The 143012-nt window shown below is 45.6% G+C and overlaps 6 protein-coding genes across 6 annotated transcripts; 4 read left to right on the forward strand and 2 right to left on the reverse strand.

The window, feature by feature from the left end:
* Positions 1–4062: 4062 nt before the first annotated feature.
* Tceanc2 (transcription elongation factor A N-terminal and central domain containing 2) lies at positions 4063–39007 on the reverse strand. Its single transcript, XM_051171656.1, has 4 exons — positions 38864–39007; positions 27757–27898; positions 11951–12144; positions 4063–5047 (listed from the first exon to the last, which is right to left on the reverse strand). The coding sequence occupies exons 1-4, from the start codon at positions 38963–38965 to the stop codon at positions 4859–4861; spliced, it is 627 nt and encodes a 208-aa protein (XP_051027613.1). The 5' UTR covers positions 38966–39007; the 3' UTR covers positions 4063–4858.
* Positions 39008–40143: 1136 nt separating this feature from the next.
* Tmem59 (transmembrane protein 59) lies at positions 40144–62446 on the forward strand. Its single transcript, XM_051171154.1, has 8 exons — positions 40144–40410; positions 48515–48620; positions 50407–50501; positions 52869–53021; positions 54873–54954; positions 55930–56011; positions 59158–59266; positions 61822–62446. The coding sequence occupies exons 1-8, from the start codon at positions 40222–40224 to the stop codon at positions 61975–61977; spliced, it is 972 nt and encodes a 323-aa protein (XP_051027111.1). The 5' UTR covers positions 40144–40221; the 3' UTR covers positions 61978–62446.
* On the forward strand, positions 47624–48073 carry LOC127211331 (40S ribosomal protein S26-like). The gene is given in 2 exon segments (XM_051171152.1): positions 47624–47915; positions 47918–48073. Coding segments are annotated over 2 exon segments (345 nt in total). The 5' UTR covers positions 47624–47656; the 3' UTR covers positions 48004–48073.
* A 4462-nt stretch (positions 62447–66908) lies between the features above and the next one.
* Ldlrad1 (low density lipoprotein receptor class A domain containing 1) lies at positions 66909–75705 on the forward strand. Its single transcript, XM_051172021.1, is given in 7 exon segments — positions 66909–66959; positions 66961–67027; positions 69581–69706; positions 72086–72223; positions 73345–73473; positions 75385–75532; positions 75639–75705. Coding segments are annotated over 7 exon segments (726 nt in total).
* A 12453-nt stretch (positions 75706–88158) lies between these two features.
* Positions 88159–110063, reverse strand: Lrrc42 (leucine rich repeat containing 42). The gene is made up of 8 exons (XM_051171149.1): positions 109917–110063; positions 103924–104410; positions 96125–96256; positions 94584–94702; positions 93417–93505; positions 92868–92981; positions 89904–89988; positions 88159–88626 (listed from the first exon to the last, which is right to left on the reverse strand). The coding sequence occupies exons 2-8, from the start codon at positions 104394–104396 to the stop codon at positions 88373–88375; spliced, it is 1266 nt and encodes a 421-aa protein (XP_051027106.1). The 5' UTR covers positions 104397–104410; positions 109917–110063; the 3' UTR covers positions 88159–88372.
* On the forward strand, positions 109885–140617 carry Ift25 (intraflagellar transport 25). Its single transcript, XM_051171148.1, has 6 exons — positions 109885–110026; positions 120953–121065; positions 133414–133520; positions 134999–135067; positions 137271–137314; positions 140190–140617. The coding sequence occupies exons 2-6, from the start codon at positions 120968–120970 to the stop codon at positions 140301–140303; spliced, it is 432 nt and encodes a 143-aa protein (XP_051027105.1). The 5' UTR covers positions 109885–110026; positions 120953–120967; the 3' UTR covers positions 140304–140617.
* Positions 140618–143012: the final 2395 nt, after the last annotated feature.

Raw genomic sequence — 143012 nt, forward strand, 5'->3', positions numbered from 1 at the left:
ATCCAAAACACATTGCCCATCTCAGAGCGAAGCTTGGAGGCCCGAGGCGGCCAGAGAAGAAAACCAAGGTTGACAGCTCCCAGTTTAAGAACCTGATATTCTCTAAGTGAAAAAAGGCCAGCTGCCTGTCCCACCACCACTGAACGCAGTAAATGAGTTATCTGGGCCTTCTGTTATTTTTCAAACCCGGAACTCCTAATGATATCTGTTTGGGCAACTCTAAACTTCATTTGTCAAAAAAAAGGTCTCCAATTTGCTGAAGCTGAAAGTTGTTCTCTCTCTCTCTCTCTCTCTCTCTCTCTCTCTCTCTCTCTCTCTCTCTCGCTTTAGGTTGTTGAGAGTTTTTCAAAGCTGTTTATCTATTTCCATAAGGGGCATTTTATCTTGACTGCCTCCTCAAAACCTTTTCAGGTCCCCCACACCCAAGGACCAATTGGCTAAGGCCTTTAGGACCCCAGAGACGTCTTTTGCATAGTTCTCCACGAACCTGACACTGGACGCGCCTCTCCTCTCTCCCTGCCCTGAGACAAGCCACACTTCACACCACCAAGCCGGGCTTTCACACCACCGAGCCGGGCTTTCACACCACCAAGGCTTGTGCTTCACCTTGCTGCGGAGATGAACTCTTCCGGGACCCTTTCCTCCTCTGAAGAACTAATCACTCCCTTCCCCACCTCCTCAATATTTAAAACAAATGTCTACAGTAAACACCCAATATGCCACATTGTAATTATTTACTTCTGTGTCCTCACTGGACTGAGAGCCCCTCGAGTGGAAATTACATCGCGTTCACTGCTGTATCCCAGTGCCACTCTAGTCCTTGGCATATGAAACACACACACACACACACACACACACACACACACACACACACACACACACACACAATTTGTTTGTTGACTGAATTAATGAAAATAATGACACTTAGTACCTACCCAAAGGAGGACTTAAAACTCTGATTTAACCACTGAAAAAGGATGAGTGGATTCTAATGGTATGGTTCCTCAGGCAACTGAACACATGGATTAGACACAGAACACCCAGACTTACAGGTAACTTTCCCATCCATTCCAGGAGCAACCCTTTCATTTTTAATCATCTGGAACCCGCAAGTGCTTCTCAGCAGGCGGGTGGGCGGGTGACCAGGCCAGAGCTGGCTGCAGCCTCCTCCCCTTCCACCGGCTCATAGCAGCTCCATTAGCGTCCGTGGAAATTCTGCGCATGCGTCAAGGAGAGACCAGTCACCAACAGCAGCAGCTGTTTCCCCAATCGCCAAGACACATCTCTAAAATCATTTTACTGCGCAGCGATCACCGCTGAAGCCTTTCAGGCAGAAAGCAATTTGTTCTCAACTTACTATGGCCTCCTAAGTTGGCAGAACTCTTTGCATGCTCTGCTTTCTAAGCAGGGTAAGCATCTCAGCCAGCCACGCCCCATGCAGGGCCCCCTCCCTCCAGGAGGCTGATTTGACCGGATGCTCTATGCCCACAGCTGGTCACTCAACTATCGTACCAACAGCTATGGACACCTAGCTGCCAGCACCAGGCTCTGTTCCTGGTGCTGGAGACTCAGCAGGGAGGCAAACACAAATACTGCTTCCAGGAACCCGAAGTTCTCCAAGTGGAGAGAAACAACAAACAAATCAACAAAATCTCAGCACTCAAGGCAGGTGGATCACTGTGAGTTCCGAGGCCAGCCTGCTTTACAAAGCGAGCCGAGAACTGCCAAGATAACACAGAGAAACCCTGTCTTGGAAAACAAAAACAAAAACAACAACAACAACAAAAAAGAACGCCATGAGTTCGAAGCCAGCCTGTTCTACAAAAGCGAGTCCAGGACAATCAAGGCTACAGAGAGAAACCCTGTCTCGAAAAACCAAAAAAATAAAAGAAAGAAAAGAAAAATTCAGTTAAAAAGCCTCACAGCATGTAAAGGGCTGAGGCAGGAGGAACTCAGTTTCAGGCCTGTGTGGGCTGCATCGCAAGACCATCCTACAACAGACACATGAAATAACTACCGGAGAGTGACCAGCAAAGAAGGCAGGCCAGAGGCTCTCTGTGTTGCAACATTTGGGGACCAAACAAGCTCAGGGCCTAGCACAAGCTGGGCCAGCACTCTACCATGCACTATGTCCTCAGGCCCAGCCCAGGTTAAAAGTGCTACAGAATATTGGAAAGAAAATTTGTACGGATGTCCACCAGGGAAGGCAAATCTAAAAAAAAATAGAAACGGAGATGAGTCCAGTGAGGGGGGTAAGGCCCAGGGTCCGAACAGTAAGTGCAAAGGCCCTGAGGCTGAGGCGTGCTTGGTATATGTGTAGAAACAGTGGGGCTGGCTGGGTGGTTATTATTCTAGTCAGTGAAGCCTGAGAAAGGGATTGTGGGAAAAGAGGTCAAAGAGTCATCCAGGACCAAGAGCGTTTGGAACCCTGTAACGTGGAAGGAGATTAGGATTTTACAGCAAATGAAACGGAAGCCACTGGATTGAGCACAGGAGGGACATGGTTGGCTTTGCATTTTTAAAGGCTCATATTCCAGCTATGGGCGGGGGGGGGGGGGGGGGAGGCGCGGGGGGCGGGTAACAGACTATAGGGGAACCATGAAGGGCAGAGACATCTGAACATACGTTTATTCCCCAAATAGTGATTGGCCATACTGTGGACAAATCTTAAAGGTGCTGAAGACGCACAGGAAAAGAAGATCTCTGGCAGCAAGACAGGCTCAGGGCAGTTGGGGAGCGGGCAGAGTCATAAACTTACCCACAGACCGCACGCCCAGGCTAGAACAGAGCACAGACCAGGAGCAGGGAAAGGAGCCAGGCAGAGTAGCACTTCCAGAAGGGCAGAGAGCCTGTGAGGCCCTCTCAGTGGCTTCAAAAAAACCTGGCGGGTTGCAGACTAGCAGCTGCCACCTGATGTGGGAGGGGACAGGAGGGAGGGGAGAGCAGAGGAGCACAAGACTGGACCACAGCCAGCCCCACCAGCAGCACTGAGTGAGATACTCGGGGGTTCATCCTCCAGTGACAGGTCCTGTTGAATTTTACTGGGGACTGATGCTGGTGTTTCCAGCTTTGACATATCAGTTTGTTTACAGCAGAGAGACAAATCTGAAGAGGGTAAGGTAAGAAAATATACAGTCTGGCAATGGAGACAAGGTAGAAGAGTCTAAAGGTACTCAGGAAAGAAAACCATCAGGGCTGCCAAGGGAGAGAGCTGTGGGGCCAGGCTGGCCCCCAGGTTTCAGTGGGGAAACTGAACAAGACACTGCTGCTATGAGCCTAGGTCTCACCTGTAGCCGGTGCTGGGTATCCAGTGGGGCCCACAGCTGAGAAAACAATCCTTAATAGAGCAAGCTAGAGAAGTGAACAGGGTCGAAGAACTACAAGACCCACATTGGTCGTGCCAGACCAGGTAACGTCTGCCGTGCAGCCGCTACCAGCCCCTCACCTTCCAGCCAATCCTCTTTCCTCTGGACAGCCACTTCTTCCATTCTCTCCGACCCTTCATCCTGGAAATGTGCTCCCACACACGCTTTAGTCCACAGCCTTCCTTGGGTCTTGCTATCTCCCTCAGGTTCTGTGTATTTTGAGACAGGATCTCACTCTGTAGACCTGGCTAACTTGGAAGTTGCTGTGTAGACCAGGCTGGCCTGAACTCACAGGGATCCACCCACCTGCCTCTGCTTCCGCAGTGCTAGGAAAGAACGTACACACCACTACACCTGGCCTCCCTTCCATTTTTGTCCTACCAGTAACTTTACCAACTGTACCGTTTTCTAACCCAGAACGCCATTTGCTCTGCCCACCCTCTCTCCTCCCGCCCCCCCCCCTTTTTTTTGCTCCCAAGCTCTTCTTTCCTCCTCTCTCAACCACCCTTTTTTTTTTGTTGTTGTTGTTTTGAGACAGTCTTGCTACGTAGCCCTGGCTGGCTTGGAACCCATTATAGTCCCAACTGGCTTCAAACTCATGGCAATCCTTCTGCCTCAGAATCCCAAATGCTGGGACTACAAGCAGGAGCCACCACGTTCAGCTCAACAAGGAAACCGTACTTCTTGTTTTTAGCACATCTCAGTTTATTATTACTTTTTAAAGAGCAACTATCATATACGTAACCATCCAAGCAGACCTGTATACAAGTATTTCATTGAAAATCTTCACGTAGGCATTTTTTCCCTACTGTAGTAAGTCACTGCAAGAGAGAGATTTCATTAAGCATCTTCTACAGAGCCTGTATTCAAATAAAGCCTGAGGTGCAGGGGAGCTTCGGGCCAGCTCCTCATTAGAAGTCTCAGCATGGGGGCTCAGGAGCCCATCCCCGAAGGTCTTCCAGGAAGAGCTGAAAGGCTCAGATAAGTGAGCGCTGGCAAGCAGGGCTGGTCGCGGGCTCCAGCGGGCTCACCCCTGGGGTAGAGCAAAGAGAACAGACAGGGGAGTTCTGAGAGGCATCCGAGCTGTCTAAACTCAGGGGGACGGAACCGAGTGAGCAGCAGCGGTAATTGAGTTTCAGTTACCTGCAGGGTGGCGAAATAAAGTGGTAACTTCATCTGCCTGACATGGGGGGAGTTTAGAGGTGTCCTTGGCAAGCTCACAGTGAAACCTGTCACCCTTCCATTGTGTTGGGTGGTGGCAACTGGATGGCGCTTCCTAGTGACAGCCCTGTGCGTGCGTCCATCCGTCCGTCAGCGCCAGCGCGAGGCAGCTAATGAAGCCGCTCCCACAGGCCCATCTTCCAGTGCTCCCCCACGTTCTGTCTGAGGGACTGGCACCGTGGGAATATCCAGCACAGCCGACACCCGTACCACCCAAACTCAAAAGAGTCTTTGAATGGTGAGCGAGGCCCATCGCTGGGCCGGTCCTCGGGTCACTTTTTGTGGGTCTGTACAAACGTGCCGACCGGCAGCGCCCCGCTCTTCACCTGCTCCCGGATCTCAGCTCGGTGCTTTAATGTGAAGACCAGAGCCCGCACCGTCCTCCGGTATGGCGCGTTAATGAGCCGGGAGCAGAGATGAAACGTTTCCCGTTCAATATTTTCAACCAGTAGGTGATCCATCTGAAAAACAGCAAAATTATCAAATTAGGGCCTTGCATTGCTTAAGGATTAAAAGCAGGAGAGGCTGGCCCACTCTGCTCTGGGGCCTCCATTAATCAACTGAAATTCAAGGACATCTACTTCCTGTCACAAGAGAAACAGGAAGAGCAAATTAATTCCACCCTGGCAATTAAGGAACAAGGCCATGTGCTTTGTGACAGGGACCTCATTCACAACCCCTGCCGGGTGGTAATATTTGCCATTATAACAGGAAACCGGGCAGAACTAAGCAACCGGCACCAAGCCCTGTGCCTTACCAACCAGGAAGCAGGGCCCAAGGACAATAAATCAGAGTAATGATGCGACGGTGAGGACTTCTTTGTTTTAAAAGTGCCTTTTAACTTTGTGTAACGTTTCAGAAATGCCGCTCTGGATCCTGAGGCGCATACAGAGCAGTTTATAAATCATGTTCACGTTTAATATTCGTAACTGATTGTTACATTTTACATCTGAGGAAGACACTCCAAGGCACAGGGGGTCAGGATCTCACAAATGAAGAGGCAGGGCCGGACTCAGCCGTGACTCCAGATTCACATGTCTTCCTTTCAGCGCTGAGACACTCCCAGAAGGCTGAGTCTGGAAGCAGGGCAGGCCAACTCTTTGGGGTCTGGAGCAGTGGTAGGGTGATCTGCCTCAGGTGCAAGCTAGCCTGAGGTCACAGACCAAACAGAAGCAGATGAGGACCTGTGTCCCCTGTGTATCCAGGCCAGCCTGGGTGGCTGCTCAGGGACTTCCAGGCATACCCACTGCTTCAGACCCATCTCCTACTAGCAAAAACCGCCTTGCCCTAAGAATCACTCTCTGTGTTAGCTGGCTTATGTCAATTTAACACATGCTAATCACCTAAAGGAAGGAGCAACTAAGAAAACACCTGCATAAGACAGGCTGCAGGCAAGCCCATGGGATCTTTTCTTTTCTTTTCTCTTCTTGGATTTTTGAGACAGGGTTTCTGTGTAGCCTTGGCTGTCCTGGAACTCACTCTGTAGACCAGGCTGGCCTCGAACTCACAGAGATCTATCTGTCTGCCTCTGTCTCCCAATTGCTGGGATTAAAGGCGTGCGCCACCATGCCTGGCTGTAGGGCAGTTTTTATTTTGTGATTGAGATGGCAGAGCCCAGTCCACTGTGAGTGGCACCACCCTGGGTTGGTGGTCTGGAGTTCTATTTGAAACAGGGTGAGCCGGGCATGGTGGCTCCTGCCTTTACTCCCGGCAGATCACTATGAGTTCAGGGCAGCCTAGTCTACAAAGTAAGTCCAGGACAGCCAAGGCTACACAGAGAAACGCCGTTTTGAAAAACAAAACAAAAAAGCAAACAAGGTGAGCAAAAGCCGTGGGGAGCAAGCAGGCCAGTAAGCAACATCCCCACCCCATGGCCTCTGCATCAGCTCCTGCACCCCTCCATAGCCTCTGCATCAGCCCCTGCACCCCTCCATAGCCTCTGCATCAGCTCCTGCACCACTCCATGGCCTCTTGGTTATAATATATTGCAGTAACCCTGGAAATAAGTTCTTCTAAAATAGGAATAAGATTTATTTATTGATTGATTGATTGATACTGGAAATTGAACTTGGGACCTTACACATCCCGGACATGTGCTGCAGCACTGAGCTATATTCATAGCCCAGAACACATTTTTATTTCTCACTCCCTCTTTCCTCTTAAGTCCTTCCCAGGCACTTAGTGTGGGCGACCATGCCCGGTTTGGTAAGGATTTCTACCTCTGTGATAAACACTATGACCAAAGCAACTTTGGGCAGGAAAGAGTTTTTTATTTGGCTTATGCTTCCAGATCTTTGTTAATCATCAAAGGAAGTCAGGAACCTGGAGGCAGAAGCCGATGCAGAGACCATGGAGAGGCGCTGCTCACTGGCCTGCTCAGCCTGCTTTCTATCACCCAGGACCACAAGTGCCAGGGGTGGCACCACCTACGGTGGACAGGACCTTCCTATGTCACTCACTAATTAAGAAAACACCCTCCAGGCTTGTCCATAGGTGAATTTGGAGGGGGTATTTTAGCCAGCACATACTATGCAAAACAAAAAGTGTGTGTGTGTGTGTGTGTGTGTGTGTGTGTGTCTGTGTGTAGCGAGCATGTAACACAAATGACATACACATAGGGAATCAGAGCCAGGCAGGTGGTGACATCCTACTCTTAGGAGGCTGAGGCAGGACAAGCTCAAGTTCAAGGCTAGCCCGAGCTTCATGGAAAGTTCAAAATACAAGCAAGCAGCAAAACAGACCCCAGACCTGGGCGGCATGCCAGGTGCCAAGCCAGGGTGTGATGGGAAAAGCATGGGGGTCTAGCAAGTCTCATGCTTCTTGCTAAATCCAGGCCAATCAGAGTAAAGACATAAGGAAAATCTCGGTGCCATTTCTAAAGCCCATCATGCATTGCTCTGTTCAAGTTTACCGCACCAAGTGAAGGTTATTTTTGACTGATCCGCTTGGTGCTGACCCTTCCAGCGGGTCCCAACCTGGTGCTTTAGGTGAAAGATGGGTGCTTCTGGGTAAACGACTCAGAGTCTCTTTGAGACCATGAGGAAAAGAGATTTTGCGGTGAGGTACATCTGCTGAATGAGAATGGGGGCAAGACGCACCCCCAAAGCTGAGGCAGGTACTGTGTGCAGTCAGCCACCAGATCCTGTCTGCATCGCTCGCAGTCTCCATGCTGGCTGGTTCTTTGTCACTTGACACAAGCTAGGGTCATCCAGGAAGAGGGAACCTCTGTTGAGGGAACGGCTCCATCAGATTGGGCCATGTAAGCCAAATAACCCCTTCCCTCTGTCAGTGTTTATTACAGCAACAAGAGGCAAAAGAGACAGGCCTCTGTCCCACTGGACTCTGCTCCCCTCCCTGCACCATGTTCACGCCAACTTTTGCAGCCCACTTCTCTCTCCGTATCCCACACATCTCTCCTCCCACAACACGCTAATCACAGTCTGGAAAGGAGATGGCACCTAGCACAGACAACCAAGGGGCAGTATGGCCAGGTCACCCCATAACCAAGCTTCTGTTTCAACACCTGTGCTGTTTTCTTGGTTATTTCCGAGTGATGGACAATCTGATTTGCTGCCTTCTCTCTCTGAGCGTGTTATTACTCAGTTGTCCAATTCTGGGCCAACCAGTGCTGGGGGAAGATACAGGACAGCAAGCAGAGCTCTCAGAAGAGTGAGCTTGGCAAGAGACAGCACCATATTCAGTCGCCATGTCTGTAAAGTCACCTGAGCTTACCCTCAGCGCAAAGCCTACACGTGCTACTCTACCTGTGGGCTGGTCCATTCCCCAGCAGACTGAGGGCACCTCTGGGGTTGACATCATACATAGGACTCAGTTCCTCATTTTCTGTGCCCAGCTCAGGTGCAGGTATGTAGTAAGTGCCTAACAAATACCTGTTGAATGGCTCTCTTTTCTCTCCATTTATAACTCCCTTGTCTCCTGTTCTTTTAATAGTATCATTCCCACAGCAGTTAATTAGAGGTTCCTTCTTCCCCCACCCCCAGACAGGGTCTCTCTGTGTAGCCTTGGCTGTCCTGAACTCACTTTGTAGACAAGGCTGGCCTCAAACTCACAGAGACTCACCTGCCTCTGCCTCCCTGAGTAGTGAGATCACAGGCGTGCGCCACCGCACCTGGCTTATTTGTGTTTTCTAGTTCATAAAATTCTACCCCTCTTATAACAGCGAGCTCACCTGCCATCTCTTTCATGAAACCATCTCAAATTCCCAGATGATGCTGTTCTGTGTGCGTAGCAACTGCTGCCAAGGACCACTATCTCCATCTGCCTTGTAGTTCTATTAGTCACTCACGGGCACTACGCTTGGGGAGAGTGAGCTTTTTAGGATAAGGAGGCAATTCTTTATGCATGTATTCTCTCTCCCCCGGCACCTAGCAGATCCCGTATTTGTTGAACTAGAGGCAAACCTCACTACGACTGGATTTGTATACGGTCCCCAACTTCTTTTTGACCACTGGATACATTTGTGGGGGGCTGTCAAAGCCAGGGGTACAGTCTGAATCCATCAAACGGAGAAAAAAAAAAAAAGCCCAAACCCTAACAGTCCCGTGTGATGACATACCCGAGCTGGACCTCATTAGCACCATCTGCATCCAACTGGGCCATCGGCCAGGGTCCCAACGCTTAATGATATGGCTCACTTTAGAATCAGGTGCATTTTTTTAATGACATAATAGGAAAATGATCCCAGGCTGTGAGGTAGGAAGGAGAGTGGATAATGAGGAAGGGGAAGTAAGAGAGTGACACTACGGGGATGCTCATATGAGGAAAGATCTAACGGCAGGGATGAACAAAGAAGACCGGGAAGGGGGAGAGTAAAGGGAACGGGGTCTGGGCTTCAGCAACCGCGACGGTGATTTTATTCATCTGGTTCATTCTTCCAGGAACAAGGAAGTGATCCATGAACATGGAAAGCAAATGCTGCAGCGTGATAAAGAGAGAACCTTTGGTGGAGCACACTCGTCACTCGACATCCACAGTGAAAGCATGAACCGAAACAGAAACACGGGAGCCTCGGGATTTGCAAAAACACATGCTAGGATAAATTGGAAAAGTTTCAGCCATCGGGCTGGGAGCTCAGAGTTGTCACTGCGTGTAAGGCACACTTATGGCCCCGATGCCTGATGTCGATGCAACCAACAATGGTTACTTTCAAAGATTAGGATTGGGCGGGTCATGGATTTACCTCGATTGCAAAGGTTAACCTATGTAATTATGTAAAAGGAGTTGCATTACTTTTTTGGACATACTAAACTAACAAAAATAGCATCAAAGGCTGTTGATGCACGGTAGACAGGCTTTTTTTGGGGGGGACGGGCAAAAAAGACAGTATGGTGCATACTTTACATTTTTGAAATTTAGTCTTTGGGAACCTGATATTTTTTTCCAATTACATTGGAAAGCACTAACGAATGTATCACTTTTTAAACTTCGCTTTGTAACACTTGAGTGCTTACCACTTGATGTGCCATTTAAAGGATAATTAATGGATAAACTAAAAGGATAATTATTATGGAGTTTAATATAGCAGGCAAACTGCTCATTAATCTGTACAAGCATGGCTTCGTTATTACCATTTACTTAAAAAGATACCACAGGGAACTGGTATTTACCACCACATTAACTATGTATTATAGACGGCACTGTATGTTTCGGCAGCAATTCTAGCTTATTTAAAAAATAAGCTTTATTTAAAATACTGAGTCTGTTGGCTAATCGATATTCTGGAAAATTGTTTACAACTTTCACATTTTCTCTCTTCACTATTCATATCAAAACTTCCTTTAAGAAAAGTTAAGCTATCTCAGAGTATAGTATCTGAGCTATCAGACTGACAGGAAAGGTCATACACATGAAAATAAAGATGTATAGAATGGGATACACAAGATGACACTAACTGAGATTGAGCAAGGTTCAAGAGACAACCCAGATGTAAATAGTTAAGTCAATGTTCTGAGATGTTATTTAAATAATCAATAAAATATCTTATGGGACAATTCGGCAAACAATTTGCCATAAATAAATCCTGGATCACCATAGCTTGTATGACATTTAAAAACAATAATAATTCACCATAAAAGGAAATGCACCAAAATGCTAACAACATTATGTCAAGGTGGCATTTGGTGACTGTTTTTTCCTTTCTGTATCTTTTTCATTTGATATTTTAAGTTAGTATTAAAACAAACAAACCAAGTCTTTCTTTTAAAAGTGTAAATAATACATAGTAAGTCCATTTGCTTGCTTTCATGGATAAATAATTGAGACAGAAAGGAAACACAGGGACATATCCAGCACTTAAGTCACACTCTCAATTCCTTTCTTTGAAAGTTTTTGCTGTCATTTGCCAGCACAGAGGGCGTGAGCGTGACATGTGTATGGGGGGCACACGTGGCAAGGCATCCACGCCAAGGTCAGGGAACACTTTTGTGGAGTCAGCTCTCCTTCCACCTTTAGATACAGTTCTGGGATCTGGTTAAGGTGTCAAGCTCAGCCTGCCAGTGCCTTTACCCAGGGAACCATCTTGCCAGTCTCAGGTCCCCGTGTTTGCTAATTTATTCTTTCAATAAGGAGAACTTACGACAGGAAAAATATAGGTGCCACATATCTGCTTTCTCATAATATTAGCTCCTTTATTTAAAAAAAATTTTTTTTTCGAGACAGGGTTTCTCTGAGTAGGCCTGGCTGTCTTGAACTCACTCTGTAGACCAGGCTGGCCTCAAACTCACAGCGATCCAGCATGTACACCTCAAACCAGTACTATCACCTGGGCTTCTGGCTGTGGGGAACAGGGAATATGTCTGTTGAGTTGATTTTACGCCACAGGTCTGAAAGGACAGGTCCTGACAAATACTGAAGGAAGGGAGTTTTTCTAAGACAGGGTTTCTCCATGCAGCCTTTGCTGTCTTGGAACTTGCTCTGTAGATGAGGCTGGCCTTGAACTCACAGAGATCCGAGTGCCTCTACTCCCGAGTGTGCCACCACCTCCCAACCACTAAATTACTTCTAACCAGCAGGCGCCATAGGCTATTCCTTTATATAAATGGTTTATTTAACTTTGCCAAGAACTTAGGTGGTGGGCTTCTCCCTTCCCAGGCGAGAACAAGGCCTGGCTTGGCTGTCCTGGATTCACTTTATAGACCAGGCTGTCCTCGAACTCACAGTGATCTGCCTGCCTCTGCCTCCCCAGTGCTGGGATTAAAGGCGTGCGCTACTGGCTCTTCACTGTTAGACCACCTCTAGCCCCAAGAACAAGTGCGGACTAGCCTGGATGACAACGAGAGCTCATTGTGAAAACACGGGCTCATTTAATGAGGAGCCCCACAATCGCATTTCAAGCAAGGCCTTACCTTCAATTCCAAAGCTTCTGAAAGTAATTTCTGGGCATTTTTTCTAAATGACTCAGTTTTGGGATCACTTCGGACTTCAATAGAAGGCCTGTCCAGATGTTTTTCAATGAAAGTTTTCCACTCAGTGTAAACTTCTTTGGCGAGACAAGCCACCTCTGGGTCCGAGTGCCTACGCATCTTGTTCACAGAGTGACCTAGAACAGGAGAGAATCAGAAGAAATTACAGTTCTGTCTTCTGGAAAGTACAGAGCGTGAGAGGCTGATGTGTGGCCCAGAGCGGCGCTCACGTATCCAAGGATGTAAAGAATTCCATGCGGGTGAAATGAGACAATACCCAGTGAGAACTAAGTCATAAAGTAGACTCAGAATGACCAAAGGCGGTCAAGTGTGGTAGCACACACTTTTAATCCCAGCACTCGGGAGGCAGAGCAAAGGCAGCAGGTCTTGATGAGTTCAAGACCAGCCTGGTCTACACAGAGAGCTTCAGGCCAGATAGCGAGACGATGTCTCAAGAAACAACAACAGCAGGGCGGTGGTGGCGCACGCCTTTAATCCCAGCACTCGGGAGGCAGAGGCAGGCGGATTGCTGTGAGTTCGAGGCCAGCCTGGTCTACAAAGTGAGTCCGGGACAGCCAAGGATACACGGAGAAACCCTGTCTCGAAAAACCTTGTGGGCACAGGCAACCAAAGCTGGTTCCCGGCAAGAGCAACAAGTGCTTATAGACACCGAGCCGTCTCTCCAGCCACCGAGCCGTCTCTCCAGCCTCTCACCTTATTTTTTGAGGCAGGATCTGACACGGAACCTGAAGCTGGCTGCTTCACTGAGACTGACCGCCCAGCTGCCACCCCTGGCTGTGTGGGTTCCGGGGTTTCAAGCATAGGGTCTCCTGCTGGCACAGCAGACACTTTACCCACTGAGCCATCCCCCCAGACTCTAAAAGAACTTCCTATCCAACTAATATGAAAAGATTGACAGGAAACATTTTGTAGGCCCTGATAAGTGATGCAGTCAGAAAACAGCTACCAGGGGATGAACCATGCAAGGGAAGGCTGGCGGGGAAAACATGAACCACAATGCGATTGGCCATGCATAGCCAGCTCCCAGGCTCTAAGAAGCCTGTAACAGAGGAGTAAGTCACAGTAAGAGGCAAACACACTGAGAACACGGATGCTCTGTAAGGCAACAGACAGGGCCTCTTCAAGCCAATGGCACCGATCACAAAAGGGTAGCTCCGGATTCCACATCCTGACTACCAAATGGATGCGTGATCTAAGTCCTGGACAGAACCACATAAAGGGTGTTTCAAAATAAACTAGAATATGGATACACACCAAATATTAAATTATACTAGGGAGCTGTTAATTTGGTTAGGCATGAAAACCATGTTTTGACTAACTGCAAAGCTATCTAGACGCTGCAGAGATGCACACTGAGGGACGGAGCCGTGGTGTCTGGTGAGTTCGGCAGCCTCTATCTACCCACTGCGCCAAGTCTCCTTCTTTTGTCTTTTTATTTTTTATTTTTTGACATTTACTTAGTTGCTGTGTTTAGTGTATCTATTTAGTGTGTTGTGTTTAAATGTGGTGTGGGGGTCTTGTGTTTGTGACCATGGTGCACACTTGGAGGTCATAGGGCAGCCTGTGGGAGCCGATATTCTCCCTCTAGTACATGGGCCCCAGAGACCAAAGTCAGATTGTCAGGCTTGGTGACAAGTGCCTTTATTTGCTGAGCCGTCTCTACCCTGTATTTTCTCTTTTAAAGATTTTTTTCCCCTATAGCCAAACTCTTTCTTTCACACCAGTCCCTTCACTTTCCTGCCCACCTCCTAGCCACGTTTCCAGCTACCCGCCTCTGGTCGCCTATGTCAGCTACGTGTAGCTCCTAAAATGCTTGAATAATCTTTCTTGTCTTTGGAACACACATCCTTGTAAGCATTCTGTCTGCCTACACCACTCTTGCCCCTCTTCAGCGGGCTAGCTTTCAGCTTTGAGGACTCACTCAGGGTCCCCCCCCCTCCCAGGAAGTCTTTCTTAGTTACTAGGGCTTTGCCAGCAGCCTGCCCTGCGCCTTGTGCTCACTGTGACGATCACGAGTGCACACTGGACCTTCTGCCAGTCACTTCCTGCTCACAAGTGAGCCTCTTGAGGAGCACACTGATGGGTCTCCATCAGTGAGCGAGCACAGTAGTGGGAGCCGGCTGGCTGAGACCCACAGAACAGATGCACGTGTCTGACTAAAACACGCGACAGAAGACAGGACGAGATGGAGACACACAAACACCACAGAGAAACTGACTTGATGTGGCGGCACAAGCTAGTGCTGTTAACACTCAGGAGCCCATAGCCTTGGTTACGGCTCAAGTTTGAGGCCAGCCTGTGCTACATGAGACCTTCTTTAAAAAAAACAAAACAAAGCTGGGCGTGGTGGCGCACGCCTTTAATCCCAGCACTCGGGAGGCAGAGGCAGGTGGATCGCTGTGAGTTCGAGGCCAGCCTGGTCTACAAGTGAGTCTAGGACAGCCAAGGCTACATAGAGAAACCCTGTCTCGAAAAACCAAAACAAAAAATAAACAAAACAAAACAAAAACAAAAAGATTCTGTAGATTTAACAGGATCTCAATATTTTAAAGAATGCAGTAGGTGGCTTTTTTTATTAGAATAACAACCAAATATTTCTAGACTAACTTTGGAACTATGTGGCACAAGAGCAGAAAATACTATTTTGAAATAAGGGTTAACCTGCTACAAATAGCCTTCTAAGTATCAGAACACATTATAAAGTAACATTACTTAAAATGACACAGAACAACACTAGAATGAATGGATGACTCTATGAAATAACAGCTCAGAACATACATGTTTGAGTCTGAAACAGAGCTGGGTGTGCTAATGTGAGCATGTTGTAGCACAGGCCTGCAGCACTAGCTACTCAGGAGGCTGAGGCGGGAGGGATGGAGCAGGGAAGCCCACGAGTGTGAGGGCGGCTTACGTCACACGTAAGCTCCCATCTGAAGGACAGAGAGGGGAAGCGTGGACTTAGTATGTAACGAAAGAGCTAGTGAACAAAGGAAAGCAGAGACTTCAGTTTGGGAAAGAGTCAAACGATTTCCCCAGTTTTGCCAAATGCACGACCCCTTACTGCCTGGTTCACTATTCCCTGCACATTTGCCAAAGGCCATTTGTACAGGGTTCTATGCAGGGCACTCGTCATGCAGGGCTCCGAAGAAATGGTCCTCACTTTTAAAAGGTTCTGTGAGCGGGGTCCTGGAGATAGAGAAGATAACAGCAGCATAACAGTGAGTGCACCGACCGTCGCCATCTAAGCGGTTATTTATGAGGGGTTCTTATCTGTCCTCCTACTGACATGAGCAGGTGTATCACTCAGCAGGAAGAGGACACAGCCCTCCTTACACACGGCTGAAGGTGTTCTCCAGCTAACCAACGCTCAGGAGAGTGCTTCAGCCCAGAGCACAGCTCCCTCCTGGACACTCTCCTCTCTAAAGGTAGACTGTCCACTCAGCAGACAGCTCTTTAGGCTGCCGGTCAGGGTTGCAAATGCTGAAAACACACAGATGGTGACTAAGGGGGAGCATGCGTGCTTAGAATTTTCAAGGCCATGGTTGTAGTTTCCAGCACCAAAATGAGAAATATATAAAACTACAAAGAGAAAGAAGACATTGCAGGACTCAGGCACCTTAACTGTGTTGCTACAGAGATTTTTCTTTAGGCACAGTCCTGGGGACAGAGGTGAACAAGTGACAATCCTTAGAAGTTAGCTTTTACTCACCCTGTCAACGTGTGCAAAAAAACCTACATGAACAGAATCCTTCACTGTCGTGCTGTCTGACATAGGGAAGAGCTAGCAATAGCCTGTGAGCTCACCTATAGTCCGTCCCAATGGCAGCAAGTGCACAGTTGCTACAAACCGGGATTAGTAAGCTGCACATGCCATATACCATGTCTAAAAAAAAAAAAAAAAAAAAAAGAAAAAAAATCCACACTACAAAAACTTCCAAACATAAAAAGCAAATACTCAGATAGTTCTACATGTAGAGCCGCAGAAAGATACCACGTCTCTCAAGTGAAAACAACAGAGCTCCTTCAGTGTGAGCCAATATTTGTTTTAAAAATTACACATGCAGATACATGTAAATACCATATTTGTTTATATGCAGACAAAAAAGTCTTAAAGACTTTACAACAAAATTATTAACAGAGGCTTCTTCTGAGTGGCGGGCCTCTGTCTCGGCAGCTCAGCTCATACACCAAGAGGAGGCCCTAACGGCAGCAGTGTGTGGAGCCAGCTCCTTCCCACCACGTGGCCCCCACTGGACCTTCAGCTCTCCTAGGAAAGGCACTGTTCTCCATGGATGAGAGAAGATGCAGTCCCTCTGTGTTAAATCCAAGGGCCTCCTGTGACCTGGCCCTGCTCAGCCTCAGAGAGCCTGGGGCCTTCTTTCTTCTCAGCTATTTTCTTAGAATCCTTCTTGGACACTACCTGTCACATACGGGTGTGCTGACTGCACACTCTGACTAACCATGACTTACTCGAGGGCCCCAGCCTGGGCGGTCTATCCCATAGAGCTTCCACAAGGGCCACGCTCAGAGTGCTACGACGGATCTGCAGGTCTGGAGGCAAGCAGGGTGAAAGGTCAGGCTTGGGGGGATGGGTACAACACTGTTGACAAGAGGCAAGACTCTCATCACAAGAGTGAGATGGAGAAGGGCGATGTGGTGTGGGGCCGAAGAGAATAAGCCCGAGTGACTCCTTTCCAGACAGAGGCAGAACCATACAGTTTGGAACAAGGCGGTTTTGGGGGTAACGTTTCCGAGCTAGGTTCTTAGCACTCTACAAGTCTACTGTGGTCCAGCCACATGCTTCCTATGGATCATGCATTGAAAGCCGGCTCCCTGGCTGGTGGCACTACTGGTGGGGCTAACGGGAAGATCACTGGGGATGCACCTTTGAAGGGGCTATGTTCCCCCTTGTCTGCTTCCCCACCACGCAAGGGGAGCAGCTTTGCTTCACCTCGCAGCCTCCACTGTGATGCTCTGCTTCACATGGCTTGAAAACAATGGAGCCAAGTGAATGTGGCTGAACCCTTGACCTTGCTTAGCATCCATCTTTTCTCCTTTGGACTGCCATGCTTAGGTACTGTCACAGCAATGGAGAGCTGACCAACAGAGTACCTAACCTAACTCCTGCAGGGCCCAGAACTACAACTCCATCTTACAGGTACAGAGCCTGAGGCACTGAGGGCTTAAATAACTTAGGAAGCAAGGTGCAGAGCAGGGCTGGATGTCAAGAGCATACGCAAACAGCGCAGCTTTTGCCCTGTTCCATCACCTCTGATGATCAAATAGCCCTACTTCTCTGATTTCAATGGAAAAAAAAAAATGAGGTTCCATGACCTTTCCCCAAGGTTACAAGTTGGTCAGTAGCTACATCAAGGAAGTTAATGATCTGCAAAAAGTCATTATTTGCTCCATGAGGTTTATGTTTTAAAGTAAGCAGTGTCACTGCTGGTCGTATGACCTGGGTCAGGTCCCCTGGGTTTAAGGTTAAGGGTTTCTGCATCCTAACACATTGTTAAGACAAATTCCCCACAGGAAGCAGCCGTTTGCTCATTTAGCAAACATTACAAAATACTGAGTATATCCCAGGCCCAGGCTGGGCACTGGCCAGAATGCTGAGCAACGCACAGTCCTGCTCTAAGGATCGCCAACACACCAAACACACTGACGCATGATGCTGCTACGGGCCCTGGAATATTACTGAAGAGGGTCTCCAAGAGCCCTAAAGAACAAATGAGTCAACTCAAGTGACCAGGGAACACCACAGAAGAGGCAGTGTTTCCCCTGAGTCTTGATAACTACTCAGGGAGATAAGACTAGCATGAGAAGGGAGCAACCAGAAGCCTGAAACAGTGTGGCAGAAATGAGGATGACGGTAAAATGATGCTCCAAGAGACGCCCACGGCACCTCTATGACTATATTACTTTCTAGGTGTGATTAAGCCTATGGGCCCTGAGATCAGATTAGCCTTCAATTTCCAATGCGGTTCAATGTAATCACATGAGCCCCTTGAACTGGGACAAGGTGTGTGTGTGTGTGTGTGTGTGTGTGTGTGTGTGTGTGTGTGTGTGTAAGAGGCAGAAGGGTGGACCACAGAGATGGGATGTGAGAAGAGTTTTACTTTACTTTGCTAGTTTTGAAGATGGAGAAAGGGGGCTACAAGCTAAGGACTGCAGGTAGCTTTTTTTTTTTTTTTAATATTTATTATTCTTTATTATATATACAGTGTTCTACCTGCATGTAACTCCTGCAGGCCAGAAGAGGGTACCAGATATGAGCCATCATGTGGTTGCTGGGATTTGAACTCAGGACCTTTGGAAGAGCAGCCAGTGCTCTTAACCTCTAAGCCATCTCTCCAGCCCCCGACTGCAGGTAGCTTTTAAGAAGGAACTCAACTGTCCCTTAGAACCTCTAGGAGTGGGACCTGTCATCATCTTCACTTTAGCTTTGCAGGCATTCAGGTGTCAGGAAGAGGAAGGCACTGGGTAAGAATCATCTTAGTGCTGTCGTTCATCATTTGGTTGTCTGACTTGGAGCAAGTTACTTTAACTCACAAAGCTCCAATTTCCCCATTTTCAAAATAGAGAAAATAATTATAATGACTTTACAGGATTGTTTCATGGGTCAAATGGGTCATGGATGTGACAGCATTTTGTAAATATGAGTAGCTATTTACTGTAGTTAACCAGTCATGGGCTAAAGTAGTGAGGCATCTCAGAGTCAGGTCAGCCTAACAGAAAAAGCCTTTCCTGGACTCTGACATGTAGCACTGCAGTGGGCCAGCCCTCAGCCCTGCCTCACCTTCTGCTTGCTTGATGCCCCTTGCCCACTGGTTTTATGACAAAGGAGTCCACGCACAGAGACCCGACAACTAAACTGCAAGCCCAAAGGCCTTTTTATAGCTGGCCCTCGGCTTCCCTGACCACTCGTTTCCAACGCTTAAGAGGACACTTGTCCCCGCCCACAGGCCACTCACTGCCTTGCCTTTCTCCCACTCCCTCCACCCTCTTAGCCTCTCCACAGCTGCCCCCTTCCCACGTCCTTACCATGACTTTTGTTCCAGGTTCAATCCTTTAGTCATTCCTTTAACTCAGGGAACTCACTCACTTATGCAATTCCTAACAGATACTTCCTAGAAAATTACCTCCAAATACGTATTTCTAGCCTAACAGTCTCACTTGAGCCTGACATTTCCATTAAAAGAGTTTATGTTGGAATTCAGAATGCTGGTTGGGCAAAGTGGCGCACACCTTTAATCCCAGCATTTGGGAGGCAGAGACAGGGAGATCTCTGTGAATTTGAGGCCAGTATAGTCTACAAAGCGAGTTCCAGAGCTCTTACACAGAGAAACTCTGTCTCAAAACAAAACAAACAACAACAACAACAAAACACACAAAAAAAACCAAAACAAAACAACAACAACAACAAAACCCCAAATAATAAACTCTTACAAGAACACAATTTACAAAAAAGAAAGAGAAAAAAAGGAAAAGGGACAAATGGCTAGCAAGCATATTACAAACACTTATTCTACTTAATAAGTGAAAATAAGAATCTGTTTCTCTGCCCTATCTATTTTTTGGCCATTTGGATTAGTGAGATTTTAAGAAAAATGTAGGAATACAAATGAGGACAAACTTTCTTGTTCCCAAACAGCACACGATGCACAGGGCAGTCTGCACGATGCACAGGGCAGTCTGCACGATGCACAGGGCAGTCTGCACGAGCACAGGGCAGTCTGCACGATGCACAGGGCAGTCTGCACGAGCACAGGGCAGTCTGCACGATGCACATGGCAGTCTGCACGATGCACAGGGCAGTCTGCACGATGCACAGGGCAGTCTGCACGAGCACAGGGCAGTCTGCACGATGCACAGGGCAGTCTGCACGAGCACAGGGCAGTCTGCACGATGCACATGGCAGTCTGCACGATGCACGATGCACAGGCAGTCTGCACGATGCACAGGGCAGTCTGCACGATGCACAGGGCAGTCTGCACGAGCACAGGGCAGTCTGCACGAGCACAGGGCAGCCTGCACGATGCACAGGGCAGCCTGCACGAGCACAGGGCAGTCTGCACGATGCACAGGGCAGTCTGCACGATGCACAGGGCAGTCTGCACGAGCACAGGGCAGTCTGCACGAGCACAGGGCAGTCTGCACGATGCACATGGCAGTCTGCACGATGCACAGGGCAGTCTGCACGAGCACAGGGCAGTCTGCACGAGCACAGGGCAGTCTGCACGAGCACAGGGCAGTCTGCACGATGCACAGGGCAGTCTGCACGATGCACAGGGCAGTCTGCACGAGCACAGGGCAGTCTGCACGATGCACAGGGCAGTCTGCACGATGCACAGGGCAGTCTGCACGAGCACAGGGCAGTCTGCACGATGCACATGGCAGTCTGCACGATGCAAGGGCAGTGATGCACAGTGCAGTCTGCACGATGCACAGGGCAGTCTGCACGAGCACAGGGCAGTCTGCACGATGCACAGGGCAGTCTGCACGATGCACAGGGCAGTCTGCACGATGCACAGGGCAGTCTGCACGATGCACAGGGCAGTCTGCACGATGCACAGGGCAGTCTGCACGATGCACAGGGCAGTCTGCACGATGCACAGGGCAGTCTGCACGAGCACAGGGCAGTCTGCACGATGCACAGGGCAGCCTGCACGAGCACAGGGCAGCCTGCACGAGCACAGGGCAGTCTGCACGATGCACAGGGCAGTCTGCACGATGCACAGGGCAGTCTGCACGATGCACAGGGCAGTCTGCACGATGCACAGGGCAGTCTGCACGAGCACAGGGCAGTCTGGATGAAGGCCTCTGGTAAGCTGGAGCAATGAGCATGGACTAAGTGCACTGGAACTGCAGCTAGAGGCTGAGCCCCCCTTTCTGAAGAGGCCTCCTTGTTGGGGAAAGACAGACTGAAGCAAGAAGCAGAGATGGAGAGCGAGCAGAGCCATGGCAAACCCTGCCCAAACCTTCCTTTCTCACTCGGGGACAGGCACATTCTGTACTCTCGCCCTTTATCTGTGAGACTTGAGACACTATGGTACGTACAACAGCATGGTCCTGGCACGTAGTTCCTGCCTAGCAAATAGAAAATAAAGAAGTGAAAATAATTAAATAGGTAATTACAACCTGAGATAAGAGCTTGGGAGGGAAGCCATTTAAAAATGGTGATGTAGCAGCCAGCTCGGTGTCACTTATGCCAAGAGAGAGGAAAATAATCAATGGTTTCAAATCACAGGTCTGGAAGATGAGAAACGGAGACAAGACCATTGGATTTGGACAGAACAAAATCACTGTGTCCTGACAAGAGGCTCTGCTGGGAAAGTGAGAGGGCCAGAGGAGGGCGCTGTGGGCACCGAACACTTTGAAGAAAGGGAAAAGAGACCCAGGTGCCTGGGAAAGGTGGCAAGGACAGCTGGAGGAGGAGATTTGTGCCTGGCGACAGAGAAGAGGCCCTGCCCTGTCACACTTCTCCACTTCCCCAGCTGGTCCTTGTGACGTACAGCCAAGGGCTCTCTGAGGAGCTATTTCTCTGCTCTGATCTCAGTCCTTTGCACTTTCATCACGTCTCGCCCTAGTGACCAGAGCCACACTCTGTTCCCATGTTCACACAGCCTTTACATGTTTGTTCAGATGCCACTCTCAGCGATACGCCTGTCTGCCCCAACACATTCACTGCCAGGGCCTTTGCACCTGCCCTATCTTTCTGAGAGCTAACATTGCCTACCACTACACGAATGACTTCTGCAACACTCGGGAGGCAGAGGCAGGCGGATCGCTGTGAGTTCGAGGCCAGCCCGGTCTACAAAGTGAGTCCAGGACAGCCAAGATAACATAGAGAAACCCTGTCTCAAAAAACAAACAAACAAACAAACAAACAACCCCCGAATGGCTTCTGTTTCTTCTCTGGTGCTTTGCTTCCTTCTGTTATTGTTTGTTTTGTTTTGAGATGAGGAACTGTGTAGCCAGGGACTCCCTATGTGGTCCAGGATAGCCTGAAACCCACGGCAATCCTGCCTTAGCCTCCTGAGCACTAGGATTACAGGTATGCTCCATCCACCATGCCCAGCCTGGGCAGAGATCTTTATCGGTGTTGATCACAGGCATCCATGACAGTGCCTGGCACATGGTAGGTGTTCTAGCTTCGCTGGTTGATATAATAAAACACTGTGGCGAAAAGTAACTCAGGGAAGAAGGGTTTCCTGGGCTGACAACTCTGGATTATAGCCCATTGCTGCCGGGAGGCAAGGAAGGAACTTAAAGCCGCACAAGCATAGTCAAGAGCAGAGAGCACAAACGCCAGTGTCCTTGCTGGCTTGCCTTCAGCTAGCTCTCTCTACGTCAGTCACACAGTCCAGGGCTCCAAACTGGGCAATGGTGCCTCCCACAGCCGGCTGGGACTTCCTCTACCAATTACCAGTTAAGACAATCTCCCAAAGAAATGAATGCCACGAGATGACCGGGTTCAGACTCCTGAAGGCTCTGGTTGAGTTGACAGCTTAACAGCAGCCAGCATCGCAGGCACTGGATAATATTAGCTGAAGGAATGCCTGGATGGCCACCCACGTGGTCCCTTCTTCTCAGCCACCAGAAGCTCCAAATCATTCATCCCATAGCTTAAAAGCACCGAATGTTTACAACAGTGTATTTCTGTAACCTACAGGTTGCTAATAAGATCTACTAAACACTTTCACGAGTTAAAACCAAAACCACAGATGAACAGGCTCGACTGTTCTGGGGATTGAACCTAGGGCCTTATGCAAACTAGGTGGGTGCTCCACCCCCGAACTGCCTTCTCAGTCCAGCTTGTTCCTGAGATTCCTCTCAGCCTATTACATAAAAGATTAGGATGGAAATCTCCAAGAGGGTAGGGACCGTAGTGCAGCCCTTTCTAAGCTTACCTGAGCCCAGCACCCTCTCTTCAAAAGATATACTACTGTACCAGAGTTCTGGAAAATACACTCTAGAAAGCACATGCTGGGGATGAGGTCCAGACCCAGCTGGATGTCCAGCTGCCCAGTCTTTTCACAGGCAGGCCCCTCGCCACCCTCACCATGCGTCAGGCTTTCCTTAGGCCTCTGCCTGAGATAACCAGGAGCTCATTTTGACCGAGCGAACCCACATCTCTATGAAAACCCTTCCAGGCCATTGAGAGAGGAGAGCGCCAGCCACTGCACCCCCACAGTGCATACTTCCAAAGGTCAGTTATAATTCTACACTTACGTGCTTGCTGTCTAGGCTAGAACTCTGAGTGTCTTACACGCACAGACCAGACATCATTCTCTGGCGCTCAGCAGAAGGCATGGCGTATGAAGATCCTCCATGTGTCAAGTGAATGAACTATCCAGATTGAAAACAAAATACAGATCAAATGATCGAGGCTCTTGCCACTCTTCACCTTTCTCATTAGTTTTAGCACAGAGCGCCCAGCCTGTAACTTTCTCCGATGCCAACCCACCTCACTCCACCAGCAGAGTTCTTATTACTGTTCAACATGCCACGTTCTCTCCTATCTCAGAACCCTGTACTTTACCCTTTCCTCCAATACCCAACTTCTCTTTCCAGTGTCCTTTCTGCCCCCCACCTTGTCTCTGAGAGTATACAACAATCACTAATGAGTTTATTGTGTAACCCAGTGCCATTTTTGGACTAAGCTGATTTGGTCCAGTGCCAGGCATGGTCATGGCTGACCATACCTCTCCCAAACCCTGACGCTTTGCTTTTATCCCAATGCCGACACTCTCTTCTGTCTCTGGCCAACTTTCTCAGTATGGTCCTAAAATCCCTTGAATATTCATGTGCGTCAGGGTTCTGGACTTGGCTCTTTGCTTTTCTGATAGTCTCCCTGCGAAGGCTCATGTGTTTCTGTCTCCTCAGTTCCTAGCTATATGTTGACAGTAAATAGTTGCCACGGGAATGGCTACAATCTTCCTTTAGTACCAGCTTTATGCAGCCAATACCTTTTTTGTTGTTCTTGTTTCTTTGGTTGGTTTGGTTTTTTGAGATAGGATTTCTCTGTGTAGCCCCGGCTGGTCTTGAACTCAGAGACCCACTGCCCTTGGCTCCTAACTGTTGGAATTACAGGGGGCATGCAACATCTTTTTGGATATTTCCTCTATGACGTTCTATGGTTCTAGAGAAAATAGGGAATATGAAAAACTGAAAACAGCTTTGAAGTAAAACGCTCGTGGATGAGTTAGAATCAACAGAAAATTAGTAGTTTGGAAGGCATATATCTGAAGAAATTACCTAGAACGCTGAGAGAGACAAGGGGGTAAAGAATATGACATTAAAATATGAAGAATGGCTTTCACATAGTTCTACCTGTAGAGTCTCAGGAAGCAATAGAGAAAACAAAAGCACCATTGATTAGAGCATGACTTCTGTGGTCCTACTACTTGAGAGCCTGAGGCAAGACAGTCACAGGTTTGAGACTAGCTTGGGTACAGAGTGAGTTCAGAGGAACCTAGGCTACACAATGAATTTTGTTTCAAAAACCAAGCAAAGAAACAAACAGCAAACTGTGGCTTCTGCATTGGTTGCTATTTCACTTCTTATCCATTTTGTGATAGGGAAGTGAGCGGCCGTGAGGAGCGGCCCTGAGGAGAGCCCTGTGTGATGAGGAGCAGTGCTTCCCTCAGCAAGATGTGCCACCTTGGAAGGCCCTGGGATGACCGCAGCTCTAGCCAATAGCCTGATGACAAGCTCTTAGAGGACAATGCGCGGCAGGACAGGCGGTGGACATCTCTACGCTCAGTGCTTTGGAGATGGAGCCTAGAGAATCAGTATCTTAAAGTCACTCTACCCTACATAGTCAGCCTGATTGTAAGGGCCACCAAGTCAAACGGAACCCGCTTAGAGTCAGGACCACTCACACAAACCCACCCTGAGTCAGGACCACTCAGACAAACCCATCCTGAGTCAGGACCACTCACACAAACCCACCCTGAGTCAGGACCACTCACACAAACCCACCCTGAGTCAGGACCACTCACACAAACCCACCCTGAGTCAGGACCACTCACACAAACCCACCCTGAGTCAGGACCACTCACACAAACCTACCCTGAGTCAGGACCACTCACACAAACTTTCCTTTGTTTGTTTTGCGACAGGGTTTCTCTATGGAGCCTTGGCTGTCCTAGACTCACTTTGTAGACCAGGCTGGCCTCAAACTCACAGAGATCCACCTGCCTCTGCCTACCAGAGTGCTGGGATTATAGGTGTGTGCCACTGCGCCCAGCTGAAATAATACTTCCTTACGAAGCTAGATTTTAGGGCAATTTTATACAGTAATAGATAACTAATTTATTGCCAAAACCAAACAGTACTGAATCGCTTACAAAAAGCCTTCTCCATCTGGTCCAGACTGTCTCTCAGCCACGTTTCTTGCCATACTCTCTGGCATATTGCGTTTTAAATACACCTAACAGCTCGGAGCTTTTGGAACACGACCACATTCTCTCTCCCACCTCCACGCTCTGTGCAGCTTCCACGATGCGTCCTCTGCCTGACACATTCTCCAGCACTTTCTCTCTGACTTCCATGCACTTGGCTAACTTCTCCCCATCGCCAGAGCACCATACTGCGCCGCAGAACAAAGAAAATCTTATTAAATTGCCTATTTTTCCATCAGACATAAAACTCCAAAAGGAAGAGTTTAAGCCCAGTCTCCATGAGACCCTGCAGTTGCCAGCACACAGAAAAAACGCTGCAGGCATTTGTTCCTTACATCCCACAAGGTAGGGCCAGGCAGGAAGGCTAAAAGTTGAAGCATAAACATTCTCAGGAAATGATCCAAGTAAGACTTTCATCTGATATAGCTGTAAAGGAACCAAGAACCCCCCTGCATGCCATGCAATTTCAAGTTTAAGGAAGGCTTGAGTAAGGTCAGGATTCAAAAGTTGGATGGATTCCAATTCCTGCTAAGTCAAACCTCATGGTAGTTCTATTCCAGCCCTCGGCTGTAATCTCCGGACACCCGGCACACCCATTCTTGAAAGCACTTGCAAATGCACTCAACGGTCAAACAGAAACGGTTTGAAATTATCACCTGCTCTGCCTTTTAGGACAACCCTCGCTTATTATGTTGAGATTTTAAGATCTGATCATGTATGGCATCTGTGGTACGTGTCTAAAATGGATCACACACATACATATATGCATAAGTAAACAGGTCATAAAATATTAAACACTAGTACCCTCTACCGGTGGAAAGACCTCACAGGCTCATGTGCATGATCTTACTGCCCTCTAGTGACCACAACCTGTAAAGCCAGCGACTCCCGCAGCAGATGGGAGCAGCTCCTTGGCTGTAATGATAGGGTTTTATGTTCTTTAAGCATCTAATTTCCTCGGATTCTGGTTTATATTACAGGGGTGCAACTCTAAGACTCCTGGGGGCTCCCCGGGGACTCTGCGCAGCTCTTCCCAGCTGTTAGTGACAGTGTGACGCTGCTCTCTCCTGCTTCTCAGGAACAAGAGGTCAAGGGGAGGCAGGGGAGGCGACGGCTGCACTAGTGAGGGCAGGGGCAGCAGCTGGGAAAGAGTGCCCCCCGACTCCCCGGGGAACCGGGAGCAGCTTGAGGAACACATGTTGTTCCTCCCTTGCATATTATCCACAGTTGTGCGCTGTATTAAGATGGCAGTTCTGCGTGGTCCCTCACTTACCTTTGAAACATCTCCTAAGCTATAATAAATGACACAGCGGCAAGTGTTGCTATTGTCTTGTTTTGAAAACTAGGCTTTGCCAGTTCTTGTCCCTGATGACAGACTAAGCTGAGTTTCTTTAACTGAACTGGCACCTCCTCTATGAAGCCTTTCTGCAGTCCCCAGATTGTGGCTCTAGCCTTTCAGCCGGCATACAGACTCTCCAGATTAAAACTGGGGACAGAGTGTCCTACGTGCTTATTTACAGGCGCAGGAGGGCACGGCTCCTGTTTGTCTACACCATCACCTCTCTACCAAACCCTCAGATAAGTCACAACCAAGTCTTTTTTTTTTTTTTTTTGAGACAGGGTTTCTCTGTGTAGCCTTGGCTGAACTTGCTTTGCAGAGCAGGCTGGCCTCAAACTCACAGAGATCTGCCTGCCTCTGCCTCCCGAGTGCTGGGATTAAAGGCGTGTGCCACCACGCCCGGCTTCACAACCAAGTCTTGATCATTTTGCACAATCAGCATTGAGCACACTCCAAATGTTACCTACGTGTCACTGTCACCAGTCTATAAGGTAAGTATAGAAATTGAACACAGGCTTCTCACACCTTCTATAATGACTGAACAGAGCACTTCTGTTACCTCTGATAAAGGTGGGGGAGGTGTGGCAGGATGGCTCAGGGGGTAAAGGTGTTTGCCACCAAAGCTGACCACGCGAGTTTCATCCCCAGGACCCACATGTTAGAGGGAAAGAACCAGTGCATGCTAAGTTTGTCCTCTGACAATCATACGGGCACTGTGGCAAACACACACCCAACCCTCCTCCCACCACACAGTAAAACGAAAACAAAATATTTAAAAAGATTGAGGAGTGTGTTTTGTGTATTTTCGCTTCACGATTTTTCTCAAATTCTTGCTACATATTACAAAAGTATTACCCCGAGACTAGTGAAGTGTTCTAAACAACAGTCCCCTCCAGCGCCTGCGGACCAGCTCAGATGGACAGTTGGCTAACTCACGGTGTGCACACCGGAAGGACTTCCCACGGAGCACGGGAGCATACCTATCCTCGTCGACTTCAACACCTCCCTGGATGGGATTTTCTTCTTTAATTCTTCTAAGGCTGCAACTAGGTTTTCTTTGGTTTGATCAGGGAGCTCCAACACAGTTTTCCATCTTTTTATGTCTTCTACAACCACAACTCTCTGCAAAAAAGAGAAGTCGTTTGGAAAATGGAACATTTTCATTAGGAAGGCATCTGCCTTCACCTGAGCTAATGGCTCTCCTATTGGCATATGAATTATTGATTATGACCTGAACCAAAGCACGGTGTGTCTGATGGCCCCAAATGATGGGTAATTGCTTAAAAGCAGGTCCTGCTTACTGCAAATCAGGAGGAGAGCTGCATCTATTAGGAAAAGTGCAACTTTTAATCTCACCACGCCAGGCACCACGGGGCACTTAGCAGTGAGAGGTACTAAGCAAGAGAAAGAAAGGAAAGTGACTGGAACTAAGGTGAATCAACCTCACAGTTCACTTAAGTGTCTTAATTTGCAAGAGCGGAGAAGTCATAAAACCATGTTTGCTTCAACAACAAAAACTACACAAACAGTTCCCCACTTCCCAAGGAGAAAATTCAAATTTTCTTTCTGAAAGAATTAAAAACAAAACAAAACAAAAAACCAAAACAAACAAACAAAAACTTCAAAACACACAGAATGGTACAGAAAGTAATCCATTATTAAAAGGATTATTATTTCACCATTCCCCATCGAATAAGCATTGTAAAACTTAAGTCGCTTTACACCCGTCATGAAACACACTTCCCTTCTTTCTTCCCAGAAGAAGCTGCCATGTTAAAGCTGATACTCTTCTTAAGGGTAAAACACCAGGGATTGGGAATATGAGGGAAGGAGCTGGGAAAGCTTTTGTGCTGTTGTAGGATTTTCTGTACTTTCGGAATAATTTAAACTAAGAGTCTTTTAGTGAACAAAAGAGGCAGACAAAAAGTAAAAAAGTCTAATTGAAAATTAAATATTTTAGAGCTAGGCATAGCGATGCATGCCTTTAATCCCAGCATTTGGACGGCAGAGGCAGGCGGATCTCTGAGTTCAAGGTCACACTGGTCTACAGAGCCAGTTCTAGGACAGCCAGGGCTGTTACACAGAGAAACCCTGTTTTGAAAAACCAAAGGAAATTACCTATTTTATCTTGGCTTTCCATTACCCTGGGCTGGTGGCAGTCAGGGTCAGGAAGGGCCCTAGGAGCTTTGAGGGTTCTGGTGATGTTTACTGTGATGTGTTCACACCATGGAAGTTCCTCATCACACTTGGCACGTGGGTACTTTTCTACATGAAATTTCAATATAACCATATTATAAAAACAACCTCCATAAAAACCCTATTTCCTTCCCTTGGAGGGAAAACATGGGTCGGTTTTCAGTCTAGATGCCAAGGGTGAAGGCGGGGTACATTACCTCCTCACTCCCCAGCTCCCAGCCTGCTCGCTTGCTTTGCCTTCGCCTTCTAGGTTCAAAGCTAGGACAACAGCGAGGAAAAGATTTGACACTGATATAGGCCAGAACTGGTAGGCATTTCAAGATGGCTTCTCTCTCACAGGGTGGCTTCTGCAGTTCTTTGGAGAGCGCCCTGCTGAGAACTCACCTGAAGTGTCTACCTTACTGCTACTGATTCTTCTAGCGCTCTCTCTCTCTCTCTCTCTCTCTCTCTCTCTCTCTCTCTCTCTCTCTCTCATACACACACACACACACACACACACACACACACACACACACACACACACACACACGGCTAAGAGAGGGGAGGCGATCTCAAGGGAGGAGGAACAAAGGGTAATGGAACCTATGTGACGTGAAAACGGAAGGGAAGCGGTTTGCGGGGAGAAGGGGGTCCAGTTGCAGGGACGGACAATGGGAAGTGAGTAAGAAAACATAGTGAAAATACATGAAACACCATGGTAAGAGCTGGTAAGATGGTTCAGAGGATATAAGCACCGTCAAACTTGAGCACCAGAGTTCTAGCCCTAGAACCCACGTGGTAGAACTGCAAATTGTCCTCTGACCTCCACACACCCACAATAAATACATATAAAAAGAAAAAACCGTCACAGTGAAACCCACTGTTTTGTACGCTTTCTAAACAGAACAAGAACAAAGTCTCCTGGGGCAGCCTACCTCGTAGACTTTCTCTGTGGGGCCTCAGAGTCCTTCTAAGGATTCTGCATTCTCTCTGACGATTGGCCACATCTTTGTCCTAAAAACTCTCAAGGTTAAGAGCTTCAATTCTCCCTCTGGCAGCAGCCAGCAACTGTCTTGAGACTTTCTCAAGCACAGGCCTGGTCTAGTTGTTGACCGACCCTAGGAAGAGTTGAGTTCTCCAGCTGAAAGTACACAAAAGAGCCCTCACTCTACACAGAGGAAGGCATCTCTCTCTCTCTCTCTTTCACTTGGCCCTTCTTTATGCCTACGGTAGGTGATGGGTTCAGGATTCGGAAACTAGTCCTCATGTACTGCCAGCCTAAGTTCCAGAGAGATGGTCTAAGATTCTCATTTGGGAACCATCACTCTATACCTACCCTTTGCTCTCAGTCCTGGGGGACTCACTCAAAACTGAGAGAAAAGTTTTTTCCTATGGGCTACTGTAGTACAAACTAGTATTAGCATTAAATGAGGTGGAGTGGGGGAGCCAAAACCTAAGCCACATAAGGAGCCTCGTCTGTAGGAAGGTATAAATATCAAGCTTTCCCCATCCAGTATATTTTCTTGATGTCTCCATAGAATATATGTAGCTAGAGATGACCTATGCTAGCAGTAATAATAATAGTAATAATAGTAATCCTATTACTCTATACACACACCGTAGAGTCTTGCAATCTATAGCCCTGATAGGTATTTGGGGTTTCTTCCCTGTGTATTTTTACTGTTATAGATGCTGCTTTAATGAACTCCGTCTTTTCTGTATACTATCTCCGACCTGTTTACTTTTATCTTCTCATGCTCTCCCACCTGTGTCCCAGTGTAATCTAAGGATCTATTTTCCAACATCTTTATTTAGTCCATCTGGATTTGTTACTCACTAGAAATATTTTTCCTTTACTCTTTGTCTCCTTCCTTATCTCCTGTTAAACTACTGAATCTTTGTTTGTTTGTTTGTTTTTTCAAGACAGGGTCTCTTTCTGTGCTAGCCTTGGCTCTCCTGGACTCGCTTTGTAGACCAGGCTGGCCTCGAACTCACAGTGATCTGCCTGCCTCTGCCTCCGAGTGCTGGGATTAAAGGTGTGCGCCACTACACCCGGCAAATGACTGAATTTCTGTTGCTTTTGTTTTGAGATGGGTTCTGAGAAGCCTAGACTGGCCTCAAGTGCCCCGTCCTCTTGCCTTAACTTTGAGAGTGCTGGGTCTACTGGTTTGCACCATAACTTTTGCCTCTGAGTTTCCTTTAACCTTGTTTTCTCTTCATACTTTTAAAAGTAATTGCACTTCTTTCATTTAAATGTTCCCATTTTTAGGACACAAATCTGTGTTGATCAAAAACTATTATGTTTTTTCATCTTTCTTTTCTTTCTGTGTGATGCACTCTAAATGATTCCCTTATTATTAAGCTTCCATTTTTCTCTTCAGCTACATCTTGTCTGCTTTTAACCTGTCCACTATGTTTCTGCTTCAGCAAACATGTATTTTCACTGGACAAGTTGTTTCTCTTTTCATTCTTTTTTTTTTTTTTCCCCTTTTTAAAACCTTTGTGAATGTTACAAATATATTTACGACTTTAGTCTGTTTTGTTTCCTTATCCCCATTTCTTAGACAGGGAATTTATTACATCTATCTATTCATTCACCTTCCTTGTAGTTTCTTTTCTCATAGTGATTGTCTGAACCCTGAGTTCCTCTCTAAAGACTGCTTTCCCTGGGAGTCTTGTGGGCTCTAGGCTGGGAAGTGTCTTAACAGGAAATGCACACTTGCTGTGTGTTAGGAGTCTCTTGGTTTCACAGTAGACTTCATGCTAACTTCTCAGATGGTTGTAAGATGTGTTGCAGTCAACTCTTCTTCCATCTATGGCCCCAAGAACATGGCAGTCTTCATGCTGTTTTCTTCCCTGGTAGGTGGAATTTTTCTACCTCACTTTTCACAAACATGGTAGACTTATTTCAGTCTCAAGCTTCCCTGGGGGCACAGTGTCAGCTCTGAGGCCTGTCCCATACTGACCTTCAGGTCTAGTCTCTAAGCATTACAGCCACTTTCAATAACCCCAAACAGCTCAGCTTCATAGTTTACTTACAGCGCCAGGTTTAAATTTCCTTTCTCTTCTTGGTGCTTTAGGATTTCCCTTTCTTCTAGTCCTGACTGGTCTCGAACTCACAGAGATCTGTCTATCTCTGACTCCCCAGTCAGTGTTGGGATTAAAAGTATGAACCACTATGCCTGTCTCATTAAAGACTTTTAATTTATACATAGTTAGAAACAGGCTAGAAATCACAGATCAGATCATTCTGGCTAATGGAACAAATACATCTAAAGTACTTTTTCCTTTTTCTTTTCTTTTGGATTTTCAAGACAGAGTTTCTCTGTGTAGCAGCCCTGGCTCTCCTGGAACTCAGAGATCCACCTGCCTCTCTCCTCCTGAGTGATGGAATTAAAAGGCGGGCACCACCACTGCCTGGCTTAAGTCCAGGCTCTTAGGCTTGATCTAAAAGGTCTTCCACAGCTTGAGACCCTTTAGCCTCATTTTACACACTAGATACTATCAGCGGCTGCCAAAACAGTATTTTATACCCACTTCCTAGGATGGTCTCCTTTTGCCTGATAACCACTTGTCTTTTACAGACTGTCTTCAGCATCAAGTCTTCCTTGGAGGCTTCCTTCTCCTGCCTTCGATCACATTCCTCTTTGTGAACCGTTTACTGTACCTATGCTTCCGAGGGCATCTGGTAACAAGACTATCTTCTTTCCTAGCAAACTACAACTCGAGGGTCAGACAGTTTGTTCTTCATTTATCTCCCCATCCTCATTGCACAGGAGCCAAAAATGAAACAAAACTATTATATAATATATAGTTTCAGGTCTGAAAAGTGAGGGCAAAAATCAGAGAGGGTAGAAAAGAATTCTATAGATATCAAAGAAATATTTTCTCATAACTATCTTTTACCTTTTTTGGAGGGCAGAGTACGGGCTCAAGCAGCCAGGCTCCTAGCCTTGAACTCACTAGGTAGTTGAGGATGACGTTCAACTTTGACCTTCTGAGTGCTGGAGTTCCAGGAGGATAAGCGAACCCCACCGCCTCCACTGTATCCAATCAAGAGGCATTTCAAAGTGTCCTATCGGCATTACTTAGAACCCAAACAGACACAAGAGAAATGGAAGCAGACTACAACTGGAAAAGCTAGTCTAAGAACTGAACGCCTACCACTGGAAAGATATGCTTTCTATCTGCTCGTACACAGGGGGATGGCTTCAATGCCAGGCTTGAAAAAAGAGACCATAGAAAACAAACACTCATGAGCAGTGATGTGGGCGCCATTCCACTGGCTGGGGCAGGAGATAACATGCTGGCCAGTCAATCCTACAAGGGAAAGGTTCATAAAGCATCCTGAAAGCTAAACCGGAAAGAACTGGCATATTCTGTATCTTTTAATGATAGTTTAAAAAAAAATAAAGTGTTCTTGAAACTAATAGAAGAAATCGCTTCCTAAAGCAGCAAGATGAGATTAACCAAATTAACCTTTACCATTTAAATGTGTGCTACATGAGTTCAACCAAGTATCACTTTTATTGAATGAGATAAGACTATGGTGAAATTACTTGTAATATGCTGATAACGGAAGTAAAATGACCCTAAGATTTTTATACCTCTCCAGCTTGGCATTCAGAAACCTCTACTTCCTTTTCAGTTTTAGTGGGCAAAATATATGGACTCAGATGGCTTGTTCAAAATGCCCAGCTCTGCCACTCAGGGCTGCACTAAAGCAAAGCACTTCATCTCTCTGTGCCCGGATTTCTTTCTCCTTTTTTCTGTGTATGGGTTTTTGCCAGCATACACGTCTGTTCACCTTGCACATGCCTGGTGCCCTCAGAGGCCAGAAGAGGGTATCAGTTACCCTGGAACTGGAGTTATAGATAGTTGTAAGCTGTCATCAGTGCTGGGAATAGAATCCCCGTGCTCTGGAAGAACAGCCAGTGTCTCTTTAACCACGGAGCCATGTCTCCAGCCCCGGGAATCCTGATCTGTAAGTGATAGAACCATACCTTTCATAGCTGTTACTAAGACAAGAGTTAGTATCTGTAAAGCATTAGCATAATGTCTGGGCGATAAAAACAAGCTCAATAAAAATCATCACCATAATAACCTCGTCTTGAGCTTTAGTTTTACCATACAAGTCTGCCTTTAAATCAGCTTCTAAGTTGGTTCTCTCCTTCCGCCACTTATGTCCTGGGTCATCAAACCAAGTCCTTAGCTAGGCTTGGCAGCAAGTGCCTTTCCCTGCCTTTTTCTTTTTTTCTCTTTTTGGACGGGAGACAAACCAAAACTAAAACCAAAATCAAAAAGCCTATGGATCTTTACTACATGTCAGGTATTAAGCTCAGCCAGCCCTCTCACGAAGCGTTTCCTTGTGAGTTCTATGACAATTCCGGGTATTATTAGGAGTTATTCCTGACACTGATGAGGAAAACAAGGCTTCAGCCTCCAGCAGATTCTCACCAGAATGCTGGTCAGCCACATGCCTCTAACCCCAACACAGGGGGCCAAGCAGAAAGATCCTAAGCCAGCGTGGGCTACACTGTGTTGCCGGTGTGTGGGAGTAAGTGACTTGGCAGAGAGCAGAGCTAGGAAATTCTCTAAATCACACACGGTTTAACACCACTTCCTTTTAAAACTTTGCTACTGCACGCACATGAAAGTAAACACACAGAAGCATGTGGAAACAGAATGGCAAGGACTCACAGCTCTGTGCTGCTGCCTTGATTTACCCAGGCAAGTCTTCCTCTCCGCTCTTTAAGGTGCTTGCCACACAGGCTTCTCTAAGCACCGAAACAGTCACTTTTTGGAACGGGTTCTCATATTGCTCAGGCTAGCCTTCAGTTTGCTAAGTAGCCTAGGATGATTTTCCTGCTTTTATCTCCCAAGGGTGGAGAGTACAGGCACGTGTCACCACACCTGGCTTGCTCTCTTCTTTATCGCCTATATGACAATCTTATAATAAATCACATTTATATTGTTACTATCTCCCACACCCTTAGCCTCATGGGGGGGGGGCTTATATTTTGATCTCCGATTTCTCTTATGTTTCCTGTAGTACCCAGTATAGTGCTGGGCATAACATTGTTTAATAGTTGTAGAACATTATCCTATCAAACCCTTATAAGGGGCTAGAGAAATAGCTCGGCAGTTCTGAGCACTGTCTGCTCTTTGGAAGGACCCATGTTCAGTTTCCAGCACCCACAGGGCAGCTGACAGTGGCCTGTAACCCCAGATCCCTGATGATCTGATGCCCTCCCTCATCTAGCTGCCACAGGTATGGCTGCATATGGTGCATATATATTCATGCAGGCAAAACACCCTTATATACGTTAAAACAATGAATACAATTTTTAAAAAGAAGCTGGGCGTGGTGGGGCACACCTTTCATCCCAGCATTCAGGGAGGCTCAGGCAGGCAGATCTCTGTGAGTTCAAGGTCAGCTTGATCTACAAAGCAATTCAGGAGAGCCAGGGCTACACAGGGAAACACTGTCTTGAAAAAAACAAAACAAAACAAAAAATATTTTTAAAGAGAGAGAAAGAAGCCGGGTGTGGTGGCGCACGCCTTTAATCCCAGCACTTGGGAGGCAGAGGCAGGCAGATCGCTGTGAGTTCGAGACCAGCCTGGTCTACAAAGTGAGTCCAGGATAGCCAAGGCTACACAGAGAAACCCTGTCTCGAAAAACCAAAAAAAAAAAAAAAAGAGAGAGAGAAAGAAAGAACTGAAGATGGGAGGGTTAATTCCCTTAAAGCAGGCAGAAAATATTTCAACATTCAATTCTAACAATTTTTTAATGACTCCTTAATATGTAGCAGGCAGTAATATATTCCAAGGGCACAGAGGTAAACATTTCAGTGTCCCTATATTCATGTGACTTACGAGCTAAGTTCCACTAGCAAAGTGGTTCTTGATTAAGATGAGAGAGTAGGAGTTAATTCTGTAAAAACAAAGAGAAAGATTTTACAGGAAAAGGGACCATCGTCAACTCAAAAGAAAGCCCTAACAGCCCGAGAGAGACAAACATAAAAGGGAAAAAGAAAGAGAGGCAGTGTGGCTGGAAGGTCTTCACGGTAAGCCACACTGGAGCCAAACAGGAAAGGTCTCATGTGTCACGCCAAAACTTCTAGAGTTCTAGATGGCTTGGTTGTTTAGGAAAATATCCTACATGTCAAATCCTGTGCCAGTAGACACACAGAACCATGAGGACATACTTGCTCAAGGAGCTCAGAGGGCAGCAGGATGCAGACATGCAAAGAAGCAGTTTTGATATCGCCTAAGCAGGTTCAGTAAGAGGAGCTCACTAAGTTATCTGAATGACACAAAGGCCATTCTCCTCTGGAGGATCAGACTGGTTCCGTACCCAGGCGGCGACATAGGGGAGTCAGTTCTCTCCTGTTACCATGCGGATCCCCAGACTGAACTATAAAATCTTCAAGCTTAGGGCTGGAGAGATGGTTCAGAGGTTAAGGGCACTGACTGCGCCTCCAAAGGTCCTGAGTTCAATTCCCAGCAACCACATGGTGGCTCACAACCATCTATAAGGTGATCTGATGCCCTCTTCTGGCCTGCAGGGGTACACCCAGGCAGAGCACTGTATTCATAATAAATACATAAATAAATAAAATTTAAAATCTTCAGGCTTAGCAGCTTTTTACCCGCTGAACCACCTCGCCTGCCTGGCTCCAGCATATTCTTAATCACTAGACCGCACTGCTTCTAAGACAATGGAGTAAGAACATTCCTGACAAAAAGATTGTAGATGCAAAAGAACAGAGAGGTGTGGGGGCTGGGGAGCTAGACGCAGCTCCATGGTAGAGCCCTCACCCAGCATTCAAGAGGCCTGGAGCTTAATCCCAACACTGTCCCCACCCCCAAACTATCTTGGTAGCCCCTCTTCACTGCTCTCCATTACAGGCCTGTAAGTCTATGGGCGGGGGATGGGGGGGGAGTACCCAAGAAAAGAATACATCTAGGATCTAAGCCAAGTAGAATCATATAAACTCAGCATTTATATGATTAAATCTTTTTGATGTAGTGATGAAGGCTGACTGGGGAGGCAGGAGAGCTCCACACATGGCAAGCACGCTCTCTACCACTGAGCCACACCCCTAATATAGTTCTTTTCTTTCCCTGAGACGGTCTTGCTACGCAAGCCATTGGGTTCTTGAACTTTCCATCCTCCTGCTGTAGCCTAAGTGCAAGGTCTCCCAGTGTGCACTAGTACACTTAGCTTTGCTGACTGTAAATGCTCCTTGCCTCTTCCTACACAGCTGGAATCAAACTTCATTCCAGGGAGCAAACAGGCCATTTGAGTCTCTGCGGTCCTAGGTGGAGCTGTGGAGCCATGAGCCATATGCTAACATTCTGGCCAAAGCTCTGGATATAAGATACCAGAGCATGGGGCTGGGGAGATGGCTCAGAGGTTAACAGCACTGTCTGTTCTTCTAGAGGTCCAAGCTCAATTCCCAGCAACCACATGGTCGCTCACAACCATCTATAACGAGATCTGGTGCCCTCTTCTGGTGTGTATATGTAATAAGTAAATAAAATATTAAAATATATATATATGCCAGAGCACTATAAAGTGTCATTACTTTACCCTGTACTAGGTTTGTCTAGAGCAGTGGTTCTTAATCTTCCTAATGCTGTGACCCTTTAATATAGCTCTCCATGTTGGTGGGGACCCCCAACTATAAAGTCATTTCGTTGCTACTTTATAAGTGTAATTTTCTATTGTTATGATTATAATGTAAAAATGTGTTTTCTGACCTTAGGTGACCTCTGTGAAAGAGTCACTCACTACCAACAGGCTGGGAACTGCTGGTCTAGGGCATATAGAATTCTACTCGAAACTTTAGCGATGGAAAGATGATGGATGGCTCAGGGGTGGTTGAGAGCATGCACTGCTGTCGGTGTTGTGAGTTTCCGGGTTGATGGAGAAACACTGCAGGATGTTAAGGCCTTGCTGGGGCAGGAAGATCTTTAGATCTAGTCTCCGCAGACTGAATCTCTAACAGCAGTGAAAAAGCATAATTATTGATTTTTGGGAGGGGTGGGGTAGGGGGGTAAAACAAGTTCCTCACACCAAAGTGCCTAATCTAATCTATATGTTTTGTGACGGAAAACATCACGCCCCTGCAACTTTAGTCTTTATTGTGTACTGTTTGCAGTACCCAATATAGCGCAAGATGTTCCAGGTGTGCCGTGCTTGTCACATGACCACAATCACACAGTCTGTAAAAGCTCCTTCAGAAAAACAACTCTATAAAGTATAGAAAAGAATTACTGTTTTCCACAAAGATTCTCTCAAAGTCTAAATGTTTCTAGAAACCAGTTATGCATTCTTTTTTTTTTTTTTTTTTTGGTTTTTCGAGACAGGGTCTCTCTGTGTAGCCTTGGCCATCCTGGACTCACTTTGTAGCCTCGAACTCACCGCGATCCGCCTGCCTCTGCCTCCCGAGTGCTGGGATTAAAGGTGTGCGCCTCCACGCCTGGTATGGCACATTCCTTTAATCCCAGAATTTAAGAGGCAGAGGCAGGTGGATATCTGAGTTCTAGGCAGCCTAGTCTACAGAGTAAGTTCCAGGCTACACAGAGAAACCCTGTCTCAAAAAAACCAAAATAAATAAATCTTTTTTAATCAAAGCGGCTGGTGATCCTATCAGCTAGCAACCATACCTTAAAGCCAGAATTACTAAATTAATTCAGGGTAGCAGAGATGCGGGAACTGATAAAAGTCTGTACAGGGTATGTGGGGGGGAAAAAAAAGAAAAAATTTTTGGCTGAGCATGAAATCCTTGCTGGGTGCTCAGCAAGGAATCTTCATGATCCCCCACAACCGAGAACCCCTTGGCACTGCCTCGCCCGCTATCACAATCTTTTGCACATTTTCTCTGGTCCCATATCCCGTCTTACCTTCAAAGATTCAATCGTTGCTTGCTTGTAAACCTTTCCTCCGGCTTGTTTCTTCTGGGGGCTATTCTGGGTCCTAGGCGTTCGAATGACGAACTTATCCATCGCTGGGGACTCCGACGACCCTCAGAGGCTTGAGGTGTAGTCTATTCAAGAAACAGGGTGAAACTTCATTAAGACTGAGATGTGGGGCCGGGTGGTGGTGGTGCTTGCCTTTAATCCCAGCTCTTGGGAGGCAGAGGCAGGCGGATCGCTGTGAGTTCGAGGCCAGCCTCGTCTACAAAGCGAGTCCAGGACAGCCAAGGCTACACAGAGAAACCCTGTCTCGAAAAACCACCACTACCAACAACAACAAAAGACTGAGATGTGTATTTCCAAAAGTGACTCAACTGGGTTTTCTAAACACTCCTGAATTATGAGGGCTTTTGGATATTTACAGGAAGTAAGATTTGAGAGAGAGAGAGAGAGAGAGAGAGAGAGAGAGAGAGAGAGAGAGAGAGAGAGAGAGAGAGAGACTCTTCTTTCAAAAACTGAAACTATAGGTAAGTTTACTTGCTGGGTTAGGTTCCTAGCTTCCAGAAGAGCACACTAGGAAGGGAAGCGGATTCCAATACCCAGGGTAGTGGGATGACTTCTGAAACCCGGAATTAGGGTTTCACTGAGCCCTATTTACAACCACTCCACGGCAGCCCAATCCCAAGAGTTTCTATAAGACCACAACAAACATCTCTAGCCCTCGATACAACACAGGAGCAGGTCTAGAAACCACGGCTAGGTGGTCAGAGGACCCCAGCCATGTCCATAAGCCAAAACCCCATCCTTCCCTTGCCCCCAGCACTCGGAGGCCTGGAAAAGGGTTATCCTGTCACAGCTCGACGTGAGACCCACCGGGAAAATCAGCCAAGCTTACAGCTTGGTCTCTTGACTCCCAAGACACCAAATCCGGCCACGCGTAGGAACTATTTGTACTCTTCTTCCCGGGCCCAGGTCCTCGGAGGTGACTGGCGAGAACTACATTTCCCAGAATGAACTTCGAGGCGCGCGGTGGCTCGGGCTGCTGGAGGCGACACGCCTCGACACGTTCCGGGACGCCGCGAACTACAGGCCCCAGAAGGAGCCGGGCGCCGCTCCCCGCCCAGAGCCAAGATGGTTGGCCGGGTCCGCAAGCCCGCCCACGAGAGGTTCTTCGTCCCAGAGATGGGCCGGGAGGAAGCGTCTTCGGCGGGCCAGGGCGGAGCCGAAGAGCTCTCGGAGGCGGAAGCGCTGACCGCAGGGGCGGGGAAAGGGGCTGGCCCGGAAGAAGGAGAAACCCTGAAAAGAAAACAGCAACAAGCGGAGCTGCTGTGATAGAGAGGAGCAAGATGGCGGCGCCAAAGGGGAAGCTTTGGGTCCAGGCCCAGCTAGGGCTCCCGCCTCTGCTGCTGCTGACCGTGGCGCTGGCCGGAGGCTCGGGGACTGCAGCGGCTGAAGCGTTTGACTCGGTCCTGGGGGACACAGCGTCCTGTCACCGGGCATGTCAGCTGACCTACCCCTTGCACACCTACCCCAAGGTAGGTAGGGCCCATCGCTAGCGAGCTCCCCTTATCCCTCGCTGCCCATCTCGTGGCTTCCCTCGCCGGTGTCAGCCCGGGGACCCTAGTGGTGAATCTGCATCCCAGCTGCTCCACCCCTCGTTTGTAGGCTGCACCCTACAACCTCGGGTCCTGCTTGCACCCAGCTCCTTGTAATTGCCGGAAGTTTGTGCTGTGGGACTCGATGATAGGCTGAGGGGACACAAAGATGAGAAACAGACGAGCCCTTGGGAGCCTGGCGGGGCCACAAGGGAGTGTGTCTCTTGCTGGGGTGGACTGGAGATGAATGCGAGGTCCTGACCTACTAGCAGTGTGGGGGTGGGGAGGAAGGGGCGGTGCACGCCTGCACAAAATAGCGACTTTCCAGCCCGTGTTTATTGCGCGCCTCTTTGGGTCTGGGCGCGTTCTGTTCGGCGAGTCGGACAAGCTGACAGTTCCCCTGCGGTCTTAAGTGTGAAGTCAGCCCTGGTAGTTATGAGACGCACTAGAAAGGAGGACTTCCTGTCTCTGTTGAATGACTGTGCGAGCCTGCTGTCTTCGTGAGGCAGCGGATAGGGTTCTGCCTTCAAAAAGAAATAAAGTAAAATAAAGGTCGTCACTCAGTGCAAAAAGATAAGGAACCCACGGTGTAGTTCAAGGAATTCGACAGTCCTACGGAAGGCGAACACTGTGTGGCTAGGAGAAGGGACCGATTCCTACTCCTGGCCCCTCCCCGCAGCAGCTGCCTAGCCTTTGATTCTGCCTCCTTAAGTTGTTTTTCAGTTTCTTATGAATTCTGTTTACTCAACATTCTAAATTGCTTGGTGATTTCTCCCCTCCACCCACCCACCCCCACCTTTCCCATATATAATTAAGGTTTATACCCCTCCCCACCTAGCTCTGTAAGTGCTTTCGCTAATGCTGGTGAGGTTTTTTCCCCTTGTTTTCTTTGGTCTTCTGTATGCTGTTTGCTTAACCATTGAGGCTCTTCCTGTTTCCCCACTTCAGCTACAAAGTAGCCAGAATGACAGTTCCAGTGACTTTAGAATGTTCCATATTGACAAGTGCTTTGTGTCTTTTATAGGGGAAAGTACAGGGTAAACTCTGTGCCTCCCAGCATTTTGTTTCCCTTACATACCAGAGGGTCATTAGTTACAAACAAAACATAAATGGCTCCACAAAATTGTGGTGGGACCAGCCTAAAATTTTCTAAGTCAGAACTTAATAAATAATTGAGAGAAAGGAAGAGCTGGGCATGGTAATGGACACCTCTAATTACAGTCTCCCAGAGGTTGAGGTCAGAGGGTTATGAGTTTGAGGCCTGCCTGGGTCAGTCTTGGGGCGTGAGGATTCTGCTTTCAGACGTCAGTCAATAAAGTTCACATTATTAAAACGCTTCTATAACAAAGTTCATCAATGCTGATTGTCTAGAATCAGACTGAGATTTATTTCGTTATATTAGGGTTTTGTTCCCTCTTTTAGGATTTTCCTTGCAAATGTAGCCAGAATTCTGGGAACATAACCTAATGTAAAAGGTATGCCTACCAGGAATCCTCGGCTATTTCTTGGATGTGGTTGTTGTTTACTTTTGAGACAGGATTCCCTATGGCACAGGTTGGTTGGTTAGTCTCCCCCTGCCCAGGCCCCCCGGGGGCTGCTGGGAGGACAGACATGCATCACCCATCGGATGCTTTGGGTATTGTTCTCATAGTCACGAGTGCTGTTCTTAACCAGAGCTCCCAATGACTGGCTCCCTGCCTGTTCTGGACTTAAATTTATTTTGTTTTTGAGACAGGATATCAGGTTGGCCTAGAATTCATGACAGTCCTCCTGCCTCACCCTCTGAATTCTAGGATGAATGCAGACAGTGTCTTGACATGCAGCCCAGCATGGCCTCCAACTAACTCAGAGTTCTCTTACCTCCATCTCCTAAATGCTAATGGTTGAGATTATACATGTGTCCACCACACCCAGCTCAAAATTTACTCTCTTACTGGGCATGGTGACCCATAGCTTTAATCCCAGCACTTGGGACGCAGGGGCAGACAGATCTCTGAGTTTGAGGCCGGCTTAGTCTATAGAGTGAGTTCCAGGACAGCCAGTGCTACACAAAGAAACTCTGTCTCAAAAAGACTAAAAACAAACAAACAAACAAACAGAGGAAAAAAAAAGTTAAGTGTCTTGCTGAAGGTCCTTATAAATAAGAAGTAGTGGAGGAGAAATTGAGTCTTCAACCTGGCTACCCTATGCTGTTGCCATCACATAAAGTTGCATTATGAATACTTATTGCACTGTTTCTAGAGGCCCTCCCTGAGTTATTGTGCATTGCAGCACAGGGAAAAAGCAGAGTGTGTTATAAGAAAGTAAATTAATTGAAAATCTCACATTGCCTCGTATTGCCTCTCTGTAACTGGCAGAGAGAAATCTCAGTTTAATGACTGTATAATTATTTATTGTAAGGACATAGAGTTTGTAAGTAGATCATTTTTTAATTAATACATTTTGCCCTCTGTTCTCAAAGACGCAATTGTATGATGTCTTGAGTTGAAGCGTAAGGGACTTAAGTCATATCAGTAACAAAACTAGAGTCCGTGTGATCAGTTTCCACAGGGTATGTACTTCAGAGCATGTGAGTCTGTAGTCCACTCTGGCCCCACTCCCAGCTATTCCTGCTGACCAGTTCATTTCTTAGGGTCTCATTTTGTAAGCTGTAGCAGAACCACATATTTGCAGAGCTAATGTGAAGATTGAAGATAATCTGACGCTTTCAGCGCAGTGCCTAACACAGCCATGGGTGTGTTCTTCTCATACTGTGCGCGCAGGTTTGCGCGCATTTGAGTTTGTAGTCCTAAGTAGGAGGATTCGTAAAACCATGCATGTAGCTCATGCCGATAAGCCCAGCACTTGGGAGGCTGAGGTAGGAGGATTGCTGTGAGTTTGAAGCCAGCCTGGGCTACAAGGTAAGCCAAAAGCAAGGGAGAATAGGTCGACTGACTTAGCTAAGTTAACTAAGGGTAAGAAAATGTGTATGGAAGCGATCTAGGCAGCGTTGTCGTTCAGGGACCTTCAGTTACTTACCGAGTGATATCATTATGATGGGAGGCACTCCTGCTTGTGTTCTCTATTCGAAGATGATAGTTTCTATAAGCTTGCCTGTGGATTGGGATATGTAAGATCGTGACTTTTTTGCCATATTTGGATTTGTATTCTGTAGAATACAAAATATTTGAGCTAAGGATAAGATTCTTCGCTTTAAAAAAAAAAAACATTTGTTTTTTCATGTGTATGGGTGTTTAGCCTGCATATCTGTCTGATTACCATGTGCGTTGCAGTGCTGGCAAACACCAGAAGAGGGTATGGATCCCTTGGAGTTTGAGTCACAGATAGTTGTGAGCTGTCATATGGATGCTAGGAGCTGAGCCTGGGTTCTCTGGAAGAGCAGCCAGTGTGCCTAACTGCTGAGCCATCTCTCCAGCCTACTCTTTATGGGTGTGAACACAGGGCCTGGCACATTGTGGGTGTTTATTTACTATATTATTAATGTAATATCTATCAGTACAACATGCTGTGAATGTATAACCCTCCTCGTGTGCCAGGTTAATATGAGAGTATGCTCCTTTACAGCCCTGAGGGACACTGAGAGTCAGAGAGATTGGTAGCTTTACCAAGGCTGTACAGAATAAGTGGTGAGGTGAGCGTTCAGGCCTGATTCCTGACCCACTGCGCTCTTCAGCATGCCATATGGTTCCTTCACGTTGGTTCTGGGTGTCTTTTGGGGTTGGCTTAACAAAAGAAAGCCTATCTGAGCGGGGCGTTACTGGCACATATGAGCAGTCCCAATATTCAGGAGCTGAGTGAGACCACGGGATTAAGAGGTCCAGATCAGTTTGGTATACAGAGCAAGCATATCTGAGAATAAAATGTCACCTGGTGCAGGTCATGGTAATGAGCTCTTTCTTCCTGCTTCCTGCGTGCAGTATAAGGAAATATGAGGCGCTGCAGAAACAGGAGAATTCTTACGCTGTGTTACAAAGCCTGTAAACTGTAAATGCTGCTCATATATGGAATATAGTTCTTACCTTAGCAATGAGTGTAGTTAGAACGAAGGTCACAAAATGAGCCACTTCCAAAGTTGTACAAGGAAACTTCATGCCAGACTTGCAGCCATATGGGTTATTGCTGCTACATTAGGTTTACTAATTATTGTGCTGAAGAGGCATCCACACTATAACCAGTTGGGTGCCACCTAGTAACCGGATTTTCTCAGACCCCCCCCCCCACCTCCCAGTAATGACATAGAGACCTTTTATTCATTTTGAAAGTTTGGCCTTAGCTGAGGCGTGTTCCCAGCTAGCTCGTAATTTAGCCCACATTCTGTCACGTGGCCGACTACCACTCACTCTTAGTCCCAGCACTGTTTCTTCCTCCATGTCTGGCTGGTGACCCCCTTCCCTGATTCTCTCCCAGAGTTCCTATCTCTGCTGGAAGTCCTGCCTCCCTTTCCTGCCTTTGCTATTGGCTGTTCAGCTCTTTACTAAACCAATCAGAAGATGTTGGGGGAAGTGTTTACAAAATAGGATGCAGCCAAAGAACAGCAATCCCAAAGTCTGCTCTGTGCTCAGCCTTCTGCTGGTACAGAAGCCAGCATGTGAATGCACAAAGACACAGTGCGCAAAAGATCACCCCAACAGCACGGCTGTCCTCCACAGCTGCTAACTGGAATATGCGCATGTGTCCTTATTAAGTGCCTGCCAGTTTGCACAGTGGGTTGCACAGAAATTACAAGGGCTTCCTTATATACACTACTTTGTTTAAAATACAGTATTCATCAGAGGAAAGAAAAGATTGTTGATCTTATTGCCGTCTCGTTATGCAGTTACTATTTTCTAAGCATAAAGAACTATCCTAAGAAAAAGAAAAAAAAAGTCCAATTTTGATTTTTACACACAGCTCGCAATGCTTGTAATTATTATTTTCTACTTTTAAAACATTATTATTGTAAAAAAGAAAAATATTACTATTATGATTATAACTACTAATATTTATTAACACCTCATATGTCTCACACACTTTAAGATTAGCAGTCTTGGCCGGGCGTGGTGGCGCACGCCTTTATTCCCAGCACTTGGGAGGCAGAGGCAGGTGGATCTCTGTGAGTTTGAGGCCATGAGGTAAAGTAACTAGCACAGGTTTTTGTTTTTTGTTTTGTTTTGCCAGAAAATTTTGATTCTGGTCTAGCTGATTGTAGTAACTGCTCCTGTACATCACATGGTTGCTCTTGTTTGTATTCTTAAAGTAAGCCAATTAAAAAAAACTAAAATAAAAACCATCGGGGCTCAGCTGTTAAGAGCATTTACTGTTCTTGCAAAAGACCCAGGGTCTGTTTCCTGCAACTGTGTGGGAGCTCACAACCTCCTGTTAACTGCAGTACCAGAATTCTGATGGCTTCTGGCCTCTCCAGGCTCCTGCGTGCACATGGCACTCATGTACTCACATGGGCTGACACACACACATACAAATTCTTAAAAACCAATGTTTAAACATATAAAAATACTTATGAATATTTGTATAGATACCTCACCTCATTTTTGTTCTGTCCTTTGTTTTGCCGTTTGCTATGTGAAGCTGGTCCTGATACTTTTGCTAATGAGCTGATGGTTATGTATCGTTCAGTGTCCAGAAGGTCAGCCTGATTCCACATCCAGTGCCTGCTCCAGGCACTGCTTGCCTCTGGACTAGAACGGATGGATGGACCAGGGATCAAAGGTCTCAAAGTCCTGTTTCTTGCTCAGGACGAGGCTCATGGCCGGGCACTAGGCCAGGTTCCCAGTCTTTCAGGGGAGGTAGAAAATGAGTTTTCTACAGAACGTTACAGTTTAGCTCTTTTAGGATGAGATTGCTGCTATCAGGAGGCAGTGGAGACTGTGGAGCGCCATAAGCCTGCGATGATACCAAGAGTGTTACAGCTCTGTGGTTGAGCTGCTGTGCTAAGCATGGCAGAGGAAGCGGGCGGATGTCCAGCAGCCACTGGCAGGCAGGTCTGGTGAGATGCAGACTTGGCGGTGCTTCACTGGAATCAGCAGCGGCAAAGGCAGTTCTACCATTGCTGTCTGACCACCAGGTTTTTGGCTGTGGTTCTTCCCACCCCACCCCCGGAATAAATGGAGTCTCTAATGGTCATGGTAGAGGAAGGGCGAGCAAGAAAGCGAAGAGCTCGCCAGCCTTTATTTGTCAACCTTAGGCAGTGGGGAGGGTTTGAGGATGAGTGTGTCTAATTCGCTAGGGCTAAGGGTGCCAGGATGCTTAATCTACATACAGTGGCACTGTACATTTACGCACAATAATGCTGGGTTCCTATCACAAGAAGGAAAAAACAGTATTTAATTTATCCTATGGATGCGAGGATAACTTCTAGGTACTATTAGGGGTTATTTGCTCGAGGCTGGGATCTCCTTAGCATAGGGTGGGGTTACTTCCAGAAATTCCCTGTGCTTGAATAAGTTCCTTATCAGGAAAGGGTCCGGCCTGTAATCTTCCTTGAGGGCTATGTGACACTCCTTACAAGATCTGGGGTTACCAGATCAGGTGGAATGAAAACCCCGTTGAAAAAGGGGAGTCCACCTTCATGGACTGAACGCAAAACGGCTATCCAGAGATGTCAGACGTCAACCTTCCCAGCAGAGTTCCACAGCTGTGCGTGTGGATGCAGCAGAAGCATGGCTAACTCCTGTCTGCTTTGTGCAGGGTTCGGGTTGTGGCTGTTATTTCTATTTCCAAGTTTTCTACCTGTAAGCTGTGGCCACGGAATATGCAAAAAAGGGTGCCATGTTTAGCCACTTGGCTTTTTTCTTAGTATCACTTTAAAAATAAGGAACTGGGGACTGGGGATGTGGCTCAGTTATTAGAATGCTGGCCTAGTATGCACAAAGCTCTGGGTTCTCGATCCCCAACACCACACAAGCCAGGTGTGGTGTCCCAGGAAATCCCAGCATCAGGAAGGTAGAGACAGGAGGGTCAAAAATACAAACTCAGGAGCTGGAGAGATGGCTCAGCAGTTAAAGGGACTAACTGCTTTTCCAGAGGACCCGGGTTCAATTCCTAGCACTCACGTGGCAGCTCACAGCTGTCTGTAACTCTGGTTCCAGGGGATGTGCATGTAGGTGATACATAGACATACTTGCAGGCCAAACATCAATATACCTCAAATAAAAATAAAATACTTGCTCTTTCGGGTCTTGGCTCCAAGATGACCAAAAAAAGGAGAAACAACGGCCGTGCTAAAAAGGGCCGCGGCCACGTGCAGCCAATTCGCTGCACCAACTGCGCCCGGTGCGTGCCCAAGGATAAGGCCATTAAGAAGTTTGTCATCCGGAACATTGTAGAGGCCGCTGCTGTCAGGGACATCTCCGAAGCCAGCGTCTTTGACGCTTATGTGCTGCCCAAGCTCTCCGTCAAGCTGCATTACTGCGTGAGCTGTGCCATTCACAGCAAGGTGGTTAGGAACCGATCCGTGAGGCCCGGAAGGACCGAACACCCCCACCTCGTTTTAGACCCACTGGTGCTGCACCACGACCTCCACCAAAGCCCATGTAAAGACAGGACAGAAGAAAAAATACTTTGGACAAATAAAATGGGAGTTACACTTTAAAAATAAATAAATAAAATACTTGAAAACAAAAGTGCAAGGTCATTGTTTATTGCATAGGAAGTTAGAAGCTAGCCTAGCGTGTGAGAGACCAAGTCTACAACCAAATAATTCAAATTAGGAACTAGAACTTTTTTTCCTTTTAGTATAAAACTTACTGTATGGTTTAAAATAAACATTAACTTCATTTTCTTTTTTTTTCCCCCTTTTTTAAATTAATGTATTCAGATTACATCTCAATTGTTATCCCATTCCTTGTCTCCTCCCTCCCTCCTGCTTTCACCCTATCCCCTCCCCTGTGTCTGTGACTGAGGGGACCTCCTCCCCACCATATGGTCACAGCCTCTCAAGTCTCATCCTGGTAGCCTGCTTATTAAATTTACTTTCTTCTTGACCTTCTTTCCAGCTTAAAGACCAGTCTTATTTTTTGGTAACCTTCTTTATTCTTGAAATTCCCAGGAGGAGGAGTTATATGCGTGTCAGAGAGGTTGCAGGCTGTTTTCAATTTGCCAGTTTGTGGACGATGGAATTGATTTAAATCGGACCAAATTGGAATGTGAATCTGGTAAGATACTATGCTGATGACGTCAGCTGTGCGTAACAGTGGGGCTTTCTTTGAGTTGAGTTATGCTTTTTATGTGTTTTTCCTAGAAACTGACAGACATCCTGTTTATACTAGTCACTTACCATATTGTAATTATAAAATCAGAGTTTTAAGAGGTGCTGCTAAAGCTGTCACAGGCTCTAATCCATCTGCATTGAGACAGTGCTTATTCTGTGCTGTGGAGAGGATTCTCTGTTTAACCAAGCATTCTGTTTAGACAAATGCAGAGGTAATTATCCAACTCATAAGTCACCGCTACCTTTTCATGGATGGGATAATTTCCCTGAACCTTTCAGTCAGTCGGCTAGTTGACGGAGCTCCAAGGTTTCTACTGAATCAGGCCTTTGACTCTGAAGTGTTTAATAGAGTATTCTCTATCAGTCATGCCAGTAAAAGTAGCCAGAGGCTTTGTCACCAGTTACCTGCTATTCTTACCTTTTGGTGCAAGAGATGTGTTTAGTAAAAGAAACCTACAACCAGGACACAATGAACATTAACCTTTGTAAAGAACTGTAATGGAATCTTGTGGTTCCCCCCCTCCCTCCCCCCATGTACTCACTGTGGTGGCACACAGCTTTCCCCTGTCGTGGCTCTCACACTATTCTGTGATATTGTGACCTTATTTTTATGTCCCAGTCTCCTCACTGGCCATCTTTGTATATTCATAGTGCCATGAATATCTGGAGCCCCTGAGAAATATGTTACAGATACTTATCTGAGTTGAGAAGAAAATGCAATTGCTACAGTGATGAAATGTTACCTCACAAGAAAGAAATGGCCAGCGAGCTGAAGGAAATGAGTGTATCTGATAGAGCCATTTCAGCTTCTCCCTGGTCTTGGGAGTGCTGAGAATCAAACCCGGGACCTGGTGTATGCCAGGCCATGGTGTGCCCCTGAACTGCAGCCCCAGCTCTATTTCAGCCTTTACAGTTCCTTGTTATAGAGCATTTTCTAGGTCTGTTTTCTTAGAATTTACCATAACTGCTTTATTCCCACACCCCCAACCACCACTTGCCTTGTTAATATCTTTGTTTCTCAACTGAGTGAGCCCAAATATTTATATAAATAACTAACATACATTATTTTGTTTAATCTCTTTTAGTAGATGGTGATTTTTCCATTTCAGACTCATAGAATTCAAACTGGGCCTAGTGGCACAGGTTTGTAATCCCACTTATTTGGGAGGCTGAGGCAAGAGGGTTCAAAGGCTTGTCTGGACTAGAGTGAGTTCACAGCCAATCTTGGAAACTTCGGAAGACTTTGTCTCAAAATAAAAAATAGAAAGAGAGCTAGAGATGTAGCTCAGGGGCTGACTGCTTGTCTAGTTCACACAAGGCCTAGAAAAAAAAAGAAAGAAACAGAGGCCTAGAAAAATGAGTAGTCAGAGGTTTAGTCCCTCAGCCCAGGGACTACTACAGCCAACAAATGATGGGTTTAAACCGTCAGCGGCTACTTACGGCTGTCAGGCCAGTTCTCACCACTCCACAAACTTCAGCTGTGAGGGTCCCTTACGTGAATGTCATCAAGTAGCCAGAGCCCAGGTGTGAATACTAGACTTGCTCATGAGACATTGGGCTTGTAGAGGAGAGACGGGAGTTCCACTAAAGTATTTCCTGCTATTGCCAAGAGTGGCAGCTCCTGAGAGAAGTGCTTGCCTACGTCTTACAGTACGCCAGATCCCTTTCTTTTGCAGCCTTCGTCTTTACCACCCTGCTCCTCTTTCTAAGAATTTGTGGTTTTCTTTCAGCCTGCACAGAAGCGTATTCCCAACCTGATGAACAGTATGCCTGCCATCTTGGCTGCCAGGATCAGCTGCCATTTGCTGAATTGAGACAAGAGCAAGTAAGAGACAAAGCTGCCTTACATGCTTGGCCTTGTGTCATGTGATGTGGCCATTGCCAGAATGGTCTTCTTTTACTGTTAGATTTTATCCTTAGTTTTCATTTTTGTTTTTTGTTTGTTTCCTTGTTTCTGTTTTTCAAGATGGTTTCTCTGTGCAGCCTTGCCTGTCCTGGACTTGATTTGTAGACCAGGCTGACCTCAAACTCAAAGAGATCCACCTGCTTCTGTCTCCCAAGTGCTAGAATTAAGTTGTGTACCACCACGATTAGCTGGATCTTAATGTTTAGAAAAAAAGTTTTTAACTAATTAATTTTTGAATGTTAATTTTTCAATAAGTTTCAAAATTGGAGATATTTGCTGTCTCTCCACTGTGTAGCCACGGTTACTCACCCTGAAGTGTTCTGCATGCATACGAGGATATGCAGAGGAGTTTTGTTCCTACAGCGTGTAAAGCCTCTCTTTCACTGCTGCTATCCCATGTGGATGCATCCGGAGCCCCTTGTGTGGGGTGATTTACTGAGACAGCTCTCACACAGCCCCACTTGGCCCTGGGCTTGGGCAATAGCTGGGGGGCCTGATGTGCCTGATTTCAGGGTTCCAGGCTTGAGCTGTCACACTGAACTAAAGTAGCCTCTTCCTTGTATGTGAGCATGAAGGTTCCTTCTAATAGTTTTCTTTCATAAGTGTTATATATATAAAGTAAGAACATAGGACTAGAATTGCTGAAGTTTATACAGTTGTAATTTTGAGAAATAGAGCAAAATTGCCCTCCATGGAATTTGTAAAATATTTTTAATTTGACAAATAACACATATTATAAAAATACACACACTTCTAACTTGAATGAATTTGAGTATAAATTACAGTTGTATAACCGTTGTCACTGTCTAATTCCACACATTCCTGTCACCCCAAAATGAGCTCCTAGACCCGTTAGCAATCACCTTCCTTCTAATTTGTGTTTTCTCAAGTAACATTAAGCATATTTTCAGGTGTTGAAGGAACACTAACTATTTCAGTTCTTTAGCTTCCCGCTCTCTGGTTATATCTGCAGAACAGCTCATTTTCTAACCTGGGCGGTAGTTTTCGTTTCTGCTCCTGTTCCCACGTGCCAAGTGAGTCTCTCACTCTAGGGAAGTGTGCTTTCCTTTGTGAAGTCTTAACTGCCCTCCCCCCAGTTTGGACCTGGCTCCCCTCCTTTCATGCGCATGCTTCCCTGTGTTGATTCCTTTCCTCTATAAAGTGTGTGATTAAACACACGTGTGCATTGATGACTGAAGTAGATACAGTGTGTAGGCATGTCATGCTTGTAACTTCCAGTTTCGGGACCTAAGCCTGGAAGACTGCAGTGTGGGGTTAGCCTAGAACCACATAGCAGTACCCTAGCTCAAAAAATAAAAAGAGAAACACCTGGTTTCTGATCATTAAAAGATGTAACCTTAGTAAGTACCCGTGAGTGGATCTGTGATAGGTCTCACAGCTATTACATGGGGAAACTGGATCTTCAATGCAGATTTTTTTACTCTAAAGCTGTTCTTTTGATAGCTCTGACATCTCTCCTTGACGTAAGATGAGCCAGAGCTGCCCCTAGACTTCAGCAGTCTGCACTCCAGATGTGCTGGGGTCAGTGCTGCCTAGTAAGGTAAAAGGTCCGAATTGGGGTAGATGGGGACAGTACCAGTTGATGTTACAGTCTTGTCAGGAGAGAGCCCATCACATCTATTAATAACATACAAATGCACCCTGAGCAGTCACCGCCATCAAATGTCACTTCCTGTATACAGTTTTCCCTTTGGTGTTTCTTAAGACATGATTGCTCCTGTTTGGGAACATTAAGAGGGTAAGAATGATAGGAGGTGTTCTTTCCCATCCACATCCGTCACCTGGTGGTCCTTATTTAATGAGATCTTAAGAGTTCCCATGTTGCCAGGCGTGGTAGCGCACACCTGTAATCCCAGCACTCGGGAGACAGAGGCAGGCAGATCTCTGTGAGTTCACGGCCAGCCTGGTCTATAAAGTGAGTCCAGGACAGTCAAGGCTACACAGAGACGCCCTGTCTCAAAAAATCCAAACAAGCAAACAAACAAACAAAAGAGTTCCCGTGTTGTGGGACTTTACTCAAAGTCTGTTATACTGATAGAGGTCATGGGTTGTGTAGAAAGGTGTTTGATGGTGAGTTTGAGCAGCCTGGGATGTTAGCTTTCCCATAGTTAGTTTGCTGATGATTGAAGCTGTCCAACTGTCCGTGTGATTATCCTTAACCTTGCCCAGTGAGATCTGAGTCATCTCTGTTGTGTTGCTCTCTGCATACACATATCGTCAGTAATATGTTTCTTACTAATTAAAAGTTTATGTTTGTTTGCTTAGCTCATGTCCCTGATGCCAAGAATGCATCTCCTTTTCCCTCTGACTTTGGTGAGGTCATTCTGGAGTGACATGATGGACTCCGCACAGAGCTTCATAACCTCTTCATGGACTTTTTATCTTCAAGCCGATGATGGAAAAATAGTAATATTCCAGGTGACAACCGTGTCTCTCCCAATGTCTCTAGCCAATAGCCATTTCTTATAGGAGTGCCTTGGCATAGAACCATGTAATCAATCCCTTAAATATGTTGTCAGTTGGTGCTGCTTAACTGGCCTTCATGGAAACACTGAGCAGAGGACACAGTGTGATCCCCTTTCCATCTGTCCCTTCAAAGCCTTACCTCAGGCTCAGCACATAGTTGGTTTTCTTGGTTTTATAGTGACTAAATTGATTAAATAAGAAATTTAGATGGGAAGATAAGAATTATATACTTACATTTGTCTAATAATTAACTGTATAGGGGCTGGAGGGATGGCTCAGCGGTTAAGAGCACTGACTGCTCTTCCAGAGGACCTGGGTTCAATTTCCGGCACTCACATGGTAGCTCACACCTGTCTGTAACTCCAAGAGCTAACACCTTCACACAGACATACATGCAGACAGAACACCAAGGCACATAAAATAAAACTAAATAAATTATTTTAAAACTAATAATTGACTGTGTGATAATATGTTAATAGGTGCTGATCTAGAAACTTCTATGCAGTTGTCTGAGAGTACCTGTGAGGGATTGCTTCAGGATTCTGAGGGTGCCAGTTTTGGGGATGCTCACTTCCCTGATATAAAATGACATTGCCTTTACCTATAACCTATAGTCTCCCTCCCTGTGTAGTTATGGGCCGTTTAACAATATAGTGTTCTTAAACTGAGATGGCTACAGATTGCTAGGTGGTAATGCTATTACAGCATTGCTGTTGAGTATCCAGTCAGTTAGCTGGAAAGTCATGCAGTGCATGACTGCTCTTTAAATCACCCCTGAGTTGCTTATGATACCTAGCTCAGTGTGAAATCTGCACAGATAATTGTTATCCTATATTGTTTAATAATGGGGATGGTGATTGGGGAGGGTAGACACCTGTGCATACTCAGCACAGATTTTTCCCCATGACTGGTTGAATCATGAATATGAAATCCAGTGACACGGAACCCACGGATATGGAGAACTGACGGTGTCACCTGAAATCTTTAAACAGTCTCATGAAGTTGTATCATCCCTGTCTGTAGATGAGGAAGCTGAGCACCCAGCTTGCTTAAAGTGATGCTGTCAGTTACTGGTAGCATTCAGCTTACGCTCGGGGCACTAACAGCCTGCTTCCCTTTAATTCAGTGAGTTCCCCGTATTTACCAGTCGTCAGATTGTGTTGTAACTCTGTCTTCCTCTCAAGTAGTAAGCCACAGCTTTTATACTGGTGCTGGCTGAATGCCTTACTGTGTGGCTACTTTGTGATTTTTAGCATTTCCTGAGTTTGGGTCCCCTGAGCCTAATTTGATGGTGAGAACACACAAGCATCTTCTTTCTATTTATGCATAAACTGAGTGTAAGAGTGGAGCCCTTACTGATTCCTTGGAGAATGAGAGGTTATCTCTTTCCCTCAAGTCTGTGTCAACTCAGGGGTAGCTTGGATGGAGAAAGTTTCTCTCCAGAGGCACAAAGATAAGAAGTGTAGAAAGTTTGCCTGCGGTGTGTCAGCTGTTTAGCGTTAAGAGAACAGAGTGTTGCAGATGAGAAAGGGTATAACATGTGTAGTGTATATTTAGTTTAAAAATATTATTATGTTATAATCAGGATAATATATATTTTGCTAAAAATTTAGGCAGGCTTGCGAATTACTTTTGATCAACTAAAATTGAGATTAATTTTTACAAGATAATAATATTCAAGTATTGTGGTTGCTGTGCTTTTTCAATTTAAATGTTGCTAGTATAGATGGTATATTCTAGAACCTGTTACTTAAAACAGAATCTAAGGTATAAATGACTTAATTTCTTTCATTACCATTTCAGTCTAAGCCAGAAATTCAGTATGCACCGCAGTTGGAGCAGGAGCCTACAAACTTAAGAGAGTCATCTTTAAGCAAAATGACCTGTAAGTTTTATTCTAAGTAGATGGATAAACCTCAGCTGTCAGATCTGTTGTAATTGCCCGCTCTAATTGCTAATGCACTGGTCTAATCCATCTGGGGGTTTGCGTTTCTTTTCTTTTTTTTTTTTTTTAAGATGTATTTATTTATTATGTATACAGTGTTCTGCCTACATGTACATCTGCACACCAGAAGGCACCAGACCTCATTATAGATGGTTGTGAGCCACCACGTGGTTGCTGGGAATTAAACTCAAGACCTTTGGAAGAGCACCTAGTGCTCTTAACCTCTGAGCCATCCCTCCAGCCCCCAGGTTTGCTTTTTAACAAGTTCCACATCTAGGTGATGCTGCTAGCAAGGGGACCACCTGGAGAAGCACTGTGCTAAGCATGCTGTCAAAGCATGCTTTGAGTATAAACTAACAAAGCAATGTTGTTTTCTCAATGAGCAGAACAGTGAGTCTACCTTGAGAGTAATGACTTCCCTGTTCTCTTTTTATTTCCATGCTAGATGTCAGTTTAAATCATAATACAATGAAAATGCACTAACTACCTTATTTTAGTTATTGATATAATTAATTTACTGATTTTATTGTTGAGTGGGAATAAGGAGATTATGCTAACATAGACTGTTTGCATTAGAATAGAATAAAACAAATTCTGTTACTCAAGTCCACGTGTAATTAAACAGAAAACATATGAGCTAGGTGTGAGAATGGGCAGATTCAAGGGGCAGAGGCAGCACATGGCTGTGAGTTTGACGCCACCCTGGGCACAAAATAAACATTTGCAAGTAAGGTGGGAAAATCATAATATGGTAGAATACTCATTTGGCTTTTGATGTGTCAAAGAAATTTTAACACGTAGCATGTATCAGATTACACTCACAAAAATCACCTGCATGATGTATGCATGCACCTAGAAGAGAGTGAGGCTAGCATTTAGGATGCGTGCTCACGGACTTGTGCTGCCTTATTTCAGATCTGCAAATGAGAAGCTCACAAGCACACAAGAACTACCTTGAAGACGAGGAAAGCGATGGCTTTCTAAGATGCCTGTCTCTGTATGTATTTCTTCTTAACACGTGCACGAAAGATAAAGTCTGGCTTATGTCAGAGTTGTTGCTCTTTTTAAATTAGAAGTTTAATAGTTAAAAAAAAAGAGAGAATTTTTTTCAACATCCTTTCCAAACTTGCATCTTTGAATGATTAGTGTGATGAAGGTAAAAACCTGTAAAAATATGAGGCAAGGTGCGCTGTTTGCTATGTAACGCATCATGTAATATCAGACAGGACAAGTCGCACATGCATCACCTAGACATCTACATTTCTCTGAATCGAACTGGCCACCCTCTGTTGTAGCCGTTCTGAAGCAGTGCATTGCCCTTACCTGTGGTCCTGCTGTTGCACCGTGGGCAGAAACTGCTGTCTTCACACTGCTGCTTTACCTGGGGACCAGCCTCTTCAGCCGCCTCGGCCTGCTCCTTAGTAGAACCTAAACAGAACAGATAGTTTTTTCCATAGCCCAAGGGCATTTTTGTTAGAATTCCTTGATTTGTTTTAGGAATTGTCTTACTCAGACACTTAAATTAAGCCTGGAGATGACGTAGTGGGTAAGGCCAAGCCTGACAGCCGAAGCTCCATCCTGGGGCGCACGTGATGCCAGGAGGGAATCAACAGCCTCGGGGTGTCCTCTGACCGCCACACACTAACTTAAAATAAATAAGTTAGCTAGATAAGCTCAACTTTAAAGTACGTCTGAATGATTTAAGGATTGGGTTTTTATCTGTATGGACAGATAAGCAATTAGAGATAGGTAAGGACCATAGATTAAGAAGAGCTAGGGACTGTCAACTCTGCAGAGATTCTTAAGGGGACTAGGAGACAGGCAGGAGTGATGGCTACCTCATGCCCTCCCTCCAGCGAAGCACCGTCAGGCGTTGTGATGGTGTGAAGAGGGTGTTATCAAAGTGTATGTGCTTCTGCTCATCATAAGAGTGCCCATATGAGCCCCTCCCCTCCCCTCACCCCACAAGAAGAAAGGAATAAAAGAAAGACCGTGGGCCATGCATTGTACCTGCTATTGTGTTATGTACTAGACCAAGCCTTTTGGTAAAGCTGCAGGCCTTTCTGGTCACAGTGCATTGTTCTAGGGGATCATTCTTATTGAGTATTATACTGCAGTGAAATATTTAAATGCGTGTCCTTGTGCGCGTGTGTATGTGTGCACAGCTTGTGGGAGCTGGCTCTCACCTTGCACTATGTGGTTCTGTGGATTGACCTCAAGTCATCAGGGTTTGGCAGCAAGCATTCTAACCAGCTGAGCAATCTCACTGGCCCTAACCTAATAAGTTAAAAGTAATATTTTGAATATCTTACTTAGACTAACTTTTAACTAGGAGTTTATTTTCTAGAAGTTTCTGTGTTCAAATGTGAATTGTTATAGTATATCCTGTGTTGATAATGAGTGTCAAGAAGAGTCCCGTGTGTAATGGGTAGATGAAGGGGTTAGGCTGCAGTGCTGTGAGCAGGACGTTATGGAGGCACATTGAGGCAGTGGGCAAGGAGGCGGGAGATCATGGACATGGGTGAGCATCTGCAGGATCTCTTTGGCTTTGCTGTGGAGGTTTGGGGAAAAGATCGATAGACTTGACGATGAGCCCCATTTTCTGTCTGTACTAAATGCTGTAGTCCAGATATCAGATCTGTCCTCACTCAGGGAAGTGAGTTCCTTACAGAGACTGGAGAGGACAGGACCATGCAAAGGAGAATGGGTGCTCTTTTTATTAACAGCAGTTCTTACTCTGTTGCCTTTTAAAAATTGGAATATTTAAAATTGAACTTATTAAAGGAGAATTGCATGCTTCCTAGAAGTCTACTTCTTTTAAAGTAAACTTAAACACTTTATTTATTTGAGTATGGTACAGACCACGTGGAGATCAGAAGACAAGTCTTTGTTTTCACCGTGTGGATTCCTGGGATCAAGCTCAGCTCAGTCTCCCACAGCCCCGTCCTCTTTTGTTAGGGGATAAACAATGACTGGCATCCTGTTCCTTAGGCTCTGGCAAACAGTGAATGGACCATTCATTGTTGATCTATAGTGTAGGTCCTTGGGCCATGAATGAACGTGTGAAAATTAGGGATTGTCATAGGTTCTGTGAGTCCTAAATGCCCTCCTACCTTAAGTGTTTTTTTTTATTTATTTATTATGTATACAGTACTCTGTCTGCATGTACAGCTGCACACCAGAAGAAAACATCAAATCACATTATAGATGGTTGTGAACCACCATGTGGTTGCTGGGAATCAAACTCAGGACCTCTGGAAGATCAGTCAGTGCACTTAACCTCTGAGCCATCTCTTCAGCCCAGATTTTTTTTTCAATCCTAAGGAAAATATAGTGGTCACAAAATGTTTTATAATCCACTTACTCTACGTACTTAAAATATTATAGGAAAACTGACTCCTGAGAATTTGTTTTGAATCCTTTCATAAAACAGATGATCATTTCATAATTTACCTTAACTTCTAGGAGTGTTTTAAAAATGAGTATCATTGCAATAACCTGCAAATTTAGAGACATTGTATTCAATTTATAGGATACTTGACTGCTTTGTCTAATTTAGTAATTAGAATGTTTTCTTCAGGTTTGGTGGTCCAAACTTGTGATCCTAGCAAGGTAGGAAGGCAAGCGATCTAGGTCAGCTCATCACACACTGAGTTCTGAGGTCTGGGCTACATGAAGCCTGCCTCAAAAGTAAATAAAAGCAAAAATTGTCTTGACAGTAGTTTGATGGGAGTTATTTCTGGTTTTGTGTGATTTTTTAAAAAATAGGGTCTTACTTTATAGCTTGAACTATCCTAGAACTCACTGTGTAGGTAAGGCTGTCCTGGAACTCAAGAGATCCCTCTGCCTCTGCCTCTTGAGTGCTGGGATCAAAGATGTGTGTCACCACGCCCAGCCATTTGAGGCAATTTTATATCCGTAGTGGGAAGTCTGTATGTCTGATTTCATCATTATTAATTGTAAGAGTTATATAGCCATGTTACTAAAATTTTGAAATAGAGGAAAGAATATCAAATCATCCTAATAAAGTAGATGTTATATTTCTTTGTAATTATGTTTTGTTAAATTATTTTAAGGATGGTGCACAGAGTTTTTATTCTGAGTGTGTAAAGCAGCGTGGCTGATTGTTGTCCTGGTTTGCAGGAACTCGGGGTGGATTTTAACCATGACGCTTGTCCTCTCTGTGATGGTGCTGCTCTGGATCTGTTGTGCCGCCGTTGCTACAGCTGTGGAGCAGTATGTCCCCCCAGAGGTAAGGCTGAGCTTAACCCTTGGGCTACATGAGTAGCCATTTTAAGTGTTGTTTAACTAGAGAAAGAAGGCCCTGCTAATAGGAAGAGAGCCGTGATGGTTTTACTCAGGTGAGGTTGGCACACGTGAAAACCACAAGTCTGTAAGCCGGACACAGTGTCTCCCACTCTGCACTGACATATCTGTTGAGGGCCTGGAGCTTAGTGCCCCTCTCTGCTGGTACCACTGTCTAAGCTGGGATGTGAGAGAAGACTTGTAGAGCCACTTAAAATTATTAATTAATTGCCATAACTATTGTTTTAGAAACTATGAAAGCAGTCTCTGATTCTGAGTTCCTGTGCTCTGGCAGCTAATCACAAAGGGGTTATGACTTGGTTCCTCGGCAATTACACTTTAACTGGCTCAGAAATAATTGTTAAGGTCAAAGATGCTTGTCTGAGGGGGAAAGCTGCAATTTGCTGATTCAACTTAGTTTCCAAGAAAAAGAAAGTTTTTTATATAATTAAATGTCTGTTGACATCAAATCCAACTGAAACAAGTGAGAGTTCTGTGTGTCTGAAGTGCCATAGGAAGAAAGCAACGGGGAGATGACACGGAATTGGTAAGCCATTGCCGTGCTGGGCAGGCGAAGTTACTTGGAAACTGGCATCAGTGTCATTCTTCAAGATTTGCAGTGTTTTCTTGTATGTCAGCCCAGTGTCCAGCAATATTCTACCGTGTGATTTCCCCCTTGTTTGCTATTTCAAACAAGAGCCAAGGCTGGCATTACAGGCCAGCACTGCCATCCCTGATGCCTTTTTTTATCTTAATTTTATGTGTGTGAGTATTTTGCCTGTATGTATATGCACACCCTGTGTATGCAGTGCCCACAGAGGCCAGAAGAACCTGCGTCCCCGCAACTGGAGTTACAGAAGGTTGTTAGCCACCAAATGAATGCTGGGAACCAAACCCAGGTCCCCTGGAAGAGAAGCCAGTGTCCTTAACCACTGTGTCATCTCTCCAGCTCCCCATGCCTGACTCACATAGCAGGTCTTATTTTATTTTATGTATTAATAAGCAGCCTTAAAAAAAAAATCTAGGTAGTGTTTCTGTGATGCTTGGCTATGAAAGTAGTGAGGCTGGAGTGAAATTCGTGTTAGATGTTTGTTTTGATTCAGGGTTTCAGTCTAACTCCAAAGCCTTCAATCTTTGTGTCTGGCCTGGAGTGGGTAAGCCAGGCCTCAGGACTGCTGTGCTCAGCACCTGCTTTGGCACTGGGGAAGTACCCCCCCTCTAGGACAGGCACTTCCTGCTCTGCCCTCCCATCTCCTCACTTGGTTGGAGTCCTTGTTGGGGTGGTCTCTCACAATGAATCCGCCCTTCCGGATAACTCTTTTAAAGGTGTATTTTATGTGTCTGTGTGTGTGCCTGTGTGAGTTTATGTGCACCATGTGTATGTGGGAGCCTCTGGATGCCAGAAGAGGGTGGCATTGGGTCCCCTGGATTGGAGTACAGGGGGTTGTGAGTGGGCATGTGGCTGCTGGGAACTGAACCCAGGTCCTATGCAGTAGCATTCTCTTTCAACTGCTGAGTTGTCTCTCCAGCCTTCAGATGACTTGATCTTTCTCGTTCATTTGAATTATATAATTCTGTGAGACAGTTTCTCCAGTTTCCTCAGGTCTTTGGGGAATACCTTACTTAAAGTGGTTCAGTTTTCTGCTTTCATTCTTTTATTTTAGTATCTTAATTTTTTTAATTACTTAATTTTACTTAAACGTATGTGTATATGACTGCTTGCTACATGTATACCATGTGTATGTAGGACTTACAGTGACCAAAAGAGCATCAGATCTCCTGGTGGAGCTAAAGGCAGTTACAGGCTGCCCAGTGTGGGTGCTGAGAACCGAACCCAAGTCCTGCAAGAACTGCAAGTGCTCTTAACCACTGAACCAGCTCTCCAGCCCCTGCTTTATTGGTATCTGTTTATACTTATGAAGATCTTTATAGTAGTGTTAGAATGTTTCATTTATAGTCCGTGCTTTTAGAGACGGTTAAAACAGACTGTGTCATTTTCCTTGTATGACAAGTTAGACACCTGCAGCAAGCATTTCCCTACTGAACAGGAGACTTTAGGTCACTTGACATGCACCAAAACTCCAGAGCGAAAGTTCCTGATGTGGCCGTTTAAACTGAAGCACGTTTACTTGGTGCTCATTGTTTCTCCTTTAAGGATTAAGTTAGGACATGTGGGAACACCCCCTCCGGCCACGCACCGGGGACCTAGCCTCACCCATAAATATGCTCCAGTCTCAAAGATACCAAGAGAATTTTTCAAACCAAATATTCATAGGTTAAGTATGTGTTACTTTTGATTGATTGCTTTGTTTTTGTGTTTTAAGACTGTTATCTTACTGTGTGGCCCTGGCTGGCCTGCAGCTTGCAGGGGCCTCTTTCTGCCTCCCAAGTGGCAGGAGCGCACCTCCATGCAGCTCTAGAGATTGAATCGTTGCTTGGAAACTTAGCTGGAGAGATTCCTGAGCATCCAAATGACGGTGTGTGCTGCGTCTTCTTTTGCAGAAGCTGAGTATCTATGGTGACTTGGAATTTATGAATGAGCAGAAGCTGAGCAGATACCCAGCTCCTTCTCTTGTGGTCGTTAGATCCCAGGCTGGAGAGCCCGAGGAGGCAGGGCCTCTGCCCACCAAGGTGAACCTTGCCCACTCAGAAATCTAAGCTTTCTAAAAAAGTGTCGTTGACACATAAACTTCCATTCCTCATAGAGCTTTTTAAAATGGGTTTATTGGACATAGGCCTTAAGAAATCACTATGAAATGCAAATGAAGTTACCCAACTCAGTGAAGACTTTATTTGCTGTGACTTTACCTGTATTTTTCTAGTCATTTAAGATGGACATTGGGTTGTTTTTTATTTTACTAATATCGTAGCTACTTAGTTAGTTGCAATGGTTTTTTTGGTTTCCTCCTCTCTTAGCCAAATTCTATGAGCTGGTCATTGTCCCCCACCCCTGCCATGACACTGTCATCATCTCACTTAATAAGCTGAATACTTAGGATGTGATGCTTCTGCCTGGAAACGGCCTCCAAACTGTACTCTGAAATATAGCAGAAAATGTTATTTAATGACACTACATTTTCAGTTGTATTGAATTGAAATCATTAAAATTTATTTGAATAATTTGAAACTTGAGAATCAGACTTTCTTGCTCTTCCCCTCACCCTTTCCCAGCGCAGAGTCATGAGGTGCTGTACATCTGCTGCTCTCTGGCAGGTTGATGGCTGTGCTTAAAGCAAAAATGACCTTCTCAGAAGTGGCATTTGAGGTGATTTTGTGTGTGTGTGTGTGTGTGTGTGTGTGTGTGTGTGTGTGTGTGTGATGTGAGGGACATTTGCGTGCCACAGCATGTGTGTGTGTGGAGGTCCAAGGATGGCATTCTTTTCCTCAGCAGGTTGAGGCGGGTCCTCTCCTCACATTTCTGCTGCTGCACTGTGTGCACTGGCTTGAGAGCTTCTGGCTCAAGTGACAAACTCAGGTTGCTGGGCTTTCAAAGCTCATGCTTTGGCCCCTTAGCCATCTCTCCTGAGCTCCCATGTTATGGGGTTTAGCACAACTTATAGTTGAGAGAACTTTTCCAAGGGAGCTATTTGTCCTCTTAAAACAGCAGCAAGACACCTTATAGGAAACGTCATTTTAACGTAAGACTTAGTCTCTTGTGATGTAAGATTAAGTATAGATTTGACTTGGTAGAAATTAGCATTACTGCCCTTCCTTTACCATCAGTGATAGAGATTTAGTATTTTTTAAATATGTATTAGTGTTTTGCCTGTATGTGCACACTGTATTCCTGGTGCCCACCAAACTCAGAAGAGGACATCAGATCCCTGGAGTTACAGGCAGTTGTGAGCTGCCATGTGGGTGCTAGGAATCAAACTCCAGTGCTCTGGGAAAGCAGCCAATGTGCTTAACCGCTGAGCCAGCTCTCCAGTCCCTAGTAAAAGAGATTTCAAACAAGGACGAGCTCAGGTACGGTCTCATACCAGATCTTAACATGGTTCTGTGTCATCACACAGGAAACGTGTACTGACCAGCATCCTTGATCTCAGAGCTGCAGTAGAGGTCTGTCACTAGAGAGCCTCACACTCACTCTGTGGCTCAAAAGAAGATACGGTTGACAGCTAAGCAGGAAAGACAGCTAAGCAGGTTACAACAAAATACAGGCTTTGTTTTTAAGATATAGTGTGTCTAGGTTTGGAGGCCGCGAGGCTGGGGGCCAAGACTCAATGCATGAGCCTTTTGTGTGGGCGTTTCACGTGTGAGCCTGGGTACGCCTGGAGTGCTGTGGAAGCACATGGAGGGTCCCTAATCCAACCTGGAGGGAAATGGGAAGTTACAGGAAATAGTGGTCTGCGCAGTGGGACAATCTGCCTAAGCTGAGACAAGAAGCCAGGGACTGCAGATTGTTCAGCAGGCTAACCTATGGCATAGCTATAAAAAGGCCTCATTAAACTCCGATCCTGAGCATAGTGGAAAGTAGTTGCAGAGAGATGAAGCGACAGGACCTTGCTGTAGAATGGGTCTCAGAATGACTCTGAAATAGCTCTGTGGAACAGCCTGGAGAATGGGAGCAAGTGCAGGGGCCGCCGTATCTTAGCCCCATTGTTGGTTTTATACTATAGACCAAACCCAGGGCCTTGTTCTTATTAGGGAGAGCTATATCCCAACCCTTGGATTTCTGAGACAGTCTCACTGCAGCTCACTCTAGCCTTGAGCCAGATCTTACTCCATCCCACTCACAACCCGGATGTGTTCTTACAGATGAGACAACTGAGGCTTAGAGGACTGCTACCTGTCCCCTTAGATAGGGACTTGTTAGAAGGAAGACCCAGTCTGTCCCACTCAAGCCAGGTGCCCCATGCCCAGTGGGTCTCTCCTGGCTTCCACAAACTAAGATGTGGCCAGAAGGTAAGGAGTGCAGGAAAACGGCCATCGGGGAGAAGTGAAGACCCGCTCCACGGAGAGAGCCTTACCTAGGCTGTGCAGGGAAGACAGACTTAGGAAGGTAGAGGGAGCCTGCAGAATTCCTCAAGCACGTGACCAGGCTTAGGCCAGCAGTGGGCTTACAGCCCAGATCAGGCTGGTGGCTCATATCTGTTACTCTACCATTAGGGAGCTGAGGCAGGTGGATCACCATGAGTTCAAGATGAGTCCAACACCTCCAAAAATAAACAAAAAAACCCAAAACCCTCTGTACGCATAAGGTTATTGTGTAGTAGTTTTCTGTTTTGGTTTTGTTTTGTTTTGTTTTGTTTTTTTGGTTTTTTGAGACAGGGTTTCTCTGTATCCTTGGCTGTCCTGGACTCGCTTTGTAGACCAGACTGGCCTCGAACTCACAGTGATCTACCTGCCTCTGCCTCCCAAGTGCTGGGGGATATTGTGTAGTTTAAATTCTGATTTTCTGTCTAAATGTTGTGTAAACTCTGCTCCCCAATTATCTTCCTGTGATGTCAATAAGGCAGCTTACAGCCAATCAATGAGCAAGGGAGAAAATAGGGCTGGACTTCCTGCCAGCCAGGGGAGGAGGAGTCAGAGGGGAAGAGAGAGGAGTAGGCGGCCAAGAGAGGTCCAAGGAAGACCAGGAGGAAGGAGCTGGAGCTGAGGAAAGCTACAAAGTGCAAGTACCGCTGGGATGTTGGCTGGGAGTGAGACAAAATAACAGAGGGTTAAGAACAGCCTTAAACTGCTCAGATTGTGTTGTGAAGCCTTGGATTATAAAAGAGTTTCGGGCTAGAGAGATGGCTCAGAGGTTAAGAGCACTGACTGCTCTTCCAGAGGTCCTGAGTTCAATTCCCAGCAACCACATGGTGGCTCACAACCATCTATAATGTAATCTGATGCCCTCCTCTGGCCTGAAGATATACATGCAGACAGAGCACTGTATACATAATAATAAATAAGTCTTAAAAAAAAAAAAAAAAAAGCCTCAATTATTTGTGTGATAGCCTGGTTAAGAAATAAGCTAAAAGAAACAAACACAGTTTTATAAAAATAATTTCAACAGCCCACTTCTGAGGAACCTACACCCAAGCCACCCTCTACCTTCATGTGTGTGAAGGGAAGGGATGTTTCCAAGCCATTAGCAAGGCCGTCATGAGAACCCGTGCTTCGCTTCCCCAGCCCGTGGTTATGGTCTCCTACCCCCATGTTTTGGCACGTCTTTCCCACTGCAAGAGACACGGCCTAGCAGGGGACTTCCTGGTGGGAACTCATGGGCACCTGAAGGTGGTACCACCCTTGGGGTGTTTCTAGGGCCGCAGTCTCCTCAGTGGACTAGATCGCTAGGGAATCTGTTCCTGCTGGCCTGGGAGATCATCTGGAAAGCAGCTCGTTCCCACACAGGCACCATCTCAAAAAAGGAAAAATGTGTATCCATGTTTTTAGTGTAAAATGCATGCATTTGCGCTCGCGCTCTCTCTCTCTCTCTCTCTCTCTCTCTCTCTCTCTCTCTCTCTCTCTCTCTCTCTCTCTCTCTCTCCCCCCCTCTCTCTCTCCCTTGTCCCCCTCCCTCTCTCTCCAGGGTTTCTCTGTGTAGCCTTGGCTGTCCTAGACTCACTTTGTAGACCAGGCTGGCCTCGAACTCGTAGCAATCCCTCTGCCTCTGCCTCCCGAGTTCTGGGATTAAAGGCCACCATGCCCGGCCCACGCTTTCTTCTTTTTATTTATTAATGTGTGTAGTGGGTGGGTGTGCTTAGTGCATGTGTGGGGTGAGTTCTCTCCTTGCACCTTGACATATATTCAGGGACTAGAACAAAGGTCCTCAGGTGAGCACGTTTACCACTGAGCCATCCTGCCAGCCCTCAGAAATGCACATTCTTCTGATCCTGGACCATCTACTTATTGAACAGCTCAGTGAGAAAAGGAACTTCTTCTGGCCACTGTGCTGAGACTCTCGGTCCTTCTGCCTGTGGCTCCCACAGCCTGGGGCCTTGGGGCGCTGCATTCTGCTGGTGCCCTGGCTCTTTTCTCCCAGCCACAGTGTGGCTTGAGGCACATGGCACTTCCCCCCTGTCATCTGTGGAAAAGGATGAAGACTCCAGCCTCAAGATGTCACTGTCCAACTGCAGCCACCCCCCAGCTCTTCTCCCCCCGCCCAACCCCCCCCCCCCGCGTCCTCTCCTCCACTGAGGAGGCAGCCTGGGAGGGGAGTGCCACAGGGGAGGGCACAGCTCTGGTAAAGCCTTTTGCTGTCCCTCCCTTCCCCAGGCTGCCCTTGGTGACAAGACAGGACACTGAGCTCTCTACTTCACCCCGGTTCCTGGGCATGAGTGTTGGAGCCATGAACAAGATCTCCCCCCAGGTAAAAGCTGCTGAGCCTGAACTGGGCTCCTGACCTAGGGGCCCATCCTTGGGGTGGAAAGAGTTCTGGGGGGGGGGGGGGGCCCTAGCACCTACAGCTGCATTCATCTGCCCTGAGGACTTACTCTAAGTGAGAGCTAGGCGTGCTGGGTGGCAGACAGGAGCTCAGGGGTGACGGGGCACTATCACCTGGGAGACCTGCCTGGGTTAATTTGAAGGATAAAGGAGGGTGGGTGTTGGGCAGAAGCCACCCCACTGAGCAGTACAAAGTGTGGAAACCTGAAGCGAGCAGGATGAGTCTGGGCTGTGAGAGAGCAGAGGTTTGCCCAGCCTGCTTCTGGTTGGTCTCTTGGCCAGGGAGATGCAGAGAGCAACACTGCTGCTGGAAGGAAAGGCCGCCCTGGAGGGGAAGGTAAGGACAGAGGTGGAGGCCAGCCTGGGAGCTGCGGGTCTTTTCCCTGGGAGCTACCTTGAAGTTGGGCTTGGAGAGTCCAACGTTACTACAGCCTTCCTGCACCCAGCTTCCTGGCCAGCCATACTGACAGCCACTTGCTGTGAATAGAACTGGTCGTTCTCCTGCTATGTGGCTTTTACCTGCTGGGCCACCACACTGAACCCCTAACACCCAGAACCTCCAAGTCGACCTCCAGGCCCCATGCCTGGTTTGGGAGGTTCTGTTGATCTTAGTAGGGTCAGTCAGGACCACACTTACACCTGTTAAGTTTCCCTCACTCCTGTGCAGCCAGGACCTTGTAAGATAAGGAAGGAGCACATGCTTACTGAATGTGTGTGTCCCTGGGCCCTATCTTGGCCCACAGTTGATCAAGGAGGAAACAGGGAGATGCTAAGAATGGCTGTAAAGGGCCTGCCTGGGATGCCTGGAGCTGCGGGACAGCCCTGGGCAGGTGAGTGCGAGAGACCACTGAAGCTAAGAGAGCCTGGGTAGTCAGGTCATGGTAATTATGGCACTGGAAAGGAGGCCCTGGTTGCTAAGCTTCAGGGCCCTCCTTGTGCAGTGCTGGTGGCTATTCCCCCACACACCCCAAGTTGGTGGCTGGTGGTAGGTGTGGCTGGTGATAGGTGTGGTTTGCCTTCCTTTGTTGGGAGTGGGCAGCAGCTAAGGAGTTTCTGGCTTTAAAGTGGGCGTCTTCAGCTGGGCCAGAGCCCTGCCTGCTGCTCCAGGCTTGCCTGCAGCCCCACCTTGCACACAACATACGCTACACAAATATTTGAGGAGCAGCCACTTGGCTGGCCAGAAGTCTCCGTTGCCCAGTTTCAATACGATCTCCCTGGTGACCCAAGTTTACCCCGGGCTTGCTGACCACAAAGGAGCCACCAACTAGGGCTACAGGATTATAGGTTTTAGATGTACACTGCACTTCCTGTAGGCCTGCTGTTGTCCCCTCTACCAACCCACAGCCACATGCCTTCGTCCTCACCAGCCACCCACCAGGCCTCTCCTCCCACATCCTCTGCCTAGAAGGCTGGCTCTTTGAGGACTCTGCCCTGTCCCTATAAATCATCTGGTTTTCCTGAGGCTTCTGTATCACCCCGAGCTACTCAGAGCAGCCACCTTTCATTTGACACTGCAGATACAGGTCTTGCTGGCAGTGACTGGAAACATGAGTGGTGTGAATTAAATGACCCAAATCAGGATCCTTCTCTTGTCTTCTGTGTCTCTAGTTTCCGCGCGAGCGTACACATACACACACACACACACACACACACACACACACACACACACACACACACACACACACACACACAGCACCAGTGAGAGCTATGCCTGCCTCAGAGCCTGACGAAGGGCGACAGGGATGATTCAAACCTGCCCCTGCCCTTCTGTGGCCTGGCACAGGGGACTGAGTCCCCACCCTCCTCCCTACTTGACTGTGTCTGGCCCTCCAAGTGTAGCTGTGAACGGAGGGCAAGCAAAGCTATGTCCATGCCTTCTACAGAGCAAGGTGCCCAGGAGGTCCTGAATAAAGCTGCTTTGCTTCATTTTGCAAGCAAGCAAGAATTAAGGAGCATAAGCTAGGAATAGTGGTGGTGCGCATCCTTAATCCCAACACTTGGGAGGTAAAGACAGGCAGATCTCTGTGAGTCCATAGCCAGACTGGTCTACATAGTGAATTCCAGGACAGCCAGAGCTGTATAGTGAGACCCTGTCTTGAAAAACAAACAACAAACCAGAGGAGTATGGGAATTCTGGAGGATGGGACATCTGCCAGCAGCTCCCGTGCCTGCTGTTTCCATGATTCTTAGAGAGACCTTGGCACAAAAAAAAAAAATCTACATTTTTGGGTAGATACACAAAAAATGCTCCCTCACACTTAGTACCTGCAGTTTTAGAATAATCACTCAACAAACCAGCCCCCAGCAAACTACAGTAACCACCACAGTACCCACTTAACACTCAAGGAAACGGAGGCATAGAAAAATGAGTGGCTCACTGTGTGGCCCAGCTGGGAATCGATGGGCCTGGGGCTGAAGGGCACTAAAACAGATGGTAGGCCAGAAGTGAGGAAAGGGTCTAGGTTTTAGCATCACACAGGTACCAGGCCTCAGCCCAGAGGAGAGTGACCGGGGCCCTTGCTTCCCTCAACCTCAGTTTGTCATCCACAGAAATAAAGGATGTTCTTGAGAAATAGAACTGCTGTGATGAGCCTGTGGTCACTTCTTCCATGGTACAGACTGGCTACACAGTTGTCCACTGTCGCGAGGAAAAGCTAGAAAGGACGGGGAGGCTGCTCCACAGCCTCTGTGGAGCCGAGGCTAGCCCCCGATGGCACTTGGTGATGGTAGTGGACAGGCAGGACCAGAGAGTGTTGTGGTGGGTTTAGGAATGCTCGCTCTAACCCTAGTACCGATAAGGGGCAGGGGGGGGGGAGTGCCGGCAAGGCTAGGGGGGGGGGTTAATCCTGGGGGAAATCCCTGTACCTCTTCATTGTCTTCCCCTCCACAGGCTACGGCCCCCTCTGCTGCTCACGCCGTGGGGCTTGCCTCTCGCTCTTCCTGCTGTTTCTGCTGGCCACACTTGCTGCCTTGCTCGTCGTGGCCACCGTCCTTGGACGTCCATCCCGCACACCAGGTTAGGGTGGCAAAAAGGAGGCAGGCATGGAGGCTCGGGGACGGGAGCCCCAGTCCTGCCCAGCTTCTCCCTGAAGTGACCTGAGTGGTTCCTTAAGGTGCCAGCAGAGACCGCCTGTGCACCTGTGCACGTATGGATACACGTCTGAGAGGCCATTCGCACACACATCCTTCACATATGCTGTCTTAAACTTTTTGTTTTAATGTGTAAATTTTATTTTCATGGCCTTGAGAGATGGCTCAGAAGTTAAAAGCACGGCCTGCTCTTCCAAAGGTCCAGAGTTCAATTCCCAGCAACCACATGGTGGCTCACAACCATCTATTATGAGATCTGGTGCCCTCTTTTGGCAGACAGAGGTACATGCAAGCAAAACACTGTATACTTCTTAAATAAATTAATTAATTAAAATTTTTTTTTCTTTTCATGTGTATGGGTGTTTTGCTTGCATATATATGTGTATACCACATGGGTGCCTGGTGCCCAGAGGTTCCAGAAGAACCCCTGGAACTGTAGTTACAGACAGTTGTGAGCCTCCATATGGGTGTTGGGAATTGAACCCACAGGTAGGTCCTCTGGAAGAACAAGTGCTCTTGACTACTGAGCCATCTCTCCAGCCCCAACATGATCTGTTGGAAAGTCCTGGTTTTGATGTTCCTTCCTCTAAGAACTTCTCTCTGACCCCTGAGCTGGGCTAGGAGCTTCCTCTCAGCCCCCATAAGCCACTGCACTTCCTACTCTCCTTGCCTGACCACTCTGGGTGGTACCTGCAACCACACAACTTTCCTGCAGTCTGCCTTCAGTGCAGCCCCCACCCTCTGGGAGCAGTTCAGAGAACTATATAAACTCCACCCAATAAACACTCAAGGGCAGGCCTAGTGGGGAGGCCCAGCATCTGAAGCTGGGGTTCTCATCCAGTCCATGTGGTTACAGTCAGGGTGGGAAGGACCTTGGGGAGTAGTGAAAGAGACCTGAGGTGGAAGGGAAAGTGGAGATTGGTTAGCAGACAGTGTGAGGGCTAGCATCCCAGGCCTAGACACCCACGCGTGTGGAGTTCCTAGGGTGCGAGAAAACAGTGCTTGTGAGCAAGTGGGGTCAGGTGCCCAGGGCCTCAAAAGCTGCATTGGGAGGGAGGTCGTGTTCCAGGAGCCTAGGGAAGGACTTGTCCCACCCTTCTTCCTAGCTTCCCCAGAGATGGCTCCAGGGCTAAGCAGGGCGGCTGTAAGGGATGAGGAGGAAGAAGAGTGAAATCATAGCATTCCCCCTGACTGCGTAGAAGGGGGCGCTGCAGCTGTGGGCCTGTGGGTGCAAGAGTATGTGCGTGCACATGTGTGTCAGCGCTTGTATACATATAGGTGCCTGCCTGCACGTGTGTGTGTAAGTGTCCATGTACATCTAGGTGCCTGGCTGCCTGTGTACATGTGTATTGTGTGAGTGTCCATATTGCATGCAGGTGCCTGCCTGCTTGTGTTTGTGTGTGTGTGTGTGTGTGTGTGTGTGAATGCCTGTAGGTATGCAGGTACCTGTGTGCCTGTATGCATATTAGTGTATGCATTAGTTTGTCTGTGTACATGTGTGTCAGCACATGTCTGTGTGTGTATCTGTTGTCATAAGCATGTGCACGAAGGTACAAGTGTGTGATATGTATGAATGTGTTCGTTTTTCTGTGTGCATCTGTGACAGTGTGTGTCCCTAAAGGTACCACCTAGCTGAGGTAGCTCGGGGACCTGAGACCATGACTCATACCAGCACAAGTACACTCCCACATGTATGTGCTCATAGGCACAGTCTATGACCTCTGTCTCCTTCATTTCTCCTTTAAATCTTGGGGCCACCTCCAGGGTGAGTATTTCCCACTCTGGTGGGGTGTCAGCATAACACTTCTCAGGAGTACTTGAAACAATATGGACGTTTGCTGACTGTTAAGGCATACCCCAATGGAAAGGATTGTGACGTGCTGTCCCAGAGAGCACAGATAGACAGTTGTCGACACCCTAACCTGTTCCAGGAAACCCATCATTGAGGCTATGAGAAGGGTGACACAGTGCCTCAGTGCTGCCTGAGTGACCAAATCACTCTGCACAGCCTGTGAGCCAGAGTCTAGAGTTACCATGTTCCCAACATCCCACATAGCGCAGGGGCTGGCTATGACTATTCTGAGGACAAAGGACCTAGGCTGGAGGAGGCCAGGTCATCTGTGCCTGCCAGAGTGGCGGCTTCAACCCCACACATGCTACAGAGTCCAGGGCCTCCCTGCTGCCCCAGGCCCTCCACGATCTCAAAGGGGTTCACTGGAGGGCCCTGTGCAGTGCCTGCCTTGCCCATCCCAAGGCTGTCTTTGAGCGTGCCACCTTCACTCTCAAGCCTCTCTTGTCACTACAGAGACTCAGTCCTGTGTGACACTGAGCAACAGGACAGGCTTCTTGTGTCATGATCGAAGGCACTGCATCCCAGCCCATGGAGTGTGTGATGGTATTCGCACCTGTCCTCACGGCGAAGATGAGGATGAAAGTTTGTGTGGTGAGTACCCTCTCAGTGCCATGTTCCTGTTCATCTCGCACAACCACCTTAACTTTCCTTGCAGCTCAGTGGGACACTGTCATCATATCTGCCACCCCCATCAGGCTATGAATGCCTCTGGTGTGGGATATTCTGGTCTGCTTGAGCTTGGGGTCCCAGGACCTGGGACAAGCTTATCCAGAACGACTTGCTAAATGAATGAGCAAATAAAAAATTAAATCGGACGACCTTGGCCCATGCCTTAGACACCTGTCCTTAGGAGAGGGGAGCCTGGCTATGTGAAATAAACATGAGAGCATGAATGACAGCTATGAGCTGGGGTGGAGGCTGGGGGAGCAGGGGGCACAGGGGTGGAGGCTGGGGGAGCAGGGGGCACAGGGGTGGAGGCTGGGGGAGCAGGGGGCACAGCATCTCAGATCCTTGAGGACTGGACCCTAGAGAATTGATTAGCCCAAATCCAAGAATGGCGGTGCACACTGTAATCTCACAGTACTTGAAAGGTGAATGCAGCATGCCCAGGAGTTCAAGGCCATCCTTGGCTCTACTTTAAGTTTTGGGCCAGCCTGTCTTAGCAACAACAACAAAAGGTCACCTGGTCCACACTCCAGCTCCTATCCCACGCACTGCTCCAGCAAGCCCAACAGAGAGCACCCAACCTCTGTTTAAGTCTTTTTAGGACAGGAAGCTCACTACCCGAGGCTGGCCTGGGGTTTGTGTGAATTTGGGTCACCCTGTGCACAGCTGCCTGACACAGAAGCAACTTTGGATCCCGGGGGCCCACATATAAGAAATCCAGGCTCTGCCTGCTGTGTTCTCATGAGAGGGGGCTTCCGGGAGGGGAGGACTGAAGGTGGGAGGTCAGCAGAGGTGGCAGGGAGGACTTGTGTAGTGAGGGCCCACACAATGCTGAGGATGGGGACATATCAGGGATGCACAAAGTGAGAACACTCCTTTCCTTGGAACTGACCTCCTTCCTGGAAAACCTCCTATGCCCTTTCCAGAATGGATCGGGAGACCCTGAATGTACTACCTACCAGGTTGGACTGAGTGATCCAAATGCAGATGGCTGAGGTACTGTGGTCAGAGGTGAATTTTGTCCTGCCCTATCTGTCCCTCTGCAGGAGATGTGCCCCAGAGCCTCCCCAGCTTCCTCCTGGCCTACTGTGGAGACCCAGCCTCCTGGATCTACTCAGACCAGAAATGTGACGGCACCAACAACTGTGGAGACTGCTCGGATGAACTGAGCCCAGGTGGGGGGTCTGGGCACCCCCAGGTGGGGGATGGGCAGAAACAGGCAGCCAAGCAATGGCCAAGGCCATAGGCGGCACAAGAATCTCCAAGGTCCCCTGCACACTGTCCCTGCAACCTGGGAAGAATATGTCCACTCCCACTTGAGCACCTCTGGGCAGAGGGCCTTGAAATGAGAGGTTCTTCTGTGGAGGCCACTTGCCTACAGGGCACTGACTGAATACTAGGGCCCAGAGGGTGACTGAGCAGACAGCCTGCCCAACCTGGATCTGAGCCTTCTGTCCTACGCACTTCCTAGCAACCCTGTGAGGAGGCCAGGGCAGGGCTCACTGGCCCAGTTCATATGTGGGCAACCCCCAAGCACCGAGAAGGGATCAGACATGCCAGGAGGGGACTGTTGAGGAAAGTCCAGGGTCCTGCTCTGGACCTCCTTAGATCCTTTCCCCAGAGCTGGAGAGATGCTCAGCCACTGAAGTGCTGCTGCACAGCATGAGGAGCCAAATACCACCCCCAGGATCCACACGGTAGGAAGAGAGAACTGACCCCAGGTTCCCGACTCATGCACACCACAAGCCACATCTGTACTGTGTCAGGTACACAAAGTGCACACACAATAAAAAAACCATTTAGGGTAAGGTGCTGAGGACGCAGCTTGGTTGGTGTAGCGCCTGCCCTGAGTGGGCAAGCCCTGGGCTGATCCTCAGCAGTGCACAAATGAGGCATGGTGGTACATTTCTGTAATCCTAACCCTCTGAGAATAGAAGCAGGAGGACCAAATGTTCGTGGTCATCTTTGGCTTCAGAGTTGAAGAGTTGAAGGCCAGGTGAGACCCTGTCTCAAAAGACAGAAGGCAACAAACAATTGAGGAAGACACGGTGGACCTGAAGCTGCCATACAAGTGCATCTACACATGTATGTGCATCCATGTGCATGCACACATGTGCACACATTCTATCCCATGTGCACACGCACATGTGCACACATTCTATCCCATGTATGTACATCCATGTGCATGCACACATGAGCACACATTCTATCCCATGTGCACACGCACATGTGCACACATTCTATCCCATGTATGTGCATCCACATGCATGTGCACACATTCTATCCCATGTATGTACATCCATGTGCGTGCACACATGAGCACACATTCTATCCCATGTATGTACATCCATGTGCATGCACACATGTGCACACATTCTATCCCATGTGCACACGCACATGTGCACACATTCTATCCCATGTATGTACATCCATGTGCATGCACACATGTGCACACATTCTATCCCATGTATGTACATCCATGTGCATGCACACATGTGCACACATTCTATCCCAAGTGTTAAATCAACAAACATGGCCTGAGCACTGTTGAGGTGAGGCCTGTGCCAGATTCTGGAGGGGGCTAGTCAGGAGCTAGACACATGCTCAGCACTACACCATGCTGGTACCAAAAGGAAGTGCTGGGGCCCTGGAGACTCCACCAGACATCTCAGAAAAGGCATCTCTGGAAGAGACCTTTGAGAACAACAGTCAGGGTTGGAGTGCAAAGAGGGACGCTGGAGCCACAGGCACAGGACAGGGGACAGGAGAGTGAGGCGTCCCCAGAGCATCCAAGGGACCGCAAAAAGCTGGGTGGTGCAGCCTCTACATGTCCATTAATATCCAAAAGCTGCATCAATTGAACAGATGGAAACGGAGGCTTTGACAGGGTGAGCAGGTCACACAGCTTGTGTCTGAGTTGTGGAATCGCTATTCTCTCTGCTGCAGGGAAGCCAGGAACACAGTCACAGACACTAGATGGCCTAAGGCCGCAAGAGCTATGGCATGTTGCAGAGCTAGAGTGTCCTAGTGTACGGGAGGCCAGGACCCACAGCTACTGCTTCTTCCACTGGCTCTTGTCTCCCCAGTGACTGCATGCCCACCTTGTGGCCCCGGGTGGTGGCGCTGCACCCCAACTGTCTTCACCTACTGTGGCTGCATTCCAAGGGCTCTGTGCCGGGACCGTGTGCAGCACTGCTCTGACTGGTCAGATGAGTACTCCTGCCCTGGACCTGAGTGAGCCTCCCTTGGCAGCATGGAAGCTGACACCAGAAACCTCTGCCACCATCCAGTGGCATCTCCCCAGGGTCTCTGAACAGGACCTGCTGTTCCTCCCTCTCAGATGTCTCAGCCTCTTCTTGAGCACTCCCAATGACAAGGAGCTCGCCGCCATGTTAGGCAGCTTCTAAGAAAGATGAGGTGGGTCTGCCTCCATCGTTTTAGGCCTGTCAATGGGACCACATGAGGAAATACACTCCTTGGCTCCAGAACAGGCCTGGCGTCTCAAATCTTGTCATCCCCTTGAAGAGGCAAGATAAATTTGTGGCTTAAATGCCAAGCAGAGGAGTTTAGCCCCCATGGGTAGAAAACAAACTTCACACATTTACCATCATCCGGTGCTTAAGGCAGAAACTGCTGAGTGCAAAGGCCACTGTGGATTGTCGCTCCACTCACTAGCAGCCCCGGCTGATGACACGAGGTTGCACATGGCACTTAGGATCTGGTATCTTTCTAGCTTCCCACTCTCCTAGAGGCTTGTGGCTCTAGAGTGGGAGACCCAGAGGGAAAAAAAAACCCTCAATGCCTTCAGCCTTAGCCTTGGCCCTGTTTCACCCCACAACCACCCATGCATTTATATTTTGGTCCTGAAGCCAGAATGAGTCATTTCCCTGCCTACCTTCTAGGCAGGCAAGGATGGGTGTGCTCGCTAGAGAGATGAGGAAACTGAGGCCCAGGGGATGACTTGCCCAGGATCAGGACTGGAACTGGGACTCACAGTTAGTCTGTGGAACTCTGACCTCAGGGCCTCCCCTACTATTAAAGAATAGAGCCACACCTTACCTAGGGGTCTGTGGGGTGGGTGGATGGGTGGGGGTGGATGGGTGGGGTGGGGGATTGGGGTAGGTGGATGGGTGGGGGGGTGGGGGTGGATGGGTGGGGGTGGGGATTGGGGTAGGTGGATGGGTGGGGGTAGATGGGTGGGGGTGGATGGGTGGGGGGGGGTGTGAATATTAAAGAGAAGTATCTGGTCCTTCTCCTGAAAGAGAGACTTGAGATCTGACTATGGAGGGTCCCTGTTGGAAGAGACAGAGAGAGCCCACTAGAAAGTAAGAAAACGGGTTTTCTTCATTAGTGTCACGTGAGGTCTGAGGTGAAAATGGCACCTACGGGGTAGCTGTATTCTGGCCATTCGTTCCTTCTTGCATTAATCTGTGTGTTCATTCAGCCATTTCTGAACCGAGCTGGGAGCTGGGCCCTCTAAAAACAGGCCTGGGTCCCAGTACATGAGCCCCCTCACACCATGCAGGGATTTGTAAAAGAACAGGAAATGTGGGGTCCCAGTGATGGCACTTGAGGGGTGGTCAGCTTCAGCAGTGACCCTTCGGTTGGGTTCTGCAGAAGGTGGTGGTTATCGTCAGGAGGAGGGGCATTCTATGCTTGTGACAATTCTGCTCAACAGGCTGGAGTGGCCAACGCATGGGCATATGTAGGAAACACAGATCCTTGCTTCATCCTAAGGGTGCTGGAGACTCAGCATAGAAAAAAAAAATCAGTTTATTTTATGATCTTGCACGGCAACAGCCTAGAATGGCAGGTTCGACTGGTGAGTGCAGAGCGCAGTTATAAACCCTAACATATGACTCTTCTTCCCTGTTGTGACTAATCAGAAGGGCACAATCTTACAGGCCACTGAAGTCTTGTCTGCCCCTCTGTCCTTTGCATGTTTCTTTTTCTCAACAAAAATTTGGCGTGGGCTCATCTGTTTTATATCCTGTTTATTTTAAGACTTATCAGATCTGGGCAGGCAAGCTTGGCTAGGAGTAATTTTCTATTCTAAAGTTTTAGTATGGATGGGGTGGGGGGTGGGCTTAGCAGAGTTTGGGTGAGGGTATGTAGACCAGTAGACATTAGCAGAGGGCCAGTGTTTTCTGCTCAGTTTTCACTGGGCCTAAACTGGCTCAAGGCACCTTCAAAAGTGAATCATCAGATCTTTCTTACAGGGAATGGGACACAGTGGGGAGAGGGTAAAATCAATACAGACCAGTGACTCAGGTAACCCCTCCAGCAGTAGGGTGCCATCAGGGAGATTAAGCCAGGAAAGTGGACTGGCTTTGTTTTTTATTTTTTATTTTATTTTTTATTTTTGGAGACAGGCTTTCTTTGTGTAGTATTGGCTGTCCTGGACTTGCATTGTAGACCAGGCTGGCTTTGAACTCACCTGGCTTTGATCCACCTGCCTCTGCCTCCCAAAGTGCTAGGATTACTAGTGTGCACCACCATGACTGGCTGGCTTTTTTTATTCTAATTTTTTTTATTCTTATTTTTTTTGGTTTTTCAAGACAGGGTTTCTCTGTGTAGCCTTGACTGTCCTGGACTCGCTTTGTAGACCAGGCTGGCCTTGAACTCACAGCGATCCACCTGCCTCTGCCTCCCAAGTGCTAGGATTAAAGGCGTGCACCGTCACCGTCCAGCCCAGCTGGACTGTATTAATAGTACCTAAAACCTGTCTCTTTCTGGGTGATGGTGGTACACGGCTTTTAATACCAGCCCTTGGGAGGCAGAGGCAGGTGAATCTGTGAGTTCAAGGCCAGCCTGGTCCAGGACAATCAGGGCCACAGAGAAACCCTGTCTCAAAAAAACCAAAAAATGAAATAAAACCCGTCTCTTGGTATCTTGGGAGATAGTGAAGAAAGTACTTTCTGGCAGGAGTGAGGACCTGAGGTTGAATTTTCAGCACTCAAATGCAAGGCAGGTTTGGGGGTGGGCCCTGCACCTCTCCAGTGCTGGTGGCATTTATGTGCAAAGACGGACCCTGGGGGCTGAGTGGTCACCAGTCAACCTGATGAACTCTGGTTCAGTGAGAGTCCTTTTCTCAAAAGACAGTGAGATGGCTCAGTGGGAAAAGGCACCTGCTACAAGACTGATAGTCTGAGTTTGATTCCTGGGACCCACAAGGAGAAAAGGATCCCCTGGGGCTTGTCCTCTGCTGATATGCGTGTCCACACAGGCACACAAAAATAAAAGAAATGGAAATATAAATAAAACAAATAACGGGGAATGGTCGGTAAAGACACCACATGTTAACCTCTGGTCTCCACATGCACGCACCAACACACTAAATTAATGAAAACCTATCAGTAAGAGGCGAGGCAGTTTGTTGAACACTGTGACATGGAGGACAAAGTAGTGTGTGCAGGTTTTGCAGATCGACACTTATGGAATCTTGGGGGCTCTGCGGAAGACTGACTAGTGAAGGTGGAGGCCTGAGCACAGCCTTGGAGAGGATCCAGGCCAGTAGGACGCAAAGAAAGGTTGACAGGTGGGTGCAGGCAGGAGCAAGGCCCTGGCCACTGAAGGAGCAAGACAGTCTTGGTGCCTGGAGTGGGCAGAAGAGCCTTAGGGGCTGGCTTCTGAGAGGGGTCTAGGCTTCTGGCCACAGTTCGTTTTCAGTAGGAGGAATACATTGGGTTTCTCTATGGGAAGACAGCTGGGAAATAAAGATCCAGCAAGCTCACTGAGAGAAGACACATTTTAAAGGTTTGTGCAGAAGACTGGGGTGCCCAGAGGACCCGTGGCTCTTGTCAGCATTAGCAGTGGGGTGTGTGGACATTTTACCAGTGCCACTGCACACTACGTTAAGCGCTCATCAGCCCATCTCAGCAATCTAATTCTATCTCCACCCTTCCATCACTCCTGGACCTGCTGTAGTTGGTTGCGCTTCCCAGAAACACAGAGAGGCGAAGCTGCTTGCCTACAGTCACACAGGTTTTCTTTTGTTTGTTTGTTTGCTTGTTTTTGTTTTAATCACACAGGTTTTTAAGAGCCAGGAGTTCAAGGTTGAAAGGCCCAAGTCTAGAGGCTACCCTCACTCTCCTGAAACCTTGCTCTATTGGCCAGGTCTGCCCAGGTGAAAAGCTTGAGCCCGGCAGGCGCCACGGAAGACACGCAGGAGGTGCTTGGCATCTGTTCCTTTCCTGTTTACTGGTTCTTCCCCTCATAAAGGCATAGGTGCCATAGCTACCACCCAAACAGTTCTCTTAGAAGGTATTCCAGGAAAACATAGGCCTGGGGCCTGGGCCAAGCCGACCCACCCCTGGCGCCAGGCTGCAGAGCAGCCAGAAGAGACAGCTCAGCAGCCAGTGCCAATATTTGCCCCGGTTCCGCCTCCCTGGCCCCAGCCCTTGAGATCAAGCCTCTAAACGCAACAGGTTCTTTGCCGTGCAAACACGAAGGGCTAGATGAATGGAATTTAAAGTGACTTCAGCTGGGCCCCAGAGTTTGTGTTGAAAATCTGCTCTGGGTTAAGCGCCTGCCATCTCTGTTTGCCGGGGGCTCTCCATTCATCCTTAAACTCACAGAACCACATTTGCTAGAGCCCACAGGAGACTCAGGCAGGCTTTTGACAAGAGGACACCACCTCCCAGAGAGGACAGGGGTTGGCCCAAAGCTGCATTGCCCAGTGAGTAACATGGGGCTCTGAGAGCCATACCAACTCTACGGCCACACAGAAGTAATGTCTACATCCCAGGGTCCTTTGTTTCTTTTTCTTTTAAGACATTGGGTGTCTTTGAAGCCCAGGGTGGCTTCAAGCTCACTATGTATTCAAGTCTGGCATGAGTCTTTACATCTTTACATCACACACACACACACACACACACACACACACACACACACACAGAGAGAGAGAGAGAGAGAGAGAGAGAGAGAGAGAGAGAGAGAGAGAGAGAGAGAGAGAGAGAGAGAGAGAGAGAGAGAGAGAGAAAATAAGACACTAAAAGATTTATCAACAGGTCCACCCAGACCCGCCCACACTAGTGGTAGTCAGAAGAAAGACACCCAAGCACCTGGCTCAGACTTGCAGCAGGCACCTCTATGATAAGTAAACATCTGATGGAAAGATGGGAGAGATGGAGGGAGTACTTGAAGGAGAGATGGGAGAGAAAGGAAAGCGAAGGGTTAATAAACTGTGGAAAGAAGTAGATCTGGAGAACCAGCGGCAGTGAGGAACAAGCGAATATGAGGAACCTGCACAACCACCCGAGGCTATGGTGATGTTCCGGCCCAGGCTGCTGTCAAGAGCCATGCCTGAGTCCGTGGCTCTACGTCAGCCAGGGTCTGTGCTGATGTATGTGGCCCATGTTGCTACCTAAGGCCATCTGGATGTCAGTGGCCTGGGCTGCTGCCTGAGACCATGTTGGTGTTCCAGGGCTGTGCTAGTGTGTGTGTGTGTGTGTGTGTGTGTGTGTAGAGGGTCAGGCAAAATGATCTGAGTGGCCTGTGCTGCCACCAGAGGTCATGTCTAGAACCATGGTCCCATCACAGCCAGGGTCTATGATGATGTCTGAGGCCCATGTTACCACCAAAAGCCATGTGGATGGCCCTGGTCTGGGCTGCCACCTGAGGCCATGTTGATGCCTGAGCACTGTGCTGAGTTGGCCCTGCCCCTTGCTGACCATCACCCTCAGGAGAGCCGGCCCCACCTCTTGCCTGGGCAGCATGAGAGAGCTGGCTCTGGTGGCATGGGTTCAGGAGAGCTGGCCCTGCCCCTCGTCTGCCATGTTAAGATCACCAATTCCAACCACTAGCTGAGGTCTGAATTTCCTGCATACCAGCCCTGCCAAAGAGCCACTCAGTCTCTGAGCCCTTCTAAAGACAAGCTCCATCCTGATAGCTGTGGCTCAGGGGAGCTGATTCTCCGATTTTCACTGGTTAGAGCTAGATCCAGGAAACTATCTGGTCCCTCTGTTCCAAGAAAGCCTCCCTCTGCAACCTGGGGCCCATCCTCTCAGAGGCATCTCAAGCTGCATGGTACCAAAGCCTTTGGCTACTTCTGATGAGGTCAGGTGTTAGCCACCTAAACAAGCCTAGAAATAGAGTCAGGACATGGTGACCTTCATTCATCTTGGCTTCCTCTTGGTCCCTATGAGCTACTGTTGAGCTGGCATGGCCACTACTGTCCTGAAAGTAAGGACAGATGTGACTGGAGCTCAGATGGCCAGAGATTGCTTTTTTTCTAGGGCTTGTTCCACATAGCATACCAACATGGATCATGTCTGTCTTTTTTTTTACATTAAAACAGCCCCCCCATCAGATTCTCTTTTGACTGCCTTCTCAACTTCCCAATTGTCGCGTCTGTCTCCCTTCCCCTTGCTGCCCAGAAGCCGTAGCTGAGCACCCTTGCCATTTGATCATTGTTTTCCTCGTTTCCATAATGGCACACTGTCCTGCTTTCCTCTGTTTGACCATTTCTTCTCATCCCGTCCTCCGCTTCCCTTTAAATACTGCTCACCTCTGAGGCCCCATCCTTAGCCACCTGTCTTCACCATCTGCTTGAGGAACTCCTTTCTTCTCTTTGGAACATGTTGATAAATACAGATCCTTACCCCAGACTGGGGTGTGGGGAACACTCCCTTCCAAACCCATGATGCTTAATGTGTAACTGCAAGTTCTTAGCCTGAAAGCTGTTTTTCTGACTGATTTTATTCTCACCTCTGGCTTCTGTTCTTCCAGACTTGCTGTTCTCTTAAGAAATCACTGATGGGCGCCAAGTCCTCTCAGCCCCACCACTACGCTCCGAGCCAGCCATGGTGTTTGTCTTTTTGCCTCCTCACCACTGAACAGAGCCTGCCCGGTAGCAGGTGCGTCACCAGCACGCATTGAGTAAGTGAGCATGCGCTCTTCTGCATCCCTCTGCCTCGTCTCACCTCCCACCTGGATCTTTTACGGCTGCCCTCTGCGTAGCTTCCGAGGCACCTTTCTGAAACAGGGATCCTTGTTCCCAGGCTAAGCTCTTCAGTGCGCTATAATTTCCAAGATAAAGACCTTCTTCCCTGAAAGGGTCCTTGCTGGCAACTCTTTACCACTCCCAGCAGCTCTGCCACCCACAGTTCTCCTGAGCTTCCCACGTGGAAACGCTGTTGCTGGCTTCCACACCCCATTATAGCCCTGACAGCCTGGACCCTCTCCTTTGTGACTTGCTAGTGCACACTCATTCTTCAAACCCACGTGGGTATCACTGTCATTTGGGAAACATTCTCACTTTACATTTGAACATCTTGCTGTGGCCTCACAGTTCTCAACACATGCAGAAATCACAGCACTGGCTACATTCAGCTGAATGTGGAAAGTCACGTGTCTGTTTCTTACATGAGGGCAGGAATTGTCTCATTTGCTCTGCCTACCTGGGCCCACTCTAGGTGCCCAGTAATTGTAAAGGGGTGACTGTGCTGGTCAGTTTCTCTAGAGAAGCAGAACTAACATGTCTGTGTGTCTACCTAGCTACCTGCCTGCCTGCCTGCCCATCCATGCATCAACACACCCATGCATCCGTGTACCCATCCATCCATCCATCCATCCACCCATCCATCCATCCATCCATCCACCCATCCATCTACCCATCCATCCATCCACCCACCCACCCATCCATCCACCCATCCATCCACCCACCCATCCATCCACCCATCCATCCACCCATCCATCCACCCATCCATCCATCCATCCACCCATCCATCCATCCACCCATCCATCCATCCATCCACCCATCCATCCATCCACCCACCCATCCATCCATCCACCCATCCATCCATCCACCCATCCATCCATCCATCCACCCATCCATCCATCCATCCATATTCTCTATCTCTACTTATCTGAGAGATTTCTCTTAGCAGACTGGCCTGTGCAGATACAGGGGCTGGCAAGTCTGCAGACTATGGGGCAGGCCAACAGGCTGTAACTCTCCCTTTTTCGTGGTGTCTTAGTCTCTTCTCTCAAAGCTGGTTGCATGATATGCATATTTTGAAGGGTTATCTGTTTTACTCAGTATTTACTAATTTCAGTGTTAAGCTCATATTTTAAAAAGGGGCTGATATTTAGGAATATATATGTATATATGTGATATATTAAAATGTGTAACAATTTTTCAAAATAGTCGATAAGTTTGAAAGAGAACAAAGAGACACACGTGGGAGAGTTTGAGAGAGGAGGAAATGATGTAATCATATATAATCAGGGCAAGTGGCTGCTTAGTGTGAGGCCTTGAACTTGATCCATAATAACAAACGTATTTTCACAGCAATATGTAGGCTGCTGTTTGACCACATCTGGGCACCATATCTGAGTTACCTTGACATGAGATTTACAGCCACAATGAACCTTGGCTTCCCTATCTATAAAGCTGTTATCATGTTTTAGGCTTCTATAAAGAAATCATAATTGGCAGTATCTGGGGTAGGCTTGCAATCCCACTCACAATCTATCATTCAGTCTCTAGAGTTCTGGCAAGGGAGTTCATCGTTAACTGCATTGTACAGAGGAGAAGACCAAGGCACAGAGGAAAAGAGATTTACTGAGTAGCAGAAAGATGGGCTAGCCTGGATTTTCTGATTCTCAGCCTAGAACTGATCCATCTGGGCCTTAAGAATCATCTTGTAAACTCAGGAGGAAGGAAATTGACAGAAGCAGGAGCTGACCTTGGAGGTCAGCCACAGAGGCACAGCCTGGTGTTGTCACCCTGATGTTGGGATAGGCCTGGAAACATTATTTAGTGTAAGTGAGTGCAGGCAGAGGCCAAAGGATCAGTTAAGAATAAGAATCACGGGGCTGGAGAGATGGCTCGGAGGTTAAGAGCACTGGCTGTTCTTCCAAAGGTCATGAGTTCAATTCCCAGCAACCACATGATGGCTCACAACCATCTATAATGAGATCTGGTGCCCTCTTCTGGCGTGCAGTCTTTACATGCAGTACAGAACACTGTACACATGATAAATAAATCTTTAAAAAAAAAAAAAAAGAGTAAGAATCACTTCTGTCCTGTTACTTTGTGGGATCCAGGGCTCAGCCTTAGGCCATCAGTCCAGCACACAAGCACTCCTCTCCACTGGGACTTTCTAGAAGAGAAGAGTGCAAACACAGCCAGGTCTTGACACCTGGTGGAATAAGAAGTACTAACTTGCCCTTCTGAAGGAGAATTAAGCATCCTCCCCAGGGTCCTCCTTGTTATTTAGTTTCTTTAGGTCTGTGGATTGTAGTGTGGTTTCCTGGATGCACCAAGGACCATGCATGGTGAGGACCTAGACCCCCTGCTCAGATGTAGTAGACAGGCAGCTCAGTCTCCTTGTGGGTTCCATAATACAGGGAGTAGGGGTTACCTCTGACATGGACTCTGGTGCCCACTCGTTAATCACTTTTCCCTGGCAGAGCGGCCTTGCCAGGCCACAGAGGAAGAGGATACACGCAGTCCAGATGAGACTTGACAGGCTGAGGTTAGATGGTAGGGGAGGAGGGCTCCCCTTTCTGAGGACTAGGGGAGGGGGGCAGAGAGGATGAGGGAGTGGGCTACAACAGGGATGTAAAATGAACAAATTAAAAAAAAAAATTTTTTTAAACCTACTAACTTGAGGTCTAGTATAATTTTCCAAAAGTAAAGGTGGCAGACATGGAGGTTAGAGCCGGAAAGTCTGAGCCACTGCTCTCCACCTGCTTGGAGTCGCATAGGACAGAATGTTCTCATGCAAATCATCCTGAAGCTAGGCCTCCATGTTCCTGCTAGCCCGTGGCTGCCAAAAGCCTTCTGTGGAAGGACTAGAAACAGCGCAGCTTCTGGTGAGGTATTCTATTTACCCGACTTGGTGTGATTCTTTACAACACCCAGAAAAGTACAGTTAAGCTTAACCCTAAAAGGGCAGTGGAAGAACCTTCAGATCAGAAAGCAATCTGCTAGCCACCTGGGCCAGGCCTGTCAAGCAGCCAGAGCCCCAGGCTTTTCCATGATTGAAAGAGGAGGTGGCTCAGTGATTAAAGCTTGTCCTGAAATGCCTTCTGGCTCTCCCGTTCTCCTGTACTTGCCTGGGTCTCAGGGTGGTGGCGGTGGGGTGACCCACCTCCTTGCCAGGTTTCAGGCCACCTAGCCCCTTCGCTGTATTATTCCAGCATCTCATTTCCATCACGATCCACACACTTTACTACAGATTCTAACCCAAGACAGGGTTTCTCTGTGTGTAGACCAGGCTGGCCTTGAACTCACAGTGACCCACCTACCCCTGCCTCCCGAGTGCTGGGATTATAGGTGTGCGCCATCGTCACCTGGCCCTTTGCCTCCTCTTGATAAGGATTCTTGAGATTACATTGGGTCTTCCTGCCTTTGTGGATAATCTCCTCCAGGACTTGTATCCGGCTCAATGGCAAAGCACTTGCTTAGTATGCACAGGCCTTGCATACATACTATCCCCAACACATTAGTAAAATCCTTCTTGAATTCCTTTAGTCATATCAACAGATTCTTTTTGTTTTTTCGAGAGAGGGTCTCTCTGTATAGCCTTGGCTGTCCTGGACTCGCTTTGTAGACTAGGCTGGCCTCGAACTCACAGCGAACTGCCTGCCCCTGCTTCTGAGTGCTGGGATTAAAGGTGTGTGCCACAACTGACCCAGTTTTTGTTCTTTTTTAATTAATTAATTAATTTTAATTTTATGTGCATTGGTATTTTGCCTGCATGTATGTTTGTATGAGGGTGACAGATCTTGGAGTTATAGACAGTTGTGAGCTGCCATGTGGGTGCTTGGAATTGAACCCAGGTCCTTTGGAAAAGCAGTCAGTGCTCTCAACTGCTGAGCCATCTCTCCAGCCCCCCAGTTTCTGTTCTTATGCAAAGTATCACAGGTTTTTGTGGGAAGCTGTTGCTCAGCTTGCCACTGAGGGCATAATATACATGCCACTTTGTGCTATTCTACTTTTGAATGTTATTTTGAGTTTTTGTTTGGTTGGTTGGTTTTGGTTTTTTGAGACAGGGTTTCTCTGTGTTGCCTTGGCTGTCCTGGACTTGCTTTGTAGACCAGGCAGGGTTCCACCTCACAGAGATCTGCCTGCCTCTGCCTCCCAAATGCTGGGATTACAGGCGTGCGCCACCATGCCCTGCTCTACTTTTGAGTATGTTTTAACATAAATCTTGGAAAGAGGGGTTGGAGATGGCTGAGTGGTTTTGAGCAAGGTTCTTCCAGAGGACCTGAGTTTAGTTGCCATCATCCACATTAGGTAGCTCACAACCACCTGAAACTCCATTACCTTCTCCTGGCCTCTACAGGCACCAGGTACGTATGTAGTGCACTTACATACATGTAGGCAAATAATCACAGACATCAAGTAACAACTCAATGGTAGAAGGAGAGAATGGAGTCTCAAATGACAAAATCCAAATGGATTCTTACCTTCTACACATGCACACTCACACACATCACACATACATAAATACACAATACAAAAATTAAATTAAAATATAAAAACAGAAGACAACCACAAAGAACACTTAAGATTTAAAAAATTGCTTATCTGAAGGGCCAGGGAGGTAGCATAATGATTAAAAAAGGCCCTGGATTTGATTAAAAAAAAAAAAAAAAAAAAAAAAAAAAAAAGAAGCCTGAACCTCCCATGTTGGTCAAATACAAACAAATTACCCTAGCCATATTATATTGGTCATATTTTTTTTTAACCAGAATAGGAAGTTGGTTGCATGTACTACAAGGAACACTGAACAGGCAGTGACAAGAAAACCACCTGTAGGCGGGCCATAAATTCTTGACCTTTTCCTCAACCACTAAAATAAGGCCTACACTTTTACTTGAAAGGCCCAGTGAATTGTTTAGGTCACAAGAAATAGTTGTTTAAAGGACTCATCGGTAAAGAAAAGTGAGATTCTTGCAGGAAAAGATTTTTAAAAATGAACTTTTAAACCAGACGTGGTGGTGCACGCCTTTAATTCCAGAAACAGGAGGATCTCTGTGAGTTCAAGGCCAGCCTGGTGTACAAAGTGATTACAGGACAGCCAGAACTACTCTGGGATGGAAGTCTTTGCTAGCTAGGGGCTAGCGCCTCAGGACTCACCGGCACCATCCGGGTGCTTGCTAGAAATGCCAAATCTTTCCAGTCTAGCCTTGAATTCCTGATTGTTTGGCCCCACCTCCAAATAAGTCTTGATAGGCATATCCTGTGCTTAACCAGAACCTCTGAATCTTAAGCCCTACTCTACATTCTTGCTAAACTGCCTCAACTGCACAGTCCTCACAAGGGTACCTGCTTTTTAACAAGAGCCTCCAGGTTCCAGGTGTGGTGGCACACACCCAAACTCTGGCTAATTTGCCAGCCACTTGTCTTTGTAAACAAAAATGTATTGGCAAGCGGCCATATTGATTTACTGTGTATAGCTGGGTATTTGTAACAAAATTCTTGTGGCCTGGAAACCCTACAATATTTATCACTGGGTCTTTTCCAGGAAGTCTTAGGGTGAGAGAAGCTCCTGCCCTGTCACTCGGATCTTAATGAATGCCCTCAACGGCTGGGGCGGCAGTAAACGCTAACTATTGTTGAGAAGGCAACAGAATGGGCTTTGCAGCCAACTAGGAAGGAGTGTAAACTTCCACTTGTAAGCTCTGTGACATTAAACATGCCACTTAACTTGAGGTTGAATGTTCTTGGCTCTACATTCTGGCTAGCTTCCTCTACGCTTGCTATGAGACTAGGCATGGCCCAGGGCAGCATTCAGTCAGTGGCAGCTTCTCTCCCGTCTCCGTCCTGTCAGTGGGTCCTCACCTGCAGGGACAGATCATGCAGACTTGCTAGTTCACATGGTGCTACTTCCCATGGCTCCACCCTGCAATCTACAAGCAGAACTCAACGAGAGCAAAAGAGTTTATTTGAAAAAATTACTATGTATTGAAAATATACATTAGAAATTATTACATACGTCCATAGCACTCCCTCCCCACCACAAAAGTAGAAATATCTCCTTGCTATGCTAACGCCATAGGTAAATCCAAGCCAAAAGAAAATCACCAGCAGTCTCCCTCCTCAACTGGATGTGTCAGTCAGTAGGAATTCAGCAAATCCCAGTCTTCCACAGACAGACACACACACTTCTGCTTGGTGGACTGCGGCGCGCCCTGCTCCTGCTCTGACTCTTCGAAAGCTCTCTTCGTGCTCTTCTTTGATTCTTGGCTCAACAGTGGCCCATGGCAGTCCTGAGCCTGCTCCCTATAGAACTGGAGTTTTCCAGAACAGTCCATGTGGGTGTCTGCCAGGGGACATACCCTTGAGGCTTCTGTGCCAGCTCGCTTCTGGTCTGTAAGAATACAAAGGGTCAGGTGAGGAGTGTTCTGTGCAGGTGGGCCAGGGCCTGCAGAAGCCTGAGAGCCCACCTTAGACTAAGCCAGGCTCTGGGGTGGTCTGGACTGAGTGCTGGCGGCAGGGGTGTTGGATACACTACCATGATGGAGGGAGACGTGGGCGCTTATTGGGTTCAGGTGAGTCTCAAATACCTCAAGAATCAATTTTCTCAAGTTCCTATAAATAGAAACCCTAGAATGACACATAAATAAATAAAATAATGTATATGAAGTGTCAGGGTCAGCTGTTGGCTTCCTCTTTCCTTTCAAAACCTGGACCTGACTGTGCCCTCCATAGGACATGATCTGTTCCTGTTATGTCTGGTATGTCCGTCATTTTTTGCCATCTCTATTGTTTCCTTCAGTTTATCAGTTATTCCTTGTTTAAAATGACAACATAAACACAACAAAATTCACCATTTTGACCTATCTACAGAGCTGGATGGGATGCAGGGCCTTGCACATGTTCGATAAGCATTCTACTGCCAAGCTGCAGCCCTTGTCCTCACCTCTGTTACTATGTGTTTGCAGGTATGACGTGACTGTGCACACATGTGACACAGTGCATGTATAGAGCTCAGAGGACAACTTCAGGGAGTCAGTGGTGAGTATCTGTAGTTTGAGGCCAGCTTGGACTACAAAGTAAGTCCTGGACAGGAAGGCCTCTGTTTTCAGAGAAACCATGTCTCAAAAAACAACAACAAAGAAGTTTAAAAAGCCAAACAAACCCAAAAAAGATGTGTGTGTCTGTGTGTGTGTGTCTCCTAGGGAAGCCAGAGACATTGGGTGGCCTGGAACTTGAGTTTTGGGCAGTTATGAGCTACCTGCTGTGGCTGCTGTGAAGTAAGCTCAGGTCCTCTGGAGAGTAGTACCCACTCTCACCCACCAAGCTAGCTCTTTAGCTCAAAATGAACCATACTCCCTTGTATATAAATATTGGATTCTGTTTATCTATCAATCTGTTGAAGGGCACTTGTGTTCTATTTCTTTTCTTTTTTCTCTAGTGTCTGAGACTGAATCCAGGACCTTGCCCATGTAGGGCAACCCTTGGTCACTCAGCTACACCCTAGTCCTGCTTCTACCTGTTGGTGACAATCTTCTGTGCTCTCTTTTCTTTGGGATGAGACAGAATCAACACTACTACAATTAGTTTTCCCACAGAGAGAAGACAACTTCATTGCTTTAAGAGTGTGAACACCCAAGAGTAAAACCTCCAGAAAAGAGAATTTCTCACAGAAGCACTGCGCTGCCTTTCGAGGCTCTGCGTCTTTCCGCTGCCGCACAGCTTCCACGCTTACTCGCTCCCACTGCAGAACGATCTACAAGGAATTTGGAAAGATATGAACCCAAACAAAAACTTGTCGTTTTAATCTCAAACTTTTCTCATTCCCCCTTAGTGTCTTCCTTTTTTTTCTCCTTTTTTTTTTTTTTTTTTTTGTACCAGGGAGGCAAGCACTATACTCCTGAGCTAAAACATAAACCCACTGATAAATTTTATTTAGAAGAATCAAGTCAGACTGGATCCATAAATATGAAAGATCTATATATCTGTACAGTGCAGGCCAGTCTGCTGAGCCTACTCCTGCCCAGCTCCATCCTTGTTCTAAGCTGGGACTCAACTGTATGAATTGCACATCTTTAAACTTAACCACTGAAATCTAAACCCACAGTCATAGTACCTTTCACACATCCCCAGACCCTTCTCATGCCTTGAAACACATCTGTAATGACCACTCTTGCATGTGTTTAGAATGCCCACATTTCACAAAGGTAATTTTACTTATTAGCGATTGCTTATTTCTTTATAAATTTGACTGGAGACAATAAGCTATGCATGACCAAATGAAAAATAAGCGCTTATTTCAGCACATCTTGAGTAACAATGACTTTGCATTTCATATTTCTTACTAATGCAATGCAACAATCACAGTAACCGCAATGAGGAAAAACACCTGCAGACTACAGAGCAGTCCAAAGACTACCGACCTAGCATGGTAGAGCACATCTGTAGTTCCAGAACTGTGAAACAGAGGCCAGCCTGGGATACACAGTGAGACTCAAGATACAAACAAACAAAACCGCAAACCATAAGAGCATATTTACTAGCCAGAATGCCCTTAGCTAGTGACTGAATTTCTTAGACTCCCTTTTTTTGGCATGTTAAATAGAGCTTAGTAATGGTATGGTTTCCACAGAGCTGTTACAAGGATTGCACGAAGGTCTATCAGTGTCTGTCATAAAGAAAGCACTTGGAACATATAAGTTATCGATCCTTCAATGATATTTCCTGGTTTTGAGAAATGGATACTGATCTAGGTGAAAGCCAAAATGGACTAAATCAATTTGGTGACTTAGTAGGAAATAAAGACACCATCCTTCCACTAACAGAAATAGAAGGGCTAGTTGTGAATACACAAAAAGAAAGCAAGTTTGTACAAATTGACTTTGGGGTGGCAGGAAGAGATCTGTAGGTAATATTTGGGAATACATGTGGTTTCTGATAGATTAGAATCATCCTTTCAGGACACTGAGAAACCTAAAATCACCAGGGAAGTAGAGGTATAAAAGAGAAAAAGGGAAGGAAGGAGGAATTAGCTAAGGGAGAAAAACCCTAAGGCATGCATGTTTATATTAACGGTCACATAAAGCCAAGGAAGGGGAACACTGTGCTACCTCGCAGCTTCCAGAGACACTTACATTACAACAGTGGAGGCCAAAATCAGACTACAAGGGAAGGCAGCAAGGAGGCTGGCGAGCTCAGAGCACAGATGCCCTGGGGCTGAGGACTCACTAGAAAAGAAAGACAACACCACCAGAGGGTGACCCTGGATGTGCTGGTGAGGAAGAGGAGAATCCAATAAATGCAACACAGGAAGCTCAAGGCTTCCAAGGAATAGAACTCAAAGAAAAAAATAAGCAAGGCCTCACCATTGAAATAAACTGGCATAGTTGTTTCCTTTAAAAAGAAAGGAAGTAGGGTTGGACAGATGGCTCAGTGGTTAAGAGCACTGTCTGCTCTTCTAAAAGACCTGGGTTTGATCCCTAGCACCCATATGACATGTCACAACTGTCTGTAACTCCAGTTTCAAGGGATCTGACACCTACATACTACATACCAATGCACATAAAACTAAAATAAATAAAAAATAAAAGAAGGAAAGTAGAATATGGTTGGTGAAGTACAGAAATTTGGAGACAGAAAAGGAAGTGGGCTCCTGTTAGACAGCCTCTCTCTTCAGGGATGGGCCAGGCCAGAGTCTTGCAAAGGGTCAGCAAGAGGCCAGGAAAGCATTATCCCAGGCCCTGGAGGTCCCAGGTGATGTCAGGAAGCCACACTGGTCTAATGAACTTACTTCAAGGCCACACTGTTAGGTGTTTTACTTGGTCATTACCAAAACCAAAGAGAAATCCTAGTTTTTGTATTTTACAGATGTAAAGACAAAGACTCAATGTTTCCTCAGTCATAAGGCTACTGGGTTTAAGAGGCAGAACTTTCAAATCTCAGGCTTTGACTCCACCACCTATGCTTTTTCCACCATGAGGTCTTGGCAAGAGCATCCCACACATGTCCAAGTCCACTAGATAGATGCACCAAGGATGCAGTGTCGGCTCCACTCCGGCAATGACTGCATCTGCCCATCTGGAGCCAGCTCCGGGTGCTTCAGAATCACTTGACACAGGTCTGCCTTCTATCTACAGGGTGGTGATGCTATAGTCAGGCAGCTACACAAATTCGCCATCATGCCTTCCGGCTCAGACCAAAGAGGGACTCAAAACAAAGTCTTTCATGATTCCACCAGGAAACAACAGCTAAGTGTCTGAAGAGGAATGGTGCCCCACACAGGTGAGCTGTTATCTACCTGGTACCGTCTCACTTTTTATTCAAGGCTGTACTTTCCAAGCTGGGAAAGGGTTTACGAAGTCAAGAGGCTGATTCTTTCACTGGCGGGGGTGGGGAGGGGTGGAGGAGAGAGGGAGGGGGAGAGGGAGAGAGAGAGGGAGAGAGAGAGAGAGAGAGCGTGAGGGCGCGCGCGTGCACGCGCACACGCACGTGTGTCAGTAACAGTCACCATTGCTGACTGAGGTGAAGACTACAATTGAGCCTCGCAAGTATCAAAGGGATTAATGTTAATTCAGCATACAGGTACCTAGAGTTAAAATGAAAAGCTAATTGACTGCAGTGAAAAGCCTGGAGTACCTGGTCAGCCCAGCCCTCTGTTTTGCAGTTACTATGATCAAATTCCTTCAAAGGCACTTTGGAGTGAACAAGTCCTATGTGTGTCTGGAGCTTGTCCTTGACGGCTTTAATATCCTAGAGCGGGAGAAACACCAGAGACATCAATACATTACACATTTCTTGTTTTTAGTAGCAAAACCATCATAAATTAGATGTAGTGGTGCACACCTGTAATTCCAACACTCGGGAGACTGAGGCAGGAGGATCATGAGTTCCCAGCCAGCCTGGGCTATCCAATGAGACCAAAACACCAAAGTAGCTGGGCATGGTGACATAAGCCTGTGATCCTAGTATTCAATATGCTAAGGATTACCCTAAATTTGAGGTCAATTCGGGCTACCGGGGAAATTCAAGCCTAGGATAACAGCAACACTATATCCCAAAAAAGCAAACCAAAACCAAACCCAAACAAGACCATCATAAATTCTAGCTCTTTCTAAACACCAAATAATAGAAACAGAGTACCAAATCATAAAGCCTGTGAAGATGAAAGACACTGGAAAGCCTTACCTTTAGTCCTGTTCCAGAGATATCCAAGCAGTTTAGTTTTCTAAAAGAAAATAGGTATCCAATTCCAGCGTCTGTGATCTCAGGGTTACCTAGATGTTGAAGATAAGGCAGCATCCTGTCACAACTTGATTAGACCCCATAGTAAGCTCAGGAAAACACCAGGCAGCAGCGGCAGGCTACAGAGTACAGGCTGGTGAACTTCTCAGAGTGAGTTCTATATGAGGGCCTTGTTTTCTCTACTTGCAACATGAAGCAGCCACACTAGATCCTTCACAGCCCCAACTGCCTAATGATCAGGCAGTTATCCCTCACAACTCAATTTGGAGCTACTCGAAACTAGTGAAAAGGTCCATTCTGTTAACTCATCAGCATTTCACCTCTGAAGTGAAGGCCTGTGTTTAGTCGGAGAAGACTTTCAAGGCATGTACAAAGGGACTATCATTGCTCTTGCCTGCCAGTGCCTCCAAAGCTGCCCTTACACATCACCTTCTCACATCAGAGTGCTGCCTTAGCCATTTCCTCTAGGATGCTAAGCATAGTGGCAGCTATGCAGCCTATGCTCAGAAGCACTTACTGAACAGGTAACTTCCCTGGGAGGTATGCCAGGGGATTCAGTAGCTACTGTACAGAGGCCAAAACCAAGGCTCTGAAGTCAAGTAACTTGTCCAAGGAAGCAAACCTTCCCTCTCTCCTCACCTCTGCAGTTTCCATTCACTGGGAACCAACCCACCTGCCACAGATGGTGTCAATGGACTCTCAAGCTGCTGACTTCCTACCACTGGAGCCAACGGATCTGGTTAACCTAAGTTACCACACAGTGATTTATTCTGCATATTAGGTAAATACTAATGAAAAGAACCTAGCTGACAGGCACAATGGATCAAAGACTCAAAGTAGAGCCAAATGCCCTCAAGTATGCTCCTAGGTGACAGAAGGGCCCTGCCGGCTGTCGCTGAGTGGCAGGGGAAGTCTGAAAGGTCTTTTCCTTCATGTAGAAAGTGCGATAAGCTGCTAAAGGCACTGGGCCAGGAGTCAAGAGCTGCTGGCTTCAGTCCTGTCAGTAGGCTGCTATGGCTCCTAAGAAGGTCAGTTTGCCTTTTATCCTCGCAAATGAGGGGAAAGATGACCCTAAAGCCATTCTCCAGACATTAATACCCCGTAACTTACAAGATAAGTCTAACAGCGTGAGATTCTCAAGGCCTCTTTTCATCACTCTTACTGGTGCTGTCATTTTCCGAATGCCTGCATCAGATAAGCAATTATCCTTCAAGTGGAGCTGAGTTACACTAGAAACAAAGTCCACAAAAAGTATCATTTAAAGACTGTTTGAGAACATGCTTTCAAACATTTTACTTAAAATCATAAAATATCAACATCTATAAATATACTAAATGTCCACGGAAATTCCACTAAAACGTCCTTCTGTTTCCAACTGTCCTTTTCTGCTGCTGTTCTTGAACTTTTGTAAATTAAAAAAAAAAAATCAATGTTGAGCCGGGTGTGGTGGCGCACGCCTTTAATCCCAGCACTCGGGAGGTAGAAGCAGGCAGATCGCTGAGAGTTCGAGGCCAGCCTGGTCTACAAAGTGAGTCCCGGACAGCCAAGGCTACACAGAGAAACCCTGTCTTGAAAAACCAAAAAAAAAAAAAAAAAAATCAATGTTATGGGACTGGAGAGATGGCTCAGTGGTTAAGAGCTCTGGCTGTCCTACCAGAGGACCTGGGTTTAATTCCCAGTACCCACGTACAGGCTCACACCTGTCTGTAACTTCAGTTCCCAGGATCTGACACCCTCACACAGACAGACATATGGGCAAAACACCTATGAACAGAAATAAAAATAAATTTTATGTGCATAGTGTTTTGTCTGCATGCATGTCTGTGCACCCTGTTTGTACCTGGTACATGAGGAGGCTAGAAGAGGGCACTGGATCCCTGGAACTAGAGTAACAGATGGTTGTGAGTGGCCATGTGGTGCTGGGAACCAAGTCCAGGTCCTCTCCGTTAGCAAGTGCTCTTAAACACAGAGCTAGCTTTCCAGTCCCATTTTAAAAAAATGTTTTATTACATGTATTTATTTTGTGTTCCAGCAGTGGAAGAGATGCATGTGCCATGGTGACTGTGTGGGGTCACAGGAGGATGCACATGAGATTGGTTCTTTCTCTCTAGGGCTTTAGGGATTGAACTCAGGTCATCAGGGTTGGTGACAAGTGACTTTATCCAATAAGCCTGATTTCCAGCCCCAATTTTGTATCTTGTTATAATAAACTAGGGATGCACAAACAAGACACAACAGTTTTTAATCCTGATGGTTTTGATTACTATAGGTTAAATAAAGGTTATTTAGAAGCCAGGAGTGGTGGCGCACACCTTTAATCCCAGCACTGGGGAGGTAGAAGCAGATGGATCTTTGTGAGTTCAAGGCCAACCTGGTCTACAAATCAAATTCCAGGACAGCCAGGACTACACAGAGAAACTTTGTCTCAAAACAAACAAGCAAAAAACAAACCAAAAAACAAAAAGAAACCAAACAAAACAACAACAATTATTTAGGAAAACGAACAATCAATGATCTTTCCTAAGAGTTAGCCAACCTATATTGCTATACCAAGTGAATAGAAGTTAAGACCATTTTAGAAAAACAATTAGTAAATAAATACAGGAAGGTAAGCAGCGTCCCCTCGGATGCCCCGGGGCGGCGCCTGGTACCTGGACAGGGCCTCGTTGGTGAGATGCTCTAGGAGCTCATGCTCATCGCCAAGCTTGCAGCAGGAAAGATCTAGGCGGGTCAGCTCCCGGAAGGACTTGATCTCTTCAAGTTTTTCTGCGACGACCAGATATCTGTGCAGTGTGGAGAGTGATCAATGGCTTGTCTTCATCTTTTGAAACTTTCTGTTTGTGACTGTGCCACAGTTAACATGTCACCACCCCAAAGTACAATGTAAGTACCATGATGATTGTATCACGTGGACTGGACTAATTAGTAAATACCTCAAAAAACTGTGTACATGATGGTGTAATAAACATTTTGAATAAATAGAAATGTATGAGCAAAAGCAAGTCATGAGAAAAAAAACCAGGGCAGCAGAGATGGCTCAGAGGTTAAGAGCTCTGGCTGCTCTGCCAAAGGTCCTAAGTTCAATTCCGAGCAACCATGTGGTGGCTCACAACCATCTACAATGAGATCTGGTGCCCTCTTCTGGTGTGCAGTTGTACATGCAGATACAACATTGTATACATAATAATAAATAAACCTTAAAAAAGATATCCAGTTTGTAAGTAGCTGGACATTGATGGTAGTGCTGGATTTCACCTGAGAATTTCCAAACTCTTTAATATGCTCAAAATTTCAATTACATACTCTTTTTTTTGGGGGGGGGGGGAGGAGGGGAGCAAGAGTCTCACTTTGTAGTCCAGGCTGGCCTTGAACTCACAAATCTTCTGCCTCAATTACAGGCACGAGCCCAGACTTTAATCTGCATATACTCAATAACATTTCAAAAGCTATCTAGCAGCTCACACCTTACTTTCTATGGGGCAGAAGCTTGAGCAGCTGGCCACACCACTGGGCCTCTGTTTCCCTAACTACCCTAAAAGTACGCGGCAGCGTGACTCTCGTTTAGATGCTTATTAAGACAAACTATGAACATCAGTGACTTAATTACACTGCAGCACCTTGCCAGGCTGTTATCAGGAAGCATCAGGGAGGCCTCTGCAGAGGAAAGGAGATCAAAGTGGCATTCCACAGCCTGGCTAGGCTCTGCCCTGCCTTCTAGTTGTTCATCTGTTTCTAATGAGGTAGCACTGGGAGGATATGAAAGGGACTGGGTGTGACAGAAACAGGAGAGAAGGGGTTCCTAAGATACTAGGGAAGCCTGACAGTGTCCTCTTGGATGCCTGGAAGTTTCTACAGCGGAGTATGTGATGTTAGTGAGAGTACAGCTCTTACACAGCAGGATCTTAACTGCCCCAAACAGGCTGGACGAGCACAAGGGAAGAGTCGGGTCCAACTCTCTCCTTCCTATATGCAGTTGAAATTATTGGTACCCACACTGACCAGTACCTACTAGGCAGTGGGACCCTCTTTAAACTGAGAAGCTTAAGCTGTGTGGAGACCGTTCAGCTGGGTACAGGAGTAAGCATCACTTACCCAACTGCTGTGGTTGCACCGTGAATAAAGCTGCTTCCTACCTTGTGATCACAATACTCAAGTGCGTCAGTGGGGAGTTAGGGGTGACTGGCAATTAGAGAAAGTAAACATAGATCCTTTGAGCAATTACCACAGAATTTTTAGTAATTCTGAAATTAAAGGTGAAGAATATAACACTGTATAATGGGTTAAGAAACACTATGGAACTCAAGGCTGATGATAACATTCTAGGCATAGACTACACTAGATGCTAATCCAGGATACAAGGCTCCAGGTTCTTGTTTGCAGCTAGTCTTCCAAAGGACCTTTGAAGGCCCAAACAGTAAAGAAACAACAGGCAATTTAGTGCAAAACAGACCTGAATTCTTTTTATTTTAATGTGGGGAGAGTAGCAGAGAGAGAGAGAAAGAGAGAGAGAGAGAGAGAGAGAGAGACAGACAGACAGACAGACAGACAGACAGAAACTCAGAGACAGGTGGGGGAGACACTGAGAGGAGCTGGTTTTTTCCCATGTTTTTGTGGGCTGCAGGAGTCAAACTCAAGTGGTCAGGCTTGACTCACTGGGAGATGACTGAGCCACCCTGCTGGCCCCAGTCTGTATTTCAACAGCTTTAATTACTTGTTCCGTCACTTAACCTTTTTGAGCTTCAAATTTTCCAATTATAAAACTCCATCTTCTGGGGCTGGAGAGATGGATCAGTGGCTAAGAGTGCTGCCTGCTCTTCCAGAGGTCCTGAGTTCAATTCCCAGCAACCACCTGGTGGTTTACAACCATCTGTAATGTGATCTGATGCCCTCTTCTGCAGGTAAAGTACTCATATACAATAAATAAATTAAAAAAAAAAAACAAAAAACAAACCTGGATCTTCCCATTCTTTATTTCCAGAATTAAGAAAAACAAACTTTATGAAGTATATGGCAGCCTATACACTACTCTTTAAATAGTGGTGCTTATCACTATTTCATTAACATAGGGTGACATTTTCAGGACAAAATATACCACCATTAGGATTAAAAGACAAGGGAGTACAGTTTTGTCCAGCTGGAGCCTGGCTGTGAAGACACTGGCTTCTTCTTTTGGCAGGCAGCTTCTTGGCCTGACAGCAAGACCACAAGTGAACTCACCTGCCTAATTCTCTTATTTTCAATTATTTCCTCCAGTTCCTTTCCTCTGGCCTGCCCCATTTTATGTTGGTACAACCTCTGCTGCAGCAGCTCTAGGTTGCAAACACACCCCCACATCTCCTGCTTTCTAATGTTCTGAGTAGGCAGAAGAGAGGGTTTTTGTCACAAATGAAAACTCACTTGGACCTGCACAAAGAGTTTGGAATTACCTTAACAAGATACAACACAAAAGATTATGTTCTCTATATAATAAACATAATATATGATCATAAGGTAAATAGGGCATTAAGAAACTACAGAAAGCAGGCCGTGGTGCTGCACACCTTTAATCCCAGAGGCAGGAGATCTCTTTTGAGTCCCGGGCCAGCAAGCTCAAGGACAGCCAAGGCTACACAGAGAAACCCTGTCTCAAAAAACCTAACAAAAGGCTGGATTCTATGGCAATATCATTGTCTCAAAAAACCAGTGTATTTTAGGCCAGGTGGAGGCAGTACACACCTTTAATCCCAGCTCTCAGCAGGCAGAGGGAGGTGGGTCTCTGAGTTCTGAGTTTCAGGCTAGCTCAAGGGCAGCCAAGGCTACACAGAGAAACCTTCTCCCTCTCCTCCTTTCCCTCCTCCCTCTCCCCCCTCCTACAGAAAGTACCAAGAAAAATAAAATCTAATTCCAAGTTTCCCTCATAGACATTAGAAGGTTTTTAAAACAATTTATAAAAATATTTCTAAAACAAAATTTAGGGTTAAAAAAAAAAAAAAAAAAGTCACCCAAAATTACCTTGAACTTAAATCACTAGTACTACATGAAAATATTGCTTAAAAAACTGGGATCTGGGGCCGGGTGTGGTGGCGCACGTCTTTAATCCCAGCACTGGAAGCAGAGGCAGGCAGGCCACTGTTGAGTTCGAGGCCAGCCTGTTCTACAGAGTGAGTTCAGGACTGCCAAGGCTACACAGAAAACCCTGTCTTGAAAAAGAAAAACACCCCAAAACCTCAAACTGGGATCTAGCCAGCAAGATGATAAGATATTCAGGTCTCATGACTAGAGGTCAATCTCTAACATGTACATCAACATGGAAAGAAAGAGCCACTCCACCAGGCTGCTTGCTCTCTAACCTCCATGTGTTCTGACACACTGCATATGCTGTAGCATACATGCACCTACTTACACATACAATAACAGAGTTACTTTTTAAAAGCCCACTTGCAGCTAAGCATGGTGATACACACCTTTAATTCGAGCACTCGGGAGGCAGATCTCTCAGTTCCAGACCTGCCTAGTTTATAGAGTGAGTTCCAGGACGGTCAGGGCTACACAGAGAAACCCAGTCTTAAAAAAGCAAATAAAATAAAATAAAAGCCCATTTGCCTTAAAAAAAAAATTTTTTTTTTAAATCCTTTTGTGGGGAGTGTTCCTCTGGATTTGCATTGGAGACCAGGTTGGTCTTGAACTCACAGAGATCCGCCTGCTTCTGCCTCCTGAATGCTGGCATTAACAGCATGCAACACCACACCCAGCACACTTTAAAAGTTTTAGAAATGGGGTTTTGCTAGTAGCTGTTTGGCCCTGTACTGGCTCCACAGCCATAAACTCACTGCACTCTTCCTGCCTTGGCTTCCTGAGTGCTGGAATTACAGGTTAGTCATTATGCCTAGGCTCATTTTCCATTTATCACATTCTGAACATTTTACACAGCATTTAAGTCATCTTACAATGCTATCTTAACACCATTATCTGACTATACCATAATCTGCATGACAAATTTTCCAGCTTTCAGCTTCATACTGCTACAAAAATCAATGTTATCATATTAGGGTGAATAGATTTTTTAAAAAGTTTTATTATTTATACAGTATTCTGCCCACATGTGAGCCTGCCTGCCATAAGAAGGCATCAGATCTCATTATAGATGGTCGTGAGCCACCACGTGGTTGCTGGGAATTGAACTCAGTACCTTTGGAAGAGCAGTCAGTGCTCTTAACCTCTGAGCCAGAGGTGAATAGATTTTTTAAAAGTTATTATTTGGAGGTTTTTGTTTTTGTTTTGAGATGGGGGTCTCACTATGTAGTACTGGCTATCCTGGAACTCTCTACATAGACCAGGCTGCGCTTGAACTTAGAGATCCACCTGCCTCTGCCTCCTGAATGCTGGGATTAAAGGAGTGCACCACCACGCCCAACTTACAAGTTATTGTTTGAGGCTGGAGAGATGGCTCAGAGGTTAAGAGCACCAACTGCTCGCTCTTCCAGGGGTTATGAGTTCAATTCCCAGCAACCGCATGGTGGCTCACAACCTTCTATAATGTGATCTGATGGCCCTCTTCTGGCATGAAGGTGTACATGCAGGCAGAGCACTGTATATGTAATAATAAATAAATAAATAAATCTTTAAAAAAAAAAAGTTATTGTTAAGCCAAGTCCTCATTATGGCATCCAAGCTGGCTATGAGCTGGGCCTTCTGCCTCAGCCTTGTGAGTGCTAGGACTGCAGTTGGATGCTGTCATGCGTGGGTTCACAAGAGAGGCTCTTTCCTCTGTCGAGTCTCAGTGTCTGTGCCTGCCTGAAGCCCAGGAGTAAGAAGAGAAACAAGAAGGCTGACTCCTCTCACGGTGCACCTTCATTTGCAAAAGACATGGTCTCGGAGCCCAAATCTCCCCTGTAGGATACATGCTGCTTAACAGGGTGATGACATGCCCGCTCAGAGCCTTAAGAAGTGGAATTATGGGCCAAGCATGGTGGCACACGCCTGTAACCTTCAGCCAGAGAAGACGAGGGAGAATTATCGGTGAGTGTGAGGCCAGTTGGATTTACAGTGAGTTGCAGGCAAGCATAGCTTCATAGTGAGACCTTGTCTCAAAAAACCTAAGCAAACAAATAACTAGAGCGAACTACGGGCTGACAAGTCACGGCTGCTTCCATGGCTCTCAATACGTACTGCCCAACTGCTTTCCAGAAATGGTGCGCTCACGCCTTAGTTTGGCAGTGGAGCTGTAACACTACGTACACGCTCACCAATGTGAATTCAACCTTTATCACAACCTAACCCATCAAACTATAGAATAATAAGGACAAATAGCATTTTCAAACGTATGGGAGCTGCAGACTGTAGAGGTAACTGGGGAAAGTAGGGAGCAGAATACCAGCTGTAGAGCACACACTCTCAAATGAATGAAAGCATGTATCTGAACATCATCGCTGTGGTATGACTGTCAATTTTTAATTTTAGTTTTATATATCTCAAATTTGGAGTTTTTATAGACAATCCTGTTTTTCACCCTTCCAATTTTCTACAGCAAACACAAATAACTTAGAATAAAGTAAAAGAGTGAGGCAGGGCAAGGTGGCCCATGCATGCCTACAACAGCACCCAGGAGGCTAAGGCAGGAGTTTGGCAGTATAAGACCAACCTGAGATAGTACAAGATCCTACCAAGGAAGAAAGGAATGAGGGAGGAGGGGGGAATAAAATGTGGAATACATTGGCTTTGTTTTTCAGCAAGATAAGTATTTTCTTTTCATTGGCAGCAGTCCCATTAGGCCATAGCACAGCTTTCAGGAAATGCCTGCTTTGTGCAAGTCCAAGGTTCTGTTCTGGGTGTCCTTAGGCTTTCTTTATAAAGCAACCTATGTGACTTGACCTAGGTGAAATCATTAACTCCATGAACCAATTAAATAAAGACTAGTTATGCTTTCTTCATGTTTTATCAGGTTTTTGTTTTCTTCTTTGAGACAGGGTTTCTCTGTGTAGCCCTGGCTGTCTTGGAACTTACTTTGTAGACCAGGCTGGCCTTGAACTCATAGATTTGTTTGTCTCTACTTCCTGAGCTCTGGGATTAAAGGTGCCACCACCACGCCCAGCTATGTTTTATGAGTTTTATCTTATATTTTCTGTTATTGTTCTCTCTCTCTTTTATTGTATACTTAGCTTGGCCTCACTTGGGGGGAGGGGCAGTGTTCAAGACAGGGTTTCTCTGTGTAGGCCTGGCTGTGTTGGAACTTACTCTGTGGGCCAGATCCACATGCCCCTGCATTGCCCGTGGTGAGATTACAGGTGTGGGCCGCCACTGCCTGCTGTTTGGCCTTGTTTTATAGGTCATAGTTATTATTCATCATAATGGTGAACTGGTAGTTGGAGAATTGTGGCTCAACACTTAACTTGCATGTATAAGGGCCTGGGTTGGATTTTTTGTTTGTTTGTTTGGTTTATTTTGTTTTTCGAGCCAGGGTTTCTCTGTGTAGCCTTGGCTGTCCTGGACTTGTTTTGTAGACCAGGCTGGCCTCCAACTCACAGTGTGAGTCCAGGACAGCCAAGGGTACACAGAGAAACCCTGCCTCGAAAAACAAAACAAAAAGTAATATTCTCAAAGTTTTCTTAAATGACAGTTAAATGAATATTTTAAATAAATACATAAAAGTATATGAGCAAAGGCAAATCAGTCACAAAAGAAAAGTCTCCTTTGTCAGGAGACAAGCCTGTATGTTGGGAACTTATCCAAGCATTCCCAAACTTTAGGATGTTTGAAATTTTAATCATGCAGTTTTAAATGTTACTTTTTAATCTAACAGGCAGTATCTATTGTTCCAAAAAGTGAAACAGGACCAAGAATTCTACGTACTGATCTTCACATTCTCAAGGCTATACCAGGAGATATCTGGCAGGCCATACCTTGTCTTTCCTGAACTCTCTTATGAGGAAAGTTGACTCCAAGGGAGCATGTACTTCAAAAGTTGATGAGAACCGTTTGTGACCAATTTTTTTATTTGTTTGTTTGTTTTGTTTTTCCAGACAGAGTTCCTCCATGCAGCTCTGGCCGTCCTGGAATTGACTCTAGAGACCATGCTCAAACACACAGAGATCTGCCTGCCTCTGCCTCCTAAACGCAGGGATCAAAGGCATGTGTGACCTCACCTGGTGAGCCCAGCTGTTCTCTATCAGCCTGGGCAATATAGCAAGATCTCAAAGACAGAGAGAAAGAGAAAAAAGGAAAGATAGAAAGAAGTTGGTTGCCAAGCATTTTTATCTAGTGGAAAAACTGTGGCAGCTAACTAATCCTTACAGAACATTTTCAAAATGAGGCTGTGTTGTCTAGGAGACGAGGAAAGTCAGTCAGCCACTCCCCCTCCCCCAATGGCTTGTACTTTAAATGTGTAAGTTCAAAATTGAAAGTACTGTCTAATGCTAGCGCTTATGAGCCCACTAAGCCACCAAGTACGCACTAGCCTGATGAGAACACCCACCTGTTTCGCAAGCACAGCGAGCAAAGCACCAGACTTCCATAGGCCTCGGTGAATTTCTGTAGAGCCCTCAGCCCTGCACCTGGCTCTGTGAATTTCTGTCTGGCTTCAGCAGCAGAAAACAGCTTCTCGGCAATCTGCTCAGGAAAGCCGATAAGGGAATCAATGTGATCCACATTGTCGGAGATGAAGCCCAGCACCAGGCTGAAGAGTGACTTGGCAGAGTAGCGCAGATTGCCCTCTCGGGTGTACGTGAAGATGAAGTGATCAGTCTTCTCTTTCTGCGCGGTGTCGTCTTCCCTGTTCATGCACAGCTCCACGGAGAAGCCTTTGGGAAAGAGTCTGAAAGGCCGCGGCTTCTGCAGGCTGTTCTTAACACCATCCAGAGCCAGGTTGACCATGTGCAGCTGCCCATTTTCTCTCACATAGATGGGCCCTGGATCCAGGTGGGTTTCTGAGTTGAGGTAGTAAGCCATTGCCTCGGTTGCAACTGTTAAAGCAGGGCACACAGAAGCAAATCCAATCAAAATGTCATCTGCAGTATGAATGTCACCTTGCTGTACTCACAATTTTGTGATCCTACCACTATAAGGAAAGCAAAACTCACCACTTGCTGAGAATTTTGTCACTCTGAGGCCAATCCACTGTTTCTACCTAAAGTACCTCTTGCACTTTTCTCACCGATTTAGGAATCTATTTGCCTTTCAGAACTTTTGGAGCTCAAATTTCATTTCTAAAATTCACCCAGATGTAACCAAAAATACCAGCAAAAATTGTTTTAGAAGTAAATTCATAGCAGCACAGTTTATGTCAGCGAAGCAGTAGGAACATCCTAAACGCCCAGCACTGGAGAGTTGGTAAATAAAGCATACACTCCGTTTCATTGGATGTTATGAACCCATTAAATTCTGGAATTAAAATATGTTTTCACACAGGAAAAGATAGAAATAAGTGCTAGTTTGGCACCTCCCACACACCTCTTTGTTGCACTTGGCTCACTGTCCTACTGATTTACTCTGGCCCTGTCTTTGCTGCTTTGCACACAGAAAGACAGACCACATTTAATTCATCCAGACTCCATAAGAAGACTCCGGCACGTTACAGTCCTCGGGGAGAAATGTCACGGAACTAGCTTACTAGTTCCACAAGCATGAGGTAAACACAAGCAAAAGGATGACTTGAATTTAGAAAACAAGGCCCCCATCACAAAGGCTAATGAAGTCACTCCAGTCCTGAGTGTCAGATCTGCTCAGCTTCTGTTAGAACACTCAGAGATAAGTTAAAATCCAAAAAGCACCTGGCCTGGTGGTGCACGCCTTTAATCTCGGCACTCGGGAGGCAGAGGGAGATGGTTTGCTGTGAGTTCAAGGCCAGCCTGGTCTACAAAAGGAGTCCAGGACAGCCAAGGCTAACACAGAGAGACCCTGTCTCGAAAAAAACAAACAAACAAACAAACAAAAAAAAACCCAAAAGCAGTTGGGTTTTTCTTTAGTCATGTTGTCAACACTATGCATGCAAGAATTAATTGTAATGAATACTTGTTTTCTTGGGTAGCTGAGATTTCAAATACGAGAAACTGCTATGTTAGATAAAGTGAAAGCATCTGATTATCATTTCTACAATAAGAAAGGGGGGAATGTAGTTTAAATACACACAGGCCTGTCAGTATTTCTAAAGAACTCTGGAATTACCCCTCCAAGACTCTGGTTGACTTTTTAGAGTGTATCAACTCGGCTTCTGTATCAATTCCTACAATGTGGGCCTGAAGCCACTTACAAGTGTCAGCAAACAATTAAGTCAGTGACAAAAATGCTGAGTCTTTGGAGATCAAACAATGATCCTGTTTGTGGGAATCACTACTATCCATTTTTCTCCCGAGAATAATTATGTGTGTAAAGCACATCAGAATAGAGGGCCCAGCCTCACCCTGGGGCCTCACCCTTTCCGGCTCCTCTACTATGTCCTACTCTGTGGCCCTGCCAATACTACATGGGTAAACTGCCACTTGACCCACTGGAACTGGCTTAGTTTATTGCCCTCGGTTATTCTGCCTGACCTAGCTACTTCCTGTTCACCATTAACATCCAGTTCAACCATCACTCTCTGTTCTCCTGGGAAACCTCTCCAACCCCTGTACCAGTCCATGCCTGTCTGCTTTTCCCAGAGCACCCAGGGTTTCTTTTTACACAACACTCAGCACTGTGTACTATGTTCACTTGTTACTGTTCTCAAAACTGAGTACTTGATTTATCGCTTTCTCAGGCCTAACATGGTGTTTAGTACTGAGTTAGCACTCTACTCAGATATGTGCTGAGCTGAATGAGACCTCAAAGGGGCAGATTTAGTGCTGAGTTGAAGGGCCTGCTGATACTGTTGCTAGGAGCCAGCTCCTCTCTAGGCAACAGCTGCAGGCTCCTCCCCCACTTGTCAGACTCTTCTGCAGGTGGCAGAAGCAGAGCAGATGTTGGGGCTGCATTGCTACTGGTAGTACCAGGGGAGAAAAACAAAACAACTAAAGTGAAACCCAGTTTGTTTGTTTGTTTTGAAGTCTTGTCACAGTGCCAGCTCTGATAGTCCATATTCTCTCGCCAGCATTCAGGGTCTGCTGCTCAAGAGACGCACTCCTCCACCTCCACCTTACTTGGGCACTTCGTTCAGCAGGGGAAAGTATTTGGTCCCTTCAACCTCACAGACCTTAATCCTAAACATAAGAAAAAGAAAATATCCTCTGATCTTTAAGACTAGACCTTCAGAGCCTACTCTACCTAGGTTTCAAAAAGTAGATACCTGGTACAGCCCTAAAAGAAGTTATTTGATGCGCGCGCGCACACACACACACACACACACACACACACACACGTGCGCGCACACAGACACAGACACAGACACACACACACACACACACACACAAATGAGCAAATGAGTGCATGAAGGAAAGGAAAAAAAAATATATATATAATCATTATCACCATTTTAAGAGTGGCCTGAAGCTTACTATGTAGTCTAGGCTGGCCTCAAACTCACAGCAATCCTTCTACTACAGCTTTCCAAGTGCTGGGATTACAGGCATAAGCCACATGCTTGGCCTAATGATTTAACTCTTAACAGCAGAAAAGCAAATCCTATGGAAGATAATGTATCTTAATGGACCAAGACACTATAATGCTGATAAGCAGAGGACGGAAAGAAAGATGAAAACCCAGGCTCTGCATATACGCACCGTTCTTAATCCTCACCTCTAACAATAACCTTCCACAAACTTTGGAGTAAAATGGAATGAATGAATGAATGACAACCTCTCATGAGAATTAGAAGTGTGATTCCATCCACCAGAGGGCACAAGTAGGTTGGGACCAGAGTTCAGATGCTGATTGCTATGCCCCAAATCCTGGCAGCTTTACTTTCCAAGGATCATTTGCAAAAAAGGGGGCACAGTTATGACTATATCGTATCTTTAGGCTACTCATCAAATGGTATTCTCTTTTTAAATGATGGAAAAATTCACTATTTCCTGAAGAGCAAATCTACATTATTGTCCAGGCAGCAATCCAAAGCTTTACTTTCTTCAGTTATTTGAAGAACTACACATAGTTTAGGGAATCATGGTAGCTTTTTTTTTTTTTTTTTTTTAAACATCCTGCATTCTCCCAATAAGTTACTTCCTGAAGTTTGTGAGGTACTATAATACTGTAAAATGATCGAAGGATTAAATGAATTTCTGAACTTTCAACTTTAAGGGCAAGGCTTCTGCACTGCACACTGCTTGCCCCTCACTATTGATAATGCTGGCCTATTACAAACTGACCCCCCAGAAGACAGAGCCTTTTCCTGCCTGGGGGCGGGAACACCCATTCAAACTGGAAAGTTTAGACAATAGTATCTGCTAGAATAACAAGGTTCAGTGTAGCTCTCTTGTGGCTGTGTGTCAGATTAACACAGCGCCAGGCGGTCTGGTGGGCCTTCCAGCCCTCTTCAGAGAAGCAGCTCTGTGACCCACCAAACAGCAGCAAGTACAGTGCACTAGCGTGTTCCCATTCATTCCACTGGCGAGGCTGGGGTCAGCACAGAGCGTATCATTTCTTCAAATACACGAAACATAAGCTTGTTATGCTCAGCGTTCAGTTCTCTACAGCCTATTTAAATAAGAGGCAAGGTAAAATAATTAATAGCTGAACATGACAGTTTTTTAAACCTTGAAGTCAGTTTCCAAGCAAAAAGCATAATTATTCCAGTCAGGTGAACTGAGGGGAGAGAAGGCAACAGGATAAAAGTGACAAATCTGTGAGCGGAGCCTATTGATAATTTGGAGGAAAAATAACAACAACAACACAGAATCAAGAACACCTAACCTTAGTAGGTACATTAATTATAATAAGTAGAATAAGAATAATACATATGCCAAAGTAATGATCAATGTTAGTGATATGATGTCCAATGTGACTGAAAGCAAGCACTGTTAGGTACAACATAAAATGGTGTCATGAAATCACTGATCCAATGAGGTCAGTATTGCCACTTAATGGATGGAGAGGCTCCGAGAAATGAAGTAACTTACTTAAGGCTCACAGGCTCACAACTAGTAAAGGACACAGCCCGAATTCAATCACAGGGCCGTGTAACTCCAAAGCACAGCATGCTGCTGTATACCTCAGGAATAAAAACATGACACCAGCCTTAAAAATGTTCTTAAACACTCAAAATTAATCTCACCGGCCATTTGATCTCTCTGGTACTGACACATTAGCTCAAACTGGGGGTTAACGGGGGCAGGGAATATATTAAAAACAAACAAACAAACAAACAAAACGAAAACAGTGGTCATCCGAGGAAAGAGTGGGTGGAAAGAGAGCCATGGCTGACTTAAGGATGAGTGAGGCGTCCCTCCTCCACTCTGCCAGGGCAGAGATCCGCCATATCCACACACCAGGAAAACATCTGTCAACTCATGACCTTCATCTCAAGTCTGCAGACACCGTAGTCGGTTTACTTGAAAATGCTGTGTGGTTTCTAAAGACTTTTTCTTAACACAGAAATCCGAACGGAAAGTAGTTCGAAACTATCTCTAACCAACTAACACTGCACCTTCATTGTTCTGTGTCACCGCCATATTCAATTGCCACCACTTCTTTTTTCCTCTAACTTGCACTCCCCTACCTGCCTTCTGCCCCAGACTGCAGAAACTCACGCCCTATCCAGGACCCTTCTTTCTACAAGAGCCAAACTAATCTCTCCCACATCTTGCTAGTTTTATCCACTCAACAGCTTCTCATACAAAAAATAAATAAAATAAATTCAATCCCCATCCCCCAAATTCTAATCTTCCCCATTCACCACTCCCAGATTTTCTACCCCACCCTTTCCACACCTCAGACTCTTCTGTGCCTCTCAAAATGCGGCCCCCGGACCTCCAGACGCCACCTGCCTCTTAGAGACCGTCTCCAAGCCCCATCTTTCTCCCCCCCCCCCGCCCCCACCGTTCTCCCTTCCTCTCACCACTAAGGTTCCGCTTAGCACCTCAGTCTCCTCCAGCACTTTACTAATTTTGCGTCCTTCAACCTTCAGGATCCCCTTTCTTCACGCCTCACTATCCCCAACTGCACAATCCACAGCCTTAACTTGTTTCTTCCCTGCACCCCCCAACCTCACCCCTCCCCCTACTCCAACCCTAGCTCCTTTCCTCCGTGCAGTCCTCAACCCCTTTTCTTTTCCCCCTTCCCCAGCACTCCCACCCGAGCCTCTCCCCAAGTCCACCCAAACTAAATCCGCTCCCTCTCCCGTCCAGGACCCCTAATTCTCACACCCCCCACCAGACTAAAGCCGCACGCCGCCGACCCCACCCTTAAGCCCACCTCAGACACCCCTACATCTTCATCCTCCTACCTCGCCCTCTACCTCGTCCCAAGGGCCTTCCCCTCCCCCAGCCCCTCACACTCTGCCCCCGCCCCCACGCGCTGCCCGAGGCTCGCCAAGCCGCCCGGCCCGCGGCCGCCACCTACCTGTGCCCCTGCCGGGGGCAGCGAGCGGCTGCACCTCACGGGCGGCTCCTTCCTCCACTGAGCGGCTGACCAGGAAGCGGCTCGGCACCTAGGCCACAAAGCCCGTGAGGGTGGGACACTCACACACAGAGGGTGGCAAGAGGGAGGGGCTGGGGGCGACTTGGCGCCGCGGGACCAGCGGGGCGCGGGGCGGGAGGGGGGGGGGCCTCGGCTGGGTAGGCGCGCGTGCGCGGGGGCGGCATGAGGGGCGTGGCCTGTCTCGAGGTGGGCGGGGCACACGGCGGGGCGGGGCCGGGAGTGGGACGGGACGGCCGAGCTGAGAAAGCCGGGCGGGAGCGGGAAGGGTGGAAGGGGCGGGGCTGGGCGGTGCGCGTGCGTGCGTGCCCGCGCGAGGGCGTGTTCCCCCCCCCCCCCCCCGACCTCTGCGGGCCCCCGAGGCGTCGCGGAGCTGGGTAAGGGTAGTCCCGAGGAAAGGCGCAGGAGCGAGCGAGGGGGCGCATCTGGGCGGGTCCTGTGCCCGGAGAGGGTGGGGCGGAGCTGCGCTGGGCGCGCGCCGGGGTACTCTGCTGAGGCCAGTGCGGGGAGCGGGGCTGGGCGGGGCGGGGCCGATCGGGGCGGGGCGGGGCGTGCCGGGTGGGGATCGCGACCGGACAGTCCCATCTTGGAGCTTCCCGAGGCCCAGGCGACCGGGTCTGTGCTGCACGGTGGGTGGGCATCGGAGAGGTGGGAGCCTGGTGGCGACGCTGGCGGAGGGATGCGGGCGGGAAGGAAGCGGTTGTTGAGGAGACGCGCGGCGGACGAACGCGGGAGGCGCGGCGACGTCGTTAGGAGAGGGCCTGGCCTCTCTCGGTCCAGAAGACCTCCCTAGGTACCCCCTCCCCAAGAGCCTGTTAGTGCCCCGAAATGATGCTTGACCCCTCAAAAGAAAGAACAATTACATCACAGTTAATATACCAAATGTAAGACATTATCAGCATCGTCCAAACCCAAACTGTTATAAATTATATTTAAAGTCGATGTGGGTACGTGTAGGCTCTTTGAAATCTTTTGGGCCTAGACAGAGGAGCTGAGAGGACAGTTTCTGGGCTGTCGCTCTCAGAGACAGAGGATGACTGTTTTTTAAATTTACAGTAGAGTTATCAGTAAGATGGTATCGGAAGGGATTTGGGGCATGCAGATGTGGCCAACTTGGACAGAATCAACCCAGGATTTGACCCAGAAGGTTTCTGAAGAAAGTACCAGAAAGGGCCTCACTGTGTATGTGAGAAGAAAACCAATGGCCCTGGTGAAGGATAAGGCATTCAGCATCCCTGAAGGTGAAACAGAAAAGATGGAGGATTTCCTAGAGCCTAGCACTTTGGTAGAGAGCCCCTGAGGGAATTCATGCTTACTTAAATCAAACATGGCCTCTCAAACCTGCATCTTGGAGCTGCGAAAACATGCCTGTTGACTCCTTAATTGCAACAAAAACGTAATAAAAGCCCCACCTCTGCTCCTTTCTTCCTTGTTTAACAGGACAGATGCAGGTGGTTCTAGGAGTATTCATTATGGTTTTTTTATTTTTGTTTGTTTTGGTTTTTTGAGACAGGGTTTCTCTGTGTAGCCTTGGCTGTCCTGGACTTGCTTTGTAGACCAGGCTGGCCTCGAACTCACAGCGATCCACCTACCTCTGCCTCCCGAGTGCTGGGGTTAAAGGCGTGGGCCGCCACGGCCCCGGCTCATTATGTATTAAAGCACTTATTTGCCCTTTCCTTAAACATCTTCGATCATTTAAACCCAGCATTTGGGAGGCAGAGGTAGGTGGATCGCTGTGAGTTCGAGTCCAGGGCAGCCAAGGCTAACGCAGAGAAACCCTATCTCGAAAAACAAAACAAACAAACAAAAAAGAATGAGGTAAGAAATGAATCGAATATTTGAAGAGTACACACTATATCCTATTCATTTTCTGTGTACATCGATATGAAAACATTTCCCTAAATGGTAATTCTTACTTCCTTGGCTTATTGAGAGCAGGTCCCAGGCAGGCCTCTAATTCATTACCAGTCCTCCAGCCTTCATCACCTCGACCAGTAATCCTTTTGAACATTTGTTGATTCTCCCTTATATATTTGTATCCACATAGAGTATACATACTGTAGTTACCTGCTTTGAGGCATTCACATCAACTCAGATAGCAAAAATAAAATTAGGAAATATAAAAATGCCACAGATTTGTCTGTCATCCTTTTGCTGAGGACGTACATCTTTAGCGTATGCATTACTGGAGGGCACACAGTAACTTTTCCAAAAAATTTGTTCATTTACATTTTTTATTACATTTAATTTGTTTGTGTGTACACGGGCGTGGGCATGCTCATGAACTTTTTCTCTACCCCAAACAGCATGGCACTTACTAATGTCCTTGAAATGTTCTACCTAGAACCGAACACTGGTTAGCACCCAGTGTATCCATTATCAGCTTGACAAGAACCAAATTTCAGTTACAGATTGTATTGATGTAGTGTAGGGCCCTGGCCCGTAGTATATGTGGGCCTCTTACTGGTGTTCAGAGAATTTGATGGAATGGATTGCCTCTTTAACTTCCTAAGCTGTGTTTTGGCTTGTTAGAATGCTAATATCAAACCTAGGGCGCCATGGCTGCCAGACATGCACTTTCCCATTGGCTGCACCCCCAGACTAACTTTTAGTATAATCTAAAATAACATTTTAAAAATTTATCTATGTGACAGTTTCGTCTTATGTTGATTTTGTCATGGACCAAACCAATTAAATTTAATATATCTACATCAAGTGTCATAAAAGACCAAATATTTTAGGCTTTATAGTTTGTGACAGCTACTCACTTCTGGCACACAAAGGCAGCCATGGACTATATGTAAACAGATGAACATACCCTTGTACCAATGAAACTGTTCTTTCTAGCCTGTTCTCTCTCCCTCCCCTCTCCCTCTCCTTTATTGAATCCAGGATCATGAACATGTCAAGCACACGCTACACAACTGAACTCCACCCCATCTTCGGTCTTTTCTTTTTGAGGGCCAGTTCTATCGTTCAGCTTTGTCATGTCTGCAGAGCTGAAAAGCAGACTTCGTAATACCCTTAATTCTCAAAGATGCTATTTCAAAGATCTTTACTTAATCCCCAACCCACCCCCTCTCTTTGGCAATAGGATCTTACTTTGTAGCTAAGGATGCTACAAAGCTAAGCTACTTTGTAGCTTACTGTGTAGCCCAGGATGCCCAAACATTTGTGATAATCTTGCTTTTAGCCTCCCACATGCTTTGATTACAGTTCTGCGCCATTATGCCAAACCACGTTAAGTGTTGAATAGGACTATAGCTCAACAGGAAACCATGTGCCTACCATTCTCAAAGCCCTGGTTCAATTCCTAGCACTATAAAATAAATTAGATTTTAAGAAGTGCTGAATAGGATATAATAAAAATATCCCACAGGTTCATTTTGTTTTGCTAATATTAGTAACTGTTGAAAGTACCAGCCCATATTTTCTTGGCCCAAAGTGTAACTTGAAAATATTTGATGGCCGGGCAGTGGTGGTACACACCTTTAATCCCAGCACTTGGGAGGCAGAGGCAGGTGGATCACTGTGAGTTTGCGGCCAGCCTGGTCTACAAAGCGAATCTAGGACAGCCAAGGCTAAACAGAGAGACCCTATCTCAAAAAAGAAAAAAAAAAAAAAAAAAAAAAAAAAAAAAAAAAAGAAAAAGAAAAGAAAATATTTGTTAAACTTTTCAGAACAAATATGTTTCTAATTGATAGGAACTTCAAGAAGAAAAAAAAAGAAAGCTACCTTGGTGTAACTTGGTAGTTAATGTTCTTATTACCTTCAATTCTACTTGTGTCTACATTTTCAATTCTTAATACATTTTCTTTGTAAATCCATCAGCATGCTTATATAGGAGTTTTCCATTTTCCTCCTTTTAAATGTAAGCCTTAACTATATTCATCCAATACCAATTCTCTGTTATCCGTAGTATAAAGGTTGTGGAAAGAGTTGTCAACAAAAATGTATACAGCAATGTTAGAACATGTGTTTCGCAGAATGACTCCAGCTCTCAGTACTATTAATGCTGTTTTAAACCATAATAAAAACTTTCTGAACTTTATGCTAATATAAAGACCAAAAGGAAACGAAATAAAAGTGATCAGTAATTAATATAAAGCCTAAAAGTGCTTGGTATATATGCGTGGGTTGTTTGAGTTTGATACTCAGAACCTACATAAAGGCGTGGGGAGAGAATTGACTCCTCAGAGTTGTTTTCTGACCTCCACGGGCACCATGGAGGTGATGGCCACATAGGCGTCATACATACACACTCAGCAATAATAATAAATGAAATTATTAAACTATAAAAGTGGTTCGAGAAGTTATAGAAATCCTGAATAGAACTATCAAATTTGAAAGAAAAGTCGTGGGGCTGGAGAGATGGCTCAGTGGTTAAGAGCACTGACTGCTCTTCCAGAGGTCCTGAGTTCAATTCCCAGCAACCACATGGTGGCTCACAACCATCTATAATGAGATCTGGCCCTCTTCTGGCAGAGCACTGTATACATAATAATAAATATTTAAAAATTAAATAAATACCTTTAAAAAAGAAAGAAAGAAAAGTCGCTCTAGAGCTGGTGTGGGTGGTACACAGGGACACAGCTGTGATTCTAGCACTGGGGAGGATTTGGGAATACTGTAGCATTAAAAATTTTTTTTGTTTACTTGATCACATTAATACCCTTAAGAAAATTAATATGGTCAGCCGGGCATGGTGGCACACACTTTTAATCCCAGCACTTGGGAGGCAGAGGCAGGTGGATCACTGTGAATTCGAGGCCAGCCTGGTCTACAAAGTAAGTCCAGGACAGCTAAGGCTACACAGAGAAACCCTATCTCGAAAAACCAAAACAAGAACAAAACCCCCAAAATCCATATGGTCGTCTTAATACATGTGTTTGATGGAATGTTTATGGATATTTAAAAGAAAAAGTTTAACTAGTACAAAGAATTTTTGCAGCAGTAAGATCTAATAAAATATCAGTGAATGTGACAGTGATGAAATGTGGTAAATACCCATTGTTTGGCTAAGAATAAAATATCCTGAGTGTTGTTTTTAAAGCGATTCCCTTTATAGTAGCAGTAAAAAGTATAATGACCAAGAAGATGTTGATAAAACTGTAAAATATTTTAAAGACTTAAAAAGTCTAAGTAGGCAGTTGTGGTGTTGTGGCGGCACATGCCTTTAATTCTAGCACTTGGGAGTTAGAGACAGGCAGATTTCTCTATAGCACAAGTTCCAGGACAGCCAAGGCTTTATAGAGAGACCCTGTCTTGAAAACAAAAACAAAATAAAAAGTTCTAAGTAAATGCAGTCATTGACACTCATGTAGAAATATTTCAATTATCTCAAAAAGCTTTTTTAAAAAACATAACTTGATGGAATTGTTTTTAGTAAGGTTCAAAGTATAATATCAGACAAATTTTAAATATTAAATAGAGGAACTTACCTCACTAAATATTAAAAAGTATACCTGTTGAACATAGTGACTTAGGCCTATAATCCCAGCACACGTAAGCTCACACAAGTTCACAGCTAGCTCAGGCTATATAAAAAGACCCTATCTCAGAAAAATAAAGAAGAAAAAAGCACGCTGTATTCTATCATTTGCTTTCAGTCTGTGTCTTTATAAATTAGAGTGTGTCTCTTGAAAATATTTGGTTGATTTTTTTAAGTTCAGTCTAATAAGCTAGTGGTTAGTTTACTAATGATAAATGGAAAAATAATGTATTTGTGTTTAAATCTGTGTTTTTGTCCTCTTTCAGTATAGTCAAGTATTTTTCTGGTGTTGGAATTTTTTTTTTTCTCCTCAGTTGGCTTTTATATTAGTCTGTTTTGTTTTTTATAATAAAATACTTGAAGCTGGGTAATTTGTAAAGAAAATAGGTTCATTTAACACACTGTTCTGGAGGGCCAAGAACATGCTGCTTGGTTTGGGTGAGGGTCTCATAGGTGATGGATAGCATGTAGGGGGAAGAGGTCACAAGTCAAGGGAAGGAAGCAGGAGAGCAGGCAGGGACCAGGCGCCACTCACAGAAGTGAATCTACTCTTACAAAACCCAACCTACTCTCTGAGACCATCATTAATAATCCCTTTAGTGGGCTATTGTGACCCATTCGCCTCCCAGTAGGTTTTACCTCTTAAAGGTCCCACCACCTTTCAGGATAGTTATAGTAGACACCGAACTTCCACCATTTGAACAGAGAAGCCTTCTTTATTTGTTGGTTTTATCATTATTAGTTACTATGCAACCCTAGGATGATGACATGAATCCTTAGTTCCCTAGTGCTGCTCTCTGTCTGGACAGTACTCTTGCCACTGAGCTGCAGCCCCAGCCCCCTAGTCTATTTTGAATTAATGTTATTCCATGTTCAGTGTTAAGAGCTTTACTAACATGACCTGTAAGTACAATGTCATGCATTATTTATTGTCTTTGTTTTGTTCTGTTTGAGAAAAGGTCTTACATAGCCAGGTTGGTGTCCAGGTGGCTGTACACTTAAGAACGGACCTGAGCTTCTGCCTCCTCCCGCAGCCCCTGAGCACTTGAGTTACAGGCGTGTGTCACCACACCAGGCTCATATTTGCGGCTTCTGCATCTCTTAAGTCCCGACTTTGCTCTTATTTTCAAGGCCATTTGGTAGACTTTGGGGGTGGTTCTGTGGTTCTTGTTGGGATCTCTTGCATCTAAGGCAAGTACTCTATTACTAAGTCACACTGGCAGCCCACGTCAACAGTCATTCTACGCTGGAAACGTGTTTCCACATCTAGTGCTTTCATTCTTACAGATCTAGAGCTAATCTAGAAATATTTACCGTGATGGATCATCTTGACTGAACTAAAGCATTACAAAGAACACCTTTGGAGGCATCTGTGTTCCAGACATATATTACTGTGGTTTTTGCTTCTTTTTCTGACTGCTCTTCTTTTCTTTTCTTTTCTTTTCTTTTCTTTCTTTCTTTCTTTCTTTTTCTTTTTAAGCAATTGACTAATTGTGCCTGAGAAAAGTCTTCTATGTGTCGTTCAACTTAAAGGTCAGAGTTTTTTGGAGTAGTGAATTTATATATTAGATTTGGGGAAATTTTCAACCGTCTTTCTTAATAATATCCTACACTATTCAGTTTCCTCCTCCTAAGGCACCAACTCCAGTTGTGCATATTTCAGACTAGTTGACATTATTTCATAGGTCTGATGCTCTGTTCACTTACTTATTTTTTAAGATAATTTATTTTTATTTTATGTGAATGGATGCCTTGCCTGCACGTATGTCTGTGCACCACATACGTGTAGTGCCCTCAGAGGCTACAAGAGGGCATTAGACCCTCTAGAACTGGAGTTTCAGATGGTAGTTAGCTACCACAGGGGTGCTATAGGTCCTCTGTAAGAGTAACACGTGCTCTTAGCCATTGAGCCATTTTTCCAGCTCCCTTATTTTCTTAAGATTTATTTTTATTTATGTGTATGAATTTCTGTATGTCTGCCACATGTGCTGTGGGTGCCTGTGGAGACCAGAAAAGAGTGTCAGCTCTTCTAGAGCCAGAGTTAGAGATGGCTGTGAGTGATGTGGGTGCTGGAAGCTAAACTTGGATCCTCTGGAAGAGCAGCAAGTGCTTTTTTGTTGTTTATTTTGTTTTGTTTTTGAGACAGGGTTTCTCTATGTAGCCTTTCCTGTCCTGGGCTCACTTTGTAGACCAGGCTGGCTGGCCTCAAACTCACAGAGATCCACCTGCCTCTGCCTCTGCCTCCCAGAGTGCTGGGATTAAACGCGTATGCCACTGTGCCTGGCACAGCAAGTGCTTTTAACAGTTGAGCACATCATTTCTCTTTTTTAATACTAGGCAAGTACTTTACCATTAAAACACACCTTCAGTCCATATTCATGTTAAGTGATCTTTACTTTTTTCTTTATATTATTTATTATGTGTTGTGGGCATGTGTATACCATGGTACACAGTGGAAGTCAGGACAACTTGCAGAGTTGATTCTCTCCTTCCACTATGTGTTCTGGGAGTTGAATGCACATCAAGTGTGGCTGGAAGCAACCTTACTAACTGATGTTGCTAGTCCCAGTGATCTCTGCTTATGCCAAATTCTATCTGATGTTAAGCCTAGCTGACAGTATTTTAATATCTCTCTGTCTCTCTGTCTCTGTCTCTCTTCCCCCCCCCCCCCCCCAGGGTTTTTCTGTGTATTCTTGGCTTTCTTGGACTTGCTTTGTAGACCAGGTTGGCCTCAAATTCACAGATATCTGCTTGCCTCTGCCTCTCTGAGTGCTGGGATTACAGGTGTGCGCTATGACACCTGGCTCATAACTGTATTTTTCAATACCTAAATTTCTGTGTTGTTCCTTTTAAGTTTTCATTCCCTTGTAAAACTCACTTTCTATTCACCCATTTTGTCCATGTTTCCCCCAAATGAACAGATTCTATACAGTTACGTTTGTATATTCTAATATAAATTAGCACGTGGGTAACTCCAGCACCCGAGTCATCTGTTGAGCTGCTTCTGACCTTCTTTGATTCAGTCTCTCAGCAGAAGCTAGAGTGAACAGATAATTTCCCCTCTGGAGACTTCACACCTTTCACCTCTTTTCCTTTGTCTGGGGGCCAGGATAAGGGACAAATCAATTCTTCTGCCGGGTTAGACCAGGTTGTAATTTTAAATACCTTCAGTTTATCTCTGCTTTTAAATAACTAAGTAGTAAGCTAGTTTCTCCTTCATTGGCTGTGTCTCTTATGTACATAAGACCAAAGAAACCTTTCTTTGCTTTTCAGCTAGCACCAACTTCCTGTGAAGCTTCACAAGGGCCTTTTTCCTTTGATCTCCTCTGAGGTGACGTGCATGGGGGGCTGTGCTGCAGTTGTACCTAACTGTACTTAATGGTGCTCAATATGACATTCATAAATCCCACAAACAGAATGAGGGAAAGAAGCCAGATACAAATAAGCCTGAACTGTGATTCTATGTACATGAACTGTAGACAGACCTAATTCACAGTGTTAGAAATGGTGGACAGGAGGAAGGAGAGACAGTGATGGCGAAGGGATGAGAAAGACTTTCTCACAAGCTCTCACATTTCTTTATCTTGGTGTGTTTGCTTTGTAAAGCTTTATTGAATACACTGCTTCTTGTGATTTGGTCCCGATTTTGTGTGCTGTTATAGTGTAGTAGGCAACTACCTTGCATTAAAACCAAACAAAGCACAAGCCATAAATTAAGCATGGTGGAATACACCTATAATCCTAGCAGTCAGAATGTTGAGGCAGGAGGGTCAGAGTTTGAGCTAATAGTGAGAGCCTGTCTCAAAAACAATGTGAAAAAGAAAAATCAAACCTGGATTGGGAGAAGACATCTGTAAAGGCGCACGAAATGGGATTTGTAGCTAGAATATTTTTAAGATTTTGTGTGTGTTGTGAGTTACCCAGGTGGGTGCTAGGAACTAAACTCTGGTACCTGGAACCCAGGTAAAGAAGCCAGATGTGGCATGTGCTAGTCAGCTCAGTGCTGGGAAGGTGCCAATGAGAGAACCTGTCTCAAAGGAAGTAAATGGTATTCTTTTGGTTGTCATTTGGAGTGTGTGTGTGTATGTGTGTGTGTATATGTGTGTGTGTGTGTATGTGTGTGTATGTGTGTGTATGTGTGTGTGTATATGTGTGTGTATGTGTGTGTATGTGTGTGTGTTATGTGTGTGTGTGTGTGTGTGTGTGTGTGTGTGTGTGTGTGTATGCATGCATGCACACATACAGCTGTCTGGTTACTTTGCATCTACCTGCATCACCGTCAGAACAGCTAGGATAAGATCTGAGAGAATCTGTTTTATGCTCCAGTCTCCCCTATAGTGGAGCCCACAAGATTTATTCAGTAGTATGAGCTCAAGTCCCTGACCAGGTGACTAGTTACAAATTCTTAGATAAGGTTATCACTTTCCTTATTTCATGTGTCTGTTCAGAAAATGGTAAATGCTGTTGTTACAAGTCCTTATAATTTTAGCTCTTTGAGAGGCTAAGGGAGGGGGGAATCACGTGAGTCTGGGAGTTCTTGAGGACAGCATGACTAACAAAGCAAAGCTCTAATCTCAAAAAGCAACCAAAATAGGCTTACTTACAACCAAATTGTAAATAAAGCTGGTGTGGTGGGCAGGCCTGAAACCCCGACTCACGGGGAGTAGACAAAGGAAACCCCTGAGTCTGAGAGATCTTCTATGCCTACCCCACTCCAATGCTGCCAGGTGTGTTGGCTCATGCTTGTAATCCTAGCACTTGGGAGGCTGGGGAAGGAAGATTACTGTAAGTTCTAGGTCAGCCTAGTCTGCTAATGATTTCTAGACCATCCTGGGCTACAGAGTGACCCACACTAAAAAATAAAAGTCCCCATAGTCAATACTGTTTGATACTTGGATTGATAAGGGTATAGATACTCGGGCTGGAGAGTTGGCTCAGAGGTTAAGAGCACTGTTGGTTCTTTCAAAGGTCCTGAGTTCAGTTCCCAGCAACCACATGGTGGCTCACAACCATCTACAATGAGATCTGGTGCCCTTGTCTGGTGTGTAGGCACATATTCAGGCAGAATACTGTATAAATAATAAATAAATATTTTTAAAAGGGTATAGATACTCACAAAAGACCTGTTTTCACCCTCCAGTTTTTTTTAAAATCATAAATACAGCTATAAACAGTAAAAAGTCACCCATAATTTATGTTAACTATATATATATGTATATATATATAATTACTGAGGGTTTTAATTTTAGAAGCAGAATAATGATGTCAGTTCAAGCAGTCAAAGGCATTTTGTAGTGGAAGTCATCAGTTTTTATAGGTCATCCCAGGGAGAGGGCAGAAGTGTGCAAGTCCCTCCCACAGTCTGAATAGCTTGGTTGTTAAACTGTGTGCTAGGCAACAGCTTTGCTTTCTTTTCTATTGAGAGTCTAGAGTTTGCTTTCTGATTACTGTATCTTTATAAACTTTGCAGGCTACACATTTTGAGATGAGGAAGGTGGATCTCTGTTCGAGTACTGAAGGGACTGAGGTGATTCTGGCTACCTCGAGTGATGAGAAGCACCCACCTGAAAATATCATCGATGGGTAAGAATGGCTCTTCCTTCTGCCCTAATTCCAGGCTTAGTGTTAGACCAGGGGGCCCCTCGAGGACTGGGGCCCTGTTTTATAACAGCTGACTCTATTAATCAGTTCAATAAATATTTAGTGAGCTAGATGACCTCATAGTATCTATTTGTGGAGCCATTCTTTGAACTCATTCGATTGTGAATAAGGTTTTTATCCTTAATAATTCTTAGACTGAACTCTTTGTATAAACAAGTTTAATTTGTTCATTTTGCTCTTTTTTAGTGTTGGAATTTAGACCCAAGGCACTCCTATGGTAGACAACTACTCTACCATCATGTTGTTTCCCTTGGCTTTTTTTCTGTTTATTTGTGCTTTGGGTTTTCTAAGAGAAGGTCTTACTGTAACCTAGATTCCTATTAAACTCAAAATTCTCCTGTCTGAGCCCAGGATTATAGTTGTGTTCCACTATTCCTACTTTGCAAATGGCTGTGCATGGGAATTGAAGTTTTATTTATTTTATTTTATGTGTCCTGGTGTTGTACTTATGTGTGCGTATATGTACCACGTGTGTGCAATGCCTGAGGACAGAAGAGGGCACTGGATCCCCTGGAACTGCAGTCACAGATAGTTGTGAACTGCTGTGTGGGTGCTGGGAACCAAACCCGGGTCCTCTGCAAGAGCAGCCAGTGCTATTAACTGCCGTGCCATCTTTCCAGCCCATAAATGTAGGTGTACTTTTAAGATGTATTTTTATTTTTGGTTTTTAATCTCTCTTTCTTCTCCACCCCAATCCCTTTCAACACCCCAACATCAGGTAGGGGAGAATGAAGGTTAGTGGGGAGAAGGAGCATAGTTTTCCTTAGCTGCTTCCTGGTGTTTAGGGTCATTCGGTTCCTTGAGGCAAGTCTAATCCTCGTTTCAGGAGATCTTTAATTTCTTCTCATCAAACTGCATCAACAGCAACCAGGAGCAGCAGGGGAGCACCAGCTTCTTCTTTCTCGGAGCCCCCAGTCTCTCTCTGGGTCTGGAACTTACGCCTACTGCCAAAGACCACGCCCCTGCACGAGGCAGTTCCCACTGACAAACATGGCGCACCCTCAGGCAGTTATCAGCTGTGCACACACTGGAACAGCCCCCATGTCCCACACGTGGAATTAAAACAAAAACATGTGTACATCTAATAAGTTTAAACTTCTACAACACATAAATAGGTTTTAGAAAGTGGTTTGCCAAGACAGAAAGACAGAAAACCAAAATAGCAACTTCTTTTTGTTGTTGTTGTTGTTGTTGTTTAATTATACAGTGTTTTGCTTGCACACCAGAAGAGGGCACCAGATCTCACTGTGGATTCCGATTCCCAGTTGGCCTGCATGTATGTCTGTGCAAATGTGTTCAGTGTCTGGAGAGGCCGTCAGATCACCTTGTGTTATAGACCATTGTGAGCCACCATGTGGGTTCTAAGTCTTTTGGGAGAATAGCCAGTATTCTTTTTTTTTTAATTATTTTATTTTATTTTATTTTATTTTATTTTATTTTATTTTATGTGCATTGGTGTGAGGGTGTCAGATCCCCTGGAACTGGAGTTACAGACAGTTGTGAGCTGCCATGTAGGCCCTGGGAATTGAGCCTACCAGATCTTCTGGAAGGACTGCTAGCGCTCTAACCACTGAACCATCTGTATATTATGAGAATACCTCTTTTAAATAGTTCTGGCTTATTATTTTTTTTCAATCTTTTTTTTTTCTTTTTGAGACAGGGGTTCTCTGTGTAGCTCTGGCTATTCTGGACTTGCTTTATAGACCTGGATGTCCTCAAACTCACAGAGATCGCCTGCCTCTGCCTCCCGAGTGGCTTATGATTTTTTTTTTTAAGATTTATTTATTTATTATTATGTATACAGTATTCTGCCTGCATGTATACCTGCAGGCCAGAAGAGGGCACCAGATCTCATTATAGATGGTTGTGAGCCACCGTGTGGTTGCTGGGAATTGAATTCAGGACCTCTGGAAGAGCAGTCAGTGCTCTGAACCTCTGAGCCATCTCTCCAGCCCGGCTTATGATTCTTAAAAAACCTTTCACTGTGTATACATCATCACAATCTGACTGGTAGAAACATATTGTTTAAGAGCTGAAAGGATTTATTAGGTTATCTTTATTTTAGACTTGTAGGAAGACAGGTATATGCATTAAAAACTAGTTTCAACTGTCCAGGCAGAGCCAGTTGTAAGATGGAGATGTTATAAGTCTCAGTATTCTATTTTGTGTGAATATGATCTCAGCAACCAGACCTCTTTCTTCAAGGTCAATTGCTGCTCCTTGCTGACACCTTTTCCCTCAGATGAGGTTACTTGACTCCAGTAGCAGTTGGTTCAAGTCCCTATTATAAAATTGTGTGATTTTATTTTTTTCTGTTTCTTTTTGGTAATTGTTTCTCTGTAATGAGTTGCTTTTTTCCTGTTTCTTTTTTGTAATTGTTTATCCATAATTCAGCTGTGAATTCTTAGAAATCAGCCTGTTCTTTGATTATCTTTGACTCTGTAAGATCTTGAACTGTTTGTTGACTAGGTTGTTGATTTAGAACATCAAATATTTGTTAAACATGGCTAATGTTGGAAAGCCTGAGAGCATAATTTATACATATGCACACATATATAAATACATATGTACACACATACATGTGTGACTGCAAATTTTGCATAGGGCTTTGCAGTTTGGGGAATAATAAACACATACAAAAATTTCAACTAGACATTGTGTCTCTTACCTACAGTCTTACAGTAGTGGGCAGTATAGGTTGAGGCAGGAGGAGAATTGCCTTGAACCAAGACTAGCCTGGTCTACATAGTAAGACTCTGTCTCAAAAAAGCAAAAAGAGGGACTGAAGAGATATTTCAGAAGTTAAGAGTGCTTGCTGCTCTTGGAGAGGACTAGCGTTTGTTCTCAGTACCCATGTTAGATGGCTCACAACCTCCTATAACCCCAGCTCCAAGGGATCTAATATCCTCTTTCTTACCTCTGTAGGCACCTGCACACATGTAGCATAAAAACATACATATTTGTGCACATGGACTCATACACATATACATAAATCTAATAAACAAACCTTTTAAAGAAGGATTTTTAACCTCATTTTAACAAAAGGATTACCAAAGGTAAAAGATCTTGTTTTAAAAACTCACACAGATAAATGAATGATAGAATCAATTAACATGTGTGTTGTCTTCTTTTTTTGTTTTTTTGACACAGGGCTTCTCTGTGTAACAGTCCTGGCTATCCTGGACTCACTTTTGTAGACCAGGCTGGCCTTGAACTCAGAGCAATCCACCTGCCTCTGCCTGCTGAGAGCCGGGATTAAAGGCGTGCGCCACCACACCTGGCTAACGTACATGTCTTCTGAATCCCAATTAAAGGATCTATAATGAGAACTCAACTGTAAGGCTTGAATCAGAAATTTAATACCTGTCTTTACCTGTGTCTCATGGTTTTCTTTTTTCTTGTATTTCCTGTGAAAGGCAAGTAATAATTATTTATCTCACTGACTTGGTATAGAAAGATTAGTGTACATATATACATAGAACTGCAGAAATTTGTCTTCATTTAGAGCAGAGATCTGGGCATGGTGGCATGTGCCTGTAATCCCCACACTCTGGGAGGCAGAGGCAGGCGCATTGCTGTGAGTTCAAGGCCAACCTGGTCTACAAAGCGAGTACAGGACAGCCAAGGCTACACAGAGAAACCCTGTCTCAGAAAAAAAAAATAGACTAGAGATCTTGGGGGACTGGAGAGATGGCTCAGTGGTTAAGAGCACTGGCTGCTTTTCCAGAGGTCCTGAGTTCAATTCCCAGCAACCACATAGTGGCTCACAACCATCTGTAATGGAATCTGATGTCCTATTCTGGTATTCATGAAGGCAGAGTACTCATGTACATAAAATACATACATAAATAAATCTTTCTAAAAAAAAAAAAAAATAGAAGCCAGGCGGTAGTGGTGCATACCTTTAATCTCAGCACTTGGGAGGCAGAGGCAGGTGGATCGATGTGAGTTTGAGGCCAGCCTGGTCTACAGAGTGAGTCCAGCCAGTCAAGGCTACACAGAGAAACTCTGTCTTGAAAAACCAAAAAAAAAAAAAAAAAAGAATAGAGATTTTTCCAGAAACACCCCTCACTTTAATTGGAGATACATCATTTTTCTAAGGCAAGATCAATTTACCCTGCAACCCTCCTCCCTTTTTAAAGCCGTCCATTAAAAAACACATTAGGTGTGTGAGTGTTTTCTGCATGTGTGAGGGTGTACCGTGTGCGTGCCTGGTGCCCATGGAGGCCAGAAGAGAGCATCAGGTCCCCAGAAATTTGAGTTGTAGGCAATCGTGAGCTGCCATGTGGGTGCTGGGAACTGAACCTGGGTCTTCTGAACGAGAAATCAGTTCTTTTCATTGCTGAGCCATCTCTCAGCCCCAGAGATTTTTAATCTGTGTAGTTCTAGCAAACACAAATAGGCTTTATATAGATGTTAAAACTTATTTTCTGCTCAGAGGTTGTTTTATCTCAGTGGGAAGAGCTGCAGAGTTACTTGGCAGTAATGGCACTGTAAATTTATTTTTCCAGTGAGGATTATTGTATGTCTCTGCTGCATACTTTAAATTTCCTTACAATTAGTTGCACTACTTGTCATTATTGTTTATCTGCGTTGTTATTTTGAGATAGAGTCTCATGTAATCAGGCTGGCATGGAACCTACTATGTTGCCTCAGATAACCTTGAACTCCCAATTTTTCTGCCTCTGTTCCCCAAGTCCTGAGATGACACTTAGCTAGAAAGAAGGGTTAATCTTAGCCATTCTGATGAATGTAAGATGGAATCTCAGAGTCGTTTTGATTTGCATTCCTTGATGACTCAGGACATTGAGCATTTCTTTAAGTGTTTCTCAGCCATTCTATGTTCCTCTGTTGAGAGGTCTCTGTTTAGCTCTGAACCCCATTTCATAATTGGGTTATTTGATTTGGTGGCGTTTAATTTCTTGAGCTCTTTATATATTTTGGATATTAGCTCAAGTGACAGCACATGCTGGTGAGGATATGGAGAGGGGGGAACACTCCTCCATTGCTAGTGGGAGTACAAACTTGTACATCCACTTTGGAAATCAGCCTGACACTTTCTCAGAAAATTGGGACTAGGACTACCGCAAGACTCCTTGGACTATACCTGAAAGATGTTCCACCACACAAGGACTTTTGCTCAACTATGTTCATAGCAGCCTTATTTGTGATAGCCAGATCTGGAAACAACCTAGATGCCCCTCAGTTGAAGAATGGATAAAGAAACTGTGGTACATTTACACTATGGAATACTACTCAGCTATTAAAAACAAGGAAATCTTGAAATTTACAGGCAAATGGATGGAGCTAGAGATGATCATCCTGAGTGAGATAACGCAGGCTCACAAAGAAACACATGGTATATACTCACTTATAATTGGATATTAGCCCAACATGGATGTCTTCTGAGTGTCTTCATTCAGTGGGGATTGGGACAGATGCTAGGACTCACTATTAGGACTCCAGGTGAGAGTGGTATAGGAGAATGGGAAGATGGAAGGACCCAGAGGGTCCAGGAGCCCCACAAGAAGGCCCTCAAGGCTAGTGGATCTGGACCCAGAGGGACCTGCACAAACTGCTGTACCAAGCAAGGACAATGTGTGCAGTAAACCTAGAACTAGAACCCCATTCAGATCTAGCCAATGGACAACTCATCCTCCATGGTTGTGGGGAGAGCAGGAACTGCCTCTGACATGAACTCTGGTGCCCCCATTTGACCACTTCCCCTTGGTGGGGAGGCCTGGTGGCACTCAGAGGAAGGGGAAGCAGGCCACCAAGATGAAACCTGATAGGCTGTGATCTTATAGTGGGGTAGGACATCCCCTTCTGTCACAGGTCTAGGGGAGGGGAATAGGGTGAAGGAAGGAGGGAGGGGGGAACAGGTGAGGGGACAACAATTTGAGGGGATGTAATCTGAATAAATTATTTTTTAAAAAAAGAAAAAGAAAAGGGTTAACGAGAATGTTTGTTTCCTCTTGGCCTTGCCTTTGTCATCTGTATTTGGTAAGTCAATGAAAACGGAGAAGAAAAACTCTACAGAGAAAACAGCCAAGTTGCCTGGAGGTATCTCACACTTGTAACTCCAGCATTTGGAAGACTGGGGCAGGAGTACTTCAGTGAAGTTGGAGACCAGCCTAGACAATTTAGCAAGATATTACTTCAAATTAAAGAAAAAAGAAAAGCTAGGACTATAATGGTAGATCATTGCACGTGTGTAGTCTGAGTTCAGTGCCCAATACATATTCAGCCACCCCACACCTTAAAAAAGAAGTATTCTTGCTGGGCGTGGTGGCACACACCTTTAATCCCAGCACTCGGGAGGCAGAGGCAGGTGGATCACTGTGAGTTTGAGGCCAGGCTGGTCTACAAAGTGAGTCCAGGATGGCCAAGGCTACACAAAGAAACCCTGTCTCAAAAAACCAAAACCAAACCAAAACCAACCAAAAAACAAAAAATCAACAACAACCAACCAAACAAAAAAAACAACAAAAACAAACAAACAAACAAACAAAGAAGTGTCCTTTTTGCATAGTTCAGTTGCATGCTATAGTTGAAGCATATGCATGGAATCATACATATTATGGTTAATTATTTTTTGAACAAGATGTTACTAGGTGAAGCAATTTACTGTTTATCCCAGGCCAGCCTCAGACCCACAGCAATCCTCCTGCCGTAGCCTTTCAAATGTTAGTTATGCATGCGCATCATCATGCCTGTCTCACATGAGATCTAATAGTTATTTGTTTTATTTTTCGTGATTTCTATGTTTTAATTTATGAGTATGGTGTTTTGCCTGTATACCCCATATGTGCCTGGTGCCCCCAGAGGCCAGAAGACAGTGTCAGATTCCTTGGGTCCTTTGCAAGAACAGCCAGTACTCTTAACCTCTGAGCCATCTCTCCAGCCTAGCCCCCTTCCCCTTTGTGTGTGTGTGTGTGTTTTGTGACAAACTCTTAAGTGTGGAACTGACACAAAATCCTCCCATCTTAACATGAGCCACATGTGCACTGTTGTGAGGCTTCTTCTACTTATGATTTAAAGGGTCCTCTGTCTTGTACTCATCACTAATTTTTTAAAATTATCAAACAGTATTCAATTATATTGATAGTGTGTGTGTGTATGTGTGTGTGTGTGTCTGTCTCTGTCTGTGTGTGTGTGAAGGCCTGAAGTTGATTTCCAGAATCTTCCTCTATTGATTGCTCTTCCAACTTGTTCATTGAGGCAGGGTTTCTGAGTGAAATCCAGAGCTCATCAATCATAAGGCCAGTCTTACTAGCCAGCTTGCTCTCAGCATCCTTTGCTTCTGCCTTCCTAGGCGGAATAATAGGAGAGCTGCTGTGTCTACCTGGGATTGGTATGAGGTCTAGAGAGCCAAACTCTGTCTCCCTTGCTTCCATGGCAAGAACGTTAACTGCAGTCTCACAAGCTGCTGCTGCTGCTTCTCCTCCTCCTCCTCCTCCTCCATCTCCTCCTCCTCCTCCTCCTTCTTCTTCTTCTTTTTTTTTTTTTTTTTTTTTTTTGTCTTGTTTTTGTTTTTTGAGACAGGGTTTCTCTGTGTTGCCTTGGCTGCCCTGGATTCCCTTTATACACCAGGCTGGCCTTGAACTCATAGTGATCCACCTGCCTCTGCCTCCCGAGTGCTGGATTAAAGGCGTGAGCACCATGCCCAGCGCTCACAAGCTTCTTATATAGTAACTTTAAGAATAACCACTATAACACTTTTAAAAATAAATAAAAGAAAGAGCTACCTTGATGTCATGGTAAGTATCTGTATTCCTACCACTTGAGAGGCAAGAGGACCAAATTTGAGGCCAGCTTGAGCTATATAACAAGACCCTTTTTCCCAGAAAGGGATGGTAGTATGCATAGTGGCTCTGTAACCCTTTAATCCCAGCACTCAGGAGGCAGAGGCAGGCAGAACTCTGTGAGTTCAAGGTCAGCCTGGTCTACAGAGTGAGTTCCAGGCAAGGCTACACAAAGAAACACTGTCTTAAAACAAAACAACAAAAACAACTCCTTCCTTTTGGTTGTTGCTGTGCCACCCAGACTGAGGAAGATCCAGAAACGTCCTGGCCATGACTGTATCAGTCAGCATTAGAAGCAGCCAGGAGGCCAGGTTAATACTGATAGCATGCATCACCACAGGATCAACTTTGACAAATATCATCCAGGAAACTTTGGGGGAGCTGGTGTGAGGCATTACCACTTAAAGAGGAACCAGAGCTTCCTAGCTGCTAACCTGGATAACTGTGGACACTGCTGAGCAAGCATTGGTCAGTAAGTTGGTAACACTGCCAAAAATAAGACTGGAGCCACCCACTCACTGACGCAATATGACCCTATACCAAAAAGTTCTGGGGAAGAGAAAGTTTCCTACACAGCCTGGCCTCAGAAGAAGAGCAAAGGATCTTAAGGGTATTGGGCAGTTTGTGTCTTAATAGCTTGAAGCCACGTAGAAAGATTAATTAAATACTAACATTCTTTGGGGAAAAAAAAAAACCCTGCATGGGGGTCAGTGAGATGGCTCAGCAGATAAAGGCACTTGACACCAAGCATAGAGACTTGAGTTCAGTCCTTGAGACCCACATGGTGAAGGAACATTGACTCCTGAAAGTCATTCCTTGCCCTTCCTCTTCCCATATTGCCATGAGTTGTGCATATGAATATATATATGCATGTATATATATATGAAACTATAATCAAAAATGTAAAATGTGAGTAGGTTGAAAGTAAATGAAAAATGATCTTCCCCATAATCTATATATTTGAAAGAGGTTTAACTATATCTATTATAAACAGAAAATAAGACAGAAGATTACTAGAAGTAAAGGTATTTTATACTGTTAGAGGGTCAATTACTTAGGAAGTTAGGAATTCTACATGTATGAAACCTAATAATCAAAATTTAAAATATATAAGGGGAAAAGGTTGAAACAAATCTACAGTTGGGTATTTTAACACTCTTCTCTCAGTAATGCTAGAACAACATGAATCAGTAAAGATTCAGTTAATCTAAACAATGCTATCAGTTATCTTGACTAATTGACTTGAAATACTGTTGTCAGTGGTGGCATGTGGAACAAGTGCACATTGACTTTCCCCAAAGTGTACTGGAAAATAAGTGCCGTCCCCCTCAGAAGATTGAAGTCATAAAAAGAATGTTTGCTGGAAGAGGTAGCTCACGCCTGCAGTCTCAGTCCTCAGAAGGCCTCCAGGCTACACACTGAGGCCCTGTCTCAAAAAATAAACAAAATAAAACCATCATGAAAAAGAAACAAATTAAACCCCAGACGATGGAAAATATAACAGAGCTGAGGATGTCAGTTGGTAGATTGCTTGCCTAGCATGCATGAAGCCCTGAGTGTGAGCACTAGCTCCAGTCTGTATTCTTAGTGGTCAGGAGGTCAGGCAGGAGAATCCTAGTGCAAGGCCAGCATAGCTACACACACAGATTCTGTTTCAACAAACAAGCAGAAATACAGAAAGTGTAAATAGTACTAAAGAGAAACTATATTAATAGAATCGAAAGAATCGCCATTACATTATAGATAACAAATTAGGCCAATAAATTTAATAATTTAGAGGAAAGTGACAAGTCACATAAACTTTAAAAATGACGCAAGTTTGGGCATTTGGGCTGGAGAGATGGCTCAACAGTTAAGAGCACTGGCTGTTCTTCCAGAGGACCTTGGTTCAATTCCCAGCACCCACGAGTTGTTTGTCAGCTCCAAGAGATCTGATGCCTTTCCTGGCCTCTACAGTCACTGTATACACACAGTGCGCAGATGTACATGTAGGAAAATACCCGTATGCATAAAATAAAAAATTTACATGATACAAAATGAAGTAGAAAACCTGAACAGACTCCTGTCAATTACAGAAACTATCAAATGCTCAAAGGAAGAAATACCAGTGTTTTACAAAGCCTTATGAAGATAAGCAAAGCTGGAGTATAGCTCAGTGATAAAGTGTGGGCCCTGTCATGCTCAAGGCTGCCGGAACCACTCCTCAACAGACGGGAGGGGGGGAGTTCCCACCAAGTATGTGCCAGCATTATCCCATCACCAAAACCAGACAGAGCGTCTCAAGAAGGATTATTAAAGACCAGTGTTCTTTCTGAAAGTAAATTAAAAAATTTAACAAGATATTTAAAATTGAATTGGACATAGTAGCACATTCTTGTAACACCCACCCTGGAGATGCTGAGTAAAGGCAAGATCAGAAGTTGAAGGCCAGTCTGGTATGTGATGTGTTTGGGGGTAGCCTGGGCTATGTGCATGAAAGTTTGTTGTTCATCTTGCTATCTGCTCTCAACAACCTAAGAGGAGAGGGTCCCCCAGTCCGATAAAGACACGTAAAACCTTTTTATCTCAATGGTAAAACTGGAAATACTTTCCCCATAAGATTGGAAAAGTTCTCTCTGGTTCTGTCTTCTGGAGATCGTATTGAGTACAGTAAGTTAAGAGATATAAAAGGTAGAGAGATGAGAAACACTAAAACTGACTACTCACAGATTATGCAGCTGTTTTTATAGAAAAATCCCATAAATCTACAAAACCAAAACAAAAAATGATCATAATGGAAAAAGCCTATAATCCAAGCACTTGAGAAACTGAGGTAGGAGGAGAAAGATCCTACTGGACTCCCCAGGCAGACTCGTCTCAACCCCTGACTCAAAAAAAAAAAAAAAAAAAAAAAAATGGAGCTAGTAAGTAAACTCAGTGGATACAAAAATCAAGATGTTATTAAAATATTGCTGTGTATTGGTTGGAAGTAAAATGTTTAAATTTCCCTTATAGAGGCTGGGGATGTAGCTTAGTTGGTCAAGTCCTTGCCTACATGTGTGCGGCCCAGAGTTAGTTCCCAGAATGGTATAGAGCTGAGGCTGTGGTGACACGCGCGGCCTCAGCACCTGGGAGGTGGAGAGATGCAGAAGCAGGAGGATGAGAAGTTCAACGCCATCCTCAGACACACAGCAACTCCGAGGCTAGCCTGAGCAACCTAGTGAGACTCTGCTTCAAAAAACAGCAAGGGCTGGAGAGATGGCTCAGTGGGTAAAAGCACTGGCTGCTCTGCCAGAGGACCTGGGTTCAATTCCCAGCACCCACATGGCAGCTCACAACTGTCTGGAACTCCTGTTCCAAAAGATCTGACATCGTCACACAGACAGACATATACGCAGCCAAAGCACCAATGTGCACTAACAAAACAAAACAAAACAACAACTAGAATGAGCTAAGGGGTAGCTCAGCAGTACAAACTTAGGCCCCTAGTTCACTCCCCAGCACTGAAAAAAAAAAGCTGCAAAGGAATGAATATAGTAATGTTCATTGCATAAGCTGTGGCATCGCACATGGTGATAGAAATCAAAGCCGTTGTTGGCTAAGGGAAATAGAAATTGCCTCATTACGGTGCTGGTTGCCATAGTGAGTCAGTAGCATGAGAGTATACATTTGTCAAAATTCATTACACTTACATTTCATTGTACATAACTTACACCCAATGGCTTATATGTTTAAAATAGAAACAATTATTTCTGTAGCCAATGCCATACCTACAACTTACTATTTCACATGTGGTATTGACCATAGAAATTACATATACATATATATATTATATATGTGTATGCATATTTATATGAGTGACCTGAAACTTCATGGGTTTTTTTCAGCAAACATTGTTCCTACTATAATAGTTACTAGGGACATAAAAATAAAGGCAAGTGTCTGGGTCTATAGGAGCTATAAAAGCAGAAGTGACAGATGTCTGGAGTGGGAACGAGTGCTGTGAGGCAAGTGGAAAGTGCAGAGGACGTGGTTCTCATCTGCTAGGGTTGGAGAAGGGACCGTAAGCTTTTGCAAGAGGGAGAAGGACTTTGGGGTCAGGAGAACTCACTAAGTTAGGTTTAGGAGCATGAGTCTGCACAATGTGTTTGAGTGTTGTAAGCAGCCGGCTGTGGCAGCAGTAATGGGGTGATGTAGCAGTGGGCGGCTGTACACTTTAATGATGGAACTGAAGAGGTTGGGCTCATCGTCAGTAGGGGACTGCTGAAGGCTTTTAGATGGGAGTGACATCAGTTCTGTTCCGGCATTGTAGAAGAGACTATCTGTCAATAGTATAAAAAAAGTGTTCAAGTTGGGGGACTATAGGAAGAACTAAGTTAGAAAGGGTTTGTAAAATAAAATATAACAGCTGTTTTTAGTATTTATTCATGAGAACATTCTGATTACATCTTTATATCTGTCTTTTCTTCCTTTAAATTAACATTAGGAATCCAGAAACATTTTGGACCACCACAGGCATGTTTCCCCATGAGTTCATTATTTGTTTTCACAAACATGTGAAGATTGAAAAGCTTGTGATCCAGAGTTACTTGGGTAAGCAAATCACACATTTACTTTTATTATCCCTTAATTTTCCACTGGTGGAGGAAACATGTAAACTTTGGCAAAAGACTAGTTTCTCTTTACAGCATGGGACCCAGTTTATTGCTGAAATGGGAGGGTGGAGCGTCTGGGTTAACTGCCTTCAGCATGATTAGCCTCTTGAACTGCAAATGTGAAACCCTTCCAAGGCACATCATAATTTCCATGCACTTTACAGTGTGAAAACCTTTGGCAGAAAATTCTCTTAGGAATGTAAGAGGCTGGCTTGCCAGAATGCTGGTTCTGTGACATCTTCATCCTAGGTTCATTTAGCCTGGAGTTCTCAGAAATTTGCTGTAAATCTGATAACCCCAATTATTCCCACTGGGTGGTTTTGATTCCTTAATTGCTAATGACATTTTCTGGGGATTAGGAGTGGAATCTCCCCTTGGAAGATCCAGTCCTGTCTGTGATAAAGTGTATCAGACAGAATCATGGCAGGAGACAAACTAGATCCCAAATATTTCAAATGAAGAGACTTTATTATTAGATCTACTTATAAAATTCTGGCCTGGGCTGCAGGAATACATAAGGGATAGTGGGGCTCTCAGAAACTAGCTATAGTAGGGAAACCACTGCCCCCTGAGACAGGGAAAGGGAAGTGTTACCACAGCCCAGGGAAATTTGGGGGAATGTACATGGGGCTGGCCAGGGGAGCTGTGTATGGTCTTGAAGGGAAAGTACCATCAGAGACATGGCAGAAGGCAGGACTGTGTAGATAGATCTCCCGCTCTCACTTCCCTCTGCCCTCCAAGCTTCTGGTGCCTGCCCCTGGCCAGCCCCGATGGGGAGCTATAGCGTGTTGGGGTCAGTCCCTCCCGAGTAGGACGAGAAGGGGAAGGGTGGTTCTGAGGATCATGTGGGGACAGTGGAGAAAGCTGTGCAGGAGGAAGGTGAATGAATGCGTGGTCTGCTTCTATCATCAGTTATGGAGGTGCTAGAGTCAGGCAGGCCTTGCGTGTGAGCTTATTCAGGCATTTATAGCTCTAGTTCACTGAGCACCCTGCCTGACTTCTGTAAGCCTGTGTTCTCATCAGCAAAGTGGGTTAATAGGCTCTTTCTCATAAAGAGTTCAGTCAAGAGAGCATGAAGGAATCTGCCTGACTCTAAGCATGTTTTCCATAAGGGCTAAACCCATGACTGCCTGTGCTACCACATCCAGCAGGATCAATGCTCCAGATGATAAGCAGGTTCAGAAAAGCACTACTAGATGTGTGTTCTGTAGTGACAAACACTGGCAAGAACAGCATCATGTAGCATCACTTGTTGCTATGGGGATTTATGGGGAAACACCTATAGCTTCCAGGATTCCTGGTCCCAGTACTTTGTGTAGTGGCCATCAAGTGCAGCAGAGAAAAGAAGGACAGAAACAGCATAGAGTTAAATAGATAGCTAACATTTTTATTTATTCTGTTTATTTATAATGCCAGTTCGGACCTTGAGGATTGAAAAGACCACATCTAAAGAGCCCTTCGATTTTGAGCAGTGGGTTGAAAAAGGTGCGTATTTATGTTGTCAGTACTGTTCCAAGCATGAGAGAACAGACGCCTGGCCTCGGACTCTGTGCTGTCAGTCCAACTCCAGTTTTGTAAATAAAAGGTGATTTTAATGATTCTTTAACACAGATAAGGCCTAGAAGGAAAAAAAAAACGTTTTGTAAAGCCTTTTTCAGACACTATTTATGTAACAATTAACATTTTCAAAATTTTAGGATCTTTATCAAAAATAGAAATGACACATTTAAGGCTTTTGTGATATACTTGCTTGCGTATGAACAGCAAACAAATATTAGTTTCTTACCTCTCCTTGCTGATTAATAAGAGTGCTTAAGTATCAGCTGAGCTGGGCGTTGAGGCACATGTCCTCAGTCCCAAGATGCAGAAGGCAGAGGCAGGGGGATCTCTCCATTTGAGGCCTGCTGATGTACAGAGATCATTCTAGGCTAGCCAGAACTACATAGTAAGTTCTTTCTGATAAATATCAGCTTAATTGCTATTCTTCATTTAAGCACAAACACATAATGACTTCATATGTCCATTTCCTTTTCTTTGCAAATACTGTGAAAACAGTTGAAAAACAAAAAGGCATAAAACTATGAGGGAAAAAGAAAACCTAAACCTAGTGAGTTGAACCAGGCCAATGTAGACCAATGGATATTGAGCCAGAGGGATCGCCTGAACTTCTAGAACACAGCAGATTGAGCTGTAACCTAGAGCCTTCCAAGGAGAATAAAAAGAAGTAAACTAATTTATTACATGGAACCCCAGACAGGCTTCGAATCTGAGAGAAGCAGGTAGCGTGCAAAATATGACTGACACAAGGATGACTAGTTTATAATTGGTTGCTGATTTTAGCAGCATAATGGCAGTGTAGTTGAATCAGGAAGTGAGTAGTGATTTAAGAAACCTAAATTTCTACTTATCACGACATAAACTTAAATTACAAATATAGAAGATAAAGGATATAACCATATTATAATTCCAGGAAAAGCAACCTAAATTTAAACTTCAATGTGTGTGCATCTTTTGTCTGCATGCGCACCTATGTGCCACATCCATGCCTGGTGCCCACAGAGGCCAGAAGGTAGGCGTCAGGTCCCCTGAAACTGGAGTCATAACAGTTGTGGCCTGCTGTGTGGGTTCAGGGAATTGAACCCAGGTCTTCTAGAAAAACAGTCAGTGCTCTGACCACTACAGCCCCACACCCTACACCCAACTCCTGACACCACTTTTTGGTTTTTTGAGACAGGGTTTCTCTGTGTAGCCTGGCTGTCCTGGAACTCAGTATGTAGACCAGGCTGGCCTCGAACTCACAGAGATCCTCCTGCCTCTGCCTCCCAGTGCTGTGATTAAAGCACTGGACGTGTGCCACCACATCCAGTCCCTTGACACCACTTTTTATATAGGTGTTTTTCTGTATGTAGGTAGGCTGGTCTGGAACTTATAATTAATCCTTCTGCCTCAGTCTCCTGAGTGCTGGATTTTGGGTGTGTACCACCATAGCAGGCTAGAAGTGGAAAACATTTACTGCTAGGGACATGAGGAGAAGGCTCGAGAAAGCAGGCAATAATAGTTTTTTATTGTCTAAGGAAAGCATTAGGAAGCAGGAAAAAAAAAAAAGGCTCCAGAATCTTACTTCCCAAAGACTTCTCCTTTGGTGCTGGGTAGCTTTTGAAACTCTGTATGTTATTTATACAAATTAATGCCAAAAAGTATTATCATAATAACTAAATAGTTCATGTTTCTGAAAGAATACTCAATATGATAAATTCATGGCTAAATAAACTAATCTGGTCTACCGTTATGTAAGTGGTGTGCTATTAAACTTGGGCACCAGAAGAGGTCATGTCACAGGCTGTTCTACCTCAGAGTGAAATTTTTCTGTGTGAAAATGATTCCTTACAAAAAAGTATGTCAAGAAGCGTCTGCATTTTCTCAATTTTGTACTTTATATTTCTTTACTATAGTTTACGCTTGCATGATCTTTTGTTTATACTCACTAGAGATATTCTGTAGCTCATTATTTTTTTAACTTTTAAGCCAAATATCTCATATCAAGTTTCAACCCCCAAATAATGATAATTCCTTTAAGTCTGGCTTTAATTTATAGTTCGCCAAATAATCACATTTTGCTGGGCATAAATCTCCACAGTATCTTCATATGTTTGATCCTTAACCTGTTTCCATTATATTTGTGCTTTAGATTTAGTACACACAGAGGGGCAGCTTCAAAATGAAGAAATTGTGGTAAGTGTACATACTTTGTAAAGATAAGGTCATCTCTAGTGAGCCCAAATTTAGACTTTAAAGTCTCCTAAAACTAAGTATGAATTATTCATGATGAATACCCTCATGGTATTAGCGGTTCTTTGCCTATTCAACCGTTAGAGATTGTTCTCAATAATATTAAAAGCTAAATGTTTTTGTTTTGGTTTTGGTTTTTGTTTTTTTTGGTTTTTTTTTTTTTTTTTTTTTTGGTTTTTCGAGACAGGATTTCTCTGTGTAGCTTTGGCCATCCTGGACTCCCTTTGTAGACCAGGCTGGCCTCGAACTCACAGCGATCTGCCTGCCTCTGCCTCCCGAGTGTTGGATTAAAGGCGTGCGCCACCACGCCCGGCTCTAAATGTATTATTAATTAGGCTCTTTTAAAAAAATCTTGGAGAAGGTGGCAGCATGGATAAAATAGAATTGAATTCATTTATTTGTTTTATTTTGCTCAGATATTTATGTTTTAAGCATGTGTTTACTTTCTTTAATTTGATTGTGTAGGCCGGTTAGACTAGGAAACGAAAAGGCTTGAGATGTCAGAGTGGGATGTTAATTAAGCGTGAAAGGACAAGAGAGGTTTAGATGAGGGGAACTGGAGCATAGGATCAGCAACAAATACCCAGCGAGCTGAGCAGAGAGCGCCAGGGCTCTTAGGGCAGCATTCCACGGGGCTCTGCTCGTCACGTGGAATGAATGCCCGCTGACAGGGAAGCCATGCTTCATCAGGAGCCTTCTGTCTGCTGCTTTGTCACGCCCTAGTTTTAGACAAACAGGAACTAGTAAAATTGTCCAAGTGTGTTAGGCGCTGGTGTTGGTGTACAGCTCCCCTCCACGATTAGTGGCTTCTTAGCTGCCAGGTTTGCAGCTTTGAGTCCTGCCAGGAGCTGCTGTAAAATCACCATTTCAAAGGCTCTTCAGAGGGCACCTGTAGTGCAAGTGTGAAGTCTTGAGCCTGATCTCTAGCACCCACACAAAGATGGGCATATGGTGGCACCCATATGTAAGCTCAGTGGGGCTCACTGGTTCTCTTTCTCTCCCTCTCTCTCTCTCTCTCTCTCTCTCTCTCTCTCTCTCTCTCTCTCTCTCTCTCTCGTGTTTGAATCCCACAATTCACATTTCTCCCACCCACGTTCTTTGGCACTGTGTTGAGGACTCCCTGGGGAGAGATATAGAATATTTGAAAAGCAACTAGTAAGACAGAATAGGAGGCTGGAAACTACTCACTTGTTTATTATTGATAGTAGATCAACTTCATTCAAATAGTAGACCTCAAATAGTTACAACAAAAATATATAGAAAATTTTGTAATCATCTGTTGTGGTTGACATGGAGCAACTGTGTATTTGAGTGTTAATTGTTTGTCTCCCAAGATCTTTATTGTTCCACAAACAAATGCTCACATGCACCAAGTGATGCTGTGTAACCTTGCCTCTCAAATTATCTCTAAATGGCCAATAAAATTGCTTATACCCTGCTGGGCAAAAGAGAGGCAGGCAGAGCTAATAAGGTTCATGGGCTTGAAGTGGCAGAAGGATCTTGGAAGGGAGAGAGGTGTGGGGAGGAGGAACGAAGGAGAAACAGCAGGGAGTAAGAAACACGTGGCTGGGAGGAGCTTGCTCTAAGGATTGGCATGATGGAAAAGTAGCCCGTATGGAGCATGTGCAGGTATTTACAGGAATTTTGGATGGAATGTGTGGAATTAGACAAGATAGCTCATATGGTTAGGATCTGCCCAGCCTCAGTGTTTAAGGCATATTAAAGTCTAACAGGTGCCTGTCATTTATTTCTATAATAAGGGGTTAAATAATAACTGCTGCTTTAATAACCATATAAATTGATATTAAATTATTAAATAGCTTTACAACAATCATCTTTTTAAAACTTGATATTATATCCCAAACGTTATAAGCTATACTTTTAGGGTACAGTTTACCTATTTTTACTTTTTGTTTTTGTTTTTGTTTTTAGAGACAGGGTTTCTCTATATTAACCTTGGCTGTCTTGGACTCACTTTGTAGACCAGGCTGGCCTTGAGCTCACAAAGATTTGCCTACCTCTGCCTCCCGAGTGCTGGGATGACAGTCATGTGCCACCACACCTGGCTATTTTTAATTTTTATATTTTATATTTTCATTTATTTCTAGTTTTTTTCGAGACAGGGTTTCTCCATGTTAACCTTGGCTGTCTTGGACTCACTTTGTAGACCAGGCTGGCCTCAAACTCACAGTGATCTACCTGCCTCTGCCTCCCGAGTGCTGCAACTACAGGCGTGTGCCACCACGCCCAGCTAGTTTACCTATTTACATGCATTTAAGCTAGTTTATTTTTTCTCTGTCATTACAAGTAATTCATAGTGAACATTAGTATATGCTCTGGACATTATGAACTTCACCTTTTTTATTACTTTCTAGGATTAGGTTTCATGGAATGGAATTACTGGGCACAAGAGTATAAACATTTTATGGCTTTTTAACATATATTGCCAAATTACTTTTTTCCTGGGAAATTATGTAAATGTGAGCATATTGCCATGTTTCAGGGTAGTGTATCCCAAGGCAACATTAATCAATGGAAACCACTTAGCATGAACAGTTTGTTAGAAAGAGACTTGTAAAACATTGGTCAGAAATGTGCATTCTCACTGATTTCATAGAACCAGGAGTGATAGGTGCCATGTTGAATCACTCTCAGGCAACTGTGAGATGAAGCTGGCTTGTCTTCTGAACACTGTCTCATGTTTTATTTCATGTTAGAGAAACTACTCTTCATCAAAGCCTTAGTTCTGCCAAGTGCTTGTTAATAGTGTTCTAGGATTGCTAAAAGCATCCATATTGATTTTTGTTTTCTCTTACAGGCACGAGATGGCTATGCCACTTTCTTGAGATTCATTATTGTCTCAGCCTTCGATCATTTTGCATCTGTGCACAGCATTTCTGCAGAGGGAATAACAGTCTCAAGTCTTTCTTAGTAATTACAACAGTGCTCTGAGCTACTTTTAAAATACATTGATTGAAACACAAAGTTATCTTTGATATGTTTACTATTAAGTATATCGTATCGCTATTTCCATTTTATTCATATTTCTTCAGTGTTTTGGGCAAAGAAATTCTGGTTCCATGAATCAGCAGTGTTGGAGGATATGAGGACTTTTTAATTCAATATACAGATTAATCAAGGAAATGACTGTATATGAAAATTTATCTATAATTCATTGTGCCTCCATGGCATCTACTATAGAGCCCATCAAATCTCAGTGCATTAATTTTTAATGATGTATTTATTTTTTTTGATGTATTTATTTTTATTTTGTGTGCATTTGTGTTTTGCCTGTGTGCATGTCTGTGTGAGGGTGTCAGATACCCTGAAACTGACGTTTCAGATGGTTGTGAGCTGCCATGTGTGTGCTTAGAGTTGAACTCTGATCCTCTGAGGAGCAGACATTACTAACTAGTGTGCCATCTCCCCAGCCTCTAGTTTTGTCATTTATTAGGTGACTTTTGTGAAAGGCTAAGTGAGCAGTATAAGCAGTAACAGTGTGAGAGTCAAGGGAGGAAAAGTCCTTAAGGGAAGGTTTGACCACAGGCCTGGGCCCGGAGCCAGGCTATGCAGAGAGAGCCAGCTTGTGGTCTGGAACTTGCTCTGTAGACCAGGCTGGCCTCAAACTCACAGAAATGAGCCTGCCTCTGCTTCCTGAGTTGGTGGGACTAAAGGTGTGATATACTGCTGCCACCACCACTACCACTGGCATTTGTTTGTTTGTCTTAATGGTTTGTTTGTTTTGATTTTGGTGATATTTTAAAAATATTTATAATTTGAAAAGACTTCAGAGAAAGATTTAAAAACCTATTTACTTCCCAATAACAGTCATTATAGAGATAATTTTATATGTCCTGATATTTTTATAAAGCAAGGAACATAATTGGATAGACTAATAAAATAAGACTTCTCTTACTGTTGTTTTATTTTGAAAACATAAAGAACTAGTGTATTTAAAAAACCAAATTATAAAGTGATGCAAAATACACCTTCTTCCCTGTGGTTATGTCTCCATGTGTCTCCTAAGAACACCAGTCGAATTGAATTAAGGGTCCACCCTACTCAGTATGAGCTTATTATGACTAGTCCTATCTGCACTAACGGGCCCAAGTAAGATCACACTCCAGGACTAGTTATTAGGACTTTAATGTGTCTTTTGGGGGAGGAAGTTCAACCCACGACATACTATATTTATAATGGTTAATTTTATTTATCAGTTGTCTGGGCCACAGTAACTAGAGGTTTGTCAGACATTCTAGGTGCTTCTGTGAAGTGTTTGCTTTTAATAATCTAAGCATTTAAATTGTCAACTTTTGGCTAGATAAAGTGGATTGAACTCCATAAAGCACTAGGCCTTAGCTAGTCATTTGGAGCTCTTAACAGGACAAAGACTGCTTCCCCTGAGCAAGAAGAGACTCCAGCTGTAGCTTTGGCTCTTCCCTGGCTCTCCTCTTTAAACCTTCTCTGGCTTCTTTGGATGTACAAGGGATGCACAAGCCTAGCTTCTGCTTAGTTCCAAACCAGCCCAGAATGTCCAGACACACAGAACTTCACCTCGCAATCTGGGCAGGCTTTTTCTAGTTTGTTTCTGATTTCTTTCATCAGCTGGCAACTTAGTCTAGGTAACAAAGGTTTTTTTTGGGCCTAAGTGGCCTCAAGCAGGGGTAGTTCTCAGCCCCAGGAAGAGCCTTCTGTGTCTGTCCTGAGCCTCTTCAGTGATTCTAAAAAGTAGCAAGAGAGGGGGAGAAAAGGCCCACATGCAAGCATGTTTACAGTCTGCCTTGATTTTGAGGTCATGTCACACAGCAAAGGCCAGTGCCAAATAAATGTTACTCAAGGACAAGAGTGTAAGAGGTGTGGGGTACCCAAGGGCATGTGCATGACAAGGTGTGGGAGTGGGAGCGGTTAGTGCTTCCGTCCATTATACTCGGCCTGAGTCTCTCCTGGCGTGAGACTGTGGGAAGCACAGAACAGCCTGTGAGACATGGTGGCCAAATTGACTGAGCTGGAGTCTAATCGAGCTCCAGAATCAACTTGGTTTTTCAGGAAATTCACAGGGTAGGTGAACAGAGAAAGTGATGCCAAGAGAGTAAACAGACAAGTGGCCGTTAATGCAGCTGACTGAAATGTCCCTATCTGTGACTTCCCTGCTGGTGGCCTTGGTATTCTTCCTGGCCTCCTTTGGGTAGTGCCAAGTGATCACTACTGGCCGGTGAGATGAAGAGCAATATACTTAAAAGCTAAGCATTAAATTCCCTTGGTGAGGCCCTTCAGGGCTCTTCTCTGCTTCTCAGATAGCCAGCAATGTTCTGTAGCAAATCCAGTCTGGTCTGGGAGTGAGGCCAATGGTTAATAGTCTTTTTTTTTTTTTTTTTTTTTTTTTGAGACAAGGTTTCTCTGTGTAATATTGGCTGTCCTGGAACTCAATCTGTAGACCAGGCTGGCTTCAAACTTCATAGAGATCCACCTGTCTCTGCCTCCTGAGTGCGTGGATTAGAGGCAGGCACCACCACACCTGGGATCTAGGATTTTATTTTAAACACTCAAGTAGGAATACTGTTTTGTAGCTTGAGTGTGACAGGCAAATAAATGCTTTACTCCTGAGCTACATCCCAGCCCAATCAGAGAATTTTAATAGTGT

This window comes from Acomys russatus, chromosome 29 (genome assembly GCF_903995435.1).
Source record: "Acomys russatus chromosome 29, mAcoRus1.1, whole genome shotgun sequence".
In the NCBI taxonomy this organism is placed as follows: domain Eukaryota; kingdom Metazoa; phylum Chordata; class Mammalia; order Rodentia; family Muridae; genus Acomys; species Acomys russatus.

Coding starts and splice junctions, on each gene's coding strand:
- Tceanc2 (XM_051171656.1), bottom strand. CDS start 38,965: ATGGATAAGTTCGTCATTCGAACGCCTAGGACCCAGAATAGCCCCCAG. Junction 12,145..27,756: donor GTTGAAGTCGACGAGGATAG/GTATGCTCCCGT, acceptor CTCCTGTTCTAG/GTCACTCTGTGAACAAGATG. Junction 5,048..11,950: donor CAGAAGCTTTGGAATTGAAG/GTAAGGCCTTGC, acceptor GCTGTTTTTCAG/ATGGATCACCTACTGGTTGA.
- Tmem59 (XM_051171154.1), top strand. CDS start 40,222: ATGGCGGCGCCAAAGGGGAAGCTTTGGGTCCAGGCCCAGCTAGGGCTC. Junction 54,955..55,929: donor ATCTTTAAGCAAAATGACCT/GTAAGTTTTATT, acceptor GCCTTATTTCAG/ATCTGCAAATGAGAAGCTCA. Junction 59,267..61,821: donor AGCAGTATGTCCCCCCAGAG/GTAAGGCTGAGC, acceptor CTTCTTTTGCAG/AAGCTGAGTATCTATGGTGA.
- Lrrc42 (XM_051171149.1), bottom strand. CDS start 104,396: ATGGCTTACTACCTCAACTCAGAAACCCACCTGGATCCAGGGCCCATC. Junction 96,257..103,923: donor TCGCTGTGCTTGCGAAACAG/GTGGGTGTTCTC, acceptor CACACTGCACAG/ATATCTGGTCGTCGCAGAAA. Junction 94,703..96,124: donor ACCAACGAGGCCCTGTCCAG/GTACCAGGCGCC, acceptor CTTTGTTTCTAG/TGTAACTCAGCTCCACTTGA.
- Ift25 (XM_051171148.1), top strand. CDS start 120,968: ATGAGGAAGGTGGATCTCTGTTCGAGTACTGAAGGGACTGAGGTGATT. Junction 121,066..133,413: donor CCTGAAAATATCATCGATGG/GTAAGAATGGCT, acceptor AATTAACATTAG/GAATCCAGAAACATTTTGGA. Junction 135,068..137,270: donor TGAGCAGTGGGTTGAAAAAG/GTGCGTATTTAT, acceptor TTTGTGCTTTAG/ATTTAGTACACACAGAGGGG.